Source organism: Diabrotica virgifera, chromosome 10 (genome assembly GCF_917563875.1).
Source record: "Diabrotica virgifera virgifera chromosome 10, PGI_DIABVI_V3a".
Classification (NCBI taxonomy): domain Eukaryota; kingdom Metazoa; phylum Arthropoda; class Insecta; order Coleoptera; family Chrysomelidae; genus Diabrotica; species Diabrotica virgifera.
Window position 1 is genome coordinate 38,740,309 of NC_065452.1, and position 144,179 is coordinate 38,884,487.

Here is a 144,179-nt window from a genome sequence, read left to right on the forward strand (position 1 = left end):
AAGTCATTTGGCTTGGTTCCAGATAGATTGACCGTGAATTTCCAGGTTAACTTTCACCAGCTCTTCTCCAAATCCTAGGCCTCCCATACCATGAGTATCTGTTAAATTTTGATTCATCCGTGAAAAGCACAGCACTCTAATCGTAAACACTCCAATTAAGATGTTCGCGAGGTGTAAACGTTGCATCCGACGATCTGCTGTTAATAGAGGTCCCTCGACAGGTATTCTGGACCTTAATCCATATTTATTTAAGCGCCTTCTAACGGTATAAATAGAAACCGTGTTTCTATGGACATCATTTTATCGTTGAACAAGTACTGGTGCTGATAATGTGCGATCACGTAAGGTTTGCAACCTTAGAAAGCTATCTTTAACTTGAGTTGTGGTTCTTCGTCTACCTTGACTTGACCGCCCGGTGTATTGTCCTGTTTATAGAAATGTTTGTATTGGATCAAGCACTGTAGGCGCGAAATTCCTAAAGCATTTGCGATGCATGTAACGAATGCTCCGCTCATCATCTAGTAAAGCAACAGCTTGTCGACTGTTAAACTGCAAAACCTCGTAAGTCGATTTTTGATCCATTATGACTTTTATATTTTGTTGGTTTATACTTTTACATATCTTTTAAACTACGAAAGCTTGTAAGTCAGTATTAAAATTTAATGGTACTAGCAACATCTACAAAAATCTCGTAAGTAAGATTTTAAGTTAAAAAACCTCGTAAGTAGCCTTTTTAATGGGACAAAACCTCTTAGCTTAATGATATTTTAAGATTTTAAGGGACAAATTCTCGTAAGTCGCTATTTGACAAAAAAAAACAATGTCACCGAAGTTTACTTAATGGTTATGCAATCGTTACCTAAAAAGAACCCTACACACAAAAAACGAATAAACTGAATGTTAAGTAAAAAAGCCAAAATGTTTTTCGTTTTTCCTCTTAAGTTACATAAAACTGACTTACGAGGTTTTGCAGTTTAACCGTCGTTGTGCTACTTATTCTTCTTGTGTCATAATTTTTTAGTGCAAGTTTTAAACAGAGACAACACAAAAACGTATAGCCAAACTTGTAAACACCACAATGAACTTAAATGAATGCTGTTTCATTTAAGCCACTATTTCACATGAATAACAAAGCGTTAGTGTTGAAGTGAAAACATCTAAACATATTCAAACAAGAAAAAACGTTATCGCTAATCTAAACACAAAAAAAATTGACTGTCCGGTTAATTTTCCACCCCAGTGTATGTAAAAAGAATCATTTTATAATTCAAATAGATTATGTATTATACATATTGACAATCATTCGAACTTTTGTGTGTAATAATCTTCTTTTGTATTAATATTAGCTAATTAAATTATTAGTAAATCTCATTAAAGGTGAGTAATTAGTAATGATAAAATCTCTGTTTTTAGATAATATCCCAACAATCCATTAAAAAACTTCTTTTACCATTTTTAGTAATTAGAGATAATACAGGCCATACAAATGATATGTAAATTTTTTTTAAGTCAAGAAGCTAGAAGAAGTAAAAATTAACTCGGACATGGCTCACTTGTTCCTGAGCTATGAACCAGAATACATACAGTCTGATCCTTATACTACCTGCGTATTATGACTCTACGATAGTATGAGAAAACAACTACAAACTTGAAAATCCCTAGATATGGACTTTTTTCCCCTCATGACCACGTTTTCAGCATTTGTAACCACTGTGCGATCCTAGGTACTTAAAACTATTACTTTTCACAATCATTCCATCATTTAAAGGTATCATTTTATTTTTAGTAACTCCATTTTTAAGTATACAGAGTGTTTGATAAAGAATGGGCCATAGCTTAAGATTAGATTCCTGAGGTTAAAATAGGTCGATTTAAGCTAACTTACCTTAGTACAAAAGTTGATAATAACCTAAATACAGGGTGTCAAAATTAAATTTATATTTTATTTATTTTTGAATATTTCCTGACAGGCTTGGGACAACAACACGAAATTTGGTAAGTGGTGCTGGTATTGTACAATTTACTAAATTATGTTAAACAAACGTTTCTGGATACTACCAGAGGCGTACGGCGGGGGAACGTGAATGGCTGACCCTTCCCAAATTCTACACCACTGACGGAATTACTATTTTAGTGCAATTTTTTGATTCTCCAATACTTTATATGTAAAAAACATACTCTTCTTTCGTAACGATAGAGCCATTAGTTTTCGAGATATTTTAAGCTAAAAACGAAGGAGCATAATACATTAATCAAAATGTCCTTTTCATTTTTAACTTCAAATATCTCGAAAACTAATGACTTTATCGTTACGAATGAAGAGTATATTATTTGCATGGAAAGTATTTTAGAATCTAAAAAATATGCTAAAATAGCAGTTTCATCAGTGGCCTAGAATTTGGGAAGGGTCAACCATTCACTTTCCCCTATCGTACGCCTCTGGTATTAAGCACAAACGATTATTTAACATAATTTAGTAGGGTGTACAGTACCTACACTTTCTGCCAAGTACCACAAGGATATATCAAATAGTTTTATAGTACCGGGCACAGATAGTTCTTAAAGTTTTAAATAAAAAATAAATTATTAAAAAAAATACTTTAAAATAATTTAACATATCCGTGTGATACTTGGCAGAAAGAGTTGGCACTCTACACTAGTGTACACCCTACTAAATTATGTTAAATATTCGTTTCTGGCTACTACTAGAGGCGTACGACAGGGGAAAGTGAATGGTTGACCCTTCCCAAATTCTACGCCACTGATGAAACTGCTATTATAGCATAATTTTTAGATTCTCCAATACTTTCTATGCAAATAATATACTCCTCATTCGTAACGATAAAGTCATTAGTTTTCGAGATATTTGAAGTTAAAAATGAAAAGTCACACTTATTTTGATTAATGTATTATGCTCCTTCGTTTTTAGCTTCAAATATTTTGCCATATATAGCAATTCCGCCAGTGGCGTTGAATTTGGGAAGGGTCAACCATTCACGTTCCCCGTCGTACGCCTCTGGTAGTAGCCAGAAACGTTTGTTTGACATAATTTAGTAGACTGTACAATACCAGCACCACTTACCAAATTTCGTGCTGTTGTCCCATGCCTGTCACGAAATATTCAAAAATAAATAAAACAAAAGTTTAACTTTGACACCCTGTATTTAGGTTATTATTAACTTTTGTACTAAGGTAAGTTAGCTTAAATCGACATATTTAAGCTCAGAAATCTAAGGTTAAGCTATGGCCCATTCTTTACCAAACACCCTGTATATTCCAAATACTCTATTTTTGTTCTACCAAGTTTTAAACGTTTTTGCACAATAGCTTATCTCCACTATTTCAGTTTTGATCTAAATCGCTTTAACTCTCCTACTATACTAACGTTGCATAATTAGCATACATTATCCTGTAGTTTCGCTGTTATCTGATCCAGAACTAATGAAAATATATAATAAATAAGCACCTAGCCTCGGTGCAATCCTACTTTCACATGAAAATAATCAGCATATCCCTCATCTGTCCAAACTGACTCATACATGTCTCTCACCATATTTACATTATCTCCTGGGACTCCTTTCTTATTAAGTGCCCACCACAAAATCTCTCGATGCGCACTTATGCATCTCCTTTTTCAAAATCAATAAATCATATATGACCGTTTGTTTCTTTATTCCTGTATTTTTTCGTCAGATGTCTGATAATGAAAATTGCATCTGTTGTTATTAATCTGTCATGCATAAAGCCAAACTGATTATTGGATATTTCGGTTTTTTCACATATCCGTCTATCAATTACTCTCTCCCATACTTTCATGGTGTGACCAAGTAGTTTCATGGACCTGTAGTTTATACATTGTATCTGCCTTCTTTTTGTAAACAGGTACTAATGTATTGTTTCTAACCTTGAATGGTGTTTCCCTAAAATATTCCTTACCCGGAAATCCTAATAGAAGTTCAGTTTGTTTCAGGAATATTTTACCTCAGGAGATATAGCATCTTCAATTTCGTTATTAATATTTAAAATCATGTCCTTTGATTCCGATACTTCGTTTTCTGGTTTGTTCTCATTGTCCATTTGGCCCTTTTTCTTTGCTCACTGTGTTTAGTATTCTTTTCTTGTAACTTAGCAACTAGCATTTTTAATACTAATTCAAATGCTATTCTAATCTATGAAATAATCATCTAGTAGTCAGTTTTGAAACAATTTATTAACTATTTAACAAAAGTATTATCACATTTTTAGATTATATTAACATTGCGTATATTTTTATTGATTAGTTATTTTGTACTGCAATAAACAAATAAATAAAAAATATAATATATTAAATGAGATTAATGGGATCTACTAATAAATTTATTGACAATATCGCAATTACGCAATACATTTTTGACACTATTTTTTAAAAAATTTAGGTATTTTCAAAAAACTCTCGATGAAAAATTTTTTATTTGTCATTGTCATTTCCTGAGGATGGTCGGTGTATAGCACTTACTATAGCTATAATACCTTACGATCTGAAGAATTCTCATGATTTCTGTATTTCACTAAGTAATAGTCAAAAGATTAATATAGAAAATAGTGAGAGTAGTACCCTGAACAAACTTTCTGATATCAAAAGTCTTGTAAAAGCGGTCATACTAAATTGGTGCAAGAAATTAGATATTATATGAGAATCATTAATACATAATAAATATGGTTAATTCGCAGAAAATTTGCAATTATTTCAAGACGCTAGTCATCATCAACTAAACCCATGTTGAGCTGGCCCCCCCCACTTGCAAAAATTAAAAAACAAACAGCGCTGATTTATGAGCTATTTATGAGCTTTCATATTCCGCACATAAAAAATTTTGAGCTCGTTACACTGAGCAGGAATTTAATATTTTAGTGGGGGAGGGGGCTGACTCAGCTCCCCCACTACTTAAAAATAGGGATATTGAATCGATCTTTGCGGCAGAATTACGAGCTATTTATGAGCTCTTGAAATGATATAGTTCCGATTTTTGAGCTCATCCCCTTCACCCCCAAACAACCCTTTAATTGATTTAACTTAAAAGAAAAATGCTGAAAAAATTAAAATATATCGTATCGCGGGTATAATTCTTATAGCTTATATATTCTATAATTTTCACCCCCAAGAAGGGGCGGTATCCACCCTCAGGGTAAAGGCGCAAGATAGCACCATATCACCTTTGTTTCTTGAGGTATCCTATAACCACTCACCAATTTTCGTGAAAATCGATGAAGGTTCACCGAAATTGAAGGTAATAGTTAATTTTTAACTTCAGTGACTGCACTATATAAAAGGAATTGCAATTTAATAATCTAAATGCGCGTATTTTGGGAGCTCATAAATTATTAAATGATATGTAGTCGCCAAATAATTAATTTAATGCATTTTAAGTTCAACTCTCTCTTAAGCCGGGAAGATGGGGTGGTTTACTTGCGAAGGAGTTGTAGCTCAATAATCGAAATGCGCGTGATTTAAGAGTTTATTCTTAGAATATATAGGAATTATACACGCGATACGATATATTTTAATTTCTTTCAGCATGTTTCTCTTAAGTTAAATCAATTAAAGGGTTGTTTGGGGGTAAAGGGGATGAGCTCAAAAATCGAAACTATATCACTTCGAAAGAGCTCATAAATAGCTCGTAATTCTGCCGCAAAATCGATTCAATATCCTTATTTTTAAGTAGTGCGGGGGGGGGCTGAGTCAGCCCTTTGATGTGCGGAATATGAAAGCTCATAAATCAGCGCTATTTGTTTTTTAATGTTTGCAAGTGGGGGGGGGGCAGCACAACACGGGTATCAACTAATCAATTTAGTGGATGCTAAACACCACATTTTCTAGGTTGTATCAAATGTGCAGACTGTTGTGTGAAGTCCTCCTCCTCAGTCCGTTATCCTACGCAAAGATATGATAACATCATGATGTTTGATTGACCACTCAACTCTATTTTGAACTTTTTGAGATGCTTCTGGAAGGGAGAGTCCTATGATTTTTTTAATTTGATCAGACTACCGCGAAGGAGATCTGCCTCTTGATCTTCTGCCTTCGACGATCAACCTTTCCATGACCTCTTTCCTTCTAGATATATGATCAAATTACATCAGAACAAAAGACTAAGTTTTCAGTCTAATGGCATATAAAACAACATAACGTTACTTTACATCCCACCAAACTGAAAACAATGGCAACCTTCTCTGGTTACACCTCCGAGGCTTCTACAATTTGCAAGCCATAACGGATGCTGAGACTAAGGAAGATGAGGGAATTTTACAATTTATAATTCACGTCCCATCTGCTTAGCGCGGTAAAGTTCTAAAGAGAATGGTTCCCTTCGTACTCCAATCAGAGTAAACATGTAAATCAAAAATGAATAACCATTTTCAATTTCGTTGCAAAACGAAAATACAGCCGCACCATATTCTAGTCCAATAAGAGAGAGAGTGCAGCAAGCACCTCTACCTGTTTCGAAACTTACTAGTCTCTCATCAGGAGGCACATATGCTGCTCTCTCGAACGAAATGGCATAGATGCCCTAGAGGTAACTGCTAGTAAAAGACTAAGTTTTCAATCTAATGGCATATAAAACAACATAATGTTACTCTACATCCCACCAGACTAAAAACAATGGGAACCTTCTCTGGTTACACCAGGTTATTCATTTTTGATTTACATGTTTACTCTGATTGGAATACGAAGGGAACCATTCTCGTTGGAACTTTACCGCGCTGAGCAGATGGGACGTGAATTATAAATTGTAAAATTCCCTCATCTCACTTAGTTTCAGCATCCGTTATGGCTTGCAAATTGTAGAAGCCTCGGAGGTGTAACCAGAGAAGGTTCCCATTGTTTTCAGTCTGCTGGGATGTAGAGTAACATTATGTTGTTTTATATGACATTAGATTGAAAACTTAGTCTTTTGCTAGCAGTTGCCGCTAGGGCATCTATGCCATTTCGTTCGTTGCAATCCGTGACTGCACGCCGGGGTTTGTTTTGGTTGGATCAGAGAGAGCAGCATATGTGCCTCCTGATGAGAGACTAATAAGTTTCGAAACCGGTAGAGGTGCTTGCTGCACTCTCTGATTGGACTAGACTATGGTGCGGCTGTATTTTCGTTTTGCAACGAAATTGAAAATGGTCATTCATTTTTGATTTTTTACCTCAGAACATTTCTGTTTAATGTTGTAATGCGTATGGTATTAATATTTAGTTCCTGAAGCAGAGACTCATTTGTACGATGTGCTGTCCATGGAATTCATTTCATGGAGTCCATTTTGCTGTTGCTAACCTAGCTATGTTTGTGACTTCTTTTTGTTTGTATTCATTGTTAGTCCGTATTGTTGACTTACGTTGTTGAGTTCCGGTTATATCTGTTCTAGTTCTTTCTGAGATGGAGAATGTTGAAACTTTTCAACTAATGTAAAATTATATCTTCATGTTGGTAAACTCTAATATACATTACTATAGCATAGCTGTTTCTAATTATAGGGATGTAAACGATATCCACAACAAACAATATCTTCATCTCCTTGGATGGCCTATCCCCGTTACAGATGTTTGATACCATCCTGGCTATTTTTAATAGATTTTCTTAGCTTGTGCAGCTAGGCTAACTTCTTTTTCCTTGTTTTCCGAACACCTTGCCTGTAGTACGGTTCGAAGCATACTATAGCGTTGTTCATTGCAGATTATATGCCCATTTTATTCCATTAAGATTTTGGCTTTCCGGATGATAAAGACAAGAGACGTTGTTAAATATTTGAACCACAAAACTTATTAATAAAAATTTAGAAATGTAGAAAATTTTACCGGAGCCATATAATGTATACAGTATTGGAAATCTTTTTTCGGAACATAGGAACTTTCAATGCAACAAGTTAGATTCTTGATTTACAATTAACCAGTGTCAATTTCCAGACAACCTCGCGATGTTTCATATTTAATTCATTTGTTCGACTGCAGTGAACTGAGGTGCTCCATCGGATTGCATCGTTTGTGCGATAGCCAGCAGTAAAGGTATTACAGTCGAACAAATGAATTAATTTTAAAACATCGCGACGTTATATTGAAATTTACACTGATTAATGGAAAATCAAAAATCTAACTTATTGCACTGAAAGCGCCCATTTTTCGGAAAAATATTAACAATACTGTATATTTACATATTATGTGAATATTCTCGCCACAATAATCAAGAGTTTACATCAGAATACAGTCCAAAAATACTATATGCTCAGGAATTATTAGTAAATAGTATACCGAATGCAATTTTAGCTTCGATTATAAATACTACTAATTACTAATATAGCTGCTTTAGTTTACTGGAATATTTATTTTTAATGATTTTATTAAAGGCAACAATTTCAAAAAGATCCATTTTATTAAGCGTCCGTGGAAAAAATATTGTGTATACTACTAGCAACATTATTGCTCTCGCGTAACTGCTGACCTTTACTTTCTCGCAACATGCAGTAACTGTTACTCTCGGTCAATATTATGTAACTTTGTGCTTTATATACATACTATTATGAAACTATATAGCTATTTGAAATTATTTTTACATATAATTTGGTAGATGTTAAATATTACAATAATTGTTTATACAGTAAATATCTTAAAAACTACAACGTTCCTCTCACATTTTAAATAATATAAATAGAATATGACAATTAGTCTATGTTTCTTTCGTTTGTTTAGGAAGAAAGTGGAATTCTCCTGTTCATTATTTCATCACGATGCAATCTTTCCTACTGCCTCATTTTTGACAAAATATTCAAGATGAGTGTTATTTTAGGTTATGTTTCAAAGGAGTAACCACAGTTATGGTCTGATCAATTCCTATCAGAGGAAAACCTTATCCGGAAGTACCAAAGTCATGTAAACCTATTAGTCTAGCCTTCTTTCTTCTAAAGAGTATGAGAGCACTTACATAAGAAATGAATACTTTACAAGTACTTCAGGAAAAACAACAAGGCAAATTCACCGTAGGTGCTTTGCATTCTCTTGTTCTACATCTCAAAAAAACCATCTCTTGAGAAAAAGTGACATTATCTCATACATTGATATATATTTGATAACACCCTATTGGAGTTTAAGACTGCTGCAGCAGAAAAAGGTATACAAACCTAGTAACCAACCAGTCGGACACTATAAGAACATATTTGCTTGTGATATGCTGGTTTTGTGGAGCGAAACAACATAGCAAAAGGTAATAACATAATTGCAAAAAATGGAAAGACTTGCATGTTCAGGAATCATGAGTACAACGAAACCGTGGCATAGCTCACTGCAGTCTTAGAGGTAATGCTAGACATTCCTTGTAAATATGTACAAGTAAGAAGGGTAAAATAGGTGCATTATGGTTTACACTGATGGATCAAAAACAAAAGGAATATGAATAGACCTTAGTGGTACTAAAGCTAGACTATCCAAAGCCCTACATTGTATAAAGCAAGAATTATAATAATCTTCCTTAGAGCCAAAATAGCCATTTCCTTAGAGAGCCAGGATGAACTGAAGGTTATAAAGTATGCGACTTTATATGAGTTAGTAATAGTTTGGAAACACAATAGTCATTTAAACAACTGATAGGGTAGAACAAATTAACCTCATTGTGGAAGAGTACATGGAAACTGTTGGTAATGAAATTGCTAACAGCCTTGTAAAAGAAGCCACTAATACTCCTTTTATTGGACTAGACTATTGCCATTTTGCGGTGTACCAAAAACCCTCATAATGAAGGATTTCTGAAAATAAAAGACCTTGTGTAGCTTACTAGGAAAATATTCCGTTTCAGATGCAAACAAAAATGCTAATAACGTTCTGCTCGCTATACAAAAATAGTCTTGGAGCTTCAAAAGACTGCACTCAGAGTATTACAGGTATTCTGATTTGACACTGCTAACAGACATCATCTAGTACAAAATAGAAACCAGGAATTGTTCTCCAATGCCATAATTCTTAGAATAGATCTTTTGAACACTTGATCAGGCCACAAATATTTCTCCTATATGGATAGCAGGCTTTAGATGTCAGGCGCACAAAAAAGATCTGTCAGGCAACATTACCAAAGCTCTATATTTATCTTTAAATGACAGTTTTACTCTATTGGTTATGTCAATTTATACTTTGTGGTTATTTGAAGTACCAAGAAAATTTTTTTTAGAATAACTCGTTGATATTTAAAAAAAAATATGTTCTAGAGGTGCCAGAATGAATGAAATGGATTAAGAAATTCTAAGAGACTGACTTAAATAACAAAAAGTCAACTATACTAAAATCACAATAAAGATACACTAGAAATAAACAAACCAAGACACGTTGAATGTTACCAGGACACTCTAAAATCATAATTTACAATGTATAAACATTGTAAATCATGATTTAGGATTTACAATTTATATATATATATATATATATATATTGTTATATTTCTATTTGATATGAAAATTAAATTTTGATAATTATAAACAGAATTCAATTTAATATAAAATATTTTCAATTTTCTCAACCACGGGCATATAAATTTAGAACAACCTGTATACAACAAATTGTTATATTTAATTTTAAGAAGTGATTAAACGAAACTCGGGACAATGCGCTTAGAATGAACAAAGTGAATGGCGCGTACCATTGTCGTTGTTCGCGGAAGGTTCGATCATTAGCCTATGCTAAATAAGACTCAAGTGAAATCGATAATAGGTCATTATCGTTGTTCGCGGAAGGTTCGATCATTAGCCGATGCTAAATAAGACTTAGTGGAAGTAGATAATAGATCATTAAATTTTGTAATTAGTAGAAAGTAATTTTAGAATGGGAATTAACTATTTTTCCTTTGAAATCCATTAAGCATATTTAGAAAGATTAAAAATTGGTTTTGAGGAATACTGCGAATGAGAGTTGGTGGTGGAAGTTTGATTTGTGAATCTGGAAGGGATATTTAGAAAGTAGGGGAATGAATGACAAATAGAGATCAGAATGTTTTGAGCTGTCGAGAAGGAAGTCCAGTAGTAGACGGTAGTGTACGGAGAGTGAGAAAGCCGGTGTAGTTCCGTGAGTGTGGAGTATCTATCGTGGAACGAGAGGTAGGCCAGGTTGAGAGTAAAAGAACCTCCTTGAGCCAAGAGTTCCCGGTAGCTGATTGCAGTTTCGAAAAAGGTAGAACACAGCATCGCGACAGAAGCAGGAAACGAGAGCTATACGAGCTAGTTTCAAAGGAGAACATTACTGGAAGCCAGGACGAGGTTTTGATTGCAGCCAAGGATAGCAGGAAACGGGTCTTGTGTGAAGACATTCTCAGTTCACCAGAAAAAGGTCAGTCTCATTTGTTTGGACATGAATGTATGGGTTTTTCGTATTAAATACCACATTTAAAATTGAAGAAACATAATCAATAATATCAGAAAAGCTTCATCAAACTTAAATAGAATTGTTGCTAATAAATCATAATAGTTAAATGTTAATAAAAACTTTCAATTGGAAACCAAAAGGAAATAAGATTCCCATGTGTAAATGTTATGTTTAAGAATAATAAGATATAGCAAATATTAAGCAGTGATTGCCATTTAAATAAAATAAACAATATTTTGATTACAATTGTAACCCATATGTGTTATTATTTTACTCTTTTCTTTCCTATCCCGATTAGGAACCATTGTGAAATACTTAGAAGCCACGTAAGTAAGTAATTAATTTTATAAAAAGCCCTGAGATTGAAAACATATTGATATGTGATCTGGTAAATTAATTAGATTATTATTAATGCATTGATTAAATTAAATGACATATAAAAATATTATCTCATATCAATAATCAAGATCACATCAATATATATATATATATATATATATATATATATATATATATATATCATGACTTGGGAGTGCTCCTTGTAACATTCAACGTGTGTTGGTTTGTTTATTTCTAGTGCATCTTTATTGTAATTTTAGTATAGTTGATTATGTAGGAAAGTGGTGTTCAAGAAGTGCCGTAATGAAAAGGCATAGGTAAGTCATTGGTTTATAATGTCACAAAATACATTAGAGATAATTATTTGCTCTCAACAATACCAGTTTCTTAAAGCTGATGCTAAATATACGTCGCTATTTAACGAATGTGTTTTCTGAACAGTGCGAAAAGAGTTTAGAAAACAACAGGCAATTGCCCAATAGCTTATTTGGACACTTCGATTCTGCATAAAGGACACCGCACAAATCTTATTGAAAATATAACCTCACTTAAATGAAACAACATTTAGATGAGTAGATTGGTATCGAAATTACACTCATTTCATATCCTCGCGCAAACTATGAATTTTAATTAATAATGGCGTAAATTGTAATTAAAAGTTAATCGAAATCACGTTTTCTGAAGTCCACAAAACTTATTTATAAATATTATTAGTGTAGTGGTTATTCAAACGATATTACCCAGCATGAGCTAAGCAGATTAACGGAATATATACTTTTGTATGCCTGGCCAAATTATACCTACTTTATTATCTATAACCCTTTGTCTTAAATATTTATGAAGTGGCGATTCCGGAAATCTTTTTTCTCTCTTTGACTCATTTAAATTCCCAATTGATTTTATATTCATTTATATCAATTTAGGCCGTTATTATTCAAAATTCAGAGTTGGCGCACTCATATGAAATGCTTGCATTTGCGACAACAATCTATCAATGTAAATTTTATTTCATTTGAGTGATATTATCTTAACAATCATCATTAACAATATAAGATATGCCAATGACACCGTAGTATTAGCGAAAACAGAAGAGCAACTAAAAATATTGATGGACATATTATTATCAGAAGAAAGTCATAGGCTGGGTTTGGACATTGACCTTTCCAAAACCAAAATCATGGTATTCCACAAGAACCCCCTTGAACAAATTACACCCAACATACAAATAAATGGTATCACCCTTAAGAGTTCCCAAAGCCTCAAATACCTGGGCAGAGAGCTAAATAGTCAGCTACACCTTTCAAAAGAAATTAGAAGACACACTGAAATAGCATGGTCTGGTTTCATGAACATGAGTAAAATGCTCTGCAACCCCAAACTATCAGTCACAATAAGATTGAGAATACGTGTTGTCTCTATTACTATATAGACCTGTGAGACCTGCACATTAAAACAGTATGACGTCAACAAACTGAGTTTATTCGAAATGTGGATGTACCGCCGAATGCTAAGAATAAGCTGGACCAGAAGAATTACGAATGAAGAAGTACTGGAAAGAATGAAGACACGTCCTCATCTGGTCAATACAATCAAAATTAGAAAGACGTCGTATCTAGGACACATAATGCGCCATAGAGAATTTGAGCAGCTCCAGGTAATATAAGAAGGCAAAATCGAAGGTTAAAGGGGTATAAGAAGAAAGAAAAAATCGTGGCTCCGAAACATCAGAGATTGGACCCACACAACAGGGAATGTCTTAATTCATCAAGCCCAGAACAGAGAGAAATTTGCCATATTGATCGCCAACCTCAATAGAGAAGGCACCTAGGAGGAGGATGAGTGATATTATATTTTACATAAAATGTGTGCGGTGTCCGTTTAAAGGAACAACTTTGAAAATGTCCATCGAAATATTTTACTTCCTCATAATTACTACTAAGCGACTATTTTCGATAAAACACTCGCTCTTCTTTGGTATTTGATCTAATACTTAACATTTACAGGTCAAAAATCGCTTTCAAGGGGAGGTTCTCTCGGTGTCCCTTCAGACTCAGACTCTTCACTAAATTGCCGTATTGAAGGTCTTTGGGACTCAGAAACAGGAAGTGAAGGCCTTTGGACGTCGGACCTTCTTCGCCTTTTCTTTCGTCTTACTTTACCTTTTTTGTTGACTTCTGGATTGCTGCCGTGAAGGCTTCCTCTAGAACCAAATGAGACGTAGCTACCTGCTAAGCTAGGGTGAGATGAGTCAAGTCTTGGCAGAAGTAAGGCGTCTGTGTACGACGGGGGGCCCTGACTTTCTCTGGGATCTGGAGCATTTTGACTGGTTTCTTCTCTATACTCTCTTTGCATTTGCAACATCCTCTCGCGGGATTCCCGGGCTTCTCTTTCTTGCTGCAGTCTTCGTTGTTCTATTTCTTGGTATCTTTTTTCTCTTACTTCATTTATTTTTCTTAATGCTACTATAGTCAAGAGAAGAACTAGCATTGATATTAGTAAAGCAATTGAGTACCACCATAGGTGATCCTTCTTTTCCGAGGATGGATACCATTGTGACTGGCATGCCATTAACCAATTTTGCCCATCTAAATGTTCAGGAGAATCACAGATCAGTTCATCGACGAAAGAACCATGAAGCTGCAACCATTCGTAGGTTTCCTTCAACACTGAACAATCACATCTCCATAAGTTATCTGTGATTGATATTATTAGTATATTTCGAGGAAAATTGGTATAGTGGATTGTTGTTAGACGATTACTGGAAAGATCAATTTCTTGCAAAGAAGACATTTCTGAGAAAGTTTTATTGTTGATAGCTTTGATCCTACAGTCGCTTAAGTCCAATGAGCGGAGATATTGAGCTGTCCAATAGTCTGGCAATGTAGTTATAAAATTTCTTTTTAATGATAAGTAAGATAGCTTTGGCAGTCTGGACAATGAATCTTGTGAAACAGTGCTAATTTCGCAATAACTGGCATCTAAACCATTCAATGATACGCTGTGCAAATTATCTATTGAAGATAAATAGTTGTGGGATACATTTAATCTTATTAAGCTCTTGGTAGCGAGGAAAGCGCCTACAGGTAAAGCAATGAGTTTGTTAAATGACAGGTCTATAGCTTTAACGTATTCCAAACCCCTAAATGTATTCCTATCTATAGAGGTAATTGCATTTAGAGACAAATTAAGGGTTACGAGGTTTGGAGTGTTTATAAATTTGTTATTTTTTAATTCTCGTAACATATTTCCGTATAAATTTAAGCTTTTAAGTTCGCGCATACTACCATGTGGTACACTCTCTAAAAAGCTGTCAGATAAATCTAAATACACTAATGTCTCTGAGTTAATAGTAACATTCCTAAGAAATCTGTTTTTGTTTAGATGTAGTGTTTCCAATGCTTCTAGGTACGTAAACGCATATTCACTGACCCGACTTAAGCGACAGTTGCTCAAGTCGAACACTTTTAACGTTTTTGAGCTCATATTTACTTTTAAGCTGCCAATTGGGTTATGTGATAAATACAGTTCTTCTAAATGAGGAATACCTTTAATAAATCCCTTAGGTATTGCTTCAATGGAACAGTTATTTAGTCGAAGGCTCTTTAAAGGTTGCAAATTAAAATGCGATATCGAGAGAACCCTTAGAGGGTTTCCAGAAAAGTTCATCGACACTAATTTTTTTAAATTCACAAATGTTTGGGCTTGCATATCTCTCCAGTCTAGAAAATTGTTGAAGGACAGGTCCAACGTTGTTAGATTGGACAATCCATCAAAGTCTTGGTGGTCCAAGATTGCTATCCGGTTGTGTGACATATTTACATATGTTAGGTGAGTGTAATATCTTAGTCCCAATGGAATTTTCTCTAGGCTGTTGATGGACATATCTAGACCCATTACCTAAAAAAAATAATTAGTGTTAGTAATACAGTTAAAAAATACTAAAAATAATAGTAATTAAAAAAATAATTACTATCAAGTAGATACATAAGATACTATTGTAAAGCCTATTGTAAAATTGAAAGCACACTCGAGGCAGCACAAAGCGGATTCAGAAAAAGCAGAACCACCCATGATCATATTATACAGGGTGTCTGCGTAACTTGGAACCATATGGGAAACTTTTTTAATATCAATTTTACGAAAAGAAGTTATTCTTTATAAAGTGCTCTGCATAGTCTAAAACCTAAGATGCAATCATCATATATCAAATTTTGTCAACAGTATACGAGGTATGTCAAAAAATATTAATTTCGTTCAAGAGCAAGCTACCTTTATATTTCAAAATATCAAAAAAGTTTATTATGAAAAGTTATTTGTAATTAAAAACCATATTCAAATATGCAATAACAACCTTCTACGTGAAAAAAAATTTCTGAAATTTTCCTAAATTACCGATTCCGAACATCATTTTTATTTATTAGACATGTAATAACTCTTTTATTAATAATTTTAGGAAAAAAAGTTAGTCTTCATAAAAATCTGTGCATGGTCTAAACCTCAAGATGCAACCATCAGTTATCCAAGTTTGTTAATACTGTTGACAAAATTTGATATCTGATGATTGAATCTTAGGTTTTAGACTATGCAGAGCACTTTATAAAGAATGACTTTTTTTCGTAAAATTGATATTAAAAAAGTTTCCCATTTGGTTCCAAGTTACGCAGACACCCTGTAAATATTAGATTTAACATCAATCAAACAATAGAAAAATATCAGCAACAGGAAAAATATAATATGATGTACATAAACTTTGAAAAGACTTTTGACATGGTACCAAGGCAAAATAATGGGAAATAGTAGAGAAGAGAGGTATTAGTAACAAAATGATAAGAGTAATTAATAACATTTACACAAGAATATGAATTATGTCATCGGTCAAAAGAGAACATCAAACCCATTTACTTAAAACGAGGGTCTGAGACAAGGAGGAGGATAAAGTCCAACACTATTATAATGTACACTTTCTTCTTCTTCTTCTTCTTCTTCTTCTTCTTCTTCTTCTTCTTCTTCTTATTCTTCTTCTTCTTCTTCTTTTTGTATAGACATGACTGTCTGTTTTTTCAATGTGCCTCTAGTAAGTTGTCGTTCCATTGTTTTCGTGTTCTTCCCACTGATCGTCTTCCTATTGGGGAACCGTCTCTCGCTGTCCTGATTACCCTATTTGTTGTCATTCGGCTTATGTGGTCATTCCATTCTATTCTTCTGTTTCTTACCCAGTTATTCATGTTATCCACCTTGCATCTCCGTCGTATACCTGTACTTCTAGCTCTGTCCCATAGAGTCTTACCATCGATTTTTCGAAGGGTTTTCATCTCCGCTGTTTCGAGCAATCTTTTTGTCCTCTCTGTGTCGGGTCGTGTTTCTGCCGCGTATGTCATTATTGGTCTGATGACTGTTTTGTGAATTCTGCCTTTCATTTATTTTCCGATATTTTTGTTTCTCCATATTGTGTCATTCAGGCAATCTACGGCTCTGTTTGATCTATTCACTTGATCTTCCACTTCTGTTTCGAGCCTCCCGTAGCTAGATAGTGTGATGCCTAGGTATTTAAACTCCATCACTTGTTCTATTGTCTGACCTTCCAGCTCCAATTTACATCTTATTGGATCTGTTGCTATAACCATGCATTTTGTCTTTTTTGAGGAAATTAACATGTTACATTTTCTGGCGATTATGTTAAATTGGTGCAGCATACGTTGTAAATCATCTTCACACAGTAATATACACGGATGAGATAATTAAGTAATGTAGCGTAAAAGTAAAAAAAATGCATGTGGGTTATAGAAATTTCAGAAGAGTAGACATTTCACAAGTAGTATTCGCTGACGACGTCGTCATATTGGCCGAAAATGAGAAACAACTCAAAGAAATATGGGACAAAATACTAAAAAAATATGGAATGACAATTAATAAAAATAAAACAAAAGTTATGGTCATTGGAGAAAATGAAGAAGAAGAAAAGATAAGTATCAAAAAGGGAATAGAACAAGCACGAACCTTCCAATACTTATGAACCTTCCAATACTTACTTCTAGGCAACGGAAGGCAGGAAACAGAAATTAATAATAGAATTCAACAAGCGATGAACTTATACTATGCAATCAGCAATAAATTCATAAATAAAAAAAATGACAAGAAAAACAAAAATTAATGTTAAAAATGTATAAACATTCTCAATTTCTTTGCAACACGAAAATGCAGCAGCTGCATAATACTATGGTCAAATCTGAGAGTGCAGGAAGAGTCTATACCGGTTTCGGGGGTTGTTTCCCCCTCATCAGTAATCCCATATCCACTTCTCTCAGATTCTTCCACGTACCACTTTAGGCCTTTCCGAATTGCGAAGAAAGAAATGTCACGGATAAACTAGGGTTATCTACCGAAAAACAAAGTAAGTTATTAATCGAAGTAGCACAGAGAACGACAATAAACATCGTCTCCATATCACCAGATTGACAACGGGTGGAATACTTTATTTGGTTACACCTCCTGAGATTTTCAAAATTTATAAATCATACAGGATGCCGAGGAAATTAAAATGAGAGAATTTTAAATAATTCACAACTCATCTGTTCAGCGTGGTAAAAGCTCCAACAAGAAAGATTCCTTAATACTCAAACAAAAGAGTAAATGAATTAAAAATGTATAAACATTCTCAATTTCTTTGCAACACGAAAATGAAAAAATTAATGTGTTCACGTCAATATATAGGCCTGTATTAACCTTTGGTTGCGAGTCGTGGGTTTTAACAAAAAAACAAAACAGTAAAATACAGGCACTAGAAATGAAATACCTTAGGCGAGTTCGAGGAGTTACCACAAGAGATAGACTATGGAACACTTAAATAAGAGGAAATTTGGAAATAGAGTTCCCTTAGAATTTAAAGAAAGAGGGCAAGTTGGTTGGGTCATCTTCAAAGAATGGATTATACAAAACTGGTGAAAGAAATTTGGCAGGCAAAAACGCAAAAAAGAAAGAAGAAAGGTAGACCACGGCAAACATGGGATAGAAGCCTAGGCAAAAAGGATAACAACGTGGATAGAAGCAATGACGCTGGCCAGAAATAAGAAGAATTGTTTAAGCTTTATAGTACTGCTAGATATTTGTAGATAGTTTAGTTAACAAATAAACAATGTTCGACACAATCAATCAAGATACTAATTGTTGTGATTGATTGACTGATGCGTTCAGGGTAGACAGGCAATTCTTCATGAACTTATTCTGTATTATAGATTCATCATATATTTTTTGGACTGTTTTCTTTGGTTACGGTTTTTCCCTTCTTTAATTTTTTTATATCTTAACAGTTTTTTTGTCTATATAGCTAGTCATAATATCCTAATATTTCATAAGCCATAATAACTCCCCGCCAACTTGTCAATAATGGGAGATATATAGGGTGAGGCAGATAAAGGGCCTATTATAAATATCTCGAGAACTAAAGGTAAGAGAATCATGAAAATTGGAATGCAGGGGTTTTGAGGTATGAACTATTTAATGAAAATATTTCGGTCTCTTTGCTACTTCAGGTTATACCGGAAGTTGATTGTAACTTCGTTTTTTTTAAATAGGACACCCTGTATATTTTTACGTTTTTGGATTCTGCTCCATGTCCTCTTTCTTATAATATGAGGTTTTGTAATATTATACAGGGCAGTTTAAAAAATAATTACAGTTTTTTATAGATTTTGTAGCAAACTTCACACCCTGTAGAATTGTACTGATTTGATATAAAAAAAACTCCATTTATGCTCAAGTGATTTTCAATATAGTCTAATATTATTAAAAATTATTAATATAGCGAAATGTTTACTTTGAATATACAGGGTTGGTCGAAACTCGGAATGAGTATTTTCTGAGTTTTCTTAAATGGAACACCCTGTATTTTAGTATTGTAGTGAAATGATATGTTATAGTACTTTTTTATTTCTTAAGCATTCCCTATACCTAACTGCTTTAATTTGTAAGTTATTCGTAGTTATTTAAGCTAAACATTAAATGCAACAAAAATTACGTGAAATTTTATTAGGTTTGCCGTGAAAATATTCAATCATAAATAACTTTTTGAAATTAAATACATGTTAATCTAGAATGATCCTTAATTTATTAATATTGGATGAGATACCAAAATGCCTACGTTGTTAAGATTGTTGGTGCATAAAATATTAATAAAAACAAACCATATTCTATCTAGTTGGCTATGGCTTTGAGACTAAACTTGCTTAAACATTAGACATTATATTATTTTTATAGTTGGAATTGCTTTGTTACCATTACTAATATAAATTTTTGTAATGGGGAACTGATTAGTAAAGTTTTTGTTCTAGGAGACTATAACAAAAATGTACTATTAGCAATAATAATTTATCATCTGCAATTCCCTGATAGACGACAACCAAGAAGAGAAACTTTTCAAAGTTTACTAGAATAGTTTCGAGCCCTGTGAAGTTAGCACCTCTAAATACGATTTTTTCAAAAATTTTTGTTTTTTTTAATTGTCTATCAAATGTCCACTCTTGTCCAGTAAAAATTTTTTTTTGTCCACCTTTTGTTTACGAGAGATACTAAAAAACGTGAAATAAGGCCCAACACCCCGAAGTCAAAAAAACGTCGTAAAAACTAATACGTTTAATTGTCCAACTGTTGTCCACACCTGTCCAGGCATTTTTTTAATTGTCCACCTTTTATTTATTTAAATTAGCAATAATTATCGTTTGTTAGTAAAAATGCCAAAAAATGAGAATTTTTGGAAATTTTTTTTCACGTTTGATTGTCCATCGAATGTCCACCCATGTCCAGCAAAAATTTTTTTTGTCCACCTTTTGTTTACGAGATACTAAAAACACGTGAAATAAGGCCCAACACCCCAACTCAAAAAAACGTCGTAAAAACTGATACGTTTGATTGTCCAACTGTTGTCCACACTTGTCCAGGCATTTGTTTATTTGTCCACCTTTTATTTATTTAAATTAGCAATAATTATCGTTTGTTAAGTAGTAAAAATGCCAAAAAATGAGAATTTTTGGAAATTTTTTTTCACGTTTGATTGTCCATCGAATGTCCACCCTTGTCCAGCAAAAATTTTTTTTGTCCACCTTTTGTTTACGTGATATTAAAAAAACGTGAAATAAGGCCCAACACCCCGAAGTCAAAAAAACGTCGTAAAAACTGATACGTTTGATTGTCCAACTGTTGTCCACACTTGTCCAGGCATTTTTTTTAATTGTCCACCTTTTGTTTATTTAAATTATCAATAATTATTGTTTGTTAGTAAAAATGCCAAAAATTGGGAATTTTTGGAAATTTTTTTTCACGTTTGATTGTCCGTCGAATGTCCACCCTTGTCCAACAAAAAGTTTTTTTTGTCCACCTTTTTTGAAAAAGTAGTTGAAACAAATTTTTTGGACAGGGAAGGAGTAGAAGTTTCCGAATTCGAGAAAAAGTTGTCAGGACTAACAGCTTTGGATTGTCCAAAAGTTGTCCATTCGTGTTCAGACATTTTCATTACTTGTGAAACATTGGTTTTTTCTCAGCAATATTTTTTAATTTGGTAGCAACAATGGATCATGAATGCGAATTCCAAAAAATGATATTTTTATTCAACGCCGTGTAGAAAAGGTTACTTTTCCACACGTTCGAGCGATGCAATATTCGCATTTTCACACATTGTTGAATAAAATATCGTTTTTAACTAGTGTGGAACAGTTTTTTTAACTCATCTGCTTACAATGCTCGCCTTCGGCTCGCATTGCAACCCTCAGATTCGTTTAAAAAAACTTTTCCACACTAGTGAAGAAATATATTATTGTTTGTTTGATGTTTTTAACTTTTACTATTGCTTAGCAAGAAAATTTTCGTTGTCCATTTTTAGCCTAAGAGATAATTAGAAAATGATACATAATATATTTTACCCATAATAAGGCCAAGCACCTGGACTTTCAACAAAGGTCATAAAAACTAATAGATTTTACTGTCCAACTGATGTTTAGACATATTTTGGCATTTTTTTTATTTGTACACTTTCTATTTTTCTTTTTTTTTTGTTGATCGCAATTATTTATAATTTGATAATAACATATTAGAAAATTCCTCGGAAGTATGATTCATTTGATGCGTTAAATGCTGACAATTTTCTGTAAATTTGAAGGCGAGGATGAAAAATTTCTTGATGATCAACATTTTTGAGAATAGTATGTCATCTGTAACTTTTCACATGGGTTACTTACTATTTAAAAAGATAACTATTTTTAATATGCAGTAGGTACTTGTCATATATTTTAATAGTTGATTGTGAATGAAAAGTAAGGCACAAGTTAAATTGTAAAATTCGAAGAAACTATGCTCAAGTTATGTTGATTGGATAACCGAAAAATAATATATGTTTACATTTTTGAAAAAAAAATGCATGATAGGTTTGAGAATCACGAAGAAATAGACAATTAGACGACTAACAATTAATAAGTGAGTTTATTGATATACTTCCGTAGGATTTTTGTAAACATTCAACATTTCATTTTTCTATAAGTTTATAGAAAATAGTAAAAGTGTCGGTGATAAATGTTTTAATAAACGAAAAATGTAAACTGCAAGTTTTAATCAAATTCCTGGTGCAAGCAATATTTCCCATCTAAGGGGACACAGAGGCTTCTGCAGTGCGAGTGAGACGCATAGAACAGAAAGCGAATGAGTGGAAGGAGGAAACGGAGAAAACGGCCTCTGTCCCGCTTTAACTAATGACGAAATAATTTTTTCCCGATCGATATTCTTTGACGCGGCATCTACCAATCACAGAAGACGAAATGAGAAATTCTCATTTTTTGGCATTTTTACTAACAAACAATAATTATTGCTAATTTAAATAAACAAAAGGTGGACAATTAAAAAAAATGCCTGCACAAAAGTGTGGACAACAGTTGGACAATCAAACGTATCAGTTTTTACGGCGTTTTTTTGACTTCGGGGTGTTGGGTCTTATTTCACGTTTTTTTAGTATCTCGTAAACAAAAGGTGGACAGAAAAATTTTTGCTGGACAAGGGTGGACATCTGATGGACAATCAAACGTGAAAAAAAATTTCCAAAAATTCTCATTTTTTGGCATTTTTACTACTTAAAAAACGATAATTATTGCTAATTTAAATAAATAAAAGGTGGACAATTAAAACAAATGCCTGGACAAGTGTGGACAACAGTTGGACAATCAAACGTATTAGTTTTTACGACGTTTTTTTGACTTGGGGTGTTGGGCCTTATTTCACGTGTTTTTAGTATCTCGTAAACAAAAGGTGGACAAAAAAAAATTTTGTTGGACATGGGTGGACATTCGATGGACAATCAAACGTGAAAAAAAATTTCCAAAAATTCTCATTTTTTGGCATTTTTACTAACAAACGATAATTATTGCTAATTTAAATAAACAAAAGGTGGACAATTAAAAAAAATGCCTGGACAAGTGTGGACAACAGTTGGACAATCAAACGTATCAGTTTTTAGGGCGTTTTTTTTGACTTCGGGGTGTTGGGCCTTATTTCACGTTTTTTTAGTATCTCGTAAACAAAAGGTGGACAAAAAAAAATTTTTGCTGGACAAGGGTGGACATCTGATGGACAATCAAACGTGAAAAAAAATTTCCAAAAATTCTCATTTTTTGGAATTTTTACTACTTAAAAAACGATAATTATTGCTAATTTAAATAAATAAAAGGTGGACAATTAAAAAAATGCCTGGACAAGTGTGGACAACAGTTGGACAATCAAACGTATCAATTTTTACGACGTTTTTTTGACTTCGGGGTGTTGGGCCTTATTTCACGTTTTTTTAGTATCTCGTAAACAAAAGGTGGACAAAAAAAAATTTTGCTGGACAAGGGTGGACATTCGATGGACAATCAAACGTGAAAAAAAATTCCAAAAATTCTCATTTTTTGGCATTTTTACTACTTAAAAAACGATAATTATTGCTAATTTAAATAAATAAAAGGTGGACAATTAAAAAAAATGCCTGGACAAGTGTGGACAACAGTTGGACAATCAAACGTATCAGTTTTTACGACGTTTTTTGACTTCGGGGTGTTGGGCCTTATTTCACGTTTTTTTAGTATCTCGTAAACAAAAGGTGGACAAAAAAAAATTTTTGCTGGACAAGGGTGGACATTCGATGGACAATCAAACGTGAAAAAAAATTTCCAAAAATTCTCATTGTTTGGCATTTTTACTACATAACAAACGATGATTATTGCTAATTTAAATAAATAAAAGGTGGACAAATAAAAAAAATGCCTGGACAAGTGTGGACAACAGTTGGACAATCAAACGTATCAGTTTTTACGACGTTTTTTTGACTTCGGGGTGTTGGGCCTTATTTCACGTTTTTTTAGTATCTCGTAAACAAAAGGTGGACAAAAAAAATTTTTTACTGGACTAGAGTGGACATTTGATGGACAATTAAAAAAAAAAGAAAAATTTTTGAAAAAATCGTATTTAGAGGTGCCAACTTCACAGGGCTATAGTTTCGTCGTACTGGACACTTAGATTACGAGAACGTTCATATTAAGAGCCGTTTTACATGACCGAGATTTACTTCGAAATTGACGCTGATAACTACCATGAAAAATTATCTAATAAAAATGTTAGATGTAAAACACAAGATTTACTCTGAAATATACCATGATAATTTTCAATATAAAAATTTAGAACCTGTTCTATATTCTAGAAAGTTTCCAGAGTAAACTGCGCGAGTTTCTGCGCAGAACGTTAAATAACGAGGTGGTGTTTACGATAACATAAACTTTATAATTACAACACGTGCTGATTTGTTTATTCAGTGAAGTATCTTTGCTTTGTTCAAATTATTTATTTTTGCACAAGAATTTACTTCTATATCCAAATATATTACTAAAAAATAAAGAAATGAAAGTTGTAACTTATAACCTTAAAATGTCATTTCACATTTCTTCTTTTCTTATGTTACCTCTAACTTTGTTTTCTTTCATAAGTGGCCTTTTATTTATAACAAAATTCTATTTAATGTCAGTCACATTACACACTACGCATGCGTTTCACAACAATTATGTTAAGATTTAACTGTAGGTGTAAAACAAGGAACAATGGAAAAATTGTATAAATTTACTACATAAATTTTCGTTATTATTCTTGAAATAATTTTCGAAGTAAATCTCGGTCATGTAAAACGGCTCTAATATGCAGATTCTCAGTGACACTAACATTTAATTCATTTTAATCATTTACAATAGTTTTTGTTCTATCAGATTTCTCGTAATCTAAATGTCCAGTTCATTGAAACCGCTTTAGTACATTTTGAAAAGTTTCTCTTTTTGGTTGTCATCTACCATGGAGTTGCTGATGATAAATTCTTATTGCTAGTAGCACATTTTTATTTGTTATATTCTCCTAGAACAAAAAAACATCTCAATCAGTTCCTCATTAGAAAAATTCATATTAGTAATGGTAGCAAAGCAACTGGAACTGCAAAAATAGTAGAATGTTTAAGCCAAGCAATTGTTTAAGCATATTTAGTGTCAAAGTCATAGCCAACTAGATAAAATATTGTATGTTTTCATTAATATTAAACACACCAACAATCTTAACTACGTAGGTATTTTGATATATCAACCAGTATTAATAAATTAAGGGTCAGTCGAGATTAATATGTGTTTATTATCAAAAAATTATTTATGGTTGAATATTTTCACGGCTAACCTAATAAAATTTCACGTAATTTTTGTTGTAATTATTAATGTTTGGCTTAAAGAACTACGAATAACTTACAAATTGAAGCAGTTAGATATAGAGAATGCTTAAGAAATAAAAAAAAGTACTATAAAATATCATTTCAATACAATACAGAAATACAGGGTGTTCCATTTAAGAAAACTGAGAAAATACTCATTCCAAGTTTCGACCAACCCTGTATACTAAAATTAAACATTTCGCTATATTATTAATTTTTAATAATAATAGGCTATATTAAAAATCACTTGAACATAAATGAAGTTTTTGATATCAAATCAGTACAATTCTACAGGGTGTGAAGTTTGCTACAAAATTTATAAAAAACGGTAATTGTCTTTATTAAAACAATAATAAACTACCCTGTATAATATTACAAAATCTCATACTTTAAGAAAGAAGACATCGAGCAGAATCCAAAAATGTAAAAATATACAGGATGTCCCATTTAAAAAAACGAAGTTACAATCAACTTCCGGTGTAACCGAAAGTAGAAAAGACACCAAAATATTTTCATTAAATAGTTCATACCTCAAAACCCCTGTATTCCAATTTTCATGATTCTCTTGCCTTTAGTTCTCGAGATATTTCTAATAGGCCCTTTATCTGCCTCACTCTTGTACATCAAAGACCTTTTTGATGATGCTTGGCCACAGCACTAGAACGTCGAGGCCACTCAGCTTCTGGATAACTCTAGCCAAAAAACAAGACTCAAGAGGACAAAGCCATATGAGTTAGTGTAGTGCATAGTGCAAGTTAAGTGAAAATGCTATTGTAATGGCGCACAAGAAAAAATGCTTTCAAGATTAGAACAAGCTCAGAATATACCACTGGGTGATTCTTAGATTAAACTACCTATAGTTTATTTTTAAACCAAGAGGAGTAAACTAAAAAGACAGATTCACACTCAAGAAAGTCACTAGAAATATCACCAAATACATCTTCTTTTTTGGTTGATCATATCGGCTTTCGACGATAATCCATACATATTATATTATACTAATACGTCGCTAAAGAGTTCTAAAAACAACTGTTTTTGATATAAAAGTAGACTAAAAATCTAAAAATTAAAGGAATAACGCAAAAAACACAAGAAATCGTCGATATAACTTATTAACCTATAAGATGATTTCGTAACAGTGGAGTAAACTTGCCTGAGGTTGGACCAATTACAAACAAGAATTAAGGCGCGGTAAATTTGAATTACTCCTCTTGGTTAAAAAACAGACCATAGTAAGTTAGGATCTATAAAGCAGTTACTGATTGATCTTTGACTAAATTGTAGCAGTGGCGGTTCTAGACCAAAACAAAAACGGAGGGGGCAAGTCACAATAGATTTTGAGTGACCGGTGGTTGCGTTTGGGTTCTCAAAAACCCCAATCATTGAGAGGGAATGTAAACATTCAAAAAATCAATTCTAAAAAAATTGTCATTAATTGAATTTTCGAAATTCCATCCGTTTCAGCGCACTTATGAAATAAAATTGATTAATTGATCAATGAAAACTATCAATCCTTCTCCAAAAACATCAATTCAACATATCTTTAAATAAAAATATATTAAACAATAAATAAATGAGGAATTGTACAAACACTTTTATTTTATACAAATTTACTCCTTGTTGACAAGGTTTACATTTATTTACAAATTTAATCTTCTCTGGCCAACATTACTAAAAACGTCTATAATTTGGTCTGGATTGTTCATCAACCTTTCACTTTCTTCTCTTTCCATCGATATTATTGAAAGGTTCGTCAGTCGATTAGTTGTCATGGTAGAGCGCAAATAAGTTTTGACTCTTTTCATTGTGGAGAAACTTCTTTCAGCTACAGCACTCGTTACAGGTAATGTAAATGAAAACTGGGCCAATTTTGAAAGCTCAGGACACAACATTTTTTGTATAAGTAAATCAAAATAAAAATCTGTTGTCTTTCCTTTGAAATCGTGGAAAACCTCTTTTGTCATTTCAATTTCATACTTAAGATCTTTTGTATTGCTGAACATACTGTACTGCTCTGCAAAGCTTCATGCGGGATCAGTTGTAAGGAATTCAGTGCAGCACTTCAAGTAATATTTGTTTGAACAGAATTTCATCATTATGCATAGATCTTTATCCTGTGGAAGTCATGATGACTGAATCATCAAATTTTATTGGTTTTTGCCCCTTACGCTTCATTTGGTTATCAGAGTGTCTTAGAGTTTTTATTTCCGCTTTTTCAGCTACAAAACCAACTAGTTTCCAGCATTCATCAAAGAAATTATCAGATCTTTTACTTTGTAGTAACCTTTTCAAACCATCGATTACTTTAACTGCAAAGCTCACTAGTAGGTCTTCTTTCTGTAAAGCTACAGACGTTTTGTTTGTATATTCCAAAATCTCTCCTAAAAATTGCAGAACAAATACAATTTCAAACTGTTTGAGTAGAAGCAAGAATCCTTTAGCAGTAGCAGCTTCAACCTTGTTTGTTGACCATTTCAGGTCCTCCAAGGTCGATATTACAGCTAAAAAGTTATTTTTGGGGAGATATTATTTTTAATTGAAAGTACTAAGCGTTGTTGCCAGTGTTGTCAAATGTATTGTGAAATGAAAATTAAACACGGTGAGTAAACAAGATAACGTGCCTTTTTAACAAAAATTATAGTACAAAAGTCCTGTAAAAACTAGAGGGGCGGTTGTCTCCCTGCCCCGGGCTAGAACCGCCACTGAATTGTAGCATTAAATAAAGAATATAAAAAATTCCCATTTTGGATTTTTCTACATGTTTATTTTATATTTTCGATCAGGCTTTGTCCACCATGTAATTTTTTTGAACCTTTTATTTCCTCGTGTACAACTATTGCGGGATTACTGCTAATGGGGCAAAATTCAGAAATATATAATTCATCGTTGTGCCTTTATAATGAGGTGCTATTAATGCATGATAATTATGAAAAGCGTATTATTAAAGCAGTTCAAAATGAGAAGAGATTGTAAAATACATACATTGGTTTTGTAATGAGGTTTTTAACCAAATACTATTATTCTGGGATTTTAATTACCTAGTTTGTTGTTAAAAAAGAACTTATATTAAATCCTTATATTATTAAAATTGCTCTACAGGGTCTGTATTCCCAAATCAAAACTTAATCTTTTATTACAATGACATACTGTTGTAGTTTACACTGTCTTTTATTCTCCCAATTTGATTATTCTTCTTCTTCACTATCTGCACTATCACTTGAAAGAGTAACACAAGCGTGTTACCCTTGATACTAAAGAGAAAATAAAAACAATAACAAAACAAACAATAACTAAAAAAATTCAAAAGACTAACTTTTCAATCCAATGGCATATAAAACAACATAATGTTATTCTACATCTCACCAGACTGAAAACATTGGGAACCTTCTCTGGTTACACCTTCGAGATTTCTACAATGTGCAAGCCACAACGAATGCTGAGACTAAGGAAGATGAGGGAATTTTACAATTTATAATTCACGTCCCACCTGCTCAGCGCGGTAAAGTTCCAAAGAGAATGGTTCCCTTCGTACTCCAATCAGAGTAAACATGTAAATCAAAAATGAATAACCATTTTCAATTTCGTTGCAAAACGAAAATACAGCCGCATCATATTCTAGTCCAAACAGAGAGTGCAGCAAGCACCTCTACCGGTTTCGAAACTTATTAGTCTCTCATCAGGAGGCACATATGCTGCTCTCTCTGATCCAACCAAAACAAACCCCGGCGTGCAGTCACGGATTGCAACGAACGAAATGGCCTAGATGCTCTAGCGGCAACTGATAGCAAAAGACTAAGTTTTCAATCCAATGGCATAAAACAAAATAATGTTATTCTACATCCCACCAGACTGAAAACAATGGGAACCTTCTCTGGTTACACCTCCGAGACTTCTACAATTTGCAAGCCATAACGGATGCTGAGACTAAGGAAGATGAGGGAATGTTACAATTTATAATTTACGTCCCATCCGCTCAGCGCGGTAAAGTTCCAACGAGAATGGATCCCTTCGTACTCCAATCAGAGTCAACATGTAAATCAAAAATGAATAACCATTTTCAATTTCGTTGTAAAACGAAAATACAGCCGCATCATATTCTAGTCCAATCAGAGAGTGCAGCAAACACCTTTACCGGTTTCGAAACTTATTAGTCTCTCATCAGGGGGCACATATGCCTCTCTCTCTGATCCAACCAAAACAAACCCCGGCGTGCAGTCACGGATTGCAACGAACGAAATGGCATAGATGCCCTAGCGGCAACTGCTAGCAAAAGAAATGGTTATACATTGGTAAATGGTTATACATTTTTGATTTACATGTTTACTCTGATTGGAGTACGAAGGGAACCATTCTCGTTGGAACTTTACCGCGCTGAGCAGATGTGACGTGAATTATAAATTGTAAAATTCCCTTACCTTCCTTAGTCTCAGCATCTGTTATGGCTTGCAAATTGTAGAAGCCTCGGAGGTATAACCAGAGAAGGTTCCCATTGTTTTCAGTCTGATGGGATGTAGAATAACATTATGTTATTTTATATGCCATTGGATTGAAAACTTAGTCTTTTGCTAGCAGTTGCCGCTAGGGCATCTATGCCATTTCGTGCGTTGCAATCCATGACTGCATGCCGGGGATGAGAGATGCCTCCTGATGAGAGACTAATAAGTTTCGATACCAGTAGAGGTGCTTGCTGCACTCTCTGATTGGACTAGGATATTATGCGGCTGTATTTTCGTTTTGCAACGAAATTGAAAATGGTTATTCATTTTTGATAAAAAAATTCAATTTCAGCTAGATTTTATGATAGATTAATTAAAATGCGCTGTTCCGCATTTGTAGAATATAAAAGGTAGAGAGGAAAATATTGAACAAAACAAAAATTTTGGGGAAATCAAGCACTCTGAGAAGCGTGTTCATTTTTGAGGAGTTGATTCGGATCTTGACATTTCTCGTCGTACGTCTCATATAATTAAGCAATACATAATAATAAAAGTCATTGGTTCTGATAATTATCTAACGATGACAAGCCAAAAAAAGGAGATAAAGGAGATCATGTTGAGTATGAGTGAAGCAGAAGAAAAAACTATCGTGATCGCAGCCAAAACAGATAAATGGAAGAATGGCAAAAACAATAATAGCTTATAGTACGGTCACTATAGGAGAACAACTGAGAAGGGATAACATAAAACAGAAAATGGTAAAAATGACTAAAAAAATCTTCTGAGAATTAACTCTAGAAGCTAAGCTAGAATTGAAAGAGAAATGAGTAATACGCAATGTGGTTTCCGTAATATTAATGTTGCCATATTGAGTGCTTACTACTAAAAGTCAAACTTGAAAACGTATTTTTCTATTTATGTCTTACATATTTGCCTCCTAATACATGTGATGATGATTATGTAAAGTTTTTATCTATTTTTGATGATATTTTGGGTAGTAATGTAAATTTTTTGTTGTTAGGTGATTTTAATTTGCCTTTTATGGTAACAGGGGCTGTGCACAATGTGATTTGTTAACTAATTTTTTTGATATACATAACCTTACCCAACACAACTCAGTGTATTATAATCATATGCAAAGAAAGTTAGTTTTAGTATTTTCAAACATGAATGTCAACAATTTAATAAAATGCAATGTACCACTTGTTAATGAGGACATATATCATCCTTGTCTTGAATTTATGGTCACATTTAATTTTTTAGATTCAACCGAGAATTGTATCAAAAATTCATTTTTTTATGACTATGCAAAGGGTGATTTTCATCTTTTGTATGGCCTCATTCAAGATATGGATTGGACAGAGCTGGAGGGGTGCTTTAATGTGGATGTATGTATGCAGTTGTTTTATGAAAAGCTGTATGCATGTATTGATCAGTCAATACCCAAAAAACAGTCAAGGAATGTATTAACAACAACAAACAGGTATCCAATCTTCTTTACTTCGGAACTTATATCAAATATTAAACGTAAGAATCGTCTTCATAGGCAGGTAAATAAATCTGCAAATGCTTTGGTTTTGGATGAATATAAATCACTGAGACGAGAGGTGAAACAGCTTAGTAGGAAAGCATATAGGTGTCACAATATAAATATTGAGAATAATGTACAAACTGACCCTAGTAGTTTTTGGTCCTTTATAAAATCCCGTGGTGTAAATAATAACATTTCAACAGAGGTTGAAATGTAGGGTTGAAATATAGGGGTGTGGACATAAGTGGTTGTCAGGATATTGCCAATGTTTTTGCAGAATATTTTGGCTCTGTATTTCAAAGATCAAATAGTCTCAATAGTACACTGAATCAGGGGGCTTTTCACTTTTTAAAAGTAACAGTTGAGAATGTTCTCCAAAGCATCAAAAGACTAAAACCAAAAAAAGCCGCAGGTAAGGACAATATCCCAGCATACATTTTTAAAGGTTGTGCAGAGGCTCTTTCTGTCCCTCTTACACTAATTTTTAATTTGTCCCTTAAGCAATGTAAATTTCCAGATAGCTTAAAGCATGCAGTTATAACACCTATATTTAAATCAGGTAATGCTGGTAACATTGAGAACTATAGGCCTATATCTGTCATCAATTCAATTGCTAAGATATTCGAGAACGTGCTTTATAACAATATTTTGAATTACTTTGGAGATAGGTTCTGTCCAGAACAACATGGTTTCTTACCAGGGAAGTCCACTGTGTCAAATTTGTGTGTTTTTACAAGTTTTGCAGCAGATGTCATAAATAATAAAATTCAGCTAGATGTAATTTTTACCGACTGCACCAAAGCTTTTGATAAGATTGATCACTCTATACTTATTGAAAAGCTAAGCAAATTTGATTTTGATTCAGAAGCATGTATGTTTCTGAGGTCATACCTTTCTGATAGGTTAAATCAAGTCAAAGTAGGGAACAGTTTATCTAAGCCATTTATGTCGACATCAAGGGTACCACAAAGTAGCAACTTGGGTCCTCTTCTGTTCGCTATATTTATTAACGATTTGCCTCACTGCGTGAAGTTTTCGACAAGCCTGCTATTTGCAGATGATTTTAAGATTTTTCGAGAAATTTCAACTCTACAGGACTCTGAGATGCTGCAATGTGATCTGAACTCAGTAAGTCAATGGTTTGATGAAAACAAAATTTTTCTAAACACTTCTAAATGTCATGTTTTTACTATCACTCGAAAAACACAATACGTGGAGAACCAATAAAAAATTTCTAACACTGTACTTGGAAGAAAGAACACTTGCAAAGATCTTGGAGTAATGTTTCAGCAAAATTTGAGATTTAGTGAGCATTATCGGATCATCATTGTAAAGGCATACAGAACTCCTGGCTTCATAATTCGTAATTCAAAATTTTTTAAAAGAACTGAAACTCTAATATCATTATACAATGCACTGGTAAGACCTCACTTGGAGTATGCCTCTATTATATGGGCACCACAAGCCGAATTCAATGTTGATCTGATTGAAAAGGTTCAAAAACGATTCTTGAGGTTTCTATATGTCAGCAAGTTTGGTATCCATCCCTACATGATTTCCTATAATGCTATGCTAACTTGTTTTAAAGTTCAGCGACTGGATAATAGAAGACATTTTCATTCAGCTCTTTTTATATACTATGTTGTAAATCACATTAAATATAAAGATTGCTTTTTTATAAATAATATTAAATTTCATGTTCCAAAAACACATTTAAGAATTAATAACAAACGACTGTTCTCAACTAATAAGACTGATTGTTCACCCATAAATAAGATGTTAGAAGAATGTAACCATATGATAATTAACTGTGATATAGACTTTTTAAATTCTTCTGTGAAACAAATAAAAGTTGCTTCTGAAACAAATTTCTAGTCTACAAAAGTTGTTGTCGTAAAATTTTATTTAGATGTATTTATTTGTATTTAGATGTATTTATTTGCCACATGGCATAATAATAGAAGTATCTTTGGAATCACCAATCATAACAGATGGGATTGGAAATGATATAAAACTAAAAACTCGAAAAACTAGAAGTTGCAGTCTAGAAGAAGATAAAGTTATGGTCTGGAAGTTAGGAAATTTCTTCAGATTCTTCCTGGAAAACGTGCTGCTGGAAGCCAATAGAAAAGGAATTAAATAAATATCTTAAAAAGTATCAATGTCTGGCGTTCGCTGATGATATAGCAATAGTAGCGAGGTAGACCAGGGCGCATCTGTAAAAATATTAGTACATTTGGACGTTGAGAGGTGACTCAAATTTTTTTGCAGGAATTGCTTAGAAATAACTCAAATAATAATATTTGAGTTATCCTCCCTCTCAAAAAGGTCCGGAACATTGTTTAAATAATCAAAATGTCAAAAAATGAAGGAAAAATTCGATTTTTTTCTTCGTTTTTTGATTATAACTTTAAAAGTATTCATTTACGAGAAAAGTTGTACTGACATAAAAGTTGTTTAATTAAATTTCCTAAACATAGAATTGGTTAGAAATTTAAAAAATAGTCACCCTTGTTGCAAAATAGCAATAATTGCGAAAAAAACATACAAAAACAAGTATTTGCATTTTGCGTTTTTCATCCATTTACGCTACACTTAGGACCTTCATATTTCACCCAGAAAAACACTATGATACAGTAAAACAATACAGTAAATTTCATTAAGATCGGTTCAATAGATTTTGCAAAATAAATTTTGCAATCCAGCTTTCGCAAAAAAAAATTCATTTTTTCAAAATGTTACAAGACTGAAAGTAAAGCAGATAGCAAGTTGAATTTTTTTTGCTGATAGGAGTGTACTGTACCTTTCATTCTCAATTTGCAAAATTAAAATCGATTAACTACCACGGCGTCAGGAATTTTTTTTAAATAAACATTAATTATTGGTGCTACGCGCAGGACAGCGGATAGTTTGCTCTGATTGGGCATTCCAATGACCTTTAATAATGATTGATACATTTTAATTTTTATTACATTTCGATATAAATAAATAAATTTGTTTAGTGCAAAATAAAAACACATAGTCTATCCTTTGAAATAACACTTTTTTTAGCAAAAATTTTCTTTGTTCATATATTTTAACTTGGAGAATAAAAGTTTATTATTTTTAAACATATGCAATTGTTTAAACAATATTTCACAAAGTATAATAAAATTAGTTTGATTTTTGTGGAATTAAACTATTAAAATACAACAAAATATAGAGTAAGAAAATAATATATTAGATAAAGATTGGAAGAAATTTTGGTGGAAATCAACTTGTGTGAATCGAACACCGCTGTCCAGCGCGTAGCACCAAAAATTAATGTTTATTTAAAAAATTTCCTGACGCCGTGGTAATTAATCGATTTTAATTGTGCAAATTGCAAATGAAAGCTACAGTACACTTCTATAAGCAAAAAAAATTCAACTTGCTATCCGCTTTATTTTCATTCCTGCAACATTTAAAAAAAATGAATTTTTTTTGCGAAAGCTGGATTGCAAAATTTATTTTGCAAAATCTGTTAAACCGATCTTAATTAAATTTATAGTGTTGTTTTACTATATCATAAAGTTTTTCTGGGTAAAATATGAAGGTCCTCAGTGTAACATAAATGGTTGAAAAACGTAAAATGCGAATACTTGTTTTGTATGTTTTTTTTTTTCGCAATTATTGCTATTTTGCAACAAGGGTGACTATTTTTTAAATTTTTAACCAATTCTATATTATAGGAAATTTAATAACGCAACTTTTATGTCGATACAACTCTTCTCAGAAATGAATAGTTTTAAAGTTATAATAAAAAAACCAATGAAAAAATTCGAATCTTTCCTTCATATTTTGACATTTTGATTATTTAAACAATGTTCCGGACCATTTTGAGTGGGAGGATAACTCAAATATTATTATTTCAGTTATTTTCAAGCAATTTCTGCAAAAAAATTTGAGTCACCTCTCAACGTCCATCTCAAAACAGATGCGCCCTGGACTAAGGAGCAATCAGGAAGTTATACGGATAACTAAAGAATTAGAAGAAGACGCCACAAATTAATGACATAAAAATAAAATACATGGAATGCACAGATCAAACATATGTAAGAGGAAAGGATTTAACAGAATTTAAGAAATTCAAAATAGACTAGCGAAAGCGAATATACAGAACGGTTATTAGGCCTTTAGTAACTTGACCTATGCATCAGATACATGGACATTAAATAAAAAACAACAAGGAATGGTGCAGATATCGGCTAGCTTATTTTATTTCAAATCAGGCACAAGTCACTGCACAATTTTTGGGTCGGGCCCCTAAATATAATAATTTAATAATAATAATAACTTTTTTAAATAAAGGACCCCGCAACACTCCTTATGGAAAGGTGGTCCCGGTCAAATTTAACGAAACTTTGGTCAATTATAGTCCACAGTGAGTAGATTAAAAAACTCCAGGGCACCTAGGTCTGAAAAACTACTATTCTCGAGCTATAGCCTTCTGAAGTTCTTAAATTCAGGTACTCGGTTTACGTTAAGTGCACTTACTAGTTCACGGTCAAGTGAACGAAAATATTTATTATTGGAAGAAGAGAGACAAATTTTCTTCATGCACACTGGCGTGTTGCATATGAATTCGTGGTCAAAAATAGATGCATCGTATTTTAGTCTTCAGAAAACCTCCGAAAAGTCCTCAGAAAACTGAAGAAGTGCGATATAAAATGTGCTGCTAGAGTGTATTCCAATACCAGTATTATAGCTGCAGTTCCACCTTATCTTTAGAAAACTGTGAACAGTGGCGGATTTAGGGGGGAATAAGACAATTTCTCCCGTAACCCGAATTAAAGAAAAAAATTTTGTAGCATGATTATTACACGTTGAAATTGAAATACGTTAGCTTACATGCAACTTAATACAGAGAGAAAAATTCACCCCAAATAACTTGACATTTAGGAAAATAAAGGGAACTTATTGCACATGTTATTACCTATGTCTTTTATGTAGTTTAGGTTTATCTATTTTATTTATTTTGGGGTTGGTGTTTTATTGGAAGTCGCCCCCCTCCCCCAAGGCAGATGTTTCTCCACTGCTACTGAAGTATCCTGATAGGTCGTTAGTTAACACGACATATGATGCATCTAACCGAAATCAGATATACAGATCGTCGAACATGACATAAACCCGATTTTTCCATAGAAGATTGTAATTAATATTTCACGTTCACCTACTACCATGTATGTATGTACTTTGTTTTTTCTTTTCGTATTGAGACTCCAATATAAAGTATAAAGTCCATTTTCTCCTACTAAAGTCTTTATACTCCGTATAAAGTCCATTTTCTCTACTCATATCTGATATGCTGGAGATTATTCTTTGCAAATCATCTAAGCTAAGCTATTTGCAAAAACTACTGCTTCGTCGGCATATCTAATGTTTTTTAGAGGCACTCTATTCTGCATGCGTGAAAACGTGAGGTGTGTTGTTCTGCTCTAGCAGCACTTATTGTGGTTGTTTCTCAATTGTTTGATGGCGCTTCAATAACAGTGGCGGAACATTTGCCTTGGGAGGGGGAGCTACTTCCCTGAAGCTAAATTTGTCTGTCTGTAGTAATTTGCATGTAAGCTGACGTATTTCAACGTGTAATAATCATGTTTCAACAATGTTTTCTTTAATTCTGGACAGTGTTACGGGGGCATAGTTTTCTAAAGATAAGGTGGAACTGCAGCTATACTGGTATTGGATAAGTGTGAAGCATTTATGAAAATATGATAATAATAATTGTTATGTCACTCTAGCAGCACATCTTCTATCGCATTTCTTCAGTTTTCTGAGGACTTTTTGGAGATCTTCTGAAGACTAAAATACAATGCATCTATTTTTGACCGCGAATTCATATGCAACAGGCAAATAGGCATGAAGATAATGAGTCTGTCTTCTTTCAGTAATAGATATTTTCATTCATTTGACCGTGAATTAGTGAACTTAACGTAAACCTAGTACCTGAATTTAAGAACTTCAGAAGGCTGTAGCTCGAGAATAATAGTTTTTCAGACCTAGGTGCCATGGACTTTTTTAATCTACAAACTGAGAACGATCATTTGACCGAAGTCTCGTTAAATTTGACCGGGACCACTTTTCCATAAGGAGTGTGCGGGTTCATTTAAAAGAAATATATGTAGTTGCACCAGAAATTTAAATTTTTATTAACGATAAATAAAGTTTATATTATATTTAAGCAATTAAACATTGTTTAATACTTATAACTCTTATTGTTATCACTTATCATTTACTGTTCGTAAAATGAAAGAATTTTTAAAATTTATTTTGTTTGTAATAAAAATGTTCTTTTGGATACCTTCCCGGGCTCCATTAAAATACGGGCCCGAGGCAGTTGCCTCACGGGCCTAGTGGTAAAATATGCCCTGGATATCGGAACGAAAATTATTAGGAAAAAGATTTGGAGAAAATTGAAGGACGGCGTTAAAATCAGGACTACAAATGAAGATCTCAGAAAGTTATATGGGGAGTCTAGCATACTAGGAGTAATACGAATCCAACGACTAAGATGGCTAGGACACTTACAGCGGATGCCAGAGGGTAGGTACCGAAAATGCTACTACCAAATACAATAGAAGGACATCAGGGAAGAAATCGACTGAGAACAAGATGGATAATGTATGTAGAAGATGATCTAGCAAACCTCAACGTCACAAATTGGAGGATGAAAGTAATGAACAAAAGGGATGGGGAGAATGGTCAATATTAAGCCATGGGCCTACTGCACAAGGCTGGAAGCGCTAAGTAGTTTTTCCTCATAGAAATCAAGATTGTATTTCGCTATGATTTCAAAGACATTAAAACAGCTCTCTATTCCAGGGCTTCCCAAACTGTGCGTTGCGACACCCTGGGGCGTCGCCAAGTTGTCCCCAGGGGCGTCGCTTGTCAGAGCGGACTTTTAATACAGGAAATATATTTATTACAATACTCATATCCTGCAATTGGCAGATAAAGTTACTGGGTTTCAGAAGAAGTTGCTCTTATGGAAGAGAAAATTAGAAGATCAAGAAATTTACTGTTTCTCTGCTTTACAAGGTATTCTAGAAGAAAAATCGATAGAAATCCTCGATCCCTCTTTAAAAAATATGTTTACACAACAAAAGTTATCATTATGCTAACACTTTGAGAAATATTTTCCCGTAGACCTGGAGTAATATGACTGGGTCAGAAACCCTTTCCAGTTATCCACATCATCGACACTTTCAACAGAGGAAGAAGAACAACTGGCAGAATTGTCCAGTGATTCCAACCTAAAGCTTCAATATGACAAGGGGAAACTGTTTGAATTTTGAAGCTCAGTTTCTCATGAACATCATGCTATCAGCACTGCAATCGCAACATTCGTAGATGACACTGTAATTCTGGTAATAAACCCAGATCCCATACAGGCAGCTGAAATATTGCAACAAAACATACACCTAATTGAAATATGGGCTAAGAAGTGGAAGATAAAGATCAACGAAGCAAAATCAGTTAAGGTAGTATTCACTAAATGTCACAAAGAAACACCGAATATCCTAATGCATAACAAGCATATTCCTAAAAATGATACTGTAAAATATCTTGGATTACACCTTGACAAGGGGCTAACATAGAGAACACACATCTGGACGAAGAGGAAGCAATTAGGAATAAAATACAAAAAACACTACTGGCTATTCGGCCGAAAATCCACCTTATCTCTATCTAACAAAATATTAGTGTATAAAGCAATCATCCGGCCCCTCTGGACATACGCGATTGAACTGTAGGAAACTGCAGCAGACAGCAACCTAGCAATACTGGAGCGATTTCAATCCAAGGTTCTTCGTGCTATCACAAATGCACCATGGTTCATTCCAAATACAGACATTTACAGGGACTTGAAGATCGAGACAGTGAAGCAGATGATCATCAAATGTAGTGATAAATATTTCAAACGACTAGAAAAGCACCCCAACGATTTAGCAGTGAATTTATTGGACAACTTTACACAACTAAATAGACTGAATATTAGAACTCCTATTTACTTCTGGAACATAAGTGTTTTAAAGTGTTTTAAGTGAACATAAGTGTAGTTTAGTTATTAGTAATAAACCTACTAGGAGTTGATAGTCATTGGACTGAAACTTCTGTCACATTTGTTCGTTCAAAAAAAAAATGCTTAGCGTTACTTTTTTGTGATGTAACGGATTGTATTTAAAAACAAATAAAAAACAATCAGCACTGCAACATTAAAAGGTTTTATTACCATTTGCGGCTTCGTACTTGTGTAAAACGGACTTTTCTGTAGTGACAATAATTAAAAACAAGTACAGGTCAAACATAAACTTAGAAAAAGAAATGAGAGTGGCAATTTCTAAATTGGAGCCCCGGTTTCATAAGCTGTGCTCAAAAAAGCAACCACATCCCTCATATTAACCAGCCAGTTACATAAAGAAATATCCCTTTTTGTTTTTGTGCGTATGTTTTGATTTCGTTCTTAATTTCTAATAAAAATATAAATGTTCAAATAGTTTTTTTGTTATAACTATAACCTGTTACTAGGCTAGTTGGGGCTGGGTTGAGGGGCGTCGCAAAAAAAATAGCAAAGTCTCAAGGGCGTCACAGTACGAATAAGTTTTGGAAGCCCTGCTCTATTCTATATCATTTCACAACTAGTTTGAGCCTATTATTTAAATCTATTAATCTCATTCTATCCCTTAAACTAATTCTCTCTTTCTTTCTTTCTTTCTTTCTTTCTTTCTTTCTTTCTTTCTTTCTGTCTTTCTCTTTCTCTAACAATTTAAGGTTGTTTTTAAAAATATAATAATTACTAATGTAATATTCCAGAAGAAAGGAAAATCAGAGGCCTATACAAGTTCATTTGTCGCTTTGCTATTTTATTCATTATTGGTTCTTGGTTGGCCATTCTCCTATAGTCTCGCTGCTCTTATGTTTTTAACAAATTGTCTAGTTTTCGCTTACACAGAGCACAGTGGGTATATATATTCAGTGACATTAGAAGTGTTACACCCAGAAGGAATCATTTCTGGAACTTGGGTGGGAAAAAAGGGCGTTTCGACGGCCGTCTAGATAAGGCAGTAAACTAATTTGTAAGATGTCATCAACATAACGCGCATCTGTCATACTGCCTCGAATAAACAAAAGTGGTGATCGGCTACCATAGGCATTAACTAGTGTTGCCCAAATGCAAGACCAAGACGAGACTTGGACAGTCTTGGTCTTGGTCTTGCACCAGTACACCTGGTCTTGGTCTTGGTCTTGGTATTGCACTCCCAGTCTTGGTCTTCGTCTTGGTCTTGCAGCAAGAGTCTTGCAAGTCTCGCAGTTATCCACTAGCATATTGCTATTAATTAATAAACAACTCACATTAGGTGGGTTTGTACCCACGATCTAAACTTTCCCTGCCTATACTCTAACTAACTGGGCTATCTACCATGTCCCACGGGACTCAGTCTGTACATCTTCTTTTTTGGTTGACCATATCGGCCTTCGACCGTAATCCATACATATTATATTATACTAATACGTCGCTAAAGGGTCCCAAAAACAACTACTGTTTTTTATATAAAAGTAGACTAAAAATCTAAAAATTAAAGGAATAGCACAGAAAACACAAAAATCGCCGATATAACTTAATTAACCTAGGAAATGCAAGTAGTGCCAAATTTCGTAACAGAGGAGTAAACTTGGCGGATGTTGGACCAGTTACAAACTAGCATTACTGTACGGTAAATTTGAATCCTCTTTTGAAAAAATTCCTTTTTAATCCACTTTTTTAAATTCATTTTCCATTTCCAATTTTTGCGTTCCAATTTATTTTTAAGTAAGGAATCCAAATCTGCAATAAAAAATGGGGGATACTATTTAAAATTTAAAGTACCCCCCACCCCACCTCCGCAGGGACCGCGTTTGGTGTCATTTGTCATTCGATAGATTTTTCAAAAATATTGAATACGTGTAATTTTCAGTTTTTCGATCTGATATTCATTTCACGAAATATCGCGAGGTTCGCATTTACAATTTAAAATTTACCCCCCACCCCTCTCCGTGGGTGGTCGTGTTTAGATCATTCGATAGATTTTTGAAAAATATTGAACGGATTTTTTAATTTTTCGATCTGACATTAATTTCGCGAAATATTCGCTTTTTTGTCAAACTTTGTGACTCGATCATTTCCTTACGCCCCGCACAAATCGTCAGATTTTTCAAATATACACTGTTTTGCATATACACTGTTTTGCATACATACTTAACTTACCTTATCTTAATCTGACGATTTTGAGTTTTTCTAAGGATATATATATTTTCGGGCATCCCTTAACGAATTCCCCTGTATTAAAAGCCAATATATGGTAGAGGTACATTTACAGAGTACAAGGTTTTTCCCCATGTGATAATCTGACGCGCTCCAGTAACTGCAAAAATCTCCGCTTCGGCTCCCCTACCATTAAATACATCATTTTATTTCAATTTTTTATACGATATATTTTTGCTTAGAATATTTTTTTCAATAGAATACTTACTATTTGAGTCATTTGCGCAAAAACCGTCGAAAAACGTGTTTTTTCTTTGTTGAAAAATGAACATATTCAGTCGCACATAGCTCGAAAAGTATTGACTTGGTTATTTGTAGATGAATAAAATAGAACAAAAGTTGCTTAGAATTAGTCAGCTTATTCAACATTGACTTATTTTGAACCTTTGTTTTTTAACCCCCCAAGAAGGGGTGAAACTCATCCCCAGGGCAAAATCACACATCGGCCAATATCTCTTTTTATATAATAATATCTCATTGTTTGAAATTTTAAGGTTTTTTACATTTTACCGTGCGTGAATGGACTATACAGGGTAGCCAAGCATTATCTTATCTAGTGCTTTTTCAGCAAAAAGTTTTGTTTGGCCGATTGCACATATCTAATTGCACACCCGGCAAACAGTTTATAAGTAGGACGTTTAGTCTTTACGATATGGACAAGGAAAAACAATTGAGTGGTTGTCCGTAACACTCGATATGCTATTCGTATTATATTTTTATGACCTTTGTTAGAAGACATAAATACTTCTTTAAAAGTTTTAATGCGATATTATTATACTGTCGTGTCGGCGTAACACAACACAAGAAGATTATTTTATGAAAGGTTAGCTATTCTCAAAATTTAGACAATACTCAATTGTAATTAATTTCGGAGCGAAGGCGTCGTCTGATATTAGGAAAGAATGAAATATTTTATTTTTACATTGTATAATAATTTATTATGACCTCTGAGTACGTATTCAATAAATAAGAGTGTTCTTAAATGAATATTTTAATTCGGTATGTATGTTTATCGTATTGTTCATAATGCGGATAAATCCAATTTTCCAAATTTTTGTTACATATTTTTTTGTATCTCATAGTCTCTAAGCATATACCGGAACTAATATACAGAGTGTAACAAAAATACAGGTCATAAATTAAATCACCTATGCTGGGACCAAAAATAGTTCGAATGAACCTAACTTACCTTAGTACAAATATGCACATAAAAAAAGTTACAGCCCTTTGAAGTTACAAAATAAAAATCGATTTTTTCCAATATATCAAAAACTATTAGAGATTTTTTATTGAAAATGGACATGTGGCATTTTTATGAGAGGAATATCTTAACGAAAAATTATAGTGAAATTTGTGCACCCCATAAAAATGTTATGGGGGTTTTGTTCCCTTAAACCCACCCAAACTTATGTGTACGTTCACATTAAATTATTATTGTGATACTATTAGTTAAATTCAATATTTTTAAAACTTTTTTGGTTCTTAGTATTTTTTTGATAAGGCAGTTTTTATCAAGTTGCGGCTTATTTTCTAATATGTTTACATAGAGATTTTATGGGGGCTTTGTTCCTTTAAACCTCCCAAATGGTTGTGTACGTTCCACTTAAACTATTACTGCGATACCATTAGTTAAACACAGTGTTTTTAAAACTTTTTTGCTTCTTTGTATTTTTTCGATAAGGCACCTTTTATCGAGATGTGGCTTCTTTTTTAATATGGTTCAAAGTATACCTAAAAATGTAAATCATAAATAAATTTTCCTATTATTATCAAGTCTCCATAATCGTACTTAGCCATATACAAATATGTGGTGGATTTGACAAATATGCAAAATATCTCGATAAATACTGACTTTTAGAAAAAGTACTAAGAGGCAAAGAAGTTTTTAAAGCATTGTGTTTAACTAACAATACTACAATAATAATTAAATTGGAACGTACACAAAAGTTTGAGGGGGGGTGTTTAAAGGAACAAAACCCCCATAAAATTTTTATGGGGTGTCTAAATTTTACTATATTTTTTTAAGATACTACTGCCATAAGAATCCCACATGTTCATTTTCAATAAAAAATCTCCAATAGTTTTCGACATGTTGGAAAAAATCGATTTTCATTTTGTAACTTCAAAGGACTGTAACTTTTTTTATGTGCACATTTGTACTAAGGTAAGTTAGGTTCAGTGAAATTATTTTTGGTCCCAGAATATGTGATTAAATTTATGACCTGTATTTTTGTTACACCCTGTATTATTCCATAAAACAACACTCAATCCTAACTGCAAGACGCAAGAGTCTCGCAGGCTTAGTCTTGTTCTTGCTCAAGTCTTGCACGGTCAGTCTTGGTCTTGGTCTTGCTAAAATAAGGCGGTCTTGGTCTTGGTCTTGCTAAAACGCAAGAACAAGACCAAGACTGCAAGACCAAGACCGATTTTGGGCAACACTAGCATTAACCCCCAAACCATTATTCCAACTGTCCTGTGTAGATGCCTCTCAACAGCAAACCCGATATCTCGTCTACTTATCGTCTGGCGATAAGGCGTCGTATGGCGGCGTCTTATCATCTTACGGCCATCATGCATACCTAAACAAAATCACGATTCATCGCTGAATGCTGCATTATGCCATTCTGCCACCCAATGCTGCCGTTCTCTGCACCAATTCAAACGTTGAGGACAGTGGTCCGCAGTCAAAGGAAGCACTCGTGGTGGGCGGAATGAAACCAGTCAAAAAGCTCAAATGCTACTGTATATGGTACGTCTAGTAACAACGTCTACCTTCTACTCCAAACCATTTGCATTGGTCAGCTATTTGACTCGTAGTAGCAAAATGGTCTCTCAGACCCAGGAGTCTAAAGCGCCTATCTTGACGCCCTGTGGTATGCCTTGGTTGACCATTTGGTCTTCTTCGTGTTCCTCTACCTTAATTTGTACACACACAACATACTCGCATAACTGTCATTGCCGTACAATTAACACGACGGCCAATTTGGCGATACGACAAACCCATATATCTATAGGCAATAATTCTACCCCTGTCAAAATCGCTAAAATGGTGGTAATTTTGGTGTCTTCGAACTCGAGGCATATTCTTGCACTGAATACAATTAGACTGAGGAATCATAACTAAAAATATTTGTACTAACCGGTCTTTATAAATTGCGTCTTTTCACAAAAAAATTTAAAGATAAAACTTTATTTTTATAAAAACTATAAAATAAATAAATAAATTTTACCCTCAAATATTGATTGAAGAACTTAACACATGTGATCTTTTTGCATACGTTAAACAGCATATTAAATGTAAATGGGATAGACGTTGGATTCAGTTCGGTGAAAGTACAGGCACTAATTTGTTTAAATTACAACCAACAGTAGCTGTTAACCAATTTTACAAAGTTTTTGCACTAAGTAGAAATACAGTGTCGACCATCCTAAGATTAAAAGTAGATCATGGATGTTTTCCGAAGCATCTACATAAAATTGGAGTTCTCCCAACAGGCAGATGCGACTGTGGAACTAGCATAGCTAATCTAAATCATATATTTTTTAACTGTCCCTTACATCTCAATGCAAGTATGTGGCTGCTACAAGAATTGTTGAAAGCAGGTTTAAGTACTCCCCTAGACTTAAATGTACTATTAAGTGAGTATAACATTAAAATTTTTAAACTAATTATGACATTTCTTCAAAAAATTAAATTAAAAGTGTGAATGTAAAACTAATCGTTTGAATGAATAGGTATTTCCTTTGTATTATGTAATGTATGAATGAGATATTTCCTGTAATTAATTATATTATTTTGTAACCTATGTATGTTCGAAAAAAAATTATACATTAAAAAAAAGATTAAAAAAAATAATAATAAAAAAAAATATATTATAAAAAAAAATAAAAAAAAATAAATAAATAAAAAAATAAAAAAAAATAAATAAATAAATAAATCACTAAGAGGTTCTAAATCTCCGCGAGGATGAATCGGATTTAGTTCTTACCGTATTGAAAAAAAAAACAAAAAATACAAAACAAAAATAAAACAAAAAAAAAAAAAAAACAAAAAAAAAACAAAAAAAAAACAAAAAAAAACAAAAATTAATATAGATGTATTTATTAACATAGTAAGTAGGCATAGTAAGTAGGCATTTTTATTTGTAAGCTTTATTTTTTATTATTCTTTATTTTTAAGTGTATACTGGGCAATTTTATACTTATGAACGAATAATAATTTTATATGTAGTTACGTGGCTAAAGGTTCTGAACCAAGGCCAGAATCAAAACAAAAAAAAACTATAAAACATAAAACATTGATATTGTTATCATAGCATGCTTTAAATATAGTCATTGTGCTGCCAAAAAATTAAGTTCAAGAAATGATTCCTTCTGAGTGTAACACTTCTAATGTCACTGAGTATATTTTGTTATATATTTTTATCCTTGTCTCTTGTGTAAGTTCTGTTTTTCCCAGTATTGGGGCTAACGCATAGTATTTGCTTGATTTCGTTGCTATGTTTGTTATTTCCTATTCTATTCTTTCGTCGTTCGTAATTATATTTCCCAGATATTCGTAAGTTGTAACTATTTCCAATTCTTTACACTTTATCGTGCTCTCATTATCTTTCTTATCGTCTTTGCCGTTGATTATTATTATCTTACGTTTTTCCTTGTTTATTTCAATTTCTGTAAATAGAAACAAAACGCAATACTTATGCATCGGGACTGAAGTAGAAGATCTAATAGTTAACAAACAAGAAACAACCAAGAACTGTTGTATATTTGGGAATAACAATCACCAAGAGTGGGCACACCGAAAAAGAGATAGAGCAAAGAATCATGAAAGGAAAAAGGGTGATTGGATGCCTAAACCCGATGAAAGAACTATCTAATCAAAGAAAACATCTTATCTTTAACTCCATCTTTAAAAGTATAGTGCTCTATGGATGCGAAACATGGCAACTTACTAAATCCCTGGAACGACGCCTACTTGCATTGGAAATGGACTTCTGGAGAAGATCGGCTAGAAGCACTCAACGAAAAAGGTACGTAAGATCAATAAAAATGTTAATTCAGACAACAAACGCAATACTTAAAATTTGTCCAGTTCTTGGTTTTATTGGGACAACAAAACGATGTTCATCAATTCATTATTTTCGTTCGTTGAGCCAATGTATTACCTTTATAGAATGGATGAACATTCATTATGTATACCATAATATCACTTTATTGGTATTACGAACTCTGTTCACTGTGTCAACGAACACTACTTGATTGAAACAACAACGTCGTTAATTGGCCGACGAAGACTATTCGTTGTGTCAATAACAGTGTTATTTCTCCTAACGTATTTCGCTTATTTCTACAATTATTTCCGTTTATTGTTACAATTGATTCCGTTCATTCCCACAATAAATACGGGTTTTCTTACAATCAATTCTATTCATTCTTACAATCAGTTTCGTTCATTCCTACTATGAACGTATTTTATATTAATAATTACTGAATGCAATAGCCCAATGTATGATATTAATAGATTAATAATAATTTTTTAAATCCCCCTTTCTTGTCCTTAACCTAAAGGACTTTACACTGTGTGATTTTTCATATGATTTCACTTATAGAGTGTACTGGAATAAGTGTTACACTCCCCCCGCTCCCTTATTAACTTATTTATTTTTAGCACATAAGCAAAACGCTCAGACAGGTCGATTTTTAAAATAATCAAAGTATATTATAACATCAATGTTTCGAACTTTACACGATCCCTCTTCAGGTGACAGGCGCGGCATAACTTTGATTTTTTTTAATGGGAAAGTACGTCATGTGACAGCTTATTTAAAAGCGTTTGAAATAGTGGTTCCAAAAATGTATAACACTAATCCTTTTTGAGAGCGCAGGTGCAAAATTTCGATCGAATTCTTTTTAAACGCTTTTATTTTTTTTATTTCTGAGAAAACTAATAAGTATTTTTGAAAAATTTAAACGCAGAATAAAATATTACATTATTATCGAGGGCAGAAAGTCCCTTAGAATAAACAAAAATTTTCTTTTAAATGGTATGCCTATTTAAAATTAAAAATCATACTAAATTTTCTCTTTTTCACCCCTGTGACTTATTAAAATAATCATTATAGAGGTTCTCAGGGACTTCAGACCCTCGATAATACTGTAATATTTTATTTTGCATTTAAATTTTTAAAAATAATAATTAGTTTTCTTAGGATTTGAAAAAAATGAATACATTTAAAAAGAATTCGACCGAAATTTCACGATAATAGACACACAAAAACTTCCTTCTACTACGGACTACACTTGAAAACGAAATGCAATTATTATTCGGCACTTCAGTAACACAGAGAAGCTAGGGGTATCACGATAAGGAAACGCCGTTAACTTTCAAATGATCAAGCAAAACATTTATTGTCTCAACAACTACGATTATTGTCACAATAACCGCATTGATTGTGGGTATTAAATGCAGTAGTAGATTGATTAATGCATTCGTTGTCACAACAATCAATTTACATCTATTCAATAATAATATATTACTCTATATTAACAACATTTGTACATTGTTTTAATGAAATCTGTACGTTGTCACTGATAAACCGAGGTAATTGCTTGTCATCTACGAAATCAAGAACGTGAGTTGCTGCCAGAATTAACAGTATTTATTAAATATACGAAACTAAGTTATTGGCTGAATAAATTGAGTGTTATTGATTAATGTACTCTAGTTATTCTCACAATTATTATTCAATCATTGTGGCAATAACCAAATACATTCGTCAATGTCTAAAAGTTCGTTGAAACAACAAATTAAATTGTTGTGACAACGAAATACTATTCAGTAATCACTGTTAATCAATATTACTATCTAAATTTTTTTGATTGAAATCAAGGCTTGAAAGAATACCCAGAGAATGACCAAAGAATGACCAAATCAGAAATATAATGGGTGTCAAGTCAACCATCATAGACGAAATTCAAAGGAGACAACTGATCTGGTATGGCCCTGTAGAAAGAATGGACGACGACAGACTGCCAAAACAAATTCTAAAATGGACGCCAAGGGAAAGAAGGGAGAAGGAAGGCCGAAACAATCATGGCTAGGAGGCATTCAGAAGGCAATGTCGGAAAGGAATCTTAACCCTGGCGGATGGAACGACTGACGAAGCTGGAAACTGGGAACCGGAAGGCGAAGAACGCTATAAATAACCGGGATAATAATAATAAAAAAATAATTTCCATTTTAATTTCTCCTATTTGTTCTACCCATACATCCATTAGTTTCTTCATTTTATTTCGGAATTTGCTATTAGTACTATGTCGTCCGCATGCATTAAGGACTCCTAATGTAACCGGTTGTAATCTATAGCAGGGGTCACCAATTATATTTCCTGAGGGTCCGTTTCGAAAACCTATGACACTTCCGGGGTCCGGAGTTAACACTACCTGTCTGGTTGTTACAATTCGATAAACAAATCAGAAGGGTGCAATGCGAAATTTTTACTCAGAAATTGTGTTTTAACAGTTTTTTAATAAATCCAAAACATCACCTTTTTTGCTCCCGAAAATATGTTTTTAGCATTCTTGGGTCATCTTCAACTAAAAAGATTTTCTGTCATTTTTCTCAAAACTTGATAGATTTCAAGTTTTAAGCGATTTATAAACTGATAAATGCGAAAATAAGCATTTTCGAAGTTTGAAAATTCATGTGTACATTATTATTTTTGCGGTTGTCAAGTGCCTAAATTGAAGTTTAAACATTCAATTTCAAGATTCTGATGAGTTATCAGGGTTTATTTCAATTTCGACCGTTTGTTTTTATTGGCGTATTTAATTAGCACATTGGCAATAATTAATTGAATAAATAAATAAATCATTAAGAAAAAAATATGTTAATAATTATAAAATTCTAATAAATCTGAAGTAGGTATTTGTTGGTCATTTTTTGCATAAGTACGTATAATATGTATAATAAGTGCGTCAGAGACGCACCATAAATTGAGAGGTGCGGCGACTTAAAAGTCGAGTGGACTCGCATAACTAACAATTAAAAAACAACGGTCTATATTGAAGTTAGTTCCGATTACTCGTTAGAATCTTGAAATTGAATTTATAAACTTCAATTTAGGCACTTGGCAACCTGAAAACTAATAATTTACATATGAGTTTTCAAACCTCGAAAATGCGTTGGTATTGTCACATTTTTCAGATTTTAAATCACTTATAACTCGAAAGTAATCAACTCTTGAAAAAAATGACGAGAGACCTTTTTTTTTAAATACAATTTTCGAGGCTAAAAGGTAATTTTGAATTTGTATAAAAAGATTGTTTTGCCCGGCATCCCGGGCCCCTTCTGATTTGTTTACGGGGACATTTTTGAACAGGAATCCACAAAAAAAACGAATCATAAAATTTGTCATTCTTTACAAATTTATCAGTGAGAAAAATGACATTTTTTATTATGTACAACCTGTCTGAAGTTTGGAGTGAGTTTGGTGCAATTGATTCTCATTGGGATGAGATTTTTAATATAGTTCCTTCTTGATAAAGCGGCTTCGCACACATAAGTTGAGTCAAACATAATATACAATTTCATGGCCAAACCTTTTCAAAATTCCCAAATGCTATATTCTGAATTTAATGACGGTCCGCACAAAAGTAGCTCACGGCCCGGATGCGGACCGCGGTCCGCTAATTGGTGACCCCTGATCTATAGTATCCTATTATTGTATGTAATTCGTTGGTTCTTACTCTAGTATTTCTTATGAATTCGTTTATTATTACTATTATGAATAGCAAAGGGCTGATACTATCTCCTTGTTTAATAACTCTCTTCCAATTAAATATTAGAAATATAAGATAATAAAAGGTTCAAATAAAAGATAAAAACTATTTTTATTTTAACCGAACCGAATTATTACAATAATACAAACAAAGAAATTAAGATGTTTCCTTTACAAAATATTCTAACTAGACGAAGCAACGAAGCACTAAAAAGCCCAAAACGTAGGAATTTTGTGCAGTAATATGAATCTTCATACAACTTTTTGCATTCAATTTGAGAGAGTGTCAGGCAATTTTGTGAACTAAATTGATGTGAGGCAAAAAAATGTTGTGCATGAGAAAATACATTTTCGAAGTGCATCTCAAAGAGATGGAAAATGAAAAATTTAGAACTCAGGAAATATTGACGGAAATGTGTTCAATTTTTATATTTGGGGGTTTTGGAGGTCAGTGAACACAAATTTCATGACGGCGATGGTCTCCGGCGATGGTCTCCGAGGTACCTGGTGCCCAGGGTGGAGCTCGTCGCCTGGGACGATCGAATAATTCGCGAAATAAAGATGGGATCGAAAAACTGAAAAATACGCGTTTAATATTTTTCAAAAATCTATCGAATGACACTAAAGACGATTCCCTCACTCCATCCCCTGGAGGTGTGGTGGGGGTAACTTTAAAATCTTAAACGGAAACGCCCATTTGTTATTACAGATTTGGATTTCTTACGTACAAATAAGCAACTTTTATTCGAAAAATTTTTTCGAATTGTGGATAGATGGCGCTAAAATCGGAAAAAACGATTTATCGTGATACCATAGCTATAGGTAAATTATAGAAACTCTAATATCTCGAGAAATACACTTCCAAATAAAACACCAAAAAATACATATTTAATATTTTTCGAGAACCTGTCGAATAACATCAAACACGCCTCTCCACTCCACCCAATGGAGGTGGGGTGGGGGTTAACTTTAAAATCTGAAATGGGGATTCCCATGTTTTATTGCAGATTTGGATTCCTCATGAAAAATTAAGTAATATTTATTTGAAATATTTTTTAGAATTGTTAATAGATGGCGCTAATAAATAGTGTTTTTCCGATTATAGCGCCATCTATCCATAACTCGAAAAAATGTCTCGAATAAAGGTTACTTATTTTTAAACGCTTTTATTTAGTTCAATAGTTTGCATCAAATTTTTAGACGTTAATTTAACTGCCTTGTCTTCAATGCAAATGAATGAAAATTTGCAGACATATGTATTCGCGGGAACAATACACGAATAGTCAATAAATTTTTTTTTATGTTTATTAATTGTTTAAATAAAAAAAAACGATTTTAAGGGAAAATGCTTAAATTCTCTTGTTTTTTACAAGGTAGAAAATTGAAACTTTTACCTTTTGTAGCTAATGATATGAACTATACATAATTTCATTTTATACGTTAATTGTTTACGTTATGCTTCATAAACAATGAAGTTTCAAATTTTGAACGCTCATATTTGTTTATATAAAAATCGGCGCTTATGGTAGGCGAGCCCAAGCGGGGATTTTTGCAGTTACTTGAGCGCGTCAGATTATCATATGGGGAGAAACCTGGAACCCTGCAGATGTACATCTGCCATATATTGGCTCTTAACAGAGGGAAGTTCGTTATGGGGGGCCCGAAAAAAAATTTATCATTAAAAATACTCGAAATTGTCATAAGATAAGGTAGGTAAGATAAGTACATGCAAAATAGTGTATATTTCAAAAATCTGACGATTTGAGCGGGGCGTAAGGAAATGCGTGAATCAAAAACTTTCACAAAAAAAGCGAATATTTCGCGAAATGAACGTCAGATCAAAAAAACTAAAAAATGTGTCTTCAATATTTTTCAAAAATCGATTGAATGGTACCAAACATGACCCCTACGGAGAGGGTTGGGGGGTAAATTTTAAATTTTAAATTTAAACCCGCGATATTTTGCAAAATAATCATCAGATCGAAAAACTGCAAAATAATATTTCATTATGTTTTTGAAAAATCTATCGAATGGTATCAAACATGACCTCCTACGGAGGTGGGGTTGGAGGTTACTTTAAAATCTTAAATAGAAGCCCCAAATTTTTATTGCAGATTTGGATTCTTTACGTAAAAATAGGCAACTTTTATTCGAGACATTTTTTCGAGCTATGGATAGATGGCGCTATAATCGGAAAAAACCATTATTGGAAATGGAAAATTAAATTAAAAAGTGGGAAGTTCCCACTAAAATGGAAAATTTTTATTAACTTTTTTTGGTTTTAGGACCTAATAATCACAACCCAATAGGTCCCCATATCGCTCAAGTGACTGCAAATTTAGCATACTTTGCTCCTCTATTATTCGTGTCAAATTTCAATATGATACGAAACAAAACTTCACGATAACTTAGTGTGAAAACTTCCTATCTCATTTCACAGAAAATTTTACAGGAGAGAATTTAAACTTAATTTCTGCATACTATAACTTAAAACAAAAAAACTATGTTTACATATTTTTGATTCTGAATATATTTAGATCATTACACATACATTTTTCATATATATATTTTGGGTTATAGTATGCAGAAATTCAGTTTAAAGTCACTCATGTAAAATTTTCTGTACAATGAGATATGAGGTTTTTACACTAAGCCATCGTTCAACCAAACTTCAAATTAAAAAAATTCCTGTTTTTATCGTAGTCTTAGAAAAACCACCGGTAGAGAGGTTTTGTGCTACAATTAACATTATAGATAGATCTCAAATATGTCAACACGCATGGGATAATGAACATAGAGTTCAGTGGAGAGATTCAAGTATAGTCCTAAAAGAAGCAGATAGTAAAAAGAGAAAAATCAAAGAAGCGGCTCTAATTATGCTAAATGAAACCAATTGTGTCGCAAATTCCTCGGTAGAATGCAGTAGGATGTGGTTACCCATATTAAAGGAGGAAGTCAATAGAAAGAAAATACCACAATTAGTAAATCAGTAACACATCGAGTTAGTACATATTTAGTATTTTAGTATTATTTAAAATTTAAAATATCAAGTCAGAATTTGGTATTAGTTTTGAGAGTAAACTAAATGTAAACCCAAATACTTACGATGTCGGGATAGTATCACGAGGTTTTTCCTGGTTTTCCCTCGTGATTTCTACTATGGAATCTCTAACGCGAGAATTTCAGTGCCACCGTTGCATTTGATTGTCTTTTTAAAGACAGATCACATGCTATGATTTTTTTGTGGCGGATATTCTTGAGTTGGGATTGATTTCATGTAATCGAATGAACTATCTTTTAGTAAAGTCGTCCCAGGAACGCAACTCATCAATATTGGCAATATCATTTTAAAGTCGTCTACTTTAAAATGTATAATACGTGTCTGAATTGCCGATATAAATGAGTCAGATTAAATAAATTATTAGAAGATTTTTTTACTAAGCAACAACATTTTTGTTTATTTAGTATTATTTTGTATTTTGACAACGACACCCGACTTGGGCGTCGAAACGTTAATAAAATCATTTTTAGGTAAAATTGTGGCTTATTTCCCATTTGAATATACTTGATTATAAAAATGCCACAAGAAAATAGCTTCAGAACAACAATTAACATTAACGCATTGGTTTTGGCGTATTAATTAAACGCTTTTCTTTAGTCCAATCGTTTGGGCCAAATCTTTGGACGTTAATTTGACTGCCTTTTGCTCAATGCAAATGACTAAAAATTTGCAGACATATGCATTCGCGGAAACAATACACGAATAGTCAATAAAAAAATTGTTTATGTTTATTAATTGTCTAAATAAAAAAACGATTTTAACGGAAAATGATTAAAATCTCTTGTTTTTTACAATGAAGAAACTTGAAACTTTTACAGAGTGTAGCTAATTATATGAACTATACCTAATTTCACTTTTTACGTTAATTGTTTACGTTATGCAATTAACTTTCAAATTTTTTGCCGATTCCGACTACTTTTCATGTTTGTACCTACATCATATGTTTTATACATATTTTAATAAACATGACGATATATTTTAAGGTTTGAAAAGTGTAAGACTAAAAAGTAAAAAATAAAAAAATATGAAAAAAAAATTTTTAGGAAACGCTTTTCTTTAGTTACGTGTGCCTAAAATTAAAAATATTATAAAAAATCAACTAAAAAGCAAAAAATAAAAAAAATTGACAAAAACACATTCGTTAAAGAAAAGCGTGGGGCGAAAACCGTTTATTCGATGAAGACGCGCCACGCTTTTCTTTAACGAATGTGTTTTTGTCAATTTTTTTTATTTTTTGCTTTTTAGTTGATTTTTTATAATATTTTTAATTTTAGGCACTCGTAACTAAAGAAAAGCGTTTCCTAAAAATTTTTTTTCATATTTTTTTTTTACGTAAGGAATTCAAATCTGCAATAAAAAATGGGGGCTCCTATTTAAGATTTTAAAGTTACACCCCAGCCCACCTCCAGGGGGTGGAGCGGAGGGTCGTGTTTTATGTTATTCGATAGGTTCTTAAAAAATATAAAAGACGTATTTTTTGGTTTTTTATTTGGAATTGTATTTCTCGAGATATTAGACCGTTTCTATAATTTACCTATGGTATCACGAAAAATCATTTTTTCCGATTATAGCTCCATCTATCCACAATTCTAAAAAATATCTCGAATAAGAGTTGCTTAGTTTTACGTAAACAATCTAAATCTGCAATAACAAACGGGGGGTTTCTATTTAAGATTTGAAAGTTACCCCCACCCCACCTCCATGGGGTGGAGTGAGGTGGTCGTGTCTAGTGTCATTCGATAGATTTTTACAAAATATTGAACACCTTTTTTTCAATTTTTCGATCCAATCTTCATTTCGCGAATTATTCGATCGTCCCGCGAATTATTCGATCGTCCCAGGTGACGAGTTCCAGCTGGGCACCAGGTACCTCGGAGACCATCGCCGTCATGAAATTGGTGTTCAGTGACCTCCAAAACCCCCCAAGTATAAAAATAAAACTCATTTCCGTCAATATTTTCTGAGTCCTAAATTTTTTATTTTCCATCTCTGCGAGATGCACTTTAAAGATGCTTTTTCTCATGCGCAAAAATTTTTGCCGGAGATCAATATAGTTCACAAAATTGCCTGACACTCTCACGAATCGAATGCAAAAAGTTGCATAACGATTCATTTTACTACACAAAATTCCTAGGTTTAATGCTTCGTTGCCTCGTCTAAACAGACTGATTCTGAATACAAAAAATAAAATATAACACACACCACACACAGTTCTCACATTCACATGTAACATGATACTTTTATGCAATTTTAGGCAAGAGTGTATCGAATTATTGGTTCGGAGAAGTCGGAAATGACCCTTGAAGAATGCGTATATTTATTTAAGCAAACTAACAAAAATAATAATTTATAGTTGAATATTACATTCCAACATTAAATTCTTCGGATCTTTCCGCTGTTATTAATTTCTACTCTTCCGTTTACCTGTTTGTACGTACTTTCTGTACTTTTTATCAATATATTTGGCACATTTATTTTCCTTAAGCATTTCCTTATGTCTTACTATCGTGTCAAATGCTGTTTTTAGGTCTATGAATGCTAATACTAGTTTCCCCCGTGTCTATGCTTCTTTCCATTAGGTTCCTAATGATATACATGTCATTTTTCTGTCATCCTGGTCTAAATGCCTCTTATTCATCTCCCAATTCCATTTCCTCTTCTTGTCTTTTATTTTCTTCTCTATTAGTTTAGTATATATTTTAAAGCATACCTATGACAGCCATATAGCTCTATAACTCTACAGTTCTCGTAGTTTCCGAGGGATTTTAGTGAAATTTTAGATTACTTGTACATTGTTGTCTGAACTGGCCTATCTTATTTATCGGGTATTGACCATTGATTTAGACGTATTGAAAACTGTTCATACAAAAGTGGTGAATATGGAGAATGATCACATATTGTTTCCATCCTGTTTCGCAGACCAATTATGCATGCGTCAATGAATTTGTACTGTATAAATAAAGATATAAAAGACATAACAATGCGTTTAAATAAATGATTCATCTAACAATTGAAGAGTGTTGTTTCGATGTTTCGAGGCGCATGTGGTCTTTGTCTAGAGTCTAGAGTCTAGACCATGAACGAAGTTTTGTACACGGTATATATTGAGAGAGACTGTATTCATGCATATAATATACGATCTGGCATATAAATATACAGGGTGTAACAAAAATACAGGTCATAAATGTAGTCACATATTCTGGGACCAAAAATAGTTCGATTAAACCTAACTTACCTTAGTACAAATGTGCACACAAAAAAAGTTACAGCCCTTTGAAGTTACAAAATGAAAATCGATTTTTTCCAATATATCGAAAAATATTAGAGATCTTTTATTGAAAATAGACGTGTGGCATTCTTATGGTAGTAGTATCTGAAAAAAAAGTTATAGTGAAATTTGGACACCCCATAAAAATTTTATGGGGGTTTTGTTCCTTTAAACCCCCCCAAACTTTTGTGTACGTTCTAATTTAATTCTTATTATAGTACCATTAGTTAAACACAATATTTCAAAAAATTTTTTGCCTCTTAGTACTTTTTCAAAAACTCAGTTTTTATCGAGATATTTTGAATATTTGTCAAATCCACCACATATTTGTATATGGCTAAGTACGATTATGGAGACTTGGTAAAAATATGAAAATTTATTTATGATTTACATTTTTGGGTATATTTTGAATTATATTAAAAAAGAAGTAATATCTCGATAAAAAGTGCCTTCTCGAAAAAATACAAAGAGGCAAAAAAGTTTTAAAAATACCGTGTTTAACTAATGGTACCGCAGTAAAAGCTTAATTGGAACATACACAAACATTTGGGGGGTTTAAAGGAACAAAACCCACATAAAATTTTTATGTAAACATATTAAAAAAGCAGCCGCAACTCGATAAAAACTGCCTTATCGAAAAAATACTAAGAGGCAAAAAAGTTTTAAAAGTATTGAGTTTAACTAATGGTACCACAATAATAATTTAGTTGGAACGTACACAAAAGTTTGGGGGGGTTCAAGGGAACAAAACCCACATAAAATTTTTATGGGGTGCACAAATTTCACTATAATTCTTTTTTAAGATGTTCCTGCCATAAGAATGTCACATGTTCATTTTCAATAAAAAATCTCTAATAGTTTTCGATATATTCGAAAAAAATCGATTTTCATTTTGTAACTTCAAAGGGCTGTAACTTTTTTTATGTGCATATTTGTACTAAGGTAAATTAGGTTCATTCGAACTATTTTTGGTCTCAAAATATGTGATTTAATTTATGACCTGTATTTTCGTTACACCCTGTATATAGGGAAAAAATAGGGATACCAGCTAACCTAACACAAGCAATCAAGAACAGATACAGGTAGTCCAGGGTAATAAGGTTTTTTCCATGACACTTCAACAGCCAGGGTACTGAAGCACTTTTTCGACAGGTAATACCTGTAAGAACAAATTGTAACTATTTCCTGCGTAGGATCTGGCAGCCATTTTAATTTATAAACAATTTAGTGTCAAAAAATGGTATTTTTTTCTTTTTTTGCAAATTAATGGAAAACAGTAAGACTTATGGTTTTCTTAGTACAAACAGCTTCGAGAGAATGGAAAAAGCTTTAATATGGCGTATTACAAAGTTTAATACACTCATTTATTGTTAATATAATTTCGAAAAGATGTCGAAATTTTAATAAAATTATGATACGAATACGAAAGAAAGAGAGAGAGAGAGAGAGAGAGAGAGAGAGAGAGAGAGAGAGAGAGAGAGAGAGAGAGAGAGAGAGAGAGAGAGAGAGAGAGAGAGAGAGAGATAGAGAGAGATAGAGAGAGAGATAGATAGATAGAGAGAGAGAGAGAGAGAGAGAGAGAGAGAGAATTAGTTTAAGGGCTAGAATGAGATTAATACACACACCGGCAAAATTAGCCGAACACCTTAAAAATGGGACATGTTTGATGTCATGTCTCGAATTTCCTAAACCTGTTGTCCGATTATAGTGATTCTTTTAGTATGTTATTATATAGCCTTATTATTTAAGAATATCGGTGTAATAATATTGCTGCTAGACAGGTAAATGTAATTTTATACCGGGTGTAACAATCATAGTGTTGTTTTTTTCTTAAAGTTCGGAACACCCTGTGGAATATTCTAGCATATATAAAATATTAAAATTAAAACTCGATTGTAGACTTATGCTTTCTTAACATTTTCTTTTTTGATTCATTTGCTGTTGGAAAATAAAAAAGTTATGTGTTTTAACAACTAGCCATGTTTTTTATCAATAAATCCTCATACTAGGGGAGGAAAGTATGCTAAAGGGCCTAGCCGGGTAAGATGATGAAAAGTGCCCCCAACTCGATTCGAATTCCATATAGGCCACCGTTTAGAATATATAGTGAAACTAACTTTCTGAAATTTTTACCCCCCTAGGTGGTCATGTGACCCACCTAGAGCCTAATTAGGGTTTTTATGTTTTTATTTTTTATCTCAGCCGCATCGAGAACTATCGAAAAACTTTAAATAAAAAAGTTGTAAGCTTTAAAAAGTTCTGTCCGAAATTTTTTTTTTAATTTTTGGTGGGAAATTTAAATTTTAGAACGATTTTAAAATTTTAAATGAGTATTAAAAAATAACTAAGACATTCGTTTTCACGAAAAAAATATGTAACGTGTATTTTTGCATAATATTTCACCCTGAATTTTTTCAAATTTTTCAAAATTGGTGAAACGCACCTTTTAAAATAAAAAACCGCATTTTTCGTTTTTTTTTTCGTTTTTTGATACAATTTTATACATATTTTTTAAAAAAAGGTAATACCGTCACTAGAATAGGTAAAAAACTGAAAAATAATTGGGGTTTGCTTAATACAAATTTTTTGTAATGCCATCCATTTTCAAGATACAGGGCGTTGAAGAAAACAAAATTTTACACATTTTTTACGATTTTGACGAAACTACTGGCAACATTGTAATAAAATTTGGCGAGTTTTAAGAGGTAGTTGTGCATTATTTGACATACAATTAAGAATTTTATATTTACCATTGGCGCGCATACGGGCAATGGTCTGAACTTTTTAAAGAAAAAAGATAGTACGCCACTGACATATTTCAAATTAACAATCGTTTTTGAATTCCTCATTCAATTTGTGACAAAAAATCTATCTTCCTATTTTTTCATACGGCGCGCCATTTTTATTCAAAAAATAAAACATCTTAATAACCACAAAGTATTCGAACTTCTATTAGTAGTTTCAACATCTACATAAACTCGTACATCCATTATAAAAACTAATTCGAATACATTGGAAGCGTTAAGATATTTTATTTTTTGCAGCAAAACGGTGCCTCGTATGAAAAAATGAGAAGATAGTTTTTTTATCGCAAATTGAATGAGAAATTCAAAAATGATTGTTAATTTGAAATATGTCAGTGGCGTACTATCTTCCTTTCTTTGAAAAGTTCAGACCATTACCCCTAAGCGCGCCAATGAAGAATATCAAATCCTTAATTGTATGTCAAAACATGCACAATAGCTTACCTCTTAAAACCCGCCAAGTTTTATTACAATGTTGCCAGTAGTTTCGGCAAAATCGTAAAAAATGTGTAAAATTTTCTTTTCTTTTTTTTGTATCTTGAAAATGAATGGCGTTACAAAAAATTTTTATTGAGCAAACCCCAATTATTTTTCAATTTTTTACCTACTCCAGTGACGGTGTTACCTTTTTTGAAAAATACGTATAAAATTGTATCAAAAAACGAAAAAAAAACCGGAAAAATGCGGTTTTTTATTTTTAAAGCTGCGTCTCACCAAATTTAAAAATTTGGAAAAATTCAGGGTGAAACATTATGCAAATATACACGTCATATATTTTTTTTGTGAAAACGAATATCTTAGTTATTTTTTTATACTCATTTCAAATTTTAAAATCGTTCTAAAAATTAAATTTCCCGCCAAAAATAAAAAAAAAAAATTTCGGACAGAACTTTTTAAAGCTTACAACTTTTTTATTTAAAGTTTTTCTCTAGTTCTCGATGCGGCTGAGATAAAAAATAAAAACGTAAAAACCCTAATTAGGCTCTACGTGGATCACATGACCACCTAGTGGGCTAAAAATTTTAGAAAGTTAGTTTCACTATATGTGCTAAACGGTGACCTATATGGAATTCGAATCGAGTTGGGGGCACTTTTCATCATCTTACCCGGCTAAGCCATTTGCAGTTACTCGAGCGGTATTGGCGTACTTAATAAATCTTCAAAATTTGAGGCCGATCCATTAATTAATTTAAGAATTATTCTATTTGTTTATCCCAGATACCTTTATTTTGCAATAAGATAAGACAGAAAATTATGAAGATATGGCAATTCTGAGTATACCAAATGAAAGTAGAAGAGTGATAGTATCAAAATGTATTAAAAAAGATAAACAAAATAATTATATAATCAAAAATCCTATTGCCAAATTTTTGAAATTTTGTAGTTTATAAACATTTAGAATAACTTTAAAAAATTTGTCCGTAGAAACAATCTTTTTATATATTCGAAAACATAGTATTTTAACACGAATTTTCAAATAAAAAAATTGAGCCTGGGTTAATTTGGAACAAAGTTAGCCATATCTTTTTTTATTCACAGCTAATTTGTTTATAATAATTAAGGAATCTCATTAATGCCATTTTAAAGAATGGGATTTGTATTTTTTCTTAAAAAATTTGCACAAACATCGTACCTTCACAGCACCCTCTACGATTTTTCAAAATTTAGTTCAAACGATTACTATGGGGAACCTACAAATCCACCGAGTTAAAATACCGAAAAAGCAATTTCAAAGGAATATAATTTTCTGTATCTCCGGATCAACTCAATGGATTTTGATCTTTCTTTTTTTAATTTGTATGTAATTTCTACGTATATTACAAAGATGAAATTTGTTTATAAATGTATTAATGAATAAAGAGTCTTATTTGTTTAAACAATTCTTGAAAAAATATTATCATTATAATAATAATATTATAATAGTATCATTAATGATCATAGAAGAAGTTAAAGTACACTTTAATAAATAAATAATTTTTATTATATAATTATTTGTTGAAGATAATTTATTTATTAAAGTATACCTTAACTTTTGCTATGATTAATAACGATAGTATGATTAAAATCATGGATTCTTGGGAAAAAATTATTTTTTCAAAAATTATTTAAACAGGTTAGACTGTTTATTAACTAATAAATGTCTAGACAAATTGCATATTTGTAATGTACAGAAAAGTTACATACAAATTAAAAAAAGAACGATCAAAATATATTCAGTAGATCCCGAGATAAAGAAAATGATAGTATGTAGTTTTAAGTTGCCTTCTTTAGTTTTTAAACTCGTGCATTTGTCGGCTCCCAGCTCCCCCTTCACTATACCAGCTTTTCTAATACGTAAATAATTTTTTCTACGGACAATATTTTTAAAGTTATTTTAAATGTTTATAAACTGCAAAATTTCATAAATTTGGCATTAGTATTTTTGACTATATTAGATAATTTTTTTATCTTTTTTTAGTACATTTTGATAGCATCAGTATCAGTTTTCTACTTTCATTTAGCATAAGCAGAATTGCCATATCTTCATTATTTTCTGTCTTATGTTATTGCAAAATAAAGGTCTCTGGGATAAAGAATTAGAATAACTCTTAAACTAATTAATGGATCGGTCTCAAATTTTGAGGGCTTGTTAAGTACCCCAATACCGAACTTTGGGTGGAACACTAAAGTTCTAAGGTAGTTTTAGTAAAAGTTATTAACAAATAACGATTTTCATTTATTTAGCAGTTTGCGTAGCAACAAATTAACTTTTTAAATTTAAAAAATCGGCATTTTGAAGGTGTTTTAATGTTCTAAAGAATTAAATTTTGTAACTTTATGTCAACTATTTAGCTTTTGAATGGTGTGCAAAAAATCGAAAAAATCGCGATTTTTGCACTAAATTATTAATAATTAAAAACGGACGCGAACTCTAGGCAGGAAACAGGTAGGTTTTCTTCCTATAGATCTACAACAACTAAAAAGGTATTCAGCTACCTGGATCTTGAGTGTTCCGAACATGGTCTATTTCTAGCTTATTAGCTTGGAGTAATAACCCAATGATCAAACGGTACTATCTCGTAATGGAATAAAGAAAGACACGTAAATTCAGACTACGAAAAAATTATTAAATAATTTGTAAGAAGATTTGCGTAGAACGAAAAAAAAAACATTCGACAGGAAAATAAGGAAAAACGTAGCAAAAAAAGTTCATATAAAAATGATCGAGGAAAAAATGAAATATATTAACTAAAAGTAAAATTTAAATAAAAAATAGCTATCTCGAGCTGTATGAATAAAAAAATGTAGATATGTAATGGACTACATTAGGAATAAAAGTGTCAACAGCAAACATTTTTGGTAAATATATTTGAACTTTACCTTCGACAAACAATTACATTGTTTGTGTATTTTAAGCGACAATTTAAATAAAGTAATTTACATACAGACATCTGGAATTTATACCGGACGGAGTAGAATAGTACTTAAAAGTCAGAATATTTTATAAATTTCGAGTCTCTTGCGTATATCGTTGTAAACATGTGGTTTCACTGATATGAAAATGATTGTTTTCCTATATTACAAAAACTTAGAGATAATAATTAAATTAGGAGTGAACATTAGGGTGCATCGAAAAAATAAAAGTTGGAAATGTTATATCTAATAACGTGAAAAGTTGCTAGTGTTATTTTTCAGCATATTAGTATTTTTAATTTTTTTTCTAAACGAATTTTCTGCCCCCCCCCCAACGACCTTGAATTTTATTAAATATCTGATTTTTATGGAAATATCAATTTATTTAATTTGGAATAAAATATGTGCTAACTCGATCCAAGATCAATTAAAGAAAACTTAAAATGATGTATATTACAAATTTAAACGATATTTGTTTTTTCAGTTTCCAAAACCCCTTTGAAATGTCCCGCTTTGTGAGTCCGTGCGTGTAATTTTCGCTTATGTTTGGTGCGATGCGTTGCTTCGTTATTATAGTTTGTAAATTAAAGATTTTTAAAATAGATTAACCAGGACCATGGGGAATAAAATCAATATGTGCTGTGGACCGCCCCATTTTTGGGCAATCACCAAATATACCTGAAAATGTTTTACCGAAATACACACAAGCGATGAAGTTTTGTGGTTGCAATAGGATAAAAAACTCATCAAGAAAGAGCCAGAATTTTTCGGATTGCCGAAAAGGTTGCAATTAAATTGAAGGAAATATGGAAAAAGGCTTCAATTCCAATAATTTAGCATACAAGAATTGTTCAGCTTTTAAAAGTCTATCATTACAAATATATCAAACTTATGAAACCATTTAAGAACAGGCAAAACAGTGAATTTTACAAAAATAAAATTCAATGCTTTAAGCACTTTAAGTAAAACTACACGTTTCGATCTTGCAGCTTGCAAATGTGACACTCTGATTAATGGTCTTTGTAGCAAATCTCAAAAAGTGCCTCTGGATGATCGAGAATTTCTATTAAATCAAAGAGCTTCTAGAAAAATGGTGATAAGCTCGATTGGTAGGGAAAACAAAAACAAATATATTCAGAGAGAACAACGGTAAAAGAAGAAAGGTACCGACGCAAGACAAAACTTTAGCTTGAGAAAAAAAAGGTACCAAGTTTTATCGATCGTGGAAGAACACCTAACACTTGTACATGAGCCAGGGTGCAAATATTTTGGATATGTGTTTCCACTGTCTGGTACATCAAAAAGTATCAAATCCAGCTATTGCATGTGACGGAGCAGTCGTAAATATTGGCGTTAAGTGTGATGTAATACGACTGTTAAAAGAACATCTTAAAAACCGCTTTACTGGTTTGTACGTCTGCGACATTCAAATGATCTACCCCTTGGACATCAAAAGAAGTTTACCAGTGACCAAATCAAAAAACGTGAGGGTCTTCAAACTTTCTCCTCTATAAAAATTTTGATTCAAACGACTACTTTGAGCTAATTAACTAGCAAGAATATCATCTTACATAACCACATATATTCTCTAGATTTTCGAGTGACAATCTGCGCAATTGTATTAAGAATCCTAACTTAGACCCCTTTAACATTGAGATTGAGAAATATCACTGCCACAAACAATGTTTAGAACAATGTGTCAAGCTTGTGACACAAGCTTCTCTAGCAGTTTGTGGATCGTATTCGAGGGATGGATTTATAGAAACGCGAATTGATTTCAAAAAAAAATATGCCTTACTTTAAAGCTAAATCGGAAGACATCTTCCAATAGGATGCTTTTACCATATTTTTTGTAATAATTATACAGGGTGTCCCGAAAAGATTCAAAAATAGTTCGATTTAACCTAACTTACCTTAGTACGAACGTGCTCATAAAAAAGTTACAGCCCTTTGAAGTTACAAAATGAAAATCGATTTTTTTCAATATATCGAAAAGAATTAGAGATTTTTTATTGAAAATGGACATGTGTCATTCTTATGGCAGGTGAAATTTGTCCACCCCATAAAAAATTTATGGGGATTTTGTTCCCTTAAACCCCCCCCCCAAACTTTTGTGTACGTTCCAATTAATTCATTAGTGTGGTACCATTAGTTAAACACAACGTTTTTAAAACTTTTTTGCCTCCTATTATTTTTTCGATAAGCCAGTTTTTATCGAGATGCGGCTTCTTTTTCAATATATTTACGTAAACATTTTATGGGGGTTTTATTCCTTTAAACCCCCCAAATGTTTGTGTACGTTCCAATTAAACTATTATTGTGGTACCATTAGTTAAACACAGTGTTTTTAAAACTTTTGCCTCTTAGTCTTTTTTTCATAAATCACTTTTTATCGAGATGTAGCTTTTTTTTCAAAATATACCTAAAAATGTAAAATATAAATAAATTTTCAGATTATTAACAGGTCTCTATAATCGTACTTAACCATATACAAATATGTGGTAGATTCGACAAATATTCAAAATATTTCGATAAACACTGGCTTATCGAAAAAGTACTAAGAGGCAAAAAAGTTTTAAAAATATTGTGTTTAACTAATGGTGCCACAATAATAATTTAATTGGAACGTACACAAAAGTTTGGGGGGTTAAAGGGAACAAAACCCCCATAAAATTTTTGTGGGTGCACAAATTTCACTTTAATTTTTTTTTAAGATGTTGCTGCCATGAAAGTGTCACAGGTCCATTTTTAATAAAAAATCGCTGAGAGTTTTCGATATATGAAAAAAAAAATCGATTATCACTTTGTAACTTCAAAGGGCTGTAACTTTTTTTGTGTGCACTATTGTATATAGGTAAATGAGATTCAATCGACCTATTTTTGACCCCAGAATCTGTGGTGTAATTTATGATCAATCTTTTCGGGGCCTAATATACCTAGGTATACTTAGGTATACCTTAGGGTATACCTAATGCACTATTTTAAAATTATAGTAATTTTGTACTTTGCTTTATATTTATTTTAGTATTTAAAAACGTGGGTTACTTTAGGGAGACGGATAGGCTATTTTGTTATAAAAAAAAATGTTTGAGTGTACTTTTCTTAAGTAAAATTTTTAGTTGCCTTGTAAAACCAGAAAATATTTTCCAAATTAAACACAATTTATTTATTCAACTTTTATGAGGTATTACATTTTCCTTACAAAAGAAGTTCGCATATTAATGTATTTTTTAATTTTTAGTCGCCGTGGGGGGCAGAAAATATTTTTTTTATTTCAACGCAATTTTACTAAAATATTAAATAGTATGTTAGGCAACTTTTGTGAGCTATTACATTTTCGTGTCAAAATAAAAATTTTTTTCGTATGTTTACAGTTTTTCAAAATTTTTAGTTGGGTTGGGGGGGGGGGGGGGCAGAAGATATTTTCCAATTTCGAAAAATTTCCAAAATGCTTACCAGTTGATTGGGCAACTTTTGTGAAGTATTATTTTTCCATCGCAAAAAAAATTTTTTCTTCGCCTTTTTCGATGCACCCTAGTGAACATTTCATTCACTGCTACCTTATACTCAATATGGATTTCGACGTGAACGCAGCACAATTGGAGTAGTAGTCCAACTAGTTTTAAATATTCAGACAAAAAATGGATAATTCTTGTGCCTTTTTATTGATCTTAAAGCTGTATCACAGAAATAGGCGGAACAGGAATATACAAGGAATGGGATGGAAATAAACCTAAAAAAAACTGAATACCTAACAACAGAGAATACAGAAATAAAACAACTGATAAGTACAAGTATTCTGGTTTGATAATATTAAACAAAGGAACAACTGAGGAAGATATAAAACGTAGACTAGGACAAACAAGAGACTGCATTCGAATGCAGTCATATAAATACCATGACATGTCGAATGACTTGTCGAATACCATGACAAGAAGTATCCTCATGTATGGGTGTGAAAATTGGGCAATAAATAAAAAACTAAAAATAAAATAAGAGCAAAAGAGATGGAATTCCTAAGAAGAAGCTGCAAAGTAACAAGGAGAGATAGAATAAATAATATAGAGATTAAGAGAAGAATGGGAGTGAAGTCAGACATAATATACTACATCGAACAGAAGAGATTAACCTGGTACGTACATGTCAGAAGAGCAGACCAAAATCGTTGGATAAACCAAATAACAGAGTGGAGCCCGGTAGGAAAAAGGAAGAGAGGCAGACCCCGAAGATCCTTCAGAGATGAAGTGGACGAAGCAAAGGAAAGAATAAATCTACAGGAAAGGGAATGGCAAAACAGAAAGAGCTGGAGAAAACGGTTGAGTGAAGGAATACAGTGAAAACTGTGGAAATCCTTGTACGACGTAAATTGAACTTTCTTTAAGAAAGAATGATAGATATTGGTATTCACCATAAAGCTTCAACCAACGTAGCTAATTTCTTCGTGAACAGGAAAATCTCTACCCATGATCATAAAAACGCATTAAGTGGTTCTAGTGCCATTATTGTTTTTTCTAAGTCCTCTATCTCTCTCTTTATTACCTATATGGTAAACTTGCCACTTGCATTGATATATATTTTTTATTTATTAGAGAAACAATACACCTAATCCTATAATTAACTAGCAACTTATTTGCTTATCTTTAACCGAATCTCCTACTTCATTCTATGCAGGTATGCTAGGTATTCTCAATGGTTCACCTTAAAATCTAATACTTGTACTTCACTGTTTTGACTAGGTTTACTAGGTCTTGAATACCTAACAGATCCCTGTTTGTTTGGTCGTGAAGTCGATTTTCATGACCCTTGACAATCTTCTTTATTTCTTCTTTAGTTATTGCTATACAGAGTTCCTTATGTAGGTCTTTGTCCTATACCACGAAGCGTTAAGTATGTTTCTTGGTATTCCGTTTGGGCTCTTTTTAGGCAAGCATAGTTACTCTTACTAGTACAGCTTAGATCTGTAGACCATTGGACCATACTAGCTTGAGCATTTGTTTGTCAATGTCATTGATTATTGATTGTGAGTTGTAACAGATTACATTTTTGTACCCTAAATTCATATCAACCAATAGTCTTTGCGGGCATTTTTACAAAATTTCTCTTTTTAATCCAAAAATAATAACTTTAAAATCTAACTAACTATTCAACCTAAAAACGGTATTTTTATGTCTGTCTTTTACATAGTTTTACATAGACACTGAATATGCCAATAAAATTATTTACAAAAACAGGACAGTTAATTTCATCTCTATTAATAGTTTCAATAATATTATTCAACAAATTGTCATGTTTTTGCTACTTTTAGGTTTCATGTATTTGAAAAAGCTTTTAAAAGAACAAAATCGTTATTTAAAAACAGTTTTAGAAAAAGACAAATACACTGCTGAAAAAAATCTGAACACATTTTTAGAATAATTGTTGACAAATGTAGGAAGTTTGAAAACTTCCAGCAGTGGAAATATAAAACAATTTTTTGGTTTATTTTTCTATATAATATGCTCCCTTTTGAGTCCAGTGTATTCTCCAGAGATTCTTGAACCGATTATTTGTAAGAACTTCAAAATACTCATCTGTGGCTGCAATACTTCTTTATTCAATGAAAACTGCTTTTCATGTAAAATTTATTTAGGTTAGGGAACATAAAGAGTTTGTATGGAGTCAGTGCAACAATGAATAGAACATTGCTGGTGTGAGCAGGTACATTGTCTTGTGCTGAAACAATGGTGATATTTTATCCTGCTCTGCTTCTTTTTCTCCTGTGCATTTCTAAAACAGACCTGCGTTTTTTCAAGATTTTCTTTGCATTCTGTCTGATTCTTCTGGGAAGTTTCTCGTCTACCAACACGTTGGACTTCTTCTTCTTCATGTACCATGTCCTTTCAGAACGTTGGTTACCATCATAGCTATGTTAATTTTATTCACTGCCACCCTAAATAGCATGCTTATATCAACACCATACCAATCTCGCAAGTTCTTCAACCATGAGGTTCTTCTTCGTCCTGGACTGCGTTTGCCTGCTATTTTTCCTTGCATGATATTTTGCTACGTTTGCTATATTTGGGACCTCTCATTACATGCCGAAATATTCCAGCTTTCTCTGCTTGATGCTTTTTATGATCTCAGTAGTCTTGCTCAAACGTTCTAGTATTGTGGAGTTTCGAATCTTCTCCACCCAGGAAACTTTTAAAATTCTTCTATAGCACCACATTTCGAAAGCCTCAAGGCGATTTAGATCGATTTTATTCACAGTCCAGTACTCGACACCATAAAGTAAGACCGAGAACACGTAGCAGCGAAGTAGGCGGATTTTATCAATTTTATCAAATCCTCAATGCCAATTTTAGGTCTCTGTTACATAACACCTTGGACATCCTTCTAAAAGCGGATCTAGCCTGCTCTATCCTAGATCTAATTCCGCCGTGACTTTCTGCGTTACAATTTAATTGCTGTCCAAGGTAAACGATTCTATCAACTTGCTCAAGATTGGTATTATTTATATATGTATATATAGACGGTTTTATATGCTGTTGTTTACTTATTACGAGTATTTTGGTTTTCCGTATGTTCAGATACAGACCTGCCTCCCTACAACTCTCAACGACACTATCAAGTAGTGTTTGCAGATCTTCTTAAGTAGAAACTAGGAGTACTGTATCGTCCGCATATCGCAAATTATTGATGACTTCACTGTTCACAAGTATTCCTTCTTGTTTTTCAGAAAGTGCTTTTCTGAAAATTCTTTCGGAGTAAACGTTGAAAAGCAGGGGTGACAAGAGGCATCCCTGCCGTACTCCTCTTTTAATATTAAGAGCCTGTGATTACACACCATCCACTAAAACTGATGTTGTTTGGATAACTTTGGACTGACTAGCTAAAACGTTGCCAGAGGAATTGGTTGCAAGAGGCACAAGATAAACAGACAAAAAATTATAAGGGAGACCTCTGTCCAGCAGTGGACAAGCGATGATACGGTATAGAGACGGCCCTCTGGCTAAAGCGATAATGAGAAAAGAGGAAGTTTTCGAGATGTGGCTTTACAGAAGAATACTTAAAATATCTTACGTAGACACAATCACACATGAAGAAGTCTTACGAAGAATTTGAAAAGAACCAGAACTGAATACTGAAAAAATAAAGATACGAAAACTTCTTCTTAACGTGCCCTATCAAGTCCCCTTGACGTTGGCGATTGACACGGCGAAACTGTCTCTGTCTCGAGCTATTCTAAATAGGTGTTCTGCTTTCTTTATTCCTGTCCACTCCCGGATATTCTTCAACCAAGAGGCCTGCTTTCTACCAATTCCTCTGCGTCCTTCGATTTTACCCATCATAATAAGTTGAAGAATATTATACCGGTCTACCCTTACTACGTGTCCAAAATAGGCCATCTTTCTATATTTAATGTTATCAAGCAGCTCGCGGGTAGCATTTGCTCTCTTAAGGACTGCCACATTTGTCAGCATAGCCGTCCATGGCATTTTCAGTATACGTCTGTGCAGCCACAATTCAAAGGCCTCCAAACGGTTAATGGTGGATATTTTTAATGTCCATGCTTCGACACCATACAAGAGGACTGACCAAATGTAGCATTTAATCATGCGCTTTCGAAGTTGAAGTTGCAAGTTATCATTACAGAAGAATGACCTCATTTTTAAAAATGTCGTGCGGGCTATCTCGATTCTACATTTTATCTCTTTACCTGGATCTAGCTGTTCAGTAATATGGCAACCAAGATATTTAAAACTGAGTACTCTTTGAATTATATGACCATCAACATATAACCGTGAATCTTGATGGGCCAAACGGCTAAATACCATGTATTTTGTTTTTGAACAGTTTATGTTTAGGCCAAACGCTCTTCCCACTGTGTCAATGCCATTTAAAAGGTGTTGTAATCCATTCATATCATCACTTAAAATAACTGTATCGTCTGCATATCTGATTGTATTTATCAGAATTCCATTAACTTTCACACCCCATTCCAAATTATGCAGCGCTTCCTTAAATATTCTATCTGAATATAAATTAAATAACAGTGGGGACAGTATACAACCCTGTCTGATACCTCTTTCTATTTTGCATATTTCTGTTGATTTTCCATTTATGCAAGCTGTCGCTGATTGACGCCAGTATAATTTTTCTATAATTCATACACCTTGAATATCAACTCCTTAATCCTTTAATATTTTAATTAATTTGTGATGTCGCACTCGATCAAAGGCCTTCTCATAGTCAATAAATACAGCAAAGACGTCTTTCCTTTGATCTCGACATTTCTGCAATAATACATTTAGTGCAAAGAGTGCGTACCCGGTTCCCAGTCCATTTCTGAAGCCAAATTGTGTTTCATCCTGGTCTTCTTCACATTTATTTCTCATTTTACTGTGGATGATACGTGGAAAGATTTTCAAAGTGTGGCTCATAAGGCTTATCATTCTATAATAGCTACAGTTTTTCGGACGTTGTTTTTTTGGTAGGGTTATGAATTCAGACTTTAAGCAATCTTCAGGGATATCACCAGTCGAATAAACATCATTGAAAAGTTTGACTAGTGTTCCAATGTTTTCCTCATTTATGAGCTTTAACATTTCTGTAGGTATATTGTCAGGACCAACGGCTTTCTTCTTTTTTGCCAATTTTATAGCACGTAGTATTTCTGATTTTAGTATTTCTGGTCCTTCACCTTCATCTAAAGTATCCAGTTCTTCGGGTATATCATCATTATACAGTTCATTTATATAATTTTACCAGGTCAGGTAGTTCGAATTTCGTGTTCGTCTATTATCATTTTTTCCGACGAATCGGTTACAGTATGTGGAGTTTTCTTATGATAAAGACCAGCTACTTCTCTAACTTTTATAAACATATTAAACGTATCATGTTTTTCTTTAGCAACCTTTATTTTTTGTTTAATTAGCTTCTGTATTTCTTTTTATTCTGTCTTGTTATCTTTCAGTTTTCTTCTCTGCTCCATCAATTCCAGGATTTCACCAGTCTTCTGGATTTCATCGTTGTTGCATATTTTTCCATTTCTTTCCAGGTAAAATCTTTAAACGTGTTCCATATTTCAGTATTGTTTTCATTTGTTGAATTCTTTAGTTGATTATTCAGGTCATTTTTTATTAGCGTTTTGTTGGATGCTGATATATGTAATTTTGGTGTTTTGGGGCTTTCTTCGACTTTTTTGAGCTTCACTTGGATGTCAGCTATTAGAGAGTTATGATGTGAACCGATATCTGCACCAGGATATGTCGTTGATCTCTTGACACCATACGGAAACTACAAAACCTTTATCACGTAAGGTGAGGAACAAATTACTCGTTTCTGCAGAAGATCATACAGGGAAAGGTTTTAGGAAAGCGTAAGGTTGGAAAGCCAATAATGGCATGACTGCGCAATTTTAGAGAGTGGTTTACTTGTTCGTGTAACCAGCTGTTAAGTGTGGCAGTGTACAGTGTTCAGATAGTCATATGATCACTGTTAACCTTCGACAGAACATGCCACCTTAAGAAGAAGAAAGTCGAGATACGAAACAATACAATGATATAGGACTACCCGTTCGTATGGATATAGAAGCTAGGTAATGACGCAGAGACAAAACTGTGAAATACGAAAGGAAAAAGAAGCGTAGGACGACCCTTGAAAAGAAAACGCTGACTGATGCTGAAACCAAGTTCTCAAATCCTGGAATGAAGAAACAAAACTACAGACAGAGCTGGGCCGGGTACTGATAAATTGTACTCGGGTACAGAATACCGGGTAATTTTCATATTTGAGGAACGAGTACAGAGTACCGAGTACATTGCTCCAGAAAAGTACTCAGAGTTCAATACTCAAAGTACAATTACCCGAATTTCACGCGTACTTATTTCGAGTACATTCGAATATAGAGCACTAAAAAGGTAAGAAGGTAATAATTATCTCTGCATCTCTAAACATATTTATGAGTTATGAAAACATTAAATAACGGACAATTCCAACTGAAATAAAAAATAAGAATTTTAAAAATTAAGCATCGATTAATAATCAGTATAACACCACTCACACTCACCGATTACTTTTATTGGCTTTTAAGATAACTAATTTTTCAACATTTTCATCAGTTAGAGCAGCGATACTCAACCTTTTTCTTTCCTGGGCCACATAGTAGCTATTGCCACAGCTTGCGGGCCGCAATCAAGTTGAAGTAGTATACAGGGTGTTTCATTGGGAAACGGAAATACTTGAATGGTGAATAGAGGTAAATGAGTCGGTTCTAGACATACTAAATTTATTGCTCCACCGACTTTATAACCGAGTTACAGGGTGTTTTATCGATTTTGCCCATAACTTTAGAACCACCTTGTATATTTTTTTGACATTTGGTACACATATGTCACATTTCGAACCCAAATCACCCAACTACTAATCACAGGAAAAATCCAGGTCCGGAGTAAACAAAATTTCAAATCCATTGTGACCTCGAATCAACATCCCGTATGTTGAAATTTTCAAAACCAGTTTGCACAATTGAAAAGAGCTTTAATGGAGTCTCCATTTTTTGCGCAGACAATTCAATGATTTTAATTTTGAAATTATGTCGAAATTTTTAAGAACTCGAACTTTCAAAAGAAAAATTTCGATATATGTAATTTCAAAATTAATGTCATTAAATTATTTGCGCAAAAAATTGAAGCGAGCAATTAAACTTAGCTTTTTGTGCTCTTTTCAAATGTGCAGACGAATTTTGAAAATTTGAAGATACAGGGTGTTGTTTCAAGGTCACAATTATTTTAATTTTTTTTTGTTAATCCGGAACTGAATTTTCCTTGTGATTACTAAATGGGTCGTTGCAATGTAGTAAATAAGTAATAATTATTTTTAAAATGAGTATTTTTTCATTAACTTTAATAATTTATTATTAAAAGTTAATAACATTTTGCTTTTTAATCAGAGTTCTTAAAAATGTCAATATAATTTAAAATTAAAGTCATTAAATGTTCTGCCTCACGCCCAAACATGCCTCAAACACTATCAAATAATTTGAAAAACACGTGAAATTTGACAAATAATTTGATCACAGGGCCCTTTAGTTAGCCTTCGGGCCTCATAAAATACTCTAGAGGACCGCATGCGGCCCGCGGGCCGCAGGTTGAGTATCACTGAGTTAGAGCATTTATTCAAGGGCTATTAATTATTGTAGCATAAGAGAATAGGCGTTCTACAGGCGCAGAAGAAGGCAAGCATGTATTATATCTTAGAAAAACTTTTTTAATTGTATCAAACTCATTTAACGAACTCAAACAACTTTTTTGCCGTCTAGAAATTTAACAAGTTCTAGTTCTATTTTGGATGTTTTGATTGTTTCATTTTCAGACGATTGAGACTGATGAGATTGGTTTCGTGTGTCTTGTTTAGGTGGATACTCTGGTTGATTGAAATCGAAAAAGCCATTTGGGGTGGTATCACTTGAATCTCCCCTATCTAGTTCTTCGCAATAATCAAAATAAGTTAGTTTTTCAGCAGCTTTAATCAATATCTTTTTCACAGCGTCCATAGATAATACTGCATTCTTTAAGACATTATACCAACGCAATTTAAACTTAGGATCAACAATTGCGGATATAATGGCCTGTTTCGATGCCAAATTAAGTATTTCAGAAAATCTTTTCTCCAAGCTCTGCATAGATATTTTTAGAAAAATTTCACCGCCAGATCTCAGTATTTGAAGCTTTAACTTCTCCCATTTATTCTTCAAAGATAGCAGACTTGGAAGTAAATATCCATAATAGACACATTCTTCTCCTTGCAGAACATCGAGGATTGTAGCGAGAGGTTTCAAGACCATACAGTACTCCTCTAGGTACAGCAACTCGGTTTCTTTAAAACTTTTTATATCAAGCCTTTGAAAAAGAGACGGTAGCTTTTCTTTTTCACTTAAAATTTGTGAAGCTGAGTCATAATAAGAGTTTCATCTAGTTACAGCTAGAACATTTTTGACGAATTTGATACTGAAAACGACGTTTTTGCGTGTTGCTATTAATTTGCTCTAGGAGCTAAACACATGCAGCGACATGTTTAGACTTACAAAAAGTACTCGTATAATAAACGCGGGTACCGTGCCACTCGTATACGTAGCCCATATGCTACGGGTACGAGTACCGAGTACTTTATTGAAAATGTACTCGGGTACTGGATACTGAGTACCCAAAATGTACTTAGAGTACAAAATTCGGGTACTTGTACTCGGGTAATGCCCAGCTCTGACTACAGAACGCAATTCCCATATGAATATTATACTATCTACCATAGTACAACTAACTAATTATTTAACTTAGCATATTTAATTATCCAATTAGACCAAACGAAGGAAACGGTTTAAAATTAAAGAAAAATAGTAATTGCTATATAAATTAATAGGTTTTTTTTTTATTTATGACTGGTGTTTGTATGTTTTTTTGTTCAGGTAATTTGTAATAATACAGCAAAACAAACTTGTCATAGATCCATCTAATTACACTTATGTCAACAAATAATATTTATAATGTTGTTTTGAAAAATATATCTATACGCATGAAACAACAAGTTATATGAACGTTATTATTTGCAAAAATAATAATCTAATTTCATTATACTTGGAATAATACTTGCAAATATTTTTAAAAGCGCTAAGAATGGAAGGTAAATTTGCGATCTGTTGATAATTAAAGAAAAAATTGGTCGAAATGGAAATAAGAAAAATAAAAGTAATAACTGAAGAGCATAAGAAATTTAGAAGGAGGAACAAGAGCAGAAATCAATAAGACAAGTATCAGTTGACTTTTTAACAATACATATATTTATATGGCCTTTGAAGACATTTTTGCAATTAGACAACATTGACTTTTGACCTTTAAAAGGCAAAAATGTTTTATAATTTTCGGTATATTTACAAAAAAATGTTTGTTACGAACTTCAATTAAATACGAAATGATGGTTTTAAATATACACTCACCGACACAATTAACGGCCCACCTTGTATTTCTTTCAATATGCAAAAATTGTTAATCTTGGAGATACGGCGCGGCGAAAACCACCTTTGAGGAAAAGAAAACAATAAAATTATTGAAAAAAAGTCATTTATCAAGGGATGCTTAGCAAAAATCCAATGTTCAATAATCTTCGAAGAAAATTCAAACAAACATAATTTTGAAACTTATAGTCTAATTAAAGGAAATATGAGTATTATTAATGAATGTTGCCGCCACTGGCACTTAGGACTTCTTGGACCCGGCTCGGAAATCCATTCATGATATCATGGATATCGATTTGTGGATATTTTGCCACTTCTCTACCACAGGCGTCTTGAGCTCTCAGGAGGATGTAGGGGCAGGTACACTTGCTGTTACCCATTTTTTAAATTTGTCCGTTCAATTGGGTTAAGATCGAGACTACGTGCTGGCCATGGTAAATCTTGAGACTTGACCTCATTACGGTACTCATGGGTGAATCTTGCGATATGAGAACGTGCATTGTCATGCATTAATTTAAAGTGTTCACTTAAAAGTGTTCATTTAAAGTGTTTAAAGGGCTAGTGTACATCGACACTAGTTACTTGAAACAGGGTTAAAGATGTAATTGGCGCTGGAACTATCCGAAAGGATCTCCCCGGCAAAAATGCCATACGATATTATTATTATTGTTAAAGTGTTCACGAATAACCAATGCAAAAGACATGACATGGTCTTGGAGAACTTCTTCCGCGTATCTTTGAGCATTCACACTGCCTCTATAGAATACAGTAAGATCTGTACGGGCTTCGTAAGAGATACCTCCCCAAATCATTATGGACCCTTCTCGGTAAGCCACTGTTTCGGTTATAGTGCATGGATCAAACCTTTCATTTTGACGCTTACAGACAGGCTGATATCCGTCTGGAGCTCTTAGGGCTATTCTGCTCTCAATTATTCTAAAAAGAAGAATAGAAGAAAGCCTATTCTGGCTTTCTTCCATTCCGCCACAGTCCAGTCAGCATATTCTCACTCAAAACCAAGTCTAGGTCTACAGTGTTGTCTGGACGGAAAGCCTTCAAATTTCTTTCTGCCAGTCTTCTTCTAAGGGTACGTTCACTACGGAGATCATCGCATCGTATCCTAGCCTAGAGCTTAGTATCTTACTCTTCATTTTGGTGAACGCTCGCATTTAAAATAATGCATCTGGGGATCGATAATATTATACGAGCAGTACGAGGGATACCAGGGAGCGAGGGTCGCACAGTGTTCAAAATTGGTCAAAACGTGATCGAAACTAAATTTGTTTAAACTGTAAAAGTTATCTCGCTGAAAACTTGGAATATTTGGGGTACTATACCGTATAACGAGTATATATATATATATATATATATATATATATATATATATAATAGGGGTTATTTTTTTAGTTTTCATTACTTCATTAGGGGGTGAATTACTTAACAAATATCCTTATACAGGGTGTTTCATTAAGAATGTCCAATCTGTGAGTTGTAGATTCTAGACCTCAAAATATTAGGATTTGACCCAAATCACTTAAATAAAATGTGGCTCTTTACAGAGTTACAGGGTGTTTTATTTAAAAATTTAAAAATTATTTTTGCTCAGTGGTTTAAAACTTTTCGACGTATCCTTTTCATACTTCGCACAAAGTGTAGGTACTGTACACCCTATAAAATTATGTTAAACAAACGTTTCTGGCTACTACCAGAGGCGTACGACAGGGACAGTGAATGGTTGACCCTTCCCAAATTCTACGCCACTGGCGGAAATGCCATTTTAGCGCCATTTTTAGATTCTCCAATACTCTCTTTGTAAATAACATACACTTCATTCGCAACGATAAAGTCATTAGTTTTCGAGATATTTGAAGTTAAACATGTAACGGCACAGATATTTGATTAATGTATTGTGCCGCTTAATTTTAAACTACAAATATCTCTAAAACCAATGATTTTATCGTTAATACTGAAGAGTATATTATTCATTCATAATGATAAAATCATAAGTTTTCGAGATATTTGAAATTAAAAATTCAGTAGAACAATACATCAATCAAAATATCTGTGCCGTTACTTGTTTTCAAATATCTCGAATGCTAATGATTTTATCGCAAACTTATACGCTACTTATGTGCAATTTACTCAGTTGTGCATCTTTGCGCAGTTTATCTTATAAATTTTTTTATTCCTTACATTATAATCTTTCATTTAGTGAAGAATTTAATGTGGCACAAATGGCACAATAAACGTAATACGCTGCCAAACATTAATAAAAATTGTATAGGTTTTTAGACAGCCGATTATATCAAAATCAGAATCTTCACCTTTCCTTGAAGCTAACTAGGCTATTTTAATCTTTAAGGTATGTACTTTTATCTCAAATAATTACTTTTATATTAGCTATCCACATAAATGAAGTAATAATCAAAGTAAAAGGCAGCTTCTGAGGATTTAAATTTGATGTATAAAATTATATTGAATTTTGTACTTTTGATCATTAATACATCTGGCCCTAACAAACATAAAAAATAATTTTTTGCTGAGAAGTTGCATCATGAGTAGTACAAACAAACCCCTTAATTTCGACATTCTCAGATTTATTTTTTTTGTACTTACGATCACGTTTCCTTCAATTTTGAACACTGTGGGTCGGCGCCTCGTTGTGAGCACAACTTTATGGTACATTTACTCGCACTAAAATTTCTCACCCCAAAAAGACGCGTACGAGCTTCAGGAAAGATGCAAAAGCGATTTCTCAACACTTTGCTGACAATGAAGCAGTCATCTCGAATTTCAGTGCAGGGCGACACCCAGTCTCTGTCCAATTGAACACATTTAGGAAAACCTTAAAAAATGGGCAAGAGCAAGAGTACCAGCCCCTACATCCTTCGGAGAGCTGATGACGGCTACGGTAGAGGAGTGGTACAATATCCCTTATTGTAGCACGCTGCACGCTTATGGATAACAAAGGCAACAAAAATAATATATAACTCGACAAATTAAAAACATAAAAATTACTTGGTGCTACGTAACTATACGAAGAGCCTCGGAACTTTCTCAGAAAACCGCCAAAGCGGCTTTTGCCGAGGCTTCAACCAACTTCTTTACTTGAATGCCCAAACTTGAATTCCTTTAATCTCACAACTTGAATGAATCTCCTCAAACCAAAACGACTCCTTCCAAAATCCTGTCCTATTTCCTCATTCTACCCTACTCATCCAATCAACCAATAAGAAAAAAGTTTAATCCTTCCTTCTTTCATCATTCACTAATAAGACAATAACCAAGCTTCTTACACTTATTATCGACCAATAGGGAAAAACAAAACATATTCTAAGCCCAACCTACTTAGTAGGGAACCATCAAAAAATCATTTTGCAAAGTCAGCAAACCTCTCTCCGTTCTAACATTCTCAAGAAAAATATTGCTGAGTCGACAATCCTACACTTGGCTTTCTGATACTGATATTAGCACGTATTGTGTATATAACTGCCTAAATTCGTGGCGCCAAAGACCATTATAATGCAATGTAACTCTTTTTTACATTACAAACTGAACGGGCGAGAAATTAAACACAGGAAATCGAATGTAGATACCTATGACTGTAAAATATAATAACGTCTTTTTTAACAAGACGGATGAACTACAATTGAATTAATCTCACGTTTTTTCGGAACAGAAATAAATTTCTTGGATTTACTTGGCATATGAAGCGATATTCTTATGTCTACAATCATCATCATCATCATTCTCTTTGCCTTACCCCTATGCGGGGTCGGCTTCCCTAATTGCATTTCTCCACACAATTCTATCTTGGGTCATATCAATGTTAATCCCCTTTACCAACATATCCTGCCTTATCGCCTCCCCCAGGTCTTCTTTGGTCTTCCTCTCCTACTCCTTCCAGGAATCTGCACTTCAGCTATTCTTCGTATTGGGTGATTAACGTCTCGACGTTGAACATGACCAAACCATCTTAACCTATGCTCTCTCATTTTGGCATCAATTGGTGCCACACCTAGACTTCCCCTAATATACTCATTTCTAATTTTATCCTTCTTTGTCACTCCATTCATCCATCTAAGCATTCTCATTTCCGCCACATGCATTCGTTGTTCCTCTTTCTTTTTCACTGCCCAACATTCAGTTCCGTACATCATAGCCGGTCTTATGGCTGTTTTATAGAATTTTCCCTTCAGCTTCATTGGAATTTTTCTGTCACACAACACACCACTCGCTTCTTTCCACTTCATCCATCCAGCCCTAATTCTACTGCATGCATCTCCATCTATTTCTCCATTACTCTGTAATCCTCTGTATCCTAGGTACTTAAAACTATTGCTTTTCACAATCATTCCACCATCCAAAGATACCATTTTATTTGTAGTAGCTCCATCTTTAAATGAACATTCCAAACACTCTGTTTTTGTCCTACTAAGTTTTAAACCTTTTTCCTCCAGAGCTTGTCTCCACTGTTCCAGTTTTTGTTCTAAGTCTCTTTCACTATTTCCTACTAACACGACATCATCAGCGTACATTAAGCACCATGGTATGTTACCCTGTAGTTTCGCTGTTATCTGGTCCAAAACTAATGAAAATAAATACGGACTAAGCACAGAGCCTTGGTGCAATCCTACTTTCACATGAAATTTATCAGTCTCTCCCACACCTGTTCTAACACTAGTCGTTACTCCCTCATACATATCCCTCACAATCTTTACATATTCACCAGGGACTCCTTTCTTATTGAGTGCCCACCACAGAATCTCTCAAGGAACTCTATCATATGCTTTCTCAAGATCAATGAATACCATATGAGCGTTTGTTTCTTTACTTCTGTATTTTTCCATCAACTGTCTTATAATGAAAACTGCATCTGTTGTTGATCTACCCTGCATAAAGCCAAATTGATTCTCGGATATTTCGGTCTCTTCACGTATCCGTCTGTCAATTACTCTTTCCCATATTTTCATGGTGTGGCTAAGCAGTTTTATAGCCCTGTAGTTTGTACATTGTTGTATATCTCCCTTGTTTTTGTAAGCAGGTACCAGTATACTGCTTCTCCATTCGTCTGGCATTTGTCCGACTTCCATAATTCTATTAAATAGACCTGCTAGCCACCTTATTCCTGTCTCTCCCAATGCTCTCCATACTTCCCCAGGAATATCATCTGGTCCTATCGCTTTTCCTTTCTTTATTTTTTGAAGCGCTTGAGCCACTTCCTCGTTGGTTATTTTGGTGACCATTGCTGCTACTGTCTCCGTTGACTCTACAGGCTGTCTGTCAAATTCTTCATTTAATAAGCTGTCAAAGTACTTTCTCCATTTCTTTTTGACATCCTTTTCGTGAACTAGTATTTTATTATTTTCATCTCGGATACATCTAATCTGATTAAAATCTTTTGCTTTCTTTGCTCTCTGTTTGGCTATTTTATATATCTTCGTTTCGCCTTCCCTGGTATCAAGTTGATCATATAGGTTTGAATACGCTTCTGCTTTGGCTTTTGCTACTGCTACTTTCGCTTCCTTTTTCGCCACCATATAGTTTTGAAGATCTGTGTCGGATCTGGTTTCTTGCCACTTTTTATATAATTTTCTCTTCTCTTTTATTTTTCCTTGTACTTCGTTTGACCACCACCAAGTCTCTTTATCCTCAAACTTTTTTCCTGACGTTTTCCCAAGTATTTCAATAGCAGTCTCTCTAATACTACTGGCCATTTTTCTCCAAATTGCATTAGGGCTTCCTTTCATGTTCCAACATATTTTTTCTACTATTCTTCTCCTGAAGCAGAAACTTCTCCTTTCAGCAGCCACCACTTGATTTTTTGTGGTCCTCTCCGATATTTTTGTTTAGTTTCGCTTTTTTACTTCGATGTCCAGAACAAGCAGCTTATGTTGTTGGCTTACTGTCTCACTAACTATTACCTTGCAGTCCTTGCATTCACGTATGTCTTCTTTCCTTATCATGAAGTAGTGTCTTCTATTCTTATGTCTACAATGTGAGACAAAAATATGTTACAGTACATTTATGATTTTTGGTTTCTGGATGAGGCAAAAAATTTGAGTTCTTTTGAACCGTTTCACTGTCAGATATCCAGGATATTATGAATGGGTTCGAATGGAGCCGAAACGGTTATAAGAAGTCCTAAGGGCTAGATTCGACAATGCCTATAATACTCATATTTTTTTTAAATTAGGCTATGATTTTCAAAATTATGTTTGTTTGAATTTTTTTCCAAGATTTTTAAACTTTGGATTTTTGCTAAGCATCCCTTGATACACGACTTTTTTGAATACTTTATTGTTTTCTTTTCTGCAAAGGTATTTTTCACCGTATCCTTCATAAAATGTCGTCCAAGATTGACAATTTCTGCAAATCGAAAGAAATACAAGGTGCGCGGTTAATTGTGCCGGTGAGTGTTTTTGTGTCATTGCAGAAACATTGACTTTCGACATTTAAAGTGTAAAAAATGCTTGTTTGGTGTATTTACAAAAAATATTTGCTACAAACTTAAATTAATTACAAAATTATGGCTTTAAACATATAACAAAAAGTCTTTATAACGCAGAGATACTCTGATTGTACTTTATCTTTTGCAAACTTCTAGACGATCAACAAAAATAAAATCTTTTCTAAATTAAAAAAAAATCTCACAAAATCTTACATTCTGCTATGGTTTTATGGACTACCTTCCGTTTTTATCTCTGCAGTAATTCAGTTCCTAACATAACAATTACAAGAAATATGACGGCCAATAATAAAAGGGTTAAACCATTCATTACAGAAACCACTTTAACGATTTGTTCTATGTTCTACAGGGTTCTGCAAGCGAGATACAATGCAGTGGTCTGCATTTCTATATTAGTTTATAATATATTTATATTTTTATATTGCAATACCTCTTAAACGCAGTTTGTTAAATTGTAATAATTGTACCTAAATTTTATTTGGTATTAAGAGGAAGAATAATTGACAGGTACACATTCTTCTTCTTCTTCTTATGGTGCCTGTCCGTTTCGGATGGTGGACACTAACCTGGCTATGTTAACATTGTTGACTGCTGCCCCAAAATGTTCGGTAGTGGTCAAGTTAAACTATTATCGTAGGTAATGAAGCCAGGATATTCTTCTTTTTCCTGGACCTCTTTTTTAATGCACCTTACCTTGAAGACGTATGGTCTGAAGTAGGTCAAATCATCAGAGCCTATTTTACTTCAAATCAGGCCCGAGGCACTACATAATTTTCGGGCCCCTAACAAAAATTGAATAGTATGTAATAATAATAACTTTTTAAATGTATTAATTATTTAATAGAAATATAGTTGCACCAGAAATTTAAATTTTATTTAAAAATAAATAAAATTTATACTTAAACAATTAAACATTGTTTAACTGTTTAAAGTGCAACAACTACCGTGGAATTTCTCTACTATCTACTATGTACAGCATATAAAGTCCTCACGTAAGTATATTATAAACCAGCGGCTCTAACCACCAGCAGAAGATATTATTGATTATTGGAGAGTATCAGACGGACTTCAGATGGGGAAGACCGACAATGGATCAAATATTTACAGTCCAGCAGGTTATTTTTTATTTTAAAATTAATTTTAAACAAGCAGAAGTTATAATAATAGATAAAGGGGAAGATAAAGATCCTGCCTTACCCAAATCATATAGACCGGTATGTTTATTGAATACAATGGGAAAATTACAAGAAAAATTACTATGTAAAAAATTAAATCAAATAAGAACAGAAATTGGATTACATCCTGGTCAGTATGGTTTTAGGAAAGGTAGATCAACAGAAGATGCAATAAATAAAGTATTTGAAATAGTAAACGAAAGCATAAAAAAGTATGTTTTAATGATCTTTATATACGTGTCTGGGGCTTTTGACAATCTTTGGTGGCCGTCATTCTTTGAAAGACTTCGAAGAATGAGATGTCCAAAGAATCTGTACGGAAGTCTCAGAAACTACTGTCAAGACCGATATGCAAGCCTAAACTGTCCAACAGGAAAAAAGACAAAACATATCACAAAAGGATGTCCACAAAGATCAGTTTGTGGACCTACGTTCTGGGATGTAATGCTAGAGGAACTGTTGGAACAATTGATGATAGATCCTGAAGTGCTTGGAAGCATAGCATATGCAGATGGTTTGTTGTTGATCATAGATGCAAACTCAAGAAGAGAATTAGAAAATAAATCAAATGAAGTATTAATAAGAGTAAATGATTGGATGAATAAAGTAAAATTAACAATATCAGATTCAAAAACAACATATAGTTTAATAAAAGGAAATTTAGAAAGAGATCCAATTATAAAAATTAGAGGGAAAACAATAAAAAGAAAAATGGAAACAAGATATTTAGGTATTATAATAGACGAACAAAAATTATTTACAAAACACATGAATTGTGTCTGTGAAAAGGCAACAAAGATCATGCATAGCATTGCTAGTCTAGCACAGAAGGAATATAGAATTTCGTTCCGACAGATGAGAATATACCTAAGTACAATACTTGCATCAATTGTAGGGTACGGTTCAAGTGTATGGGCACATAGATTAATAAATAAAAAAAATGCAGAAAAATTAAATAGAGCTCAGAGAGGATTTCTTGTAAGAATGACGGGAGCATTTGGAACAACTGCAACACAGGCACTCACAGTTTAACTGGAGTAATGCCAATGCATTTAGAAACACAAAAAAGAGCATGTAATTATTGGCTAAAAAAAGAAAAATATGAAAAAATAATACAAATAATAGGATTAGATATAAGAAATAAAAGAGAATTAAAAGAAATAATAAATAGAAAAAGACAAAATGAATGGGAAAATTCAACAAAATCTAGACGTTTATACAATTTTATACCAATATTAGAAAACATTCCAAATTATTTTAATCCAAAACAATGTTTAATACACTTTTTAACAGGACATGGACCGTACCCAACATATTTGGAAAGATTTAACTTAAAAGATGTTGCATATTGTGAATGTGGAAAACTAGGTACACCAGAACATATAGTGTTACATTGTGAAAATACTATAGAAAATGAAGAACATAGAAAAAAAAAAAAAGATTAGAAAGAATTGAAATAAGAGATATATTACAAAATGAAGAATATTTTGAAATATTAAACAATCTCACACAAATAGTATCTAAAAAACAACAAGAAATCAATAATAATAGAAGAAGACAACCAATAATCCAACCCTGATGAAGTTGAGTAAGATAAAGTTAAAATAAATAAAATAAAATATAAATTCAAAAATAGATATTTACAATTATAATAATAATAATTCAATATAAAATAAATAAATAAAAATAATAATTCAATACATAATTCATGAAATTTAAAAAAAAAAACTACCAACTCTCTTCTGAAAATAGAGGGACTGTCTTTATATCTTAGAAGGGAGTTGATAGTACCAAAAATATTTTAAATTGTTTATTTAAATTTGTTTGTTAAACGTAATTAATAGATTATGGCAAATTGTTAATTGTAAAAATAGATTTAATAGTTGAGTAAAAAATGTAAAAATATAAAAAAAATATCTGTAATCCCATCAGGAAAAAACGACCTGGATTAGTAACTAGAGGCCAGGTCATATGTATAAATAATAAATAAATAAAATAAAGTCCAGCAGGTCTTGAGCAAATCATGGAACCACGAGATTGATGTTCACAACGTGTTTGCAGACTTCAAGCAGGCATACGACTCAGTCAAAAAGAACAGACTATACCATATATTGGCTGAATTGGCATACCACACAAGCTAATTAGACTCATTAATGCCACAATGGATGAAACTTAGGCATAGTGGCGGATCTAAGGAGAGGGAAAAAGGGTAAATTTCCCGCCCTAACAAGGTCCAAAATTTAAGAAAAAAATTGTTGAAACATAAAAATATATTACCTGACTTAACAAATTATTATCAAATTTAAACCACAGAAAGACAAAGTCAACGCAAAAAACATTCTAGAAGGGAACTTAATGCATATATAAGTTATTATTTATGTCTTTTGTGTAGTTTGGGTTTATCTTTTTTATATCTTTTGATTGGTGTTTCATTAGAAGTCCCCCCTAAGGTGAAGTTCCTCTCCCAAGGCAAATGTCTAGATCCGCCACTGCTGACGCATGTGTACGAGTACAAAACCACCGGACAGACTTTTTTAAAATCTCGCAGAGATTGAAGCAGGGTGATAGGCTGGCCCCAGCATTGTTTAACCTGGCACTGGAGTATGCGGTTGTTGGGCAAATGTAAATTGGACGGGGAAACCTACTGACTAACAGAACCGTTCAACTGGCCGCTTATGCCGATGATATTAATATTTTGAGTAGAACATCATAAGGAGCACAGGAAATATACGCAGAGTTTAAAACGCAAACGAAAAGACTAGGTCTGGAAATTAACACAGAAAAACAAAAATAATGATACAGACGAGAAGAATAATAAGAATAATAGAAGAATAATAAGTATAAGATATAAAAAAAAAATTAAAAAAAATAAGAAAGTTACAATATCTGGGACAGGTAATGAGGGGACCGCGATATGAAATGCTAAGACTGATAATACAGGGAAAGATAAGAGGCGGAAGGAGTATAGGAAGAAGGAGAGTGTCATGGTTAAATAATTTAAGGGACTGGTTTAGATGCAGTTCTATAGAACTCTTTAGAGCAGCGGTGGATAGAGTAAAGATAGTGATGATGATATCCAACCTCCGATTAGGAGACGGCACTTGAAGAAGAAGAAGAAGATGTGAGGGAAAACGGAATCTTCAGAATTCGATACAACAACGAGCTTTATCAACTTTATAAGAAAACACCCCTGTCAGACATTAGAATACAAAAATTGCAATGGGCCGGACATATGATAAGAATGGGACATGATAGGTTACCAAAAAGAGCACTGAACGTTAGAATGCATGGAAAGAGACCGGTTGGAAAGCCAAGAAAGCGCTGGGAAGACACAGTAAGCAGCGATGCACAAGCATTTTTAGGAGTCCGTGTATGGAGAAGAGCAGTGACTAGAGTTGCACAAGTTTGACTTGAATGTTTGAACTTGACTTGAGTTTGAGTTAATTTCAAGTCAAACTCAAGTCGAGCCTTGTGGCAATTAATTCAAGTCAAGTCAAACTGGTCAATGGTTACAGGTTTGAAAATTCAAACTGTTTGTCAAACTAGCTTGAAAGAGTTAAATTAATTTATTTAGTAGATATACTGTTTTTCGAGATAAAAATGTTTAGTAATTTTTCAGGAACGCAATTCATAAATATTGGCAATTGGTAATATCATTTTAAAGTCTTCTACTTTAAAATGTATAATATATGTCTGAATTGCCGATATAAATAAGTCAGATTAAATCAATTATTAGAAAAGTTTTTTACTAAGCAACAACATTTTGGTTTAGTTTAGTAGTATTTTGTATTTTGACAACGACACCCGATTTGGGCGTCGAAAGTGTTTGAAATGTGGTGCCTACGTCGAATGCATAGAATATCATGGATGAACAGAGTCAGAAAGGAGGAAGTACTAAGAAGAGCGGGTTTACAGGATAGGGAACTATTTAATTATGTTAAAAGTAAGAAGACTACATACTTGGGCACATATTACAAGGAGAATGATACACTTTTCAGTAACTGATACTCGACGGAAAGATAGAGGGTAAGAGAGGACTGGGACATAAAAAGATGTCATGGCTGAGTAATCGCCAATGGACAGGAACCCACAGCTATAAAATGCTTCGCAATACTGCTAAAAACAGAATTATGTAATCCTGACTATCTAACGTTTCACCTGACAAGACAATGTACGGTAGACGTCTATGCAGAAATATGAATTTATAATTGCCAGACATTTTTGCACGTTTTATTTATCACAAACTATTAGTTGATAATGACAGATTTAAATTAAATATTAATAAATAAAACTTATCGTCAAAATTTTCAACAAAATAAAAAATACCTGGATAAATTATTTTTGTTTTAAATTAAATAATTTTATAGAATAGAGACAGGACAAAATGAAATTGAAGTCGTATCAAAATTTATACTTATATTTAAGAAAATGACATATCTTTATTCTTTCCTCATTTTGTCCCTTGCAGAACACACATTGCATTTTCTAAGCTATTATTGTATTAAAATTTTACTACAAGAAACACGACAATAAACTTAAACACAATGTGTGACTGGCCCATCTTAAATACACGTGCGGGCAATATGCATTCCCGCATTTGTCGAAACTTGGGTAAAAATGGGTACCTGCCAGTAAAAGGTTCTTTGATATTTTACATTATTTGTTGCTTTATTGTTGTAACTCTAATAAAAAAATCCCACTATTCTTTAATCTCTTCTGAAAACGAATTGGCAGAACGATGGTCCAGAAATACTCTTTGGTAGTTTTATATTTGTTAGATGACTAATAAAACTATTACCATTAAGAGTATAAAATACCTGGTATTGATAGTTATAGGAATCGTTACAAATAGTCAAAATAACGAAAATTTACGTCACTGCTAAATACATAGGTATAATTTTTACGCTTTTAAATGCATTTGGCTGGTGATTAAAACCGAATTAATGTGGTAAATAGTGCGCTTATTTTTGTACATATACAAATAATATAATATTAAAATTACACACCTACTAAAATAATTATTAATTGTTAATTTAAAATTTACCATTAAATATATTTTTCATACTTCATTTGTTACTTTCTTAAGTTGAAATTTTGAACAAGTACTTAAGACTTGCATTGTAGTCACCTGTTGCAAGAAAGCGGAGGGTTAGCAGCATTATTTCTTTAGCAGTAATTGCTTTTTTGAAATTGGTATCATTTTTAGAAATGCTAGGTCCAATCAAATTCAACAAAATCTCCAAATCTTCCATAGACATTCTACAGAAATTTGTAACTTGGAATAAAGTGTCAGTCATTAAATCACTTAACAAGGCATCACCTCCTCTTTTTTTTCCCTTTTGTAACAAACTCGAACACCACACTCTCTTCTTCCTTTTTTTTCGGCAAGTCCTGCAATAACTATAAAACTAGCAGCGCTAACGATTATATCTTCATCTCTATCCGACATTTTTGTTCGCTCCAATGTAAATGGTCCTACCACAGCATAGTAAATATAAGATATGATACACACAATACATAGCATAATAAATATAAGTATATATTAGATCAGAATATATTGGATTTTATTATGCTGTGGTCCTACTTTGTAGCGAACGAATCACCAAGTGAACACCTACGAATTCGTTCCTTCATTCATTCGTTCGTGTTCGCTTTGATTTAAATGCACCTTCAGATATTTTAAAGAACTAGTTCCACTATGTCATTTTTATAACACTGTTTTTATTTTTACATAATGTGCCCTTGGCAATTTTCATTGTTTTGGAATCACCTTCTGGAACATTAAATAAATCAGTATACCTATATACATAGTTGGGATTAAGTATGGAACCAAGCAAATATCTTTGAAACTAAAAGAACAATATTTATGAAACTTTGCATGCAAGTACAGTGACGCAAAAGGCATCTAATGCCATATTTTTTGTTACTACTCCACTTCCGGTTTCACCGGAAATACCCCTAACCTATTTACTTTAAATGGGACACCCTGTAAATTTTTGCAGATTTTAAAAAACTTGTTATTTTTAATTCATACATAAAAAGTTTGGAAGAAAAAACTGTTAAAACAAGAAATAAATCTCTTTACAGTTAAAAAATACACCTCCTGACAACGTGCAAGCCTATAAATAAATTCGTGAGTCACTCTGCAAGATTTCTCCACGTATTAGTTCACATTCATCAATTATACTTTGTCTCAAATCCTGCATGCATGTTGGTCGCCTAAAGTAAACACGTGATTTTAGATAACCCCAAAGAAAAAAATCTAACGAGTTGAGGTCCGGAGAACGAGCGGTCCACTCTGTGAATCATGTACATCCAATCAATCGATTTGGAAACTTCACCTCTAAAAAATGAAAATTCACCATAACCGATTTATTATTAATATTTCAATACGATCTTTTTCACTTAAATGAAATATTTTTAATACAACTTATTTCTGTCAATTAGTTCAGTAACTGTTTTACTTACTATACTAAATTCAAATAAGTCATGCAGTGCGTGTAAACAACAATTTTAGTCTACAGTATAGGTAGTACTCGTTTATTTCCCGTTACGTTGTATTAATACAAAAAATTATCTACAGACACTTTTTAACAATTTTTTTCTTCCAAATTTGGTATGTATGAATTAAAAATAACAAGTTCTTTTAAAATCTGCAAAAATATAGAGGGTGTCCCATATAAAGTAAATAAGCTAAGGGTATTTCCGGTGAAACCGGAAGTGGAATAGTAATAAAAAATATGGCAAGAGATGCCTTTTGCGTCACTGTACTTGCATGCAAAGTTTCATAAATATTGTTCTTTTCGTTTCAAAGATATTTGCTTGGTTCCATACTTTATCCCAACCCAGTATAGTCCGTCCGCTATAAATTTTCCCATGCGGTACGATTCATTTTCAATCAAATTAAGTCAAAACATAAATTGAAACGAACGTCGATGTGTATATACATTTTGTATACTGTATACTATATACTACACACATCGGCGTACGTTTCACTTTCAGTTTTGACTTAATTTGATTGAAAATGAATCGTACCGCATGGGAAAAGTTATAGCGGACGGACTATATTTATTTTTCTTGTTAATTAATTCTGCCTCGTCTACAGATTTTTTTCTCTTAATTTTTGCAGTGGGGAAATTTTCAAAATCAGACTCACTTTGTTCTGGTACGTATTCTGAGCGGAAAAAAGTTCAGGTTCAGACATTATTGCACAAAGCGCACCTTTCAAAACTAACGTATTACAACAAACAAGCAAAGCATATATGCTTCTAAAATATGAATATAACCTATGTATGACTAATTTGCGGACTAGCAAAGTACAGGTTCAGATCTGTCAAAATAAGTCAAAACAAAAGGCGGTATGCTGCCAATTAGAATTAAAAATAAACACGTTGCACAATATGATAGGTATTCAAACTTCAAACTGTTTGAAGAAGTTTGATTTCAAGTCAAACCTAAAGATATCGAAATCAAGTCAAGTCAAACTTTTTTACAAAAAAAGTTTGGTTTTCAAGTCAAGTCAAGTTTGTTGAGTAAAATCAAACTAGTTTGACTTGATGCATCTCTAGCAGTGACAGATAAACCAGGGTGGAGGCAAAAAAATAAAGGAGGCCAAGGCTTCATTTGGGCTGTAGTGCCGTAGAAGAAGAAGAATAACAGGATGGGAGGACGAACTTCCTTTTTGCGCACTGTTCTGGGGTGTAAAATATGATAATATTCAGTGCCGTAAGTACGATGTTGGGGGCTCCGGGGCAAACGTGATCTGGGGGCCCCCTGCCGGGGGGTCTGTTGGTTTACCGAGGGTCCGGAAAATCTGGTTCCTTTCACGTACCAAGATGTGGTCTGGGGTAAATTGATTAAGACAAAGTAGCTGGGCCCCTATTCCGGTTGTATTTTAGTTTTTATTTCGCCAAAATAACTAATTTCCTCAGTAACAATTTATATTTTTAGGAAATATCTCGGGGGCCCCAGCTTATCTCGGGCCCCCTCTTCCAACGGCATTTTACGTTTTATTATGCCGAAATAACTAATTTTCTATTAAATTTTTACGTTAAGGTCTCCGATACCTCTTGCTAATCCTACCTCTTTTTAATCCTTCGGAGTGGTGTCTAAATTTGGTTTATTGTTATTGATACCGACAAGGCAATCTACCTAATCTTATTGCAGTTTTATGATTTATGCATTTATTTAAGTACGGTTTATGGTTTATGAATATATATTTAACCTAATTTGTTATCATTTATCATTTCCTGTTGGTAAAATGAAATAATTTTGAAAATTTATTTTTTTTTTCAATAGAAATACTTTTTTACTGATGTTTTCGGGCCCCATTAAAATTCGGGCCAGAGGCAGGGGCCTCACGGGCCTTGTGGTAAAATAGGCCATGAAAATCAGTGTTCATTACGCATTTTATGGCCCAGGTAATCCAATTCGCTTATGAATATGACTGGTTCGTGCTCTTCGTACCCATTCGTTTTCGTTAGTAACTCTGCATATCTAGTAAATTCTCAACATGCATCTATAGTACCACATTTAAATAGCTTCGAGTCTCTTCAGTTATGCTTTGGTTAAGGTCCATGACTCTACTCTATATAGAACAATGGAGAATACGTAGCATTTTAGTAAACGAATTTTTATTTTCAATTTTATATCGTGACTGTTTAAGATTTTTTCATTTTGACGAAAGCTGATCATGCCTTCTTCAAGCTTATATTAATTTTCGTCGATTGTTCACAGTTTATGCTTAAATTTGCACTCAAAGTGTAAAAGTTGGTGATTTGTGATAGGTTAACTAATAATTCTGTTGATTTTTGTGCTTATAACCATGTATTTGTTTTTTTAATATTAAAAGCAAACCCAAACCTGTTATTTACTCCTGCTACACTGGAGACAAGCGTCTGCAGGCCTTTCATCTGTCTGTAAAAATGACACTGTCATTAGCGTATCTTATGTTGTTCAGGTGTTCTCTATTTACAAGTATTCCCTAGTCTATATCAGTTAGCGCTAGGTTTTAATTTGCTCTTAATATATTTAAATAATAATGGGGTCAATATACATCCCTGTCGCACATCTCTTTTTATCTGTATGTTGTCCGTCAAATAATCCTTAACTCTAACAGCTGCAGTTTGTTCGTAATAGATATTATACATTATACGTTTATATGACGTTTAGACAAAGTAAATTTGACATTTCCATCAGATGGTCATGTTTTATTCTAGCTAAACCCTAAAAATAGCCAATTGATAGTGAAACAAGTAACTATTCTTACCTGTTTATAGATGTTCAATTATATAGATTTCGTAATTGTTTTGGACAGTCTTTATGCTATTCAGGAAGATCTGAACAATTGATGACAACTGCTTAATAAAAAGACAAATAATTCCGTGCCTTTTGGAGCCAAATATCGATTTTAAGATATTCTTCTTCTTCTTCTTCCTCTTTATAAGCAATTCTGCTTGTTCATTGTCGGATTGATACCTCTATGGAAGGTTGTCTCTCCATCTCTTGCGCGGTCGACCGATACTTCTTCTACAGATTGGTGATTTATCTCTTGCCATTTTGACCACACGTGTCTCCCCCATTCTGGTTATGTTGTTGTTCCATTTTTTTTCTATTTAGTGTCCATTCGTTTATACACTGTACGTTACATTTTCTTCTGATATCTTCACTCCTCTTTCGATCTCTCAGTTTAGTTCCTGTAATTCTTCTCAGAACTCTCATCTCTGCCGTTTCCAGTATTCTTTGTGTTGTGACTGTATCGGGTCTTGTTTCTGATACATACGTCATTATTGGTCTTGCACTGGCTTTATAAATTCTTGACGTCATCTCAGTGTTAATATGTCGGTTTCGCCATATAGTTTTATTAAGGCATGTTGCCAGTCTCTTTGCTTTTTGTACTTGATTTCTCACTTCTTCGTCCAGATCTCCGTAACTTAACAATGTAATTCCAACGTATTTTACTTCCATTACTTGTTCAATACTGATACCATCAATTTTTCTATTTTACATCTGATTGGTTCTTTACTGATAACTTGTTTTATTTATCTGAGATATTTGAGATATTATGATGATAACTTTAAGATATTATGACGAAAAATGAACTAGTGGCAATTGTGTATCTACATAAATATTGGTTCATAAAATAATATTACTAATATTCTGGTATTTCCGCTTCTCCCGCATACTGAACACTAAGCCGTATAACAATAGAAAAAAATCATTATGAAAACCGAAAAGAGGAAAAAAATGCAGAGCTGAAACAAGAAAATGGGAGATCAAGGAGGAACTCAGTGGAATAAAAGAAAGCATAAAATGTATAAACAAACACAGACAAAAAAAAAATAACACAGTTATGAGCGGAAGAATTAAAACCTAAAATATAATTAACGAACAAAGTATATATTAATGATGAACCACGATAAAAGAAACAGAAGTCCAGAAAAAATAAGAAATCTTAACCATGAAATAGAAAAATATAAAAAATGAAGTCAAGATGGCCGTAAAAGCATATGGGTAATTAACAGAACATGGAAATGGAAGGACAAAGAAGAAGAAAGTTCATTAAGAATGGAAATGATTACGAAAGGAACAACAGGAATGGATATATAGGTCCAAAAGTAAAAAAGTTGTCAGGAGAAAAGAAGAGAAATAATAGAGAAGAAACTAAAAAGAAAGAAGTACGAAACCTTTACAAATCCGCCAGAAATGAGAAAAGGATGTACGAATGAAACCCTAGATGGTTTAAAATAAACAATAAATAGTATAAGCAGAGAAACAGAAATACTACAGGCATGGAAATAATATTTTGACGAATTACTAAATAATAAGAATAAGATAGATAAGGAAGAGAACACAAAAGCAGAAGAACGAAAGTTTAATTCTGAGGAAGGTATAATAAAAGGAATAACAAAAGACATAAGCTGTCTAGAGCACCAAACGATGAGTTAAAGGAATTATACAGTTAACCAAAAATATACCTATAATAGAAATGATGAAGGTAGAGAGACTTAGATGGCGAGGCTACTTAGAAAGAATACCATATGTTTAAAAAAGAGAAAAGCCAGACTGAGTAATAGTAAGAATGAAAGCAAGAGATCGAAAAGAACATTGGAAGATTGGGACTAGAAAGTCGAAAGAGTAAAATGAATAATAACAGATAGGAGTACAGAAACATGACAGCACATAAAAAAAAGAAAAGTGAAAAAATGGAAGAACAACTTTTTAAACCATGGGCCTGTAAGGGGTTATTGTTTACTTATTTATTACCTAATATATGATAAAAATCTACGCAGTTTATTTTACAAAAGACTTGTTGTTGTTATTGTTAGATATTAGAAGTTGCAGGGTCCTGTATAAGGTGCCAATGTACTTATTACCTGCATCATAGGAGGCCTTAACCACTCCCATTAACTTGGTCTACCTAAATTAAAAAATTCCGAAGATACAATAATCATCCCAGCCATAGCATATATCTGACGACTTAATAAAAGTGACGGCCAAAATCAATTTATTTATTATTATACCCAAGCTATTTCCTCGTGATCTGTTTTCCGTATCTTTTGGGAGTCAACCTGCAATATAACAAATTATTTATTTGCCATTTCGACTAAAAAATCTAAAGATTTTCTATAAGAGCATTTTTTAATCCGCAAATTATTTTCCTTCCAATTATGTCAATAAAATGAAAACATCATTCTGGAAATATCATTATCATTATCATAATAATTGTCTCTTCAATTCCTTGCAATTTACCTACATATTCTGCTTCTTAGGTCCGCAAAGTCTTCTTCTACATCATTAATCCCTCTTCTACGCGCTCGTCCACTATTTCTTCTACCTTCTGGCAGAAAATGACAATTTTCTCATATAAGTACTCATTATCTGACATCCTAGCTAACAAATAATCCCAAGTTCACAAATAGCATACATAATTATAAATAATAAAGAATTATTATACAGAGTGTCCCAGACTAAATTATCCAGGCTATATCTCTTAAACAAATAGAGATTTTCGAATGGGACAAAAACTGATATATTTTATTTGTAATACACTTTAATATGGCGTAGAAAAAATCATCCCCTAAATATTCATCTCTTAGTTACAACCCTGTATATTTTTTATAGTTTTGGATGAGGTCTTCTATCGTCTATTCAACAGATTTTTTAAATATAAAATCGGTTCGTAAATAATCAAGAAAATATCAGTTTATTTTTTATTTTTGTTATATGTCCCAGACTAATTTATCCAGGCTATATCTCTTAAACGAATAGAGATTTTCGAATGGGACAAAAACTGATATTTTCCATTGGTAATACACTTTAACATGGCGTAGAAAAAATCATCCCCTAAATATTCACCCCTTAGTTACAACGCCTAACTTTAATTTTTTGAATAGCACTCTGTATATTTTTTTACAGGTTTAGATGTGGTCTTCTATCGTCTATTCAACAGATTTTTTAAAATAAGATCTGTTTGTAAATAATCAAGAAAATATCAGTTTATTTATTATTTTTGTTAATTATGGTATCGTTATTAAAAATTAAAGTTAGGGGTTGTAACTAAGGGATGAATATTTAGGTGATGATTTTTTCTACGCCATATTAAAGTGTATTACAAATGGAATCTATCAGTTTTTGTCCAATTCCAAAATTTCTATTCGTTTAAGAGACATAGCCTGGATAAATTAGTCTGGGACACATAACAAAAATAAAAAATAAACTGATATTTTCTTGATTATTGAAAAACCGATTTTATTTTTAAAAAATCTGTTGAATAGACAATAGAAGACCATATCCAAAAGTATAAAAAAATATACAGGGTGCTATTAAAATATTAAAGTTGGGGGTTCTAACTAAGGGATGAATATTTAGGGGATGATTTTTTCTACGCCATATTAAAGAGTATTACAAATGGAATAGACCAGTTTTTGTCCTATTCGAAAATATCTATTTTTTTCAGAGATATAGCCTGGATAAATTAGTCCGGGACACTCTGTATAGTGGAAGATATCGACAAAAAATTCAGATGGTATCAACATGACTGAAGAATGCCAGAAGGACGATTCCAAATCAAAGCTTAACGTAAAGACCTCAATATAGAAAAAAGAGAAAGTAGTCTTAATTGGAAAATACCGTGCTTCTAAAAGACTGATCTATTACTGATCAGATCTTATCAGCTCTGAACACAACTTGGCATATACATTGTTTATTAACTTCAAACATGCCTATGGAGACTATCTATAGAATATTGATTATACCCGTAGTAGCTTACGGTTGTGAAACCTGGGTAATGACGAAAAGGGATGAAGCCCAACTCAGGACATTTGAGAGAAAAATACTGCAAGAGAAAAGTACTGCAAGAAACAACGAGGTTAATGCAATGATGGGACATGTGCAGAGACAAGACGATGAAAAAACAATCAACAAAATATTACAATGGAAGCCGATAAGAAGACGAAACAAAGGAGGCCCAGAACAATATGGTTGGATTACGTGGAAGACAACTTGAAAACCATGAATATACAACAATGGAGAAGAAGGCCACAAGAGAGATCCGAATGGACAAACATAGCCAGGCAGGCAAAGACCCATTCAAAATTAGGATGCCAAATAGTGTTGCCCAACATCGGTCTTGGTCTTGCAGTCTTGGTCTTGTTCTTGCGTTTTCGCAAGACCAAGACCAAGACCAAGACCACCTAATTTTAGCAAGACCAAGACCAAGACCAAAACCGCCTAATTTTAGCAAGACCAAGACCAAGACTTACCGTGCAAGACTTGAGCAAGAACAAGACTAAGTCTGCGAGACTCTTGCGTCTTGCAGTTAGAACTGAGGGTCGTTTTAAGGAGTATACGGGGGGTAACAAAAATACAGGTCATACATTTAATCACATATTCTGGGACCAAAAATAATTCGATTGAACTTAACCTACCTTGGTACAAATGTGCACATAAAAAAAGTTACAGCCCTTTTAAGTTACAAAATGAAAATCGATTTTTTCGAATGTATCGAAAACTATTGCAGATTTTTTATTAAAAATGGACATCTGGCATTCTTATAGCAGTAGCATCTTAGGAAAAAATTATAGTGAAATTTGGACACCCCATAAAAATTTTATGGGGGTTTTGTTCCTTTAAACCCCCCCAAACTTTTATGTACGTTCCAATTAAATTATTATTGTAGTACTATTAGTTAAACACAATGTTTTTAAAACTTTTTTGCCTCCTAGTACTTTTTCGAAAAATCAGTTTTTATCGAGATATTTCGAATATTTGTCAAATCCACCACATATTTGTATATGGTTAAGTACGATTATGGAGACTTGATAATACATAATATGAACATTTATTTATGATTTACATTTTTAGGGATATTTTGAAACATATTAAAAAAGAAGTCACATCTCGATAAAAGGTGCCTTTTCGAAAAACTACAAAGAGGCAAAAAAGTTTTAAAACACTGTGTTTAACTAATGGTACCGCAGTAATATTTTAATTGGAACGTACACAAACATTTGGGGGGTTTAAAAGAACAAAACCCCCATAAAATTTTTATGTAAACATATTGAAAAGTAAGCCTCAACTCGATAAAAACTGCCTTATCGAAAAAATACTAAGAGGCAAAAAAGTTTTAATAATATTGAATTTAATTAATGGTACCACAATAATAATTTAATTGAGACGTACACAAAAGTTTGGCGGGGGGGGGGGGGGGGGGGTTTAAGGGAACAAAATCCTTATAAAATTTTTATGGGGTACCCAAATTTCACTATAATTTTTCTTTAAGATGTTCCTGCCATAAGAATGCCACGTGTCCATTTTCAATAAAAAATCTCCAATAGTTTTCGATATATTCGAAAAAATCGATTTTCATTTTGTAACTTCAAAGGGCTGTAACTTCTTTTATGTGCATATTTGTACTAAGGTAAGTTAGGTTCATTCGAACTATTTTTGGTCCCATAATATGTGATTTAATGTATGACCTGTATTTTTGTTACACCCTGTATAAGTTAGCTATATTCTTAGATACTCTATGAGAAACAGAAAAAATTTTAACAACAATTTTGAAAATTGGACTTTACGAACAATACCATAAACATACATAGCGAATCAAAATATCTATTAAAAGAACACTCGGCACATTTGACATGTACTCAGAGGTCATTATTATAATGTAAAAATAAAATTTTTTGGTACTTTCTTTCTTAGCAGCCGACTTCTTTACTCCGACATTAATTGTCCTGGTTTTGAGAATAGTCGTCTTCTAATCATATTCAGATGACACAACATTCCTGCGTTGCGACGCCTACTAGGTATGAAAAAAAGGTTGATTAATAGCAAGCTGAAAATTTGTTAATAGCTTAAGGGTGTCTAGTCGGACAAACTTTGATATATAGGAACACTGGAACAGGGGAAGTTTTAATTGTGAAACAAGTTAAAAATTTGGAACGGTCAGACCACGTAAACGTCACATGCATTTTGTCCGACAGAACTTCCAATTGATTTGTTACCCCTTCATTAAACTCTCATGCAAGAATCAGGCTGCTATTTATCACCAAATGGGAGTTATAATGAGTGGAACACGTAGAATAAGTCAAATGACAGGAATTATGCAGGTGATAAATAGCAGTCTCATTTTTGCATGAGAGTTTAATGAAAGGCTAACAAATCAATTGGAAATTCTGTCGGGTACATGTGACGTTTTCGTGGTCTTACCATTCCAAATTTTTAACCTGTTCCACAATTAAAACTTCCCCTGTTCCAGTGTTCCCATATATCAAAGTTTGTCCGACTAGACACCCTTAAGCTATTAACAAATTTTCAGCTTGCTATTAATCAACTTTTTTTTCATACGCGGGATCCAGACAGTAATATCGAATATCGTATCCAAACTTTTTAAAAATATGTCACCTTAGCACTTATATAAATTTACATAAATATTTTTTTTATTATTAGTTTTCTAGGAACCTAACCAGAAATCTTATCAGTATACATTAATAATGTAAGACTATTATGTATTGGTTCTGCTGCACAGTCAGCAGAAACAATACATAATAGTCTTACTATAATAATGTATACTGATGGGTCCTGTGTTATGAGGTCACTCGGCTAAACAAAATTTGCCGAAACAGCGCAGCTTTTATTTTTGTAAGTATCACAACCAGACAAAACTATAGAGATAATGCCGGATATCGTGTAAACATAATACCACATTATACCGAAATATTATTTTAACCCGGGAGTAGTCGCGCTCACTTCTGTAACGTGAATAGTCGCGTGTTTAAATTCTATCTCAAAATACGAATTTAAATACGAATTTACAACAAATTTTTATTTTATAGTATTTTTATTTACTTGTTATGTTAGAAATATTATTTCTAACAATTATTAAAGCTAATTGGCTCTCCCCAAAGCCATAAATTCCACAAAAAGAAGAAGAAGAAAAAAGAAGAAAAAAAATCCTAGGCATTACTACACCCTTCCGCAAGGCAATTACGAAATTTTTTCAAAATTGCAAAATTTTTCATCAAGTTATCGCGAAAAAGGATAAAATGTGAGATTCTATCTAACGGCGCGACTACTCGCGGGTTAACGATATGCACTTCTCCAAATTAACACACCACCTTAAAAAACGGGTCATTTTTAATGTCTCAAATTTTCTAAGCCTGTTGTCCAATTTAATATTTTGTCTTATTCTTTATAAATATCGCAGTAATACATAATAGATATTGTTGCTAGACAGGTCAATTATTATTGTCAGTGTATACTGGGTGTACCAATCAAAATGTGTTTTTTCTCACTCTGTGGAATATTGAAGCATTATGCTAACTTATTATTCTAGCATGCAATAGCATACTGAAAATAAAGCCCAACTATAGCCTCATATTTTCTTAACATTATGTTTTTTTATTCATTCTCTTATATTGGATAATACAACAGTTAGGTACTTTTTTAACTAGCCATGTTTTTCATCAATACAGAAAGTTTTTAAATAACTTATTATTCTAGCATTTATATAATACTGAAATTAAAGCCCAACTATAGCCTCATATCTTTTTAACATAATGTTTTTTTATTCATTCACTTATATTGGATAATACAAAAGTTAGGTACTTTTTTAACTAGCCATGTTTTTCATCAATACAGAATGTTTTTAAATAAGTATGGCAAATTTTAATGGGTAATTCTGCACGAAAAAGTAATGACAGTTTGCTTCATAAATGTTTACTTTATAAATGCTTTGTTTACCAAATAGGGGGGGTTAAAATTTTTCTTACAAACTGACGATTTATTTATTGCTCTAAAACCGGTTGAGATATGCAAATCAAATTTTGTGGGTTTTAAGAGGTTGTTTTAACTTTAGTTAGTTAGAACATAGGCAGGGATCACTTAGATCGTGGGTTTAAACCCCACCCGGTGTCAGTTGTTTCGATATATATTAATTTGGCTAGTCTTTACTATGGCTATGATTTTCAAGCTTAAAATATACCTCTTTGTTACGTTGTTCTGAGATATGCAATAAGCTAATGGGCAACTGCGAGACTTGCACGACTCTTGCTACAAGACAAGACCAAGACTGTCTAAGTCTCGTCTTGGTCTTGCATTTGGGCAACACTAATGCCAAAACAAGAAGAAGAAAATACTTCTGAAACTAATAATATTAAAGAGTATGTAAAAGGTTAGTCAATAATTCCAATACATAACACAGGCCTACAGAAAAAAAAATTTGTTTTGGTGCCGTGAATCTTTAAGCTGATTTTTACTATATTAGTAGCGATAAATGGAAATATGGATTCCGTTTTTTTGTATGAGCTCTAGTTTTATGGATATGGCACATTCCGAAATTAGTAGTTTTAATATTAGAGATAATGAAGAATATGCTATTCAAAGGAATATACATTGTTAATTAAACTTCTTCCTCAGTATATTTGTTGTTCTCACTGTATTCTGCCTTATTTATGCAAGAAATGATGTCGTTACATTACTATTTTATAAGGAAATAAAACAGCTTGAGAAGTATTTTTAAACTTTTAAAACTCCTCCGTATTAAGCTAGGTCTAATGAAGCAATTCGTTAAGGCACTTGCTTCTAATGTTTTGACTACATAGGAAGGAAGCTGCCCCAGATAAATACGAAAAAACTCAAAGCTGGAATCTTTGATATACCACAGATCTGACTTCTTACAGAGGATTTGGCTTTTGTGTGGTCAATTAATGCGGTAGAGAAAAAAGCTTGGCTTTCATTTGTGGACGTTATGAAAAATTTTCTGGGAAAGATCAAAAGTAAAACTATGCCGAGCTGGTAAACCGTTTGCTGAATAACTTCCAATTACTTGGACGTAATATGAGCATCAAAGTCCAATATCTTCACGGCCACCTGGACCGTTTCCCTGAAAACTCAAGTGACACAAGTGAGGTAAAAAATATGAGATTTCACCAAGACATAAAAACCATGGAGGACCGCTACCAAGGAAGATGGGACACCCATATGATGGCTGATTTTTAAAGAGAGACTGTTTAAAAGTTCACTCCAGGAAATCACGCAAGCGAAGCTTTCGTTACGTCAAGTTTTTTTTCTATTTTGTTAGTTTTTTCTCAAAACTAATTGTATATCTGTTTCATTGTATAAAGAGCTTTATTGTATCTAGTTAAATGGCTTAAAATATATGTATTTTCTAATTGTGTGATATTCATTTCAATTTAGTATATCCATATCGGCATATTCGTATTTTAATGCATAAGAGCTGGCATGGGCTACGTTATCTTGAAAACTAGAGCTGATTTGGCAAAACTAAAGCCATATTCGGAATCAGCACCCCAAATATACCTAAAATCAGCTCTAAACACTTTGGCACCAAAAACACTGTAGGCCTGTGAATTCTTGTAGCATTTAGTTTTAAAACCTTGATAATTATTTTTTTTATGTTCAAAAGAGCGAAATACGCATAATACATTGGCAGGTGGACGAGGTTTAAATATTCCTGTTCGAGTATTATTTGCATATTATTTTATACTTTGTTTAAAGTGGAAAGTTGTAAATTATTTCTACATGACGGGAGTTCTTAGATAATTAATGAAAATATCAGCCGCCTTCTAGTGTCATAAAGAAAAAAGACGAATAATTTGATTGTAGTAGGTTTACCAAGGGCGGATCCAGGACCGATTTTCGGGAGGGGCCATGAACGGTTTTTTGGGAGGAGTACCGGGGGGTCTGGGGGTAATTTTTAAAAATTAGGGTTACAATGGCCAGTTTTAAGGCACTTTTCACACACTTTTGAGGGCCATGAAGACATTCAAAACTTTATTAAAGTTTAAAGTTAACGTTATTAAAGTATTATTAAAGTCAGGACGGCCTCCTACACATTTCTTCGGATCCAAGTGCAGTTCTTTCAATAAGTTTAATACTATTTTTCCAATGCTTCTCCTGGCAGGCCTTCTTTTTCCTCTCTTTCTTAATTTTCACTAATTATTTTTATATTCTCATAAGCGTCAGTGAACCTGACAAAGTCTTCACGAATGTTGTTATTGTGTATGTATCTCAAATTTAGAGAAAGCTGTTCCATGTGGGATACGTCGTCGGTCGTTTCGTCAAATATGACAGAGTAATAATTTGCACTCTAAACCTGATTCATAATTTGTTCAATTATTTCTCCACAACATGTTATCAATTTATTTTGAATGGTGCTACTAATGTATGTTGCTCAGGAAGATGCTGTGGATAGGTGTTGTTTAAGAGTCTTATCTCCTGATGCGACTTTAAACCTTAATAATTTCCCTCATTGCTAGGTCCAGCATCTTCGTCCAGAAGCAGAAGGCCATTATCACGATGGCCTCTTAGATTAATATTTTGTCGACCTCAAACCCCTACAGACTCTACTTTTGGTCGTAGTCTTTCTCAATTTTCTTGTATCTCTTTAGATCTCTGAGAGTCTATCTGGTTAATGACTGACTTTTGCGGGTTGCGATAACTTTGTAGAAAATCAAGCCCAACCTGAACGAATTTCTTGTGGTATGATGTTTTTTCATGAGTTTGTATGCCTCTGTCTTTGCCCATGAGTTTGGCGAAAGATGATAAAGGTTTAGTGACAAGCTTTGGGCTGACATCCCTTTATTGTGACCATATTTTTCATTAGAAAAATAAATCGCAATACTTACAAAACAATATCTTTTGAATATGCGAAAGTACCAACCAACTACTTTGTTCTAAGCGCTGGTGACCCAAGTAACGCTTCATCTCTTTTTAATTATTCTGTATGTGTACAGAATGTGGAAATTTACACGATTTTAATGGCTGCCGAGGCCGAGATCGTTCTAACAATCGGCACTCTGTAAAATTATCAACATTTTGATTTACAAAACATCCTATGTCATTCTTAAAGCCACAGTTACTGATTTTTTTTCAATTCTAGTCAAGAAGACGTATTTATCCTCTGTTATGTACATATATATGTGTTTTAAACTAAAAACATTTGAACTGTAAATATTTAAATTTATATATTTTTTTTAAATTCTCGGAGCGGGCCATGGCCCCCATGACCCTCTCCCTAGATCCGCCCTTGAGGTGTGCTTTTATATAATTCATATTTAACATGTAAGTTGTCGATTGTGTATATTCCATTTCTCCTTCATGTTGTTTTTTTCTTCCTCAGCTTTTGTCTTTTAGTGGGGCGCTGTTCCTTCTTTTTCGCCACTCATTTCTGTCCATAGTTTCTTCTTCACCAAAAACTTTGCCCCTTAAGTTCCTTGGCCACACAGTCCTTCCATCTTCTCTTCGGTTTTCCTCCATTTCTCCTTCCATCCAAAATTTTTTATCAAAAATTTGCCAAAAGTTTATGGATGTAATTTTTAAAGTACATGCATAAATTGGTATTTTTTATGAAATATCTTATCTTGGATATCTTTATGCACAAAGAAGATTCACACAATTATTTGTTTAATAACAAAATTATTGCTAAAAACGACTATTCCAAATACCTAGGCATACATCTATACTCTAAACTTACTTGGAAAGTGTACATAACAAAGAATTCTGCTTAATTAGTCCAGAGTCCATTAAAGATTTTCTCGGGACACTCAAAGATCCAGGTAGCTGACTAATTTTTTAGTAATTGTAGACCTATAGGAAGAAAACCTACCTGTTTCCTGCCTAGAGTTCGCGTCCGTTTAATTATTAACAATTTAGTGCAAAAATCGCGATTTTTTCGATTTTTTGCACCCCATTCAAAAGCTAAATAGTTGACATAAAATTACTCAATTTTTTAGAACATTGAAAAACCTTCAAAATGCCAATTTTTGAAAGTTAAAAAGTTAATTTGCGAAAATTAACACAAAATAAGTGAAAATCGTTATTTGTTAGTAACTTTTACTAAAACTACCTTAGAACTTTAGTGTTTCACCCAAAGTTGGGTAATGGGGTACTTAACAAAATTTTAAATTTGAGATTTGAAATTTGAGACCGATCCATTAATTAGTTTAAGAGTTATTCTATTTGTTTATCCCAGAGACCTTTATTTTGCAATAACATAAGACAGAAAATAATGAAGAGAGGAAAATTTTGAGTGTGCCAAATGAAAGTAGAAGAGTGATATTATCAAAATGTATTAAAAAAAGATAAAAAAATAATTAGTATAGTCAAAAATCCTAATGCCAAATTTTTGAAATTTTGTAGTTTATAAACATTTAGAATAACTTTGAAAATGTTGCCCGTATAAACAATCTTTTTATATATTCGAAAAGCTAGTATTTTAACACGAATTTTCAAATAAAAAAATTTAGCCTGGGTTCATTTGGGACAAAGTTAGCCACGTGTTTTTTTTAATTCACAGCTAATTTGTTTATCATAATTAAGGAATCTCATTAATACCATTTTAAAGAAGGGGATTTGTATTTTTTTTAAAAAAATTTGCACAAACATTGTAGCTTCACAGCACCCTCTACGATTTTTCAAAAATGTAGTTCAAACGATTAATATGGGGAATCTGCAAATCCACCGAGTTACATAAAATACCGAAAAAGCAATTTCAAACTAATATAATTTTCTGTATCTCCGGATCAACTCAATGGATTTTTATCTTTCTTTATTTAAGTTGTATGTAATTTCTACGTATATTACAAGTATGCAATTTCTTTATACATTTATTAATTAATAAACTGTCTAATTTGTTTAAACAATTCTTGAAAAAAAAAATTTTTTACAAAAATCTATTTTTTTAGTCATAGTATTATTAAGATCATAGAAAAAGTCCGGCACTGATATCGAATAAGCACACATGCTTTTTGATCGATCCTGACAAATAGTAAATTTAACTTACAAAAACCAATCATAGTATTCTTACACTACGTTAACATCAAGTATAATAGTGTTAGTTAAGTGCGTATAGAAAAACATTTTCTGTGAGTACATATTTTTCTATTAATAAGTATTTCATAACCAAAGAATTTTATAAAACCATCAATAAACAACACCAGTCATTGATCGACACCAATTTTTTGTCTTTAAAGACAATTACCAAAACCCGAAGCGGAACAGGTCCGTACTTAGGAAAATCAAATGGTGTTGAGAAATGGAATTCGACGTCGCTAATAATAGCGATGAATCATTATCGCAATCCACATCACAAAAACCTTTATCTTACTCTGCTGCAGCTAGTAGACAAAAAGAAACAATCTATCCATCCAAGCTACAAGCAGTAGTTTTTAATTCTCTCAATGATGTTAAATTAGAAGAATACTTGTTAGCGGTAGGAGCTTTAGTTAGTCCAAAACACATTATTTTTTCATCAAGAATCACCAACAATCGTATCTGTATCTATTTCTCAACCAAACAGGTCCTAGATGAATTTTTTTCAAACAGTAGAGGTTTCATCACTGTAAACAATACACAAATTCAAGTCCGTAGACTAATTACTCCAAGTGAAAGACTCCTAATATCCAATGTTTCTCCCACTATCCCGCATAAGGTAATAGAAAACGAACTACTGCTCTTACGGCTAAAACCAACTTCATCAATGTCATTTTTGCGAATAGGAACCAACAATCCTGAATACAAACATGTACTCAGTTTCCGTCGACATATTTATGTATCTCCACCCACAGGTCCAATTCCCGATACCATTTTAATAACTCATGAAGATACTACAAATCGAATTTTTTTGACATTAGACAACTTATGTTTCATTTGCAAACAACATGGCCACATTTCCAGTAGTTGCTCAGTAAATGTAAATCACTCAGAAACAGCTGTCCCAACTGCTACACTTTCAAACAGAAACGAACCTAGTACAGTAACTTCAACAGAAACGACTGCTATTACACCTTCAACAACATGCACTTCTACAAACATATCAAATAATTCAACGCCACTAACAAAAATATTATCTACAACCAACCTAACACCTCTTGATACATCAACTACAGATAATACAATGCCAGTGATATCCAAACCAAATATATCCACCTCATCAGCCCCCTCATCTCACATAGTCATAACTAACCAGCCTTCATCTTCCAGTCTAAGCAATAATTCTTGCTCGGAATGAAAATAAAGAGAATCCAGCACCAAAAGAATTTAGTGTATCCAACGAAGAAAATACATCTAAATCATCCTCCAAACGAACTGTATCTGAAGCAATATCACCCCCGATTGAGACATCAGCTAGTGACGATGTATTTTCAAAGCCAACTCAGAGACAAAAAAGAATAAAAACAAAAATATCAACAATACCATTAGAAACGCTAATGCAACCAATTAAAGAATTATTCAATTCCGAAAAGCAAATATTAACTTTTGAGGAAACAGTTGATTTATTTGAAAACGCTCATGGAACAAAAGATGTTATCAGCGTTATAAATAAATATACAGTAGACATTCTAGAATTTAAAAAACTCATAACCAAAATTCATTCATATACATCCGAACGCTCATTAAAATTGAAATGTACAAAGCTTAACAAAAAAATTACGAGACAGCTCACAAAAGACAACTACGAGGATGAAGAACCTGACACGGATACATCGACTGAATTATCCCAGGAGCTGAACACTCAATAATTATAACTATAACATTCAATTTATTACAATGGAATATAAATGGGTTTTATACCCATTATGAAATGCTAAAACTTTTAATTAATGATATTACTCCCGCTATCATTTGTCTCCAAGAAACGAATTTCAAAGACCAATATTGCCACACATTTAAAAATTTTTCAACATTTTATAAAAATAGAAACAACCAGGAAAAAGCAAGTGGTGGAGTGGCCATTTATGTTAAAAATACTCTTGAAGCACAAACGATTCCACTAAAAACAGACATCGAAGCTGTAGCCGTCTCAGTTAAAGCTTCCCAATGCATTAATATATGTTGCATCTATACTCCCCCAAACACACTTATCACCTTAACCGACTTAAAAGCACTCATTTCACAAATACCTATGCCCAGATTAATAGTAGGAGATTTCAATAGTCACAACCCAATGTGGGGCTCAACAAATTTTAATATCAAAGGCAGACTAATCGAAGACTTGTTAACTGAAGAAAATTTAAACATTCTCAATGATGGAAGACCAACCAGATTTAATGTACATACTGGTACAACATCGGCAATCGATCTATCGATTTGTGACCCAACTCTTTCAACTGCTCTTAATTGGGATCCCCTACCCTTTTTATATGGGAGCGACCATTACCCAATAAAAATGTCTGTATTTTCTGATGACAATATCTCTGAATACCAACCAGTCCGAAAGTGGAACCTGAAAAACGCTAATTGGTACAAGTACGCTGATGCCATAGAAACAGGCATAGAATCACAAGAATCTAGTTTTGAAAACACTGATATAAATGAAACTCTCAACATTTTTACGAATATTATTACATACGCGGCAGAAACACATATAGGAAAAACTAAAATATTAAGGAAACACAGACCTCTACCATGGTGGAATACGGAATGTCAAAATGCAATCAAGCAATATAAAGCATCTTTTAATAGAATGAAAAAACATAGTAACACAACTAACATAACTGAATACAAAAAACAGAGAGCACATGCTCGATATATAACAAAAAATGCTCGAAAAACCAACTGGAGGAAATTTGTCTCAAATATAAACAGTACAACACCTTTATCTACAGTCTGGGCCAATATTCGTAAAATATCAGGAAAAAACAAATTTTACCAAGTGCCTTTTATTACTCATAATACTAATATAATAACAAAACCTAATGAAATAGCTAATGCTTTTGCTACATACTTCGAAAAAAACTCCAGCAATAGCAACTATTCCGAAGAGTTTATACAACACAAAATCATCACAGAAAAACAACAGCTCGATTGTGAAGATAGAGATAACAGTTCCTTCAATATCCCTTTAACCTTAGATGAACTTAACTTTGCCCTTAGTACTACAAAAAACTCTGCTCCTGGACCCGATAATATACCTTTAGTATTCTTGGAAAAACTGCCAGACAATGCAAAGTGTATTCTTCTAAACATTTTCAATCGAATATGGTTAAATAATGTCTTTCCAACCTCCTGGAGTGATTCAATAATTATACCTATTCTCAAACCTAACAATGCACGAACTAAAATTTCCTCATATAGACCCATCTCTCTCACCAATGTAATGTGCAAAGTCATGGAAAAAATAGTTAATAAAAGATTGCTATGGATATTAGAAGAAAATCACCTCCTGGTTAACGAGCAAAGTGGATTTCGACAAAATCGAACTACTACTGATAACCTCATTGATTTAGAATCTGAAATTCTTGAATCTTTCGCAAACAAACAGGAAACTATTGCAGTATTCATAGACATTACAAAAGCATTTGACACAGCATGGCGTTACGATATTATCAGATCATTACACACTTGGAATATTAGAGGTAATATCATTAATTTCATTTCAAATTTCCTTAAACAACGCAATTTTCAAGTAAGAGTCAATAACTGCACATCTTCAATAAGACTTCAAGCAAATGGCACCCCTCAGGGGTCTGTAATAAGCGCAACGTTATTTTTAATTGCCATTAATAATATTATAGCATCAAACTCCAGCTTAGTTCATGGCAGATTATATGCGGATGATCTGGTATTAGTATCTTCAGGAAAAAACATCTCATCAGTACAGCGTCACTTACAAACCTCACTTCATGAACTCGAAAACTGGTCGAAGAAAACAGGATTTCAGTTTTCACTCAGCAAATCGAAGTGTTTGTTATTTTCAAAGAAACGTGATCCGAATAAACCGCAACTAAAATTATGTAACCAAATCCTGAATTATGCCGATGACATTAGGTTTTTAGGGATGATTTTTGATACGAAACTCACATGGAAAAAACACATTCTACAAATAAAAAAAACATGCCAAAATGGAATTAATCTTATGAAAACTCTCTCTAATAAAAACTATGGAGCTGACTATAACTGCCTAATCCATATTTATAAAACCCTAATTAGATCTAAAATAGATTACGGTTCCATAGTATATGCATCTGCGAAAGAATACTTATTACACCACCTTGACGTAATCCAAAATACGGCATTAAGAATAGCTACAGGAGCATTTCGGACCAGCCCAATAGAAAGTTTACGAGCAGAAACTGGAGAGCCATCACTTGAACATAGAAGGATGCACTTAACTCTCACATACGCATTTGCTGCTAATTCTAATCCAAACAATCCATCTAGAAATAACATATTCACTGATCGTTTTAAAAACCTATATACTGAAAATAGGAACATGAAACCGCCATTCTACGAAAGAGTTAGACAAACCCTTAGGACTTTACAAATTCCGATACCAAATACCTATTCCAACTTCATAGAAATTCCTCCTCCTTGGACATTAAGCATTCCTCAATCCGATACATCCTTAAATATCTTTAGAAAGAACGATACTCCACACTCCTTAATAAAAAATACTTTCATCAACAAACTAACAAAATTTTCTAAGTCCTATCATATATATACAGACGCTTCTAAAACATCTACTGGAGTTGGGGCAGCTGTCATTACTCCAAATAGTACACTTGAGTATAAACTACCATCCTTAAGCTGTATACATACTGGCGAGCTATACGCCATCTATCAATCTCTCGTTCATATTAACTCCAGTAATATATCCAATGCTCTTATAATTACCGATTCCCTCAGTTCCATCCATACCATTAACCAACTATACACGAAGCATCCAATTGCTCTACTAATTAAAAAAGAACTAGCTACCATTCAAAACAACAACCATATTGTACAATTCCTATGGGTTCCTTCACACATTGGCCTCCAAGGAAATGAAGCGGCGGATCGGACAGCCCAACAAGCCAGGGACAGTGAAACCGCGAGTGAAGTGAGAGATGTAGTTCTTAATGATTTAAAATCATTTATTAAAGTGAAAGTCGAAAATCTGTGGCAAAACCAGTGGGACAGTTCAACTTCAAAACTTCGCGAAGTGAAAACGTTTGTAAAACCGCGGAAATCTCAAATTCACAACAGAACTCACCATGCCATTGTTACTCGCCTTCGTCTAGGACATACCCGACTTACCCACGGACACATAATTGGTCACACTAATCCCACTTTATGTGAAAACTGTAATATCCCACTAAGTGTTAAGCATGTACTTGCAGAGTGTCCAAAATACCAGTTGCAGAGACAGAACAACCACATCATCGGATCAACAAGTGAAATCTTAGGAGAAAATTGTAAAATTGAACACTTGGTAAAATTCCTTAAAGATATCAATGTATTTAACAAAATCTAACATTTGTAAATAAATTACCTTATGTATATGTATATGTCGCTAATAACCTCCGAGGTTGATGCGACTATTTTGTAAAATAAAAAAAAAAAAAAAGATCATAGATAAAGTTAAAGTACACTTTAATAAATACAAATTTTTATTAGATAATTATTTATTGAAGATATATTTTTTTATAGTATACCTTAACTTTTTCTATAATTAATAATGATAGCATGATTAAAATCGTGGATTTTTGGGAAAAAATTATTTTTTTTTAAAATGGTTTAAACAAATTAGAATGTTTATTAATTATTACATGTCTAAACAAATTGCATATTTGTAATGTACAGAAAAATTACATATAAATTAGAAAAGAACGATCAGAAATATATTCAGTAGATCTCGAGATATAGAAAATGATAATATGTAGTTTTAAGTTGCCTTTTTGAAGTTATACTTCTTTACCGGCGATAGAGGGTAAATTTTTATATGGGAAAACCTAGCGACCGGGCGCATGCGCATTATAACTTTGTTCTGATTGGATGTTCAAATGACATGTCAAAAATTATTCAATATGACGGCTGTGGCACAGCTGTAGTTAGATTATTTATGGTTGTTGCATTTTAAAATTTGTGTGAAAAGAAACAACAAACAAAAGTTAGTTAATAGTTATACTGCCTTTTTAAATAGTTTTCATATACCTATATTTTTGGACTTTTGGACTATTTTGGACAAGGAAAACTCATTCTAATTTGATAAGTAGTTTTTATTATAATCATATTGTAATTATACATTTGGATTAGGTTGAAATACATACATTTATTTTCTCAAGAATGCGGATTTTAGAGAGAAATCCCAAATTAGGTTCGATTTTTATTTTTAAATTATGATTTTTTGGCGTAGATTTATTTATCTAGTAGGTATGTAATGCTTTGATTTACATACTTAATTTGATTACCAACAAAAGTTCTACCAATCTTCATCTAATATATTGTTTTCTTACTGTTTTGTTATATTTTTATATTTTCTTCCACAAAATTTGAACTACATAATTTAATTTTCAAAACCAACTGTCAAACAGTAAAACGTTCAGTTACCGTATTTTTCCACATGATAAATAATGTGGGATTGGACGAGTGAGTCTACGCTTCGATTACGAGTCAAAGCGGCCGAAATTCACGGGTTCAATTCCCGATGCAAGTTTTATTTTTTTATTTTTTTATGCATGTTATGATTGTAAGTATATTTGTTATATAATTTTTTTTTAGAAAATGCGTATTTAAAATTTTTGCCAACAATTATTATCGTTCAGAAATCATTTTTTCTTTGTGGCATTTTTCAATGTGTTTGTGTGCGTTTTATTCTTTTATTTTTTTAAATTTTTGGTATTGTCTTAAAAATCACATAATATGTAGTAGAAGTATAACTTCTTACGTGCGTACAAAGTACACACACATTCTTGTTTAGTTTTTGAACTCGTGCATTTGTCGGTTCCCAGCTCCCCTTTCACTTACCACGATTAGTCACCAATTGAACTAAATTTTTAAAAATTCGTGTAAAATACCAGCTTTTCTAATATGTAAAATGATTTTTTCTATTGACAATATTTTTTTAAAGTTATTCTAAATGTTTATAAACCACAAAATTTCAAAAATTTGGCATTAGGATTTTTGTCTATATTTGATATTTTTTTATCTTTTTTTGGTACATTTTGATAGCATCAGTTTTCTACTTTCATTTTACATACGAAAAATTGCCCTATCTTCATTATTTTCTGTCTTATGTTATTGCAAAATAAACGTCTCTGGGATAAACAAATAGAATAACTCTTAAACTAATTAATAGAACAGTTTCAAATTTTGAGGGTTTGTTAAGTACCCTAATACCCAACTTTTGGTAAAACACTAAAGTTCTAATGCAGTTTTACTGAAAGGTATTAACAAAAACGATTTTCATTTATTTTGCAGTTTGCGTAGCAACAAATTAACTTTTTAACTTTCAAAATCGGCATTTTGAAGGTTTTTTAATGTTCTAAAAAATTAAATTTTGTAGTTTTATGTCAACTGTTTAGCTTTTGAATGGGGTGCAAAAAATTGAAAAAATCGCGATTTTTGCACTAAATTATTAATAATTAAAAAACGGATGCGAACTCTAGGCAGGAAACAGGCAGGTTTCCTTCCTATAGATCTACAATAACTAAAACAGTAGTCAGCTACCTGGATCTTTAAGTGTCCCGAACATGGTCTATTTCTAGCTTATTTCCCTGGAGTAAATAGGTAGAAAATCAAAACTAAGCTTGAAAAATAAACTACTGATATACAACACCATAACCAAATCGATATGGATATATTATGATATCGAAGTCTGGGGATGTGCCAGCAAATCTAATATTGCTATCATCCAAAGCAGCCAGTCAAAAATATTACGCATGATCACAAGTACACCTTGGTTCGTGTTGAGTTTAACATTACATGAAGATCTGAAGGTTCCATTCATCACAGATGTCATTAAACATAAGTACAACACTACGAGAAAATGGAAACGCAGCCTCACAGCAGCTAGTACACCCACCAATTGCCCGAAGGTTAAAGAGACAATGGCCAGCTGTCATGAAGACAACCTAGCAATCCTTCACTGGAAGGAATCCCTTCACGCCAATGAGGAGCCCAGGTCCCAAGTCAACACTGTAACTTATAGACTGTATAATATTCTGAATGTTAATTAAATAAAGTATGATTTAAAAAAAATGTAGAATAATCTACTGCAAAAGTTCTCACAGTTTTTTGGAGTTGGCATTGAGTACACAATCATAGTCGATTTTTTTGGATCAGGGTATTACTATTTAATGTTATTGATCACTCTAGGAGAAAAAATCTGGAGACAAAACATGAAAAGTTTAATCCTTGAATTAAGAGCAAATTACGTTGAATAATACAATAGCTACTTTGACTTAAATTTTGTTTACTTTTATGGTAGGCAAAAAAATTATCAATACACCTTAATCTTCATTATCATCTTCTTCTTTCTGTTTTTCTCCTATCGGAGATGGGATATCATCAAGCCTACTCGAATTTTGTTTACTTCTTCTTCTTACGGTGCTTATCCTTAAGGAAGTTGGCCATTACATTTGCCCATTTAATCTTATTTGCAGCCGCCCTGAATACTTCTATGGAGGTCATATTCTCCATTGTCGCAGGTTTTTAAGCCAAGAGTTGCGTCTTCTTCCTGGTACCCTTTTGCTATTGATTTTGCCTTCGATTATAAGTTAGAGCAGCACATACTTTGGATTTCTTACGATGTGACCAAAATACTGTGTTTTCCGTTCTTTTATTATAAGCATAAGCTCACTTTCCTTGTTCATCTTCCGCCAGACTTCCGCATTTGTCGTATGGCTCATGTAGGATATTCTGAGCATTTTACGGTAGCACCAGAGTTCGAATGCTTGAATTCTTTTTGTGTTGCTTCTGCCATTGTCCAGGCTTCAACACCATAGAGCAAGGTGGAGACAACATAGCACATAAGTATTCTAGTTCTCAATGAGATATCTAGCTGCATAGAACATTTTGAATTTTATAAGGCACTGTACGCGTCTTTTCCAGACGTGTTCTGATCCCTAGTGAGTGGTCCAAGTTTCATCAAGGTTACTTCCAAGGTACGTTATTCTTGTTACTCTTTCCAGATCTGTTCCGTCGACATTGACATTCACCATTCTGTTTCGGTGCTTGCTGATGACCATTGTTTTTGTCTTCTCTGTATTCAATTTCATTCCAAATTCTCTACAGGCTCTCGTTACTCAGTTCATTAGACGTTGCCGGGCTTCAGCAGTATCTGTCAGGATGACCATGGCCCTACAAGATACTATATAAATGCAGTAAAGTCTGTAAAAACCTATCCTGGCGCCAATGTGCAATCTGATCACAATCTATTGTTAGCCGAAATAAAATTAAAACTTAAACGGATAAAACAACAACGATCCTCTAACAAACTGGATACCGATTTTATTATAAAACAACAGTCAGGGGATTGCAAACAATTTAGAGAGTAATTTTGAGAATAGCGAACAACAGGAATCCATCGAGGATCATTGGAACCAAATCAAAACGATTATAAGCAACTCAACTTCAAACTTCAAAGAGAAAAATCAAAAGAAGCAACAGTGGATGAATGATGAGATTTTGAATTTGATGGAAAAAAGACGCAAATTTAAGAACCAAAACATCGAAATGTATAAACGCATTAATAAAGAGATAAGGACTAAAATACGAGCGGCAAAAGAAACCTACTTTGAAAACAAATGTTTAGAAATTGGAGAGTTGCAGAGAAAACATGATTCATGATTCATTTAATATGTATAAAAAAATAAAAGAACTCACCGGTCAGAACAAAAAACATGCAAATAACATCGTTGATAGAGACGGAAAACTGATTATCACTGATTTGGATAAAATAGACAGATGGAAAGACTAGATTGAGGAACTGTTTAATGATCAAAGGCCCGACCTTGAAATTAACGAAGTAGTTACAGGACCTGACATAACTATGGAAGAAATTGAACAAGCAATAAGATTAGCAAAGACCAGAAAAGCGACGGGACCAGACGAAATACCGAGTGAAATAATAAAGCTCTTCGAAAGTTCAGGTAAGATCTCTCCTTCATCTTTTTAATAAAGTTTATCAAACTGGCTATATACCAACGGATTGGCTGCTGTCGACTTTTGTGACGATACCTAAAAAAGCAAACGCGAAAAGATGTAGTGACTACCGAACCATTATCTTGATGAGTCATGTTTTAAAGATATTTCTACGAATTTTGCACTCTAGGATGTATCAAAAAATAGAAGAACAGCTTGGTGATACACAGTTTGGATTCCACAATAACCTTGGGGCAAAAGAAGCACTGTTTAGTATTCATGTTATGGTACAGAGATTCAGAGATGTCGGACATCTGGTTTATATGTGTTTCATTGACTTTGAGAAGGGTAAAACATACTGAAATGATTGCTATTCTTCAAAAAGTGGGTATTGATGATAAAGACCTATGCATTATCAAAAATCTTTACTGGCATCAACGTGAAAACATCAGGATTGACCGGGAGACGTCTGAAGAACTTCAAATACGAAGAGGAGTAAGGCAGAGCTGCATTTCGTCCCCACTAATATTTAACATCTATTCTGAGTTTGTTTTCAATAAAGCAGTGGATAATGCTCAATGTGGTATCAAAATCAATGGCGCCAATATTAATAATTTGAGATATGCGGATGACACGGTGTTAACTGCGAGCAATTATAAAGAACTTCAACATCTGATTAATAGGATTACCACAACGTGTGATGAATATGGATTCAAGCTAAACACCGCAAAGACCAAGGTGATGGTTGTCAGTAAGACGCCAATACAACCGGAAGTAGTAACAGCTTATGGTGAACAATTAGAGAGAACTAACAGTATCACCTACCTTGGTTGTAATCTAAATGAGAACTGGGACATGAGCAAAGAAATTAGAATACGTATAGAGAAGGCCCGAGCTGCATTCTTTAAGATAAAGAAACTTCTATGTGGAAACAACATTACTTTGAATCTTAAAATTAGATTAGTGAGATGTTATGTGTTCTCTACTCTTTTGTACGGTGTCGAAGGTTGGACTTTAACAGATACTCTTCTCAAGAAATTGGAAGCCTTTGAAATTTGGGTATACTGAAGAATCCTACGAATAAGTTGGGTGGATAGGGTTCGCAACGAAGTTGTTTTGCACCGGATGGGAAAAGTCACGGAAGTCGTCAGAACAGCTAAAAATCGAAAACTTGAATATTTTGGCCATGTTATGCGACACCCAGAGAGATATAATATACTTCATTTAATAATACAAGGGAAGGTAGACGGAAGAAGAGGGCCAGGTCGAAGAAGAACGTGATGGCTTAAAAACCTGAGAGAATGGTATAACAGATCCTCTGCATCCCTTTTCCGAGCTGCCGTTAACAAAATTGCTATAGCCAATTTGATAGCCAACGTTCGATAATCGAGTACGGCACATGAAGAAAGTACAAGATACTAAAAACATATATGTTCTTAACATTCTTATTACTAAAAAGAGACTAATATGTATTAAGATTACTAAAGAGTTTCTTCATTTTTATGAAAATGGACCTAGCAATTTCAATACGTTTTTGATCGATATTTTGATCACTTTCCTTGTTTATTATAGTTCCCAGGTATTTGTAATTATTCACCATTTAAATGGGGGTGTTATTTATAGGTAAATATTAAATATACACCTATACACTACACGTAGCGTATACTTAACCTTAAAAAAGATAATAATTTCATAGTAATTTTCGTTTATTTCAGTTCAGAGACCTGACTAGTGTTCTTAGTACCCATATAAAACCGTAGTTTTCTATTTTGATAACAAATATATGAACTAAATAGCTTAACTTAGGAAACAGAAAAAACAATCAATGATTTTATCTATTTTATCAGTGTTCGAAGTGATTATCCTACCAAATATTGGCTCAAGTAAACATATCTTTCATTCAAATATTGTTTTTAGCAAATATTCAAGTGATGTACTTACATCTGGTTCTATACCGTTGGGTAAATCTGTCAAATCTCCTCTCTGACAATCGGTGACATGGTTGGCACAAATACATATATCTGGGCATCGTTCTGACACCCTCACCATCCCTAAAACTATCTCCACTACTGGAATAATTCCAAAGAGGCACCACCACCGTCTCATTCTCATTGCTATTTAAAAATACATAACTACACAAAGTGAACTAAACATAATTTTCCACATTTACGGATGAACTCTTGCTCTTGAATGAGTCAATAAGATTAGAGTAAGATAACAGGTACATTGATAAGGAAATATTATCTTTGGGATGAAAAATGGCGGCCGTAGTACCGATTATACAAGCAACCTACTTTTTTTTAAGAAATATGCTGCTGCTGGAGTTTTAGTTTATAACACTCACTGGAGCTATTAATTATACTGGGTGTCCCAAAATGCATCCTATAGATGACTAACTATAATAGGGAGTGCGACAGGTTCACAGTTAGGTATTCAAAGTCGAATAATCGAAAAAAAGTGGGAATATTTTAAAAATAGTGCAGTTTAGTAGCTACAGTTCGTATTATTTTTCTTTTAATATTCGGTCGGAATAATGATTTAATGAATCAATTGTGATATTCGTTATCACGTCCAATGCTGAATATAGGGCTCTCTCAAACTACTTCAAGTGCTGCCAAAATCTGCTACTGTCAAAAACAGCACGTAGGTACTTAAGATATACGATGTGTTGTTAACTTGTTATCAAATTATTATATTATTATCCCAGATTTAGCCATACGGTCCTCACTCCCTTTAAGGGGAAATTCAGTCATCCCAGATATTTACGGTCTCAAAAATGCTGAGCTCTGTTGGAACTCTTTCCGTGTTATCGAGCCCTAGGTGACTTGATGCGCCGGAGTATTTCCCAAAAATTCCGTACGCAACTGGATGCCGAGAGTAGCACAGCTTTATGCATGGTCTTATAATAGAGATGTTCATTGAGACCCAGCTTTTTTACGTTTTCTAGGAGGTTCTTCGGAATGACTCCAGTAGAAAAACAGTAATAAGTATCGTCTGAGTACTTTCCATTCTCCATTGTCTCCTTATTGTATTTCGAGATCTCTATATTTGGCGATCTTTTCGTTGTATTTAGCACGCAGATTATTACTGTTCATCAACTCTTTTAGTGTCTATAGTAATTTCTCCATCCCATTCGTCCAGTACTTTCCTCTTTATACAGGGTGTCCCAGACTAATTTATCCAGGCTATATTTCTTAAACAAATAGAGATTTTCAAATTTTCTTAAACAATCATCCCCTAAATATTCATCCCTTAGTAACAACCCCTAACTTTAATTTTTTTAATAGCACCCTGTACATTTTTTTAAAGTTATGGATGTGGTCTTCTATCGTCCATTCAACAGATTTTTCAAAATAAAATCGGTTCGTAAATAATCAAGAAAATATCAGTTTATTTATTTTTGTTATGTGTCCCAGACTAATTTATCCAGGCTATATCTCTTAAACGAATAGAGATTTTCGAATGGGACAAAAACTGATCTATTCCATTTTTGTAATATACTTTAATATGGCGTAGAAAAAATCATCCCCCAATACTCATCCCTTAGTTACAACCCCTAACTTTAATTTTTTTAATAGCACCCTGTACATTTTTGTATAGTTTTGGATGCGGTCTTCTATCGTCCTTTCAACAGATTTTAAAAAATAAAACAGGTTTGTAAGTAATCAAGAAAATATCAGTTTATTTTTTATTTTTGTTAAATTAATCAAGATAGCCTTAAAAAATAGACTAGAAAAGAAATATGCTTTATTGTCACTAAAAATTTTACAATTTTATGGGGAAGGCTTACATGTAGAGTCAGAAAATCACATCTTTTCTGATTAATTTAACAAAAATAAAAAATAAATTTATATTTTCTTGTCATCCAAAGTTAGAAAAAAATGTACAGGGTGCTATTAAAAAATTTAAAGTTAGGGGTTGTAACTAAGGCATGAATATTTAGGGGATGATTTGTTACAGCTTTGACCAAAAAATTGTAAAATTGTCAGTGACAATAAAGCATATTTCTTTTCTATTCTATTTTTAGGGCTGTCTTGATTAATTTAACAAAAATGAAAAATAAACTGACATTTTCTTGATTCCTCACGACCCCATTTTATTAAAAAAAAAGAATGTGTGTATGTACTTTGTACGCACGTAAGAAGTTATACTTCTATTATATGATTTAAACGAAATTAATATACTTTTTATTTATATTTTGTTTAAATATTAAACTAATTTATACTTACTACTTCTCAAACATTTTTATTAGAACAGTGCCAAAAATTAAAATAATAAAAGAATAAAACACACACAAACACATTAAACAAGCCACAAATGATGTCTGAACATTAATTGTTGAAAATTTTTTAACTAAATACGTATTTTCTGAAAATACAATTATATAATAAATATACTTACAATCATAAAATGTATTAAAAAAAAACAAAAAAGAAAGTTTCTATTGGGACTCGAACCAGCGCTGATAAGCGCGGTTGGTATTGGAATTCATTCGCCTTCAACGCTTAGCCACGGACACTATGTGTCATTATTTACGAAGATCGACTAACTAAACGGATTAAACTTGTGATATTTTGATATTTTGAAAATTGATCAAATTATTTTAATTTTGAATTGAAATGATTTAGAATTGAAAAAATACAACAAAACATAGAGTAAGAAAACAATATATTAGGTGAATATTGATAGAAATTTTGATGGTAATCAAATTATATAAATAAAAGTATTACATACTATGTATTTTGGCAGATCAAATAGGTAGGTTTATACCCATGATACATTAACAATTATTACGTACCTGTTGCTTTTAAAAACTATTTAAAAGTCACTATAATATTATAAACTTTTTGTTTCTGTCCTCACAACAATAAAACTAATATATTATACATTTGTTTACCTTTACCTTTACCTCCAAACCACAGCTGTCCTACAGCTGCCATATCGGATAATTTTTGACATGTCATTTGAACATCCAATCAGAACAAAGTTATAATGCGCATGCGCCGGGCTGATAGGTTTTAACATATAAAAATTCACCCTGTATCGCCGGTAAAGAAGTATAACTTCAAAAATCTTTTGAATAGACGATACAAGACCACAGCCAAAACTATAAAAAATGTACAGGGTTCTATTAAAAAAATTAAAGTGTGGGGCTGTAACTAAGGGATGAATATTTAAGGCATGATTTTTTCTTCGCTGTATTAAAGTGTATTACAAATGGAATAAATGGAAAAAATCTCTATTCTGTTAAGAAATATAGCATGGATAGATAAACAAAAAAAAAATAAATCATTGATATTTTCTTGATTATTTACAAACCGATTTTATTTTTAAACAATCTGTTAATTAGACGATAGAAGACCGCGTCCAAAACTATAAAAAAATATACAGGGCGCTATTAAAAAAATAAAAGTTAGGTGTTGTAACTAAGGGATGAATATTTAGGGGATGATTTTTTGTCCGCTATATTAACGTGTATTACAAATAGAATAGACCAGTTTTTGTCCAATTCGAAAATCTCTATTCATTTAAGAGAGCCTGGATAAATTAGTCTTGGACACCCATATTCAGAATTATGTTTTATACTAATGGTGATAGTATGCAGCCCTGTCGAGTTCCTTTCTTTGTTTTGAACGCATTTGATATTTGAATATATTCAGTGTACTTACTTTGGTTGAGTTGTTATCATACATATTTCTTATTAGGTTAACTAGGTAATTAGGTACTTCCATATTCTCCATTATACTCCAGGGGGAATCTCATTTTACTAAATCGAAAGCCATCTAGAAAACAAAGCAGCATTCTTCTTCTTAATGTACCATGTCCTTTCAGAACGTTGGTTACCATCATAGTTATCTTAATTTTGTTCACTGCCACCCTAAATAGCATGCTTGTATCAACACCATACCAATCTCGCAAGTTCTTCAACCATGAGGTTCTTCTTCGTCCTGGACTGAGTTTGCCTGCTATTTTTCCTTGCATGATATTTTGTAGCAACCTATATTTGGGACCTCTCATTACATGTCCGAAATACTCTAGCTTTCTCTGCTTGATCTTTTCATAATCTCAAAACGCGGCAAAGACTCTCGAAGAGTTGTAACGCCATTGATGATAATCTGTTATGTAAGGCCAAACAAAGTCCTTTTGGGCAGAGGTTTCTGAGAGAATTCTGAGAATGTCTCTTAACTGTGTAGAATTTTGTTAACTCCAAGAGAGACAACAATAAATTAAAACTTGTAACGGTACGAAAGTCACTAATATTTTCGAATCACTAATATTATCGCTTCACCCTGTATACTCAGTCCGTTAAAATCATGTTTGTGTTTCATTGTATTACGTAATTCGCTTCTCACAATATTAGATTGATCTTGTGTTCTCATGGATATTCATATCTCTTTTATGTGAGGGATCTCGACATGTTTTGTACCGCCAAAAGAAGCGGACTCGTAAATCTTTCACTAATATGTTTTTGGCGACTGTGAAACTGGGAAATGTTTATCTTATAAAGATAAAGTGGTTCAGAGTTTTATTAACAAGTCCAAGTGTCTTTTTTTCCTCAGTCAGGCTCGAGCTGTGAAGCAGTCAGGTTAGAGCCGTTAAGGAGTCAAGTTGGGGCTTTAGGAGTTCAAGTTGAGTTAGCCTCGGCGGTAGCCGCCAAAAGCGGTTACCGAAGAAATTTAAGTAGTGAAGTTCTTGTTCAGCCTTAGTTAAATTTGATTGCAAGTTTTGTATTATAGTGTTCCATTATGGTCTAAGCAAGTCGTAGATCACCGCGTTTTCGCTGTTTTTAGGCGAACGCGACTTCTTATACCAATGCCGGTATATAATCTTTTCGGATGCAGGCAGGAGTAGAAGTTTTTTTTGTGTTAGCAGTTTCTAACATCTTAGTTAAACCATGGAGTTGCTTTTGTATTTTTGATCCCGTTTAATATACTAAGTTTCTTCAATATTTTGTTCAAGTTATGCCGATTTATTTTAAGAAATAAATGCTGAATTTTTCTATAAACTATGGAAATAACCATTGATGTACTGTTCATGTATCTATTCCTTTGTAAAGTGACATTTAGTGAAGTGTAATTGTGCCTTGGACTTTTGAAAACCAACCAAGAGAAGATACAGGACTAGTACAAGGTATTATTTTTTTTGTAAACTTTTAATTCTTTTTGGTAAACATGATCTCTTACTTTTGCAAAACCGCAAGAGATCGCAGTTCCTTTTAATTTTATTTTATTTAGTTTCAATAAATATGGTTTGATTCATTGCAAAATATAATTTTATTATTGTCTTTTCCCTTTCTCATGTTTCGTAAGTACAACAAAAGATTTGTCAGAGTAGAGACATAGATAAGGTAAGTCACGCCATATTTGCTTTCATTTGGAAGTATTTTATATATTTTGTATTGACTATGTTTTTGTTTAATTTTTGATTTAGCTATCTTTTATTTTGTGTTTCTATTTTAGTGTATGTTTGGTTCCCGGGCATATACTAGTTCGCTCCGGCGGCCAGATTTTAATACCCTACAGAAAAGGGGCATAGGTAAATTCGCACCGGCCATATATTTCTTAGAAAACATGGTTTAAAAATGCCTTTACTGGATACACAATGAATAATAATGAATAGCCAGGGTCAGCGTATATAGACAAGGTTTCCTTCATAAAGCAGGTACTTTGATACATTTTATTAATAAAAATTTTAATAAATATTTTCCAAACTTTGTATTTACCTAAATATAGTCCGTCCGCTATAACTTTTCCCATGCGGTACGATTCATTTTCAATCAAATTAAGTCAAAACAAAAAGTGAAACGTACGCCGATGTGTGTAGTATATAGTATACTATACAGTATACAAAATGTATATACACATCGACGTTCGTTTCAATTTATGTTTTGACTTAATTTGATTGAAAATTAATCGTACCGCATGGGAAAAGTTATAGCGGACGGACTATATAAAACTACTTCTTACTTAAAATTATATTAAAATTATAACCATATTATCATGTCAATACTATGATGTTAGAGCTGATATGTTCAACATTTGATTGGGTTTTTACATATCGATACATTTTTGGCATAGTAACGTAAGTCACCAAAAACGTTTTTGTAGAAAAAACATGTTTTTAATTTAACCTGGTTAAGCTTATTTAAATCATACAAAATTTACCAGGGTGTTTTTTGAGGTCTACAGTTTAATAGAGAACAATATTTTTTAGAGCTTTTGTATAGTTTTAGCGGTTAATTGATACTTAAGTTATTTTACGGGTTCTAAAATATTGAGTCTTGATAAAAAATGTAACGTAAGCACACATATATACGTCACTTTGGCGGGAAATTGTAGTACTTAAAGTAATTTGGAAAGAATTACAAACAATCGTTTATTATAAGAAACACAAAATAACGTTAAAACAATAAAAGACGTGAAAACAATAACGTTAAAGAAAATGAAACTTACGATCATTTTAAAAATTCTGATTTTTTTAAATTACACTTTTTTTTCAAAAATATGCATTCTAAACCGGTCAAATTTGTTGAAATAATTACTTATACTAATATAAAGAAATTCTTTTAAGGATTACCATACCTTTTTAATTTTTGTGAAAATGGGATATGTTTTATTTTTCACTTATTCCTAAAAAATTCGAAAAGGTTCTCTTATTTTCATCATAACTTGCTTAAATTTTAAGCTATTAACTTCTTCTGTAGCTCATTTGATAGGTATTCCGAAGTACTTTGACAAGTGCATAGCAGGTATATTTTATAAAGTGCATCGTTTTTCCCGTTATTTAAGCTTGAATACTTAGATTTGAGTACTCGTCGAAAATAATATACACTCAATTACCCATAACTCACTTTGAATTAACATTAGTTTAGTTCTTTAAGTAAGGGGTGTATTTAGTTTTTAATTTTCCTCAATTTCGCCAATAATAACTTTTTTTGTAAAAGCTTATAGTTTTTGAGTTATACGTGAAAAACCGCTTTAAAGCAGGCTTTTTATTAGGAAAAAATAAAATTTTTGATATTAAATAAATCAAAAAGCATTAATTTATTTTAATAACGTTATATAATAAATTTGGCTTAGAATTTGTCCCTCTATCGACTTATGGTGTTATTTTTAATAAAATAATTTTCACCCCCGAGAAAGGGGAGCATCCACCCCCAGGGTAAAAGAGCAAGTTTGCATCATGCCACCTTTATTCCTTGAGGTATTCTCTAACTACTTACCAATTTTCATGAAAATCGATGAAGGTTCAACGAAATCGAAGGTGAAGAGCTTCAGTGACTGCACTATTCTATGCAAATTAGAATAGAAACATGCAAGCAATATTTCTTTATTTCTAACCGTTTTCTAGATACAAGAGTTCAATTTGATAATTTTACAATTTTTAACTTATTTTTTGATAAACATTTTACATTTTATATCAAAATAAACAAAGATTTTTTAACAAACAATTCAACCGATTTTTTTCTTAGGTTATATCAAAATAATTTGTAATAAATAAACGAAATTAAATATGAAAAGGAGTTTTACAGGTTCATAATGTTAGTTAAGGTTTTAGAGGTTTTTGAAATACATATAACTACAAAAACATGTTTTTCGTTATAACTTACCTAAAATCAATAATTTAGTCGATTGTAGCACGAATCTGTCACTGTCGTAAACCAAACACTGACTGCGAAAATCTGACGTAAGTAACAGAAACCGACCGGTAGTTACGTTATTATGGCGGTAAACGACGTTTGCTTACGTTATTATTATGGAAATGGTGCTAAAGTTGCGTTCCTTTTGCGGGTATGATTAAAACAATTCTGGGCATACGTTTTTAAAATAGTTAAAAAAAAAGGTTGACAGTAATTCTAGGCTTACTACACTTTGCTAGTACCTTCTAAACACTAATAGCGTTAGTTTAATGGAAAAAAATGATTTTCGCCAAAAATGTCACTTATGTTACTTTGCCAAAAATGTATCGATATAAGAAATTTATAAGAAATTGCAAGTGATATATTTCTTTGAAAAGATTGCTAATTAGTAGTCACCTGAAATTTAATGATAAGATAGAGGGGTGGTGCAAATCTCATCATTATTACCTTAGTTACGGTTTGAATGTCTTTAGTTCATGATGGAGAAATCATGATGGATATAAGTAAAATGGGAAGTCTATGTTATTTATTGAAAATTACAAGTACAACTTCCATAAAATGCTTGCTAATAATATCAAACGTTGGCAGTGTGTAGAAAGAAGTTGCAAAGCATTTGTTAAAACTTTGAAAGTTTATCAAAAACAGCGTTAAACCGGCAAAAATTAAGTAATGGTGTTAAGCGGAAGGCAATTAACGATTTTTGTGAAAACCATTGAAATTGATACACAGTGAAATTAAACAAGCTGTATTTTTGCTAAGCATATTATTTGTTCCACAAAATACATATTTTTTTAGTTAGGTATTTGAGAAAAACCGCACGAAAACGTATTTTTTTACATTTTTACTCGCTAATAAACATTTTTACTCGCTAATAAATCGAAAAGTATTAACTTAGTTAAAAAACTCTCTAGAACAAAAGTTGCTTAGAATTAGTCAATTTATCCATTTTTGGACTTATTTCAAAAGTATGTTTTCTCACCCATGAGAAGGGGTGAATGTCACCCCCCAAGTAAAAGCAACCAACGGCACAAGTCCAACTTTGAACTTTGACGTGAAGGGTAAGTAGAACCTAAAACGAAATTTTCAAGCAAATCCGTCGTAACGCAGAAAATTACACTCCAAAACGGTTATTTATTGGGCTAAATTTAAATAATCTAGTTCCACTTCTCATATATATTTATATAAATATGTAACAACCAATATTTTATACAATTTCTATATAAAATACAGAAGTCACAGTACCAATTTTGCCGATATTAATTTTCCTAGAACTTAATAGATAAATACTTAATCCGCTTAACAATGGGAGCGAACTAGTATGTAATTAAGGGGGTTTTTTTGCCTTGGGAGCGAACTAGTGTGCTCCGTGGTTCCCATAAGGAAACCAGTGGCGCCCAATATTTTATTTCTTTTTATTTAATATTCTTATTTGATTTTTCTATTTTTTTTGTTTCTAAGCTAATAAGAGGATACTAATAATAACACCCCGTTAAGAACCCTCCCATATCTCTTCCGTACTGAGCAACCGAGGACATGTTCGTCAAATTGTGTAACACGTTAACATCCCCTTAACATATCAACATCTTGTCAAATTCTATTTTCCATTATTCCTACAGGGTGAATTTCGTCGTTACAAGCTTAGCAATTTTAATATACTGGGTGAGCCAGCAACTATTGCAAATACATTTAAAAGAAATTTCTAACAGAGTTTCTAACAGAAAACAGAGTTTCTAACATTTGTAATAAAGTCCCGAAGATGAAACAATTTAGGGGCATTAGAAAATTAAAAAGCTCCTTCTATTTGATATAAAAGAATCTAGCGTGATATAAGGTCCGTATTTAAGAGGGTCGAAGATAAGAACTTCACTGGCCACAATCAAATCCTAATGAAGATTATCAAGAAAAGTCTTGACATGATAAAACCACTTTGATCATGAATAGACCTTATAAAACTGCCTTGTTTCGCAATGAAATCAAAATAGCTCTGGTACATCCCCTATTTAACAGGGGTAATGTATATAACATTAACTATTATATATTAACCGACATATACGTCTGCTGATATGTTTCTTCGAGATCTCTGAGAAGATTTCTTGAAAGAGTTCAGTTAATTATTTCGGTAAGTCGGCATAATATCTATATCAGGAATAGGAGCGCTGAACCAGCAATTTTTGAATTGAAATAAAAAAATGACTTACACACTTCTATATAAGCCAAAATGGCAACAGGTGTATGTTTTCAAAAAAATGATATAAAACATTTATTAAAAATCAGCTTTATTATTTATTATTTATATTAAAAAAGTACTTTCAGCATATCAAAATGCCATCATCAGAGCTTCCTATGTTAAACGCTAAGTTAAAAGACATTCATAAAAAATATAAAGATATAAAAAACGTCTTATAACCGTCTTATAGGTATAAACACCTCAATAGAAGAGTAATTGTTGACCAACCATTACAGTTAAAATTGATTCAGGGCTAAACCTCTGATCATGGGTAAAAACCCTTTAAAATATGTATAATATCACATCGTAGTACACAGTAAGTACTCACATCGATTCTTTCAGCTTTATAAAGTAGCTCTTTATAAGAATACCCATTCCGGGTCTATGCTGAGGACCTTTTGTATCATTTTCTGAATAGTTGAAAACTGTTTCCATGATTATTTTTATTATATTCATTTCTTTGCTTAACTTTGTGACTTTTCCTACAGCAAAAGTTGTTCATACATTTAATGCCGTTATTTTATTCGTTAATTTCACGGTGTTAAGCCGTAGTATTCTTAATACCCTCTCATGATCTAACACCTGCCCGGAACTGAGGGCCATTTTTTAAAGTTTTACTGTCATCTTGAAATTGAGGTGGACAGCATGAATGTCATAAGAAACTAACTATACTATCGTCGATCGTCGCTGTTATTTTTAACGATATGTAGGGATATTAATATGTGTCGATTGTGCCATTATTAGGACATTGTATGTGCCGATAGTTCTTTTCTTCATATGTTATATTTTGCTTCACCAGATTGCACGACGTTTACCTTTTACGAGGTGTCAAATTTTTCATCTTGTGACATATCCTTCCAAGCCTAAATTTTGTGATTTTCAGAACTTGGCAACTATAAAACGACAAAGGAGAAAATGTTTATACATCCAAGACATACTATACACATACTGTTATGAAAATAAATTGACTTGACGATCTATAAGAAATGCTTGACAGACTTATTTACTTCAATAGGTGAAAGAAAGCGCGTGGAAAAAGTAAAAAAAACGGAAACAAGTGTTCTTATAAGGGAATGTCACTCCTACATTAGCTCGAGACTAACGAAAGAGCATTAAAAACGTATTATAAACACTTTCGCTTGATATATTTCTGCAACATGTACAGGGTATTGGAAAAGTCCGTGATTTAAGTGCTATTTAGAAATTTTAACCAGATCTTTAACCGATTCTTTTCGGTTATTTGAAAATTTTATAAGCCGTTAAACATCATAAAATAAAAAAGATATTATGTATTATTATACTCTATATTTTCTCTCAGTTATGAGATTGATCAGCATCTGATCAATTCAATTAATTAATTAATTATTTTAATTGCTACTCATGGAAACAAAACAAAAATTTAATAAATCTTTCCAATAAAAAAATGTTCTCAGGGCTAATTGATTTTATTATATCACCTTTAGTTCGTGGTTTCTAGTATCTCTAGTTGCTTACTTCATCCAGGACAAAACAAGGAAAATCAAATATGCTCACAATCATATAAAGTTTTATAAATATTATTTATTCATATACTATACCATAAACACACTGAACCAAAAAAGTACGTAAATATAATGAAAAAAACATTGATTCAAAAACGGGGAGCATTAATTTTCGTCCGAAGATCAGTATCATTAGTCCAATGTAAGTAGATACATTAACTAATGCTTAAAAACATTAATTTTTATGAATTAGTACGTTCATTCAATGTACATTCTAGTTAAGAATCAATGTATCGGTACATTCAATCAATGTAACGGTACATTGAATCAATGGATCGGTACATTGAATCAATGTATATCAGTACATTAATTCTTAACTAGAAAGTACATTGAATGAACGTACTAATTCGTAGAAGTTAATGTTTTTGAGCATTAGTTAATGTATCTACTTACATTGGACCAACGATACTGATCTTTGGACGAAAATTAATGCTCCCCGTTTTTGAATCAATGTTTTTTTCATTATATTTACGTACTCTTTTGATTGAATGAATGTCATCTTCATGTATATTTGTATATAACATACAAATAGTTAATAAGTAAACAAAATGACGACTTAATATCTACACAAATATTACAAATATAGGTTGAAGTATCTATAAGTTTAAAGAAAAAAAACATATATTTTTAATTAACACAAACAACTTTTTATAATGTAATTTGGAAAAAACTAAATAACTAAATATAAAAGAAATTGATTCTTCTTATAAAATATATAAAAATATATATAAGTTTATTTATATTATATAAAAAATGTATACCTGATATCGTGAAAATAAATACATCTACAATAACATCTCCATAAATACAACATCTCTCTGGGATTAATTATCACCACCCATACAAAAAACAAATGGTTAAATGGCATTTTTCTATAATTTCAAAAATCTACTATGATCTTCGACTTCTTGGTGGTATATTTTATTATATATTTGTCCATTAAGATCTTTTTTTTAACATTTTATTAGTTCGTACAAAATATCGATGTAGAACACAAAGAAGAACTGCATGTTAGCCATCTACAATTTATATTAATAGTTATTATAAGAAAATAAATCTAAATAGTGAACATAAATAGAAAAAAATTGCTAGATATTGAGATGTTTATTTTTACTTTGATAGATACTACCGACTGCCAAAGTTAATAATATTTTTCAATTATTTACGGTTTAATCACCTAAAGATTTAATTTACTAATCTTTTATAAGATTATACCATTTAGAAATATTTTCAAATGGTTCCTATTTTCTTTTACCTATGTATCGAATTAGCTTTTGAAAAAATTTACAGAGAACAGAAATTAATTAATACTAGATACAGGATTGAATAATGAAATAGGTACTTACATTCCGTAATGTCTTCATGGGTAATCTTTTCAAATAAAAAAATATTTGTTTTATCCTTGATATGACTTTCACACCGAAGAAAGGAGATAATTCTTTCGAAATTGCTGTCCCATCCATCAATAAGTCCATTTCCATTTCCAAATGCCACTCCAAAGTCCATATCAATCTGCAAAAGTGGAAATAGAAGTATCTACAACTTGTTTTTATAGAAATTCAACAAAATAATTTATAAATAGTTAAAAATATATGTAAATACATACCTTAGAAAAATCAACCAAATCACTAGTGCCAAACACCGCTTCTCAGAGTCTGCAGGGTAACTGTCTACTAGGAGGCTGCAACTGTTGTCACGTGATTTTTTTACACCAATAAAAACACTTACAGAGTTTTAAGAAATGTATCGGTTTATGTACAAGATTATTGATACAATGTATTGACCATTGATTCAGGTATATTACATTAATGGAATGATTGCGTTACATCAAAACAATGTATCGAGTTATTAATCAAAGTCGAAAACATTGATTTAATGTTACGAAAACATTGATTCAATAAACGAGTTCGTAATTTAAAGAACACTGTACATTAGTGCAACGTTTTATATTCATTAATTTAACCGCATAATCCTGATGTATAGTTTCATATATACAATGAACAAATTATTAGTATTATAAAAAAAGTCATTGGATAGATAAAACGATTCATTGGATTAATGATTCTATTCATTATTTTTTAATGAATATAATTACATTGTAATAATGAATATGGTCATTACTTAATGACTACGTGTTTATAATATTAACGAAATTTTCATTGAATCAATATAAAAAAGTCAATGATTGGCGTTCATTGGTACTAGGTACAATATTTTTTTCAGTGTATAAGATTCAAAATGTATGCTAAAACTTTTTTTCTCTCGTAAAAATATTTTATCTACTAAAAATACATAATCTGTAATTCTACTATCTTCTTTTCTTTTAACAAAATTTTATTTAAATGTTTCGGTGGATTGTTCTTATTATTAAAAAAAAACAAAATTTAATTTTCACCTTTTAAATAGATTACTTATGTCCTCTATGAATTTATGAATGAATAACATATGCTGTAAAACTGTTAAATTGACAAAAAACCAATATGGTATGTAATATCAATCACCTCTCTCTTTTCACAAATAATCTGACTAACCTTATCTATCTTCTTAACTTCTTCTCATGGATTGTGTTGTCCTCGTCTCTCCGACACGTGCTCCTTGGATGCTGCAACTGTTCTTCTTGTCCAAACTGACTCGATACAAACAATATCAATCTTTATAATTCCAAGATTTTTTCTCTCAGCTGGATATCTTGTGAAAAAATTGATACAAACCGGCTACTCGTTCCAGACAGAAAACTGGAATCTATTCGGACACGAGGAGATTATACTTCTCGACTCGATCACGATTTCGGCTCAACAGAAATCTGCTTACACGGCCACCAAATTGACCACTTTACACAAAATCACTACTTTCCAAACTGGACTGCTCTCTTCAGATCTTAATTACACAGTAAATCTTTTTCCCTCATCAAACTCAGACTCAATCATTCTATTCCCCTCCATCGGTCTCTTTTGCCAATCACAAGCATTCTCTCAACATTACCTCCCTATTTTCATTTCTTAAGAACAAATAGTGTTGTATACAATTATGTGAGCATTAATTATTGATATAAATAAATAAATAAAATCGATAATTAAATAATATTTAAATAGTTTTATAATTAAAGTAAAAATTTAATTAATTTAATTTAATTTAATTAATAATAATCAAGTAGGTAAATAAAGTAACAGATAAATAAAAATGCAGAAAAATGAAGAAGAAGACAACGATACAAATACAGTCATGATTAGAATGATAAAAGAACTTATGGGGAAAAACGAAGAAATGATGAACGAAATAAAACAAGTGAGGAAGTAACAAGCCTAAAACGATAAGCAATTAATGGAAATGAGGCAAGAGAATCTGAACTTGAAAAGAGAAGTAAAGCAGCTACAGGAATGAATCGAACACATAGAAAAATACAGTGAGAAGAAAAATATGATATTATCAGGATTAAAAATAGACACTAACGACGACAGAAACATAAAAGAAGGAATTGAAAAATTTTTAGTCAGAGAATTGCAAGTTAAAGTGAAATTAAGGAATGCCACAAAGATTGGAGATAATCTCTGCGTTATAGAAACGGAAACAATGACTGAAAAAACGGAGATATCGAAAAACAAGAGCAAGTTAAAAAATCACAACGACCGTATTTACATAAACAGTGACCTAACGATGAAAGAAAAAGAAATACAGAAAGAAATAAGCAAAGTGGCGAAAGAAGAAAGAGAAAAAGGAAAAATGGCAAGAATAGGATACAAAAAGTTAATAGTAGACGGTAGAGAATGCAGATGGGATGAAGAGAAGGAGCAGCTCTACGAAGTAAAAAAAGGGGAAGCTGTAAAAGGGGGATCAAAAAACTAATAACTAGTAAACAACAAAGGAAAAATGATAACAACATGGCTACAACATGGACGACGATTTGGGCGGAAGGAAAAGAAGATAAGAAAGGAAACAATCAAATTGAAAATGGATTGAAAGTGGGCACATGGAACGTAAGAGGCACCTACGAGGAAGGAGCATTAATAAATTTAGATGAAATATGTGAGAAATATAGAATCGAAATATTGGCCTTGCAAGAGACAAAGCAACTGGGAAATGAGATAATAAAAGTTGGGAAAAGTACTCTTTTTAAAAGCGGCGGACCAAATAGATACCTGGGGACGAGTTTTATGATATCAGAGAAACCGAGTAGTAACTGACTTTCAAGCAATATCAGAAAGAATGTGCTATTTAAGATTGAGGAAATATAGAAGAATCAGCATAATTAACGCACATGCTCCTACAGAAGAGAAAGACATGGAAATAAAAAATGAGTTTTATGAACAACTCGGGGAGCTAATTGGGAAAATACCAAAATATAATATTAAAATAATTGTGGGAGACATGAATGCGAAAGTAGGAAGAGAGAATATGTATATGAATATAACAGGGGGTAAAAGCCTACATAGAGAAAGTAATGACAATGGCAAAAAACTAATATAATTTTCAATGGAACATAACCTTAAGATTGTAAGTACACAATTCGATCATAAAGATGTACATAAAATAACCTGGATCTCTCCTGATGGGAAAACCAGAAACCAAATAGACCATGTTCTAATTGAAAGAAAACACAACAGATCCGTGACTGATTGTAGAAGCTACAGAGGAGCAGATGTTGACAGTGATCATATATTGACGATAGTTAAACTGAATGAAGAAATTCTCATACTACCAAGAAAAGGAAAACAACGGAAAAAGTACCAATTAGAGCGCCTTCAAGATAGAGAGGTAGCAAAAAGAATAGAGGAAGAGATAAACAAAAGATTGGGAAGAATCACAACGGAGAATGTAGAAGAGGAGTGGGATATAATACAAACAGCCGTGATAGAAGCGATAGATCTTAGCATTGGGAAAGCAGAAAAAGAAAAAAGAGAACAGTGGTTCGATGAGGACTGCAAAAGAATCCTAGAGCAGAGGAACGACGCAAAAATGGATAATATTAGAAACAACACAAAAAAAGTAAAGAGCATTATAAAAACCAAAGAAGAGAAGCTAAACGATTATGCAGTCAAAAGAAGAGAGAATTTTTGGAAAAACATCTAGAAATAATAGAAGAAAACTATGCCCGAAAAGAGGTTAGAAATTTTTATCGAGGAGTAAAAAAGATCCGAGCAACACAAAATAAATACACAATGTTTTGCAGAAATAAAGATGGTACGTTATTGTGAGACAAGACAGAAAAATTAAACAGATGGGCAGAGTATTTTGAAGAAATATTAAACGATAAAGGCCAAACAGAAACAGAAATGCAACAACATAGACAAGAAATAGAACAACAACAAATACAAGAAATAGAACCACTACAAATACAAAACCCGACAGAAATTGAGATAATAGCAGTAATAAAAGATCTAAAAAATAATAAAAGTACCGGAGAAAGCGGAGTTCCAGCAGAGATATTAAAGGTAGGAGGAAATATGCTGCAGTAAAAGATAGCTCGACTAATAAAGAAAATATGGGAAAACGAAAAAATGCCAGAGTAATGGAACACAGCAATTATCTGCCCATTTCACAAGAAAGGTGATAAAACCATCTGTGAAAATTACAGAGGAATCGCACTGTTAGAAGTGGTATATAAGGTATTGGCAAAAATCATAAGAACCAGAATAAAAACCTATGAACCAGAAATAATAGGAGAATACCAGGCTGGTTTCAGACAGGGAAGAGCAACAACCGATCAAATTTTTATGCTAAAATTGCTACAAAACAATAGTTATGAACAAAATCTAGGCTTGCATATGTTCTTTATTGATTTTAAACAGGCTTATGATTCCATCTCACGAAACGGACTATATGAAGCAATGAGATCACTAGGAATACCAGAGAAACTGATACGATTAGTTAAAATGACGCTAACCAATACAGTTAACAAAGTCATGATCGAAGGTGATCTTTCAAATCAGTTTTACGTCAATAGAGGATTAAAACAAGGAGATCCCTGTCAATAGATTTATTCAACCTATTATGGCCTGAATATTAACCAAGAAAAAACCAAGTATATGGAAATGAGAGGGGAAAATGCAGAGGAAAATAAATGGATCACCCTAATGACGAATGACAGAGAATATAAATTTGAGAAGGTAACTGAATTTGAGTACTTTGGAGTAACCGTTACCAATAGAGGAGACGAAGAGAGATATTGATAAACGGTTGTTGAAAGCTAGCAAAGCAGTAGGATCATTAAACGCACTGTTGAAGGCCACAAACGTGTCCAGTGCAGCCAAAATTCGAACTTATGAGACAATAGTGAGACCAACGGTGATGTATGCATGTGAAACTTGGACCATGAATCAGAAACAAGAAAAAGCTATAGATTTGGGAGAGGAAAATCTTGAGAAAATTTTTTGGTGGTATCAAGGAAGTTAACGGGTAATGGCGCCGAAGAACAAACCAGGATCTAATGCAGATATATAAGAGACCCAAAATAACACAGAAAATCAGGGCGCAGAGAGTTACATGGTTGGGACATGTTTCACGAATGCCACAAGAAAGAAACGTCCTAAGAGTTTTGTTAGCAGGAGAACAAGGGAAGAAAAGAAGAGGGAGACCACGAAGGAAGTGGTTGGATGCAGTCCGGACTGACATAGAAGAAATGGGTACAAGAGACTGGAGAGAACAAGTGAAGGACCGGAAAAAGTGGAAGAATATAGTCAATACTATCGAAGCCAAGGGCCTCTAAGGCCTGTAGCGCTGTTATATATATATATATATATATATATATATATATATATATATATATATATATATATATATATATATATATATATATATATATATATATATATATATATATATATATATATATATAAAGCAGTTAGGTAATATTGACTGACACTATGTAAAATCTTGTTAATTTTGAGGTTGCAGTCATAAATTTCAGGGGGCAGGATAAGTAAAACTCTTAGTTATTATCAAGCTTTCGCAAAATTTATTTGCTTCTTCAAGATATGCTAAAAAAGTTTTAGTAAATACAATGAAATTAAGACGATAAAAAATATTGTACATAAAAGCATAAAAAATTAAACATTTTTAACAGCTATAATGAACATTTAAAATTTACACATGAAGAAGAAGTGGAAAACAGCATCCCATTTCTTGACATGAGAATTAAACGAAATGCAGAAAATGTATTAAGCACTGAATGGTACAGAAAACCTATAGTAAGTAATAGATTTATCAACTATCATTCACAGCATCCACCACATATGAAAATAAATTTAATAGTAGCTCTAAAAAACAGAATAAATAAATTATCCCATACTAGTAACATCAATAAAGGATTATTGGAACTTAAAGACATTTTATTGGAGAATTCGTATCCAATCAAACTAATAAACAATATTTTATTTAACAACCCTAATAATAGAAACATAAACATTAATCACACAACACAACCAAATAGCCAAAATTTGCAAACCCAATTTACTTTTACGTCACTACCTTATATACCAATATTAACACCTAAACTAACTAAAGTATTTTCAAACTATTCTCAAATTAAAATTACAATTAAAAATATAAAAACATTGGCATCATTGTATACAAAAACTAAAACTCCTATTAGCATTATGGAAAGCTCAAATGTAGTTTACAATATACCATGCGGAAGTTGTCATAAATCATACATCGGACACACATCCAGAAATCTAATAGGCAGACTAACATCACATAAAAGCGACCTCAGACTTAACAAAAATACATGTGCATTAATAGATCATGCAATCAGTAAAAATCATTCATTCAATTTTAATGAAACAACGATCCTAAAACATGAAAACAACTTAATTAAAAGGGAATTTCTCGAAATGGTATGCATCAACAAATATCAATGTGTCAATAAAAAAACTGACATAGATAAACTAAGCACCATCTATAATTACATTCTATCTTACGAAAACTAATATTTTAATTTAAAAATACTAAATTGCCTGACTAAATTCAAAATTAAATTTTCAAATTTGACGCCACTTTATTGCTAAAACTAATATTTTACAAATTACTTATATCCATAAATTCTATAATAAGTACGCAGATAAGAAATAATAAAAAACTAGTTATTGGCAACTTAAAATAAAATATAATAAACAGATACAAATGTCTTTCTGGTATACTAAATTTCAAATTAAATTGTCAAATTATTTTTCTCTTTTTAAATTATCTAAAATTAAGGCATTGTAGAAGATTAGAAATTAGATTAAGAATTTTATGTATTTTTTTGTTATGTACGCCAAAAATTTAATGTATTAACCTCACGTTGTAAGTTTTTTATGCTTTTATGTACAATATTTTTTATCGTCTTAATTTCATTGTATTTACTAAAACTTTTTTAGCATATCTTGAAGAAGCAAATAAATTTTGCGAAAGCTTGATAATAACTAAGAGTTTTACTTATCCTGCCCCCTGAAATTTATGACTGCAACCTCAAAATTAACAAGATTTTATATATATATATATATATATATATATATATATATATATATATATATATATATATATATATATATATATATATATACATAGTAACTGTAGCTACAGGCACCCAGTAAACCGACGTCAATGTAGCTCCCGGTGTATATTGTATATAATAAATATTGATATTTCGGCACCCCGAAAATATCTGATAAAGAGGCATCCAAGTTGTATAAAATTTTGATAATAAATTACAAACAGGCACCACGCAGCGTTGCCACATTTATGGGGGTAACATTAACTGTTTTTCTGCTTAAAATGTATATTAGTTATTTAAACTTGACACTGAGTTTACATGTTCATCCTATGTATGTCAAGGTGGGTGCCAGTAATTATCGCAATAAAAAAATATGCAATTTTATTCGAGTGAAGAAAGACCTCAAACGTTTTAAACTTTATTTTATTTTAAATCAGTGCTTATATTTTTATCAAAAATAAACTATCAAAACTGCATAAGAGAAAGACATACTTGCTGAACAAACAAAGTGTATACTAAAAACAAAATAAATAATAATAAACTACGGAATATGACAAATCGTAATTGATTTTATTTTTATTTATCTTTTACTTTATAATATTCTACGAAAAAATATATTTGTTTGCTTATTTAACAAATCTCTGATTAAAATATTTAAACAAAGGTCTTATAAAATGAAAACTAATATTAAAAAATCCTCGTTGGGAGCACGAACAATAAAATTAACGAATATCTTTCAAAGCCTGTATTAAACACTTAATAATTACAAGTTAAAAATATACAGTGTGTCTGCGTAACTTGGAACCACATGGGAAACTTTTTTTAAATCAATTTTACAAAAAAAGTTATTCTTTATAAAGTACTCTGCATAGTCTAAAACCTAAGAAGCAATCATCAGATATCAAATTTTATCAACAGTATACGAGGTATGTCAAAAAGTATGAATTTCGCACAAGAGTAAAGTTCTTTTATATTTCACAATATCGAAAATTGTCATTGAGGAAAGTTGTTTGTAATTAAAAATTATGTTATAATCTGCATTTACACTCTTCTAATTAAACAAAAATGTTTTTGAAAATTTTTCTCAAAACGCGGACACCCAGCATCATTTTTATTTATGATAGCTCCGTTATTATTAACTTTACGAAAAAAGTTAATCCTTATAAAACGTTCTGCATAGTCTAGCAATTAAGATAAAATTATAAGATATTAAATTTCGTCAATTTTATACGAGGTATGTAAAAAAATATGAATTTCGTTGAAGAGTAAAGTACCTTTATTTTTCACAATATTGCAATCTGTTATTCTAAAAAGTTGTTCAGAATTAAAAACTATGTTTCAATATGCAATTGCATCATTCTAGTTGAAATATTGTGAACTACAAAGGTATTTTACTCTTGAGCGAAATTCATATTTTTTGACATACCTCGTATAAAATTGAAAAAAATTGATATCTTATGATTGCATTTTAGTTTTGTGACTATTCAGAGATTTTTATAAAGAATAACTTTTTTTCGTGAAATTAATCTTTTTAAACGGAGTTATCTTAAATGAAAATGATGTTGGGTATCCGTAATTTTAGGAAAATTTTCATTTTTTTTAATTTGAAGAGTGTAAATGCATATTATAACATAATTTTTAATTACAAACATATTTTCTTAATAACAATTTTCGATATTGTGAAATATAAAAGCACTTTACTCTTGAGCGAAATTCATATTTTTATATATATCTGATGATTGAATCTTAGGTTTTGGACTACGCAGAGCACTTTATAGAGAATAACTTTTTTTCGTAAAATTGATATTAAAAAAGTTTCCCATATTACGCGTTACCCAAGTTACGGAGACACACTGTATAAAAAATATAAATCAAAAATGTCTTTTTTAACAAAAGTCCATTTAATGTTCAATTTTAGATTAATTAAGAATCCTCCTTTCTCATTCTTGACTCATTGAAAATAAATGTCTTAACCTTTAACCAAGAAATATTTTCGAAATTAGGTTGATGTTTCTTAATAAAATCTTCGCATTCAACTTTTCTTAATGCTTTGTTCGATGCTATTTGGTTTGAAAAAAATCTTCGCATAATACGTTTTTGGTTACAAGTCCATTTTAGTCTTCACCTAAAAACAACAAATTCAATAACGCATGAACAGAATACTTTACAAAAGAGCTACCTGTTTTTTGTGAAAAGTTGTCATCGGATTGTTGTATTTCTGGTACATTAACAATTTGGCGTATGTCTACTTTATCTAAAAAAAAAACAAACAAACAACAATTAGTTTCTAGTATATTTAAGAGACATAAATAATATACCAAAATATTTTTCTTTTTCGTCTTTTTGATACATTTTCTTTGATTGTATTTTCATTGATTCCTCTTGTCCTTTTTCTTTATTTTCTATATATTCTGTTTGCGACTCAAAGAATTCAGTTTCGGATTGCATAGATTCGTTAAATTCCATATGGCGTGGTTCATTCCCTACATCTAGTTCATCCATATTAATATCTATCTCTTCCAGTGTTTTATTTTTAAATTCAGCTGCATTTCCCTTTTCCATTATCTGCAAAATCTTTAACACTTTCTTAGAAATAAAAAGAATAAGTTTTTTTGATTAGACTCATAATTTACGAAAAAAAGCCGTGTATAACTTTGAAAACTGTAAAAACCGCTAATTTTTTTCAACTTTGAAACTGAGATAATTCAATTTTTATTTATAATTAATTACTGCTAGGCCACAATGTTAATTGAAAACTTGTTTACTTTATTGTACCTAAACAGCTAAAGACAAAAATTTGATTATTTAATATGATTTTCTAAAAAAATTTTGCTTTCCAAGTATATTATAGTCCAATCAACAACCATTTTCTCGTGGAATTTTGAGAACCAAGGTCGATTTCCTTGAAAATTTGGATTTAGGTAGTAATTATAACATTTGTCAAAATCTACTCTATGCCGAAGTGTGCTTTTGCCCTGGGGGTGTAAACAACCCTATCTAGGGGATGAAATTTTTTTAATCAAAATGACTATGGAAATCGATAGAGTGACCAATTCTGAGTAAATTTTGTTTTATAAAATTTCTTTGCAAAATTGACACTTTCCAAGTTATTTGCGATTGAAACTATGCATTTTTCTCACGTAAAACTATGACAAAAGCTCACGTTTTATAACCGTTTTTTAGGAATAACTTAAAAAAATTTAATTTTATAGAAAAAAAACATAAAAAACAAAATTGTAGCTAATAAAAAACAAAGAGATGCGCGTCTGAAAGAACTATATGTACACCCAATAACAACTGAGGTTGTTTAAACTTTAAATGATGGTTATTTTTTCGAAGAACATCGAAATGGAGAACCTTTAATCTCAAATAACTCGAACTTCGTGCAATTTTTTGGAAAAACTTAACAGAAATCTTTTAAAGTTCATAATATGTACAGCCACTGTTGCTATATAATATGGATTATAAATCTGTACATGTACCTTAGCTATGCTATTTAATCAAATAAAAAATTTCAGTAAATAAAAAGTTTCGTTTTTCCTCTATTTCACTCCACAATAGAATCATGATACAATAACCCAAGATACGACACGCAGCGTTCCTAATTTCGTTTAGGTCGCGCATGACGTCACGTTGTGAGTAGATCCTTTACATTTCGATTGCCTTGTCATTATTATTTGGGGATTTTAGCTTTTAATATCAGTTGTGAAATTTTCGAGGAATGCTGTTTTGTTCAGTATGATTAAATATAATTATTGAGAACATAATCTAATAATAGAAATCAATTACAAACATGATTTTTTATTATTAGGCAAGATACATCTCATTAGGTATATATTATACTGTATAATACACAGCGTTGCTCTCTACTGTTGTTCTGAAGCTATTTTCTTGTGGCAATTTTGTAATTAACTATTTTCAATGGGAAATAAGCCACACTTTTACCAAAAATAAATTATTTTTTAACGTTTCGACGTCCAAGTCGGATGCCGTTCTCAAAATACAAAATAAAATCAAATAAAAAATTCTTCTAATAATTTATTTAATCTGACTCATTTATATCGGCAATTCAGACATAATATATTATACATTTTAAAGTAGAAGACTTTAAAATAATATTGCCAATTGTTCATGCGATTACATGAAATCAACCCCAACTCAAGGATATCCATCACAAAAAAAATCATAGCATGTGATCAGTCTTTAAAAATACAACCACATGACCACATGCAACGATGACAGTAAAATTGTCGCATTAGTGATTCCATAGTAAATCACGAGTGAAAACCAGGAAAAAACCTCGTAATACTATCATGACATCGTAAGTATTAGGTCTTACTATTATTATCGTAAGTATTATATTAGAATCTGGTATTAGTTTTGAGAGTAATCTAAAGTAAGCCCTAATACTGACGATGTCAGGGTATCACGAGGTTTTTTCCTGGTTTTCCCTCGTGATTTACTATGGAATCTCTAACGCGAGAATTTTACTGTCACCGTTGCATGTGGTTGTATTTTTAAAGACAGATCACATGCTATGATTTTTTTTGTGACGGATATTCTTGAGTTGGGATTGATTTCATGTAATCGAATAAACAATTGGCAATATCATTTTAAAGTCTTCTACTTTAAAATGTATAATATATGTCTGAATTTCCGATATAAATGAGTCAGATTAAATAAATTATTAGAAGAATTTTTTACTAAGCAACAACATTTTTGTTTAATTCATTAATATTTTTTGTATTTTGACAACGGCATCCGATTTGGACGTAGAAACGTTAATAAAATAATTTTTTAGTAAAATTGTGGCTAATTTCCCATTAAAATTAGTTAGTTGCTCTCTACCAGAATCCACTCTGCCTTTTTCCGCTTTGGCTAAATTTTGGGATGGAATAGCTTTTTTTTTAAGGTATTGAAAATTTTTAGGAGAATATCCAAGCAGCTCGTGTTTCAGATTGCGTTCATTATCGTCGCTGTTACAATGTGTTGAACAGATACGAGCGTTGTTAACGTTAAAATTGTCTGCACGTTTACGTTTACATAATTGTTTTCACACACATCGCACTTTTTTGTCTTTTGGAAAACTAAAAAACTTGATTTTCGTATCTAAACCTTGTGATTGATTGTCCACATTACAACCAAACACGGCACACCTCATTTTTAATAAAAGTTTAACAAATTATAAGTAAAATTCACCTTAAACAAAAAAATAAACACCGTTTACTATACGACCACACTGAATTTAATGCTGTTCTACTCACAGAGTGACGTAGCTACGTAGGCCCCGCCCACCGACTCCATGTCATATCTTCAGTTATTGTATCACGCAATAGAATGACTCAGTTCTTACAAGAAAAAAATTAATGCTTTCAGAGTATTCTCTAGTGACTCCAAATATAACTACTAAACGTTAAAGGGTTAATACTTTATAATTATTATTATTATAGTTAAATTAGGTTACTTACCTTGTACATTGTCGTCTAATAATTTAAGTATTCTTTTCGTTCTGTCTCTCATGGTAACTTTAACACCCAATTTATTGTTTATTGCACACACTTTGACTTATTGCACACAAAGATCACCTTTAAAAATATTTTATTATTATAGAACCGGAGATATAATCTGCATTGATCGCAGCGATTTTAACAGTATTACAAATCGGCGCTAAATAATACAAGTGAGGTTATATTAGGGAAAGGCGGTGTTGTCAGATTTATGGTGCCACTATGTCACTTTTTCTATTGGTGCCACATTGACTACAATTACATAGTTACATACAGTTGTATATAGTAGAGCGCCCTCTATCGAAAAATGCCTGAACAAATCAATATGTCCGTTTGGAAAAAGTGTCAATCTGGCACCATTACGTTTTTTACATATTCTGCATTAGGAACACTTGTACTCTCCTAGGACGAAAATATACACGCTGTCGTACTGGCACCCAAAATCGGGTGCCACATCGTCAAATTGGGTGCGACATTGACATGTTTTGCTTAAAAATGGTGCCAGATTGACAGAATATATCTGTATATATATATATATATATATATATATATATATATATATATATATATATATATATATTCTTCTTTATGGTGCCCGCAGCTTGGACTGTTAATGATGACTTAATGAGAAAGCTGGAAGCTTTTGAGATGTTGCTTTTTAAAATAATTTTGAAAATACCATGGACCGATCATATTACTAACGAAATGGTGCTGAACAGAATGGGAAGGGACAGAGAACTTTTGACC

General features: G+C 32.5%; 1 protein-coding gene across 1 annotated transcript; it reads right to left on the bottom strand.

Annotated features, from left to right (window-relative positions):
- Nucleotides 1-4,191: 4,191 nt before the first annotated feature.
- On the bottom strand, nt 4,192-118,247 carry LOC126878616 (carboxypeptidase N subunit 2). The gene is made up of 2 exons (XM_050641442.1): nt 117,989-118,247; nt 4,192-15,598 (listed from the first exon to the last, which is right to left on the bottom strand). Exons 1-2 carry the CDS (start codon nt 118,157-118,159, stop codon nt 13,706-13,708), a joined length of 2,064 nt encoding a protein of 687 aa, XP_050497399.1. The 5' UTR covers nt 118,160-118,247; the 3' UTR covers nt 4,192-13,705.
- Nucleotides 118,248-144,179: the final 25,932 nt, after the last annotated feature.

Bases quoted from the DNA above. Each gene is read 5' to 3' on its own strand.
- LOC126878616 (XM_050641442.1), bottom strand. From the start codon at position 118,159: ATGAGAATGAGACGGTGGTGGTGCCTCTTTGGAATTATTCCAGTAGTG. The intron at 15,599-117,988 runs GTAAGTACATCA...TATTTTTTTTAG, and splicing joins CCAACGGTATAGAACCAGAT to GTAATGGGTCTAGATATGTC.